The sequence below is a fragment of the Ictidomys tridecemlineatus genome, chromosome 4 (genome assembly GCF_052094955.1).
Source record: "Ictidomys tridecemlineatus isolate mIctTri1 chromosome 4, mIctTri1.hap1, whole genome shotgun sequence".
Taxonomy (NCBI): Eukaryota; Metazoa; Chordata; class Mammalia; order Rodentia; family Sciuridae; genus Ictidomys; species Ictidomys tridecemlineatus.
The window spans coordinates 4,194,142-4,335,368 of NC_135480.1; the positions used below are offsets into that span (position 1 = coordinate 4,194,142).

Consider the following 141,227-nt stretch of genomic DNA (forward strand, 5'->3'; position numbering starts at 1 on the left):
TGTTTTGGTGAAGTTGACCCCAGTGCATTTATCCTAAGTTAGAAATCTTCACCTAAATCTTATATAACCTTTATATACATTTTCATGTATTATAAAGTACGTCCTTTGAAATGCTCCAATCATTCATGTATTACTTCTCTCAAAAAATAAAACTCTTTTAAAAATGTTTTGTTTTTCAAAAGATAATATAAGTGACCTATTTTTGGCTCGTGTAAGTTTTGATAAGTGTCCCCCATCCAGGACGATGGGGCTGAATGGGTTACAATGATGTACACGGTTAAAAGAAAAATCAGAGGGGGCTGGGGACGGGGCATGTGCAAGCCCTTGGGATTGCTCCAGCCCCACAGGGTTCATACCCCATCCTAAGCTGACCACTTCCTGAAGGTAGAGCCTAGAGGAGATCGCTGACCGCCCCTCACCAAGAGTAAAGAGTAAGCTGGATTTGTCAGTGCAGGGTCAAAGGTTCAAGGTCAGCCTGGCAACTTGGCCAGACTGTCTCAAACAGGGTTGGGGTACACTCATACATTGGTGGTGGGACTGCAAATTGTGCAACTGATCTGGAAAGCAGTATGGAGATTGCTTTAAACACTTGGAATGGAACCACCATTTGCCCCAGCTAGCCCACTCCTCAGTCTATACCCAAAGGACTTACAATCAGCCCACTACAGGGACTCAGCCACATCAATGTTTACAGCAGCTCAATTCACAATAGCTAAACTGTGGAACCAATCTGGATGCCCTTCAGTAGATGGATTAAAAAAAAAAACGTGGCATGTATACACAATGGAATATTACTCGACAATAAGACTAAAACCATGGCATTTGCAGGTAAATGGATGGAACTGGAGAATATCATGCTAAGCAAAGTAAGCCAATCCCCCCCAAAAATCAAAGGCCTAATGTTTTCTCTGATAAATGGATACTAATCCATAGCAGGGGGATGGCATGGGATAGTGGAGGAATTTTGAATTGGGCAAGAGGGAGGGGAGGGGGCATGGGGATAGGAAAGGCAGTGGAATGAGGTACGTGTGATTGCATGAATGGTGTGACCTTACGTCCTGTACAACCAAAGAAGTGAAAAATTGGGCTCTATTTTGTGTACCATGAATCGAAGAGCATTCTGCTGTCATGTATAACTGATTAGAATAAATAAAGGGGCTGGGGATGTGGCTCAAGCGGTAGTGCGCTCGCCTAGCGTGCGTGCGGCCCGGGTTCGATCCTCAGCACCACATACAAAAACGAAGATGTTGTGTCCACCGAGAACTAAGAAAAAATAGATGTTAAAATTCTCTCTCTCTCTGTCCCCCTCTCTCTCTCACTCTCTCCTTAAAAAAAAAAAAAATAGAATAAAAAAATTTTTAAAAGGGCTGTTGATGTGAGTCGTCAGTGGCGGCTCCTGGGTTCAATTTTTGGATATTGAAAGAAAAAAGAGGAAGGGAAGGTGAACAGCGAGACCTATTTAAATATTCCACCAGGGTCAAGGCACAGGATCTGCTGCCTAAGAGGTCAGATGGAAAAAGGAGCTCGTCCTGACACAGGGCAGCGAGCACCAACCAGGGCCCCGAGTCCTGGGCATGGCATCAGTGTTACCCAAGTGGTTGTGCATGCCACTTGAGTGTGAAGACAGCCTGGAGCTGGTCTCCCCGGGCAGCTCCTCCACCCAGGCCCTCCCCAGCAGCACGAGGTCCTGGGCTGCACCCGGGTGGAATCTGGAATCTTACCCTTTCCTGGAAGGTAGACACCCAGCACCTGAAACATGTGGCACACAGCAGGCGCTCACCAAGTGGGCCCAGGCTGCTGCTGCACGGGAACAGGGGGCCCGGATCTGCAGGGAGGCTTCGCACACTCACTCCAGATGGTCCCAAGAGCCAAGTGGTGTTTTATTTTACAATGTCCTGTTTTCTTGCTGGTCCCAAGGGTCAGGCTTAGTGGCCTCTCCTCACCTCGCCCCTCAGCAGGGTCTGGAAGCTCCCTCCAGCAGCACTGTGGGCCACTGAGTGCACCCCCCTCTTGGCCTACTTTGCCTTTATGCGATATCAGTGGCCTCTGATCCCACAAGGTGGTGGGGCAGGGCAGGGTGAGCCATCTTTACCAGAAACAGTGAAGAGCAGAAGCGGGTCCTCAAAAGACACGTCAATGACCAAATCCTGAACCTGCAAAGGTGACCTTATTTGGAAAAGGGGTCTGTGTGGATGTTAAGCTTGGATCTTGAAATGAGACCTCCCTGAATGAACTGCACGAGTGGGCCAGAAGTGCCCCCAGAGGAAGCAGAGGGAAGACATCTAGAGGAGACCTGAGGCAGGCGGAGCCGAGGCCACAGTGCTGTGACCCAGAGTGGAGGAATGCCTGGAACCCCCCGAAGCTGTAGGAGCAGGAGGGTCCTGCCTCCTCCCCCCAGGGTGACTGCTGCGCCTGAGCCAGCCCTGGCGATGCAGCCCTGTGTATCATGGCTCTGCATCACAGGTTTGAGCATCTCGACAACGTTCAGGAGTGCGCATTTTCTCATCACACCCGATGACACGGGAAACGCCTCCCTGCACAGAGCTCCTGAGAGGACTCGGCACGCCAGACAGCGAGCACAGGGAGGTTCCCCGGGAAACTCGAGCAGCTGAGGACCCTGGCGCTCGAGTCTGGGGACAGCACTCTGCGAACACGGGCACAGCTGTACTTGGAAAGGCTCGCGCTTTGAGTCCAGGGAACGAAGAGGCTACTCCTTCTCACCAAGGAAGGGGCCCAGGAAATGAGGAGACAGAAGTGTTTGAGACATTGGGAACTGCAGTAAGTCGCATGTGGGTGTCCAGAATAGCAGCAGTGACCACACCCGTCCACCCACTGCCTGGAGGAGCGATGAGGGAAGAGAGGCTCCCCCACCACCATGGAAACCTGACTGGGGAGAGGCCCACAACCGCCCTGGGCAGCAGGTGGCCACGCGTGGCAGCAGTGCACTCAGCTGAGCACAGGGCCCCTAGGCCACAGGACAGCTGATGGGCCACGTGGTGGGTGAGTGAGCAGCGGCAGCTGCCGGGGGACACAGCAGAGCAGGGCAAGCCCGGCGTCCTCGGGAAGACCCAAAGCCACCATAGCTGACGCTGCCGTGGGCAGGTGCAGCACTGAGCCCTCAGTGACGACAGGATGAAGTGCCTGCAGGGCTCAGTCCAGCCAGAGACCACAGGTCCTGAACACCGGGCCAGTGCCCACAGGCCCAGACAGGACGCAGACTCTGGTCAGCTCTGCCCCAACAGAGACGAGCCAGGTACCTGAGTCCCAAGACGGCATGGTGCCCTCCAGGAAAGCCCGTCGGCCTCAGCGGGGCAGACACCAGCAGTGCTGGCAGGGCCACCCCCAGATGTGATGCCATCCCCGGCCGCACGGGCACTTGCTCTGGCTGCCTGGTTGGCCACTGAGTAGCCTCTCAGCACCCCCCACAGTCCCTCCCAGGAGCCTGGCTCCCTCTGCCTCACTGGGCTGCTCCGTGACTCAGGACCCGCGTGAGCCCCCAGGGCAGCAGGCGTACTGGCACCCAGCACCCATGCATCTAGAAGGGTGCCAGAGATGAGGCCGTGGGTGTGGGTGGGAGAGCAGAGCCAGCGGCTGGAAAGGACAGAGGGGACTCATGGGATGACACCCGCTCCTCCGCTGCCCTCTTCTGGCCTTCAGTGTCCCTTTCAGATGGCGACACTGCCACAGCCGGTTTTCAGCGTGATGACGGCTTACTCTCAGCATTCCTCACTGGCAGTGGAAAATGCTTCAGTACTTTATTGAAAGAAAGCAATAAATAATACTGTGATAAAAATAGTTGAAAAGTAGACTGTACATACTTTGTTACATAATCAGGAAGTCCACAGAGGATTAATAGAAAAACACAACAGTAACAATGAATTGTACAAGTGAATCAAAAGCAGAAGCCAAATGTAAAGAGACAGCGCCCTCCATCTGCACATCAGCTGCTAATAAATAACACCATGGTCTGACTCTCCGGGCTGGCTTTTAATGTGCCGTTTAAAAAGTAAGTTACATCTGCTACTCAGACAATGCAAAATGGCTACACCATCCAAGTCTAAAAATGCACCACGAGGTTCATTCTTTAAACATGTGTACAAACAAATGTAAAAACAAGATTTACACAAGAAAAATAAGGCCTTTGTTAGAGTTGTACGCGGTTTCAGGAGCCCTGCCCTCGCCCTCGCCAGGAGACCACCTCTGGGAGCCAGCGAGCCACAGTGCTGGATTGGTCCTCAAGAGCAGCTGGAGGGCGCCCCCACCTGCTGCCTGGACGGAGGCGCCCCAGGCCCCAGGTCCCGCTGAGCGGCTCCCTGCGGCTCCCAGCTGCAGTCAGTGCCAGGACAAGCCTTCAAGTCCAGAGACTGGGCGGGGAAGCTGGGCCAGGGCTGGGGACTTCCACAGTGTTCTCAACCCTTCAGCCCCAAGTTTATCAGAAGCTGAGATTTCTTGATAGAAAAAGTAGAGTTAAGGTTGGTCATTAAAACCCAACAGTAATCTCTTGAAATTAAGTCTGCTTATTTTCAAAATGATTGTGTGAGCTGGTAAAGGACGATGCTATGACACTGCTGTGTCACGATGATTTTATAAACGCAGTAAAATCCTCTCTGTCCTGGTTTATCATTAAAAAATTAAACAGTATAATTACATAAGTGCATAATTTACAAAAGCCCTACATTTGTTCATAGGATCAATACATACAAGCATTACAGTACATTCACGTGAAGGACTGCCATTAGGATAAGCCACGAACGGGAGGGCACCCAGAGTCTGCACCCAGGGGGAAGCAGTAACTACGCCAGGAGGAGCAGAGTTCACATAAATATAAGAAACAGTAAATTCTAAAATATTTTCTCTATGATATTCTTGAATTTTTCAACTAGTTAAAAACTCTGTAATAAAATATCTTAGGGTCCATATAAGGAGTATCAACAGATTAAAGATCCACTGAATTCTAAACTGTCGTCTGCTGGATTCAGAAGGCTGGGTCATCTGTAGAAGTAGTGCGGGTACACTGCAAGAGAGAACAGAGGCCCCGCTCAGCACGCGCCCTCCTGCAGCCCCGCCCCTGCCACCCCTGCCTGGCCGAGCATCACTATGAGCTCACCAGGGTCTGCACTGTCCCCGAGGGCATGCAAAGAAGGCACCAACTAAGCAAGCAAGACCTAAAGCCAACCCAAATCCAGCTAAGACGCCCAGCCGAGCAAAGCAGGCAGCTCCCCCCTGCGAGAGCTCTCACGGGGCAGGCTGAGGCCAGCAGCACCCTGGACCTGTGGGACAGGACCCCCCACACAGACACATCCCAGTCACCAGAGCTGGCCCAGAGACTGGCTCTGTGCTTCAAAGTCAACCTTTAGGCGGACGACTCTGGGGTCACTCGATGCAGCAGCCTCACGAGGCGCATTCCCAACTGGGCTCTGGCCCGCTCCCGAGGATGTGCTCCCCGCCAGCAGGCCCCTGCGCGCAGGCGTGAGGAGGGACAAGGCCACACCGCCCTCCTCCTGACAGCCGCAGCACCAGAGCCACCTGACAGGTGGACTTCCACAGCAGCAGAATGGCTCTCAAGGACCAGTGCCCACAGCCTCGCCTGGCATTGAGCTCCAGGCCTGCCAATGTGTGCCCGGAACCTTCCCGGGGACTGTGCTGCTCTCTACTCACCGGAGGAGGCTTCAGCAGGAGTAAGTCCTGACTGTAGCAGAATCCAACCTCTGTGCTCCCGATACACTGCCTGCTCCGACACCACAGCAGGAAGCGTGCAAACACAGCGTGCAGTTAGTGTTGAGACCTCACACAGGGCACATCTCCTCGCCTAGGGTGGGGCCTCCCGGGAGCTGAGGGAGCCTGCTGGAGCGGGGCGGCGGCCAGGGCAAGAGCACCAGGGGGCTCAAGAGGGTCCCCCCCACCTCCCAGGAGCCCGAGGACACTGGCACCTACTCTACAACAGCAAGGGCGCACCGTGCACGGACAATGACTCCAGAACACACATGTGCATGAAGAAAGGACGGCACTTGAAGCAGGCACCTGGCTCCTCCTCGATCCCTGCACTTGCGGTTAGTGAAACAGACCTTTCCTGTGGCCCTAGCACTGACCTCCCAGAGCCCCAGGAGGTGCACCGGCACCTGTTCCTGTGGGATGGCCCCTGCCCTGGGACGGGGCTGCCAGAAAGGGACCAACTCCACCCAGGACAGGGGTGGAACCTGCTGCCCAGCACTCGCTGCTCATGGGATGGGTCAGAGGTAAAGAGCAGGTCTGGGGTGTCCAGCCAGGGCGCAGGCTAGGACAATGCCTTCTCTTACTCCAGTGTGTTTCAACTAGAAGCGATGGAGACCACAGAGCGGAGTTCTGGTTTAAGAAACATACCCTGAGGCCCCAGGGGTGAGCCCAGCCCCTCGCAAACCATAAGGCAGGTAGGACACCTAGAGCAGGCTCGGCTGCCCCAGCTGCAGTTTCTGGTTTCCCACAGGTACATGGGGACCACTCTGAGCAACATCTTGCCATGGTTGATGGGACTGGTGCTCTCTGTGCGTCCGGATCTCGAGCCCAGGAAAGCTGCTGGAGCGGCCCCTGCTCTCCCTCCCCAGTCAGCCAGCCACCCATCTCACCAGCTGCAACACCTTCAGTGTTTCTGGGAGACAAAGTCTCCTCAGTTTATTTCTAGTCAGTTTAAACTCTTGTTCTTATTGTTGCACTTAACAATTAACAGAGGAAATGCAGTGTGAGGAGGAAACGTACAATGAGAACACAGGCCCAGCGCCCATAGGGACTATCCCTAGTGGACAGACCAGCAGCCAAGGGCCACGACACAGTGGGCATGGGTTAGCCACCCGCATGCTCCTCAGAAGAAAGACGCTCATCCTCCAAAAGCTGCTAGTTAAAACACACACTGGATTTTGCCCTTTAAGTATATTACTAAACTCCGGCAAAAGAAAATCCGGCTTTTACCAAAAATGCTGTGCTAAGCCATTCTTACCAAGAGTGTCCAGCTAATAAAACTCCCTATACACGTGCTTTTCCCTGATTTGTACGTATGGCGTGAGAGCAAAACCTCCTTGTGGGAGGTGCTAATGACAGAAGACATTGAACCCCAAAAGGACATTCTGAGAGCCACTTGCTCTCCATAGCCCATCGTCTGCACCAAGAAGCAGAGCAAATGAAGCCCACGCCCGGTAGAGGGGCTGCCAATGACCCCGACTCGTGCAGTCAGCCAAGCCTCCATGAGAAGAATCCATGTGACACCCGTTTCACAGACAGGGAAGCTGAAGCAGGGCACAGCTAAATGCTGCCAAGGTCGTGACCTCCAAGCAGTGGAACTAGGCTCAGCCCTAGGGTGGCTCTCCTCTCTGCACGGCCTCCCATTATTCAGCCCAGGTCAGAGCAGGGCCTTCCCAGGAACCTCCCAGCCACACAACCAGCTGAGTCCTGGGGCCAGAGAGGCCACCCCAGGGAGCAGCCTAGGCCTCTCTGGGAAGCCTGGGGCTGGCCAGCTTGGCTCCACCCAGCCTCCCGCAGGGTCCCGTCTCCTTGGCAGCCCTTTCCTGACAGGCACACGTGGGCTTACACAGAAAGGCCATGGCTGGTGGGCAGAAGGCAGTAGAGGCGGGGCTTGCAGAAACTGAAAACTCTGTCATGTTTAAAATTACTCCACCGTTTTTCCCAGGGTGGAGAGAAGTAAACACTGTGGTCTGAAAGCTGCCACAGTGCGATCTCAAGAGCTTGCTCGCCAGGGCTGCCTGCCACACCCACATGCCACGTCAAGAGGGCAGCCACAGCCCTGAGCACACCACCGGGGCTTCAGTTTATTAGTTGAGAGAATATGCTCAGATTCAACCAGACAAGATGTTCTTAAAAATCCTCTATTGTTGCTGAACTTTTATGAACGCTTGTTAGGGCTGATTTTAAAACATTGACAACTGGGCATGCAGCCATACTTAAACGTCTGGTAGCACACGAGATGGCCATTCTAGGTAAGAGGGATGCTCATGCTCCAGCGAGTGGTGGGTCACGCGGCCCACCACCTACCGTCCAGCTGCATCTTCTTTGGCTGCATAGAGGGGGAGGACATAGAAGAAGTAACCCGGAAGTTGGCCGGAAGCGTCTCTGCTGACCCGGCCGCCAAGCCCCGGATGTCCTTTGGTCTGAACTTCTTCCTCCATGAAGGTGCTCTCCTGAAGCTTTTGTCATCATCCTGCGATCAAAAACAAGCTTCGTTTCTAAGTGAAAGCACAGAGGGGCGAGGCAGCACAGCCGGGATCCAGCCTTCCCGCAGGCTGAAGCAGGAGGCTCACAAGTTCCAGGCCAGCCTCAGCAACTCAGCAAGACCCTGGGCATCTTAGCCAGACCCTATCTCAAAATAAAAGGTAAATAAAAACACGAAAAGGGCTGGAGATGTAGTGCAGGGGTACAGTGTCCCAGGTCCAGTCCCCCGCACCTACCTTTGTATCTGCCCACCTGCCTGAATGAATAAATAAACACACAAATAAAGGACAGGTGCAGCTGGCAGAGTGACTGTCTTCGGGAGGAAAGTGGGACCTGTGAGTGTGTCCTGGTCCCCAGGTAGCACACCCCCTCCTGGGGCGTGCCCTGAGCTCCCAGGGGACGCGCTGCTCCCACTGCACTGCCCGTGTGCGACGTCACTCTCCAGCTGTGGGGTGCACCTTGATTCATCATAAAGAGAGCTGCAAGCTGTAAGCAGCCCCGCCTGACGCCAGGCCGCTGCTGACCAGCCTCGTTGTCATAGGAGGTGGCTTCTCCCCCACCCCACTGAGCTCTCCTAAGGCCCAGTGAGGAGCACCTATCGTGTGGGAATGAACGAGCCGCGGCTGTGTGAGAGGATATTCACATTTGGCATTGATATACTCCTGAAACATGCCTCCATGCACAGCAAAGCACAGGGCTCTGGACTCGGGTGGGAGATCCAGCTGTCCTTGAAACACAACTTATAGGTTACATTCCTAGATTGCAACCAGTTTTATGATGTGAAAACCATTTTTGAGGAGTATCAAAAATAGTAAAAATGAAAACAAGACTGTTCTGTGAAGCTAGATGCAGAATCCCAGCAACTTGGGAAGCTGAGGCAGGAGGATCCTGAGTTCAAAGCCAGCCTCACCCATTTAGTGAGACCCTAAGCACTTAGCAAATCACTGTCTCAAAACGGAAAAAAGGGCTGGGGATGTGGCTCGGTGCTCCTGGGTTCCACCCCAGCCCCAGCACACACTGCACAGCTGAGAACTTACCTCATCAAACCTTCTGTCGGTCCCCATGACCAAAAGGTTGTTAAACTCCCTTTCCAGGACGGCTCGAGCCTGGAATGACAAAACCACCACCAAAACTCCCATCATTCTAGTTTGAAGAAGGTTTGCATATTACAATTATCTTTGAAACTGAGACTCGAAAACTCAACTGAACTCCTGGAAACACGGAGCCATGACAAAGTTTAGCATCAGGGCTTTTGTCAGGGCAGAGGGAGGGACCTGTCACCTCCTGGAAGTGCACAGGAAGTGTGCTGTGTGCACTGGTCAGGTGACTGACAAAAGCATTCGACGTTCTGTAGAACACAAACATCTCCATTTTCAAATGGGCTCATGTGTCAAACAGACTGACAAAGGTCAATAAGACCTCCAGGAGGCACACCCGGATATTTCTCTGTGATGTAACAACTGCGTGTATCTCTGCATTGACAAGCAGAATTATAATAAAATGTTCTTTTTTTTCTTTAGCTGTAGATGGACATGATACCTTTATTTTATTTATTTGCTTTTATGTGGAGCTGAGGATCAAACCCAGTGCCTCATATGCCAGGCAAGTGCTCTACCACTGAGCTACACTCCCAGACCTACCATGAAACAATCTTCTTTTGTTTACTTCAAGAATCTAATGCTTGCATCAGAAAATAGAAGGATGAGAAACAAAAATATTAATAAAGCATCTGCTGATTTTGAACCACTGGGTGAGGGATAGTGATAGAAGAGAGAGCACTAGTGGCTGAGGTCACCTTCTTCTCCACCATTAACAACTGAACACTGCCTGAGTGGGTGGGGCGTGGCCAGGGCCTGGCATACCTGGGGGTTCTGGGTTGGGATCTGCAACAACAGTGCCAGTGCGTTGAAATCAAAGGTCTCATCCAAAGCAAGAAGTGCCCCGTGAACGCCGCTCTCTATGAGATTGTTTGCATATTCTTTAAGACCAATCGACAAGATCCAGCGAATCACTCGATCGTTGCTCCAAACAAGCACATCTGCAAAAGAGTAACCCTGTGACTATGGCTTCAGAGAGCCTCTTCACCACACCCCTGAAACGCTGAGGACTGCCACGCCTGGCACTCAGACTCCCCAGGAGAGGGCTCCCGTTGGAGCTCCTCTTGAGCACAAGAGGAAGAAGCTCCTTCTGCAGATCAGAGCGAGGCCAGACAGCACAGGCCCCAGCAGGCCCCAGCATGGACTAACGTTTCACACACAGACCCCCCCAGCCCTGTGACCACCTGGACACCTCACTCACTTCAGCACAAACCCCAGCTTCTGGACTGGAAGTTTCCATTCATGGTAAATATCCTAAACATTTTTCCCACTTTCAAAAGAGAGACTTAAAGACACCACCCAGCATATTAAAGACTTTGGACAGGTTGTGCAAATTAAATTTCAAAATCTGCTCGATTAGAAATCCACTCAGATGCTCACCAACCACTTACAAAGGCCGTTCTTGTTAACTGTGAAGGGATGCAGAAGGGACACAAAGAACACAGCAGAAGACCGTGTCCGCTTCTCGCCACCTGGATACAAGGCTGCGCGTACCTGCTCGGTGCCAATGCCAACCTGTGGTCTTTCCCAAGACTTGTGCTGACACAACCGTGAGCAAGTGGCATCCAAATGGCCTCCTCCAACTGCACTTTAGCTTCTCTCTCAAGGAGAACCAGGGATGCAAAAGGCCGTTGCAGGGCCGCAGAGAGGGCGTGGAGGCCTAGCACAGTGCGGGGGCTGCCGCTCTCCAGGGAGGCTGGTTTTCCCTCCCACCACACTGCTGGGATCAGTGGCCTCCTGGCTCCACGGGCAGTCAGGGCCTCCTGGGCTACAGCCCGTTTCCGTTTCCGGCTGATGGACCGACTCCTTTCCCCGATAGGCTGAAGGCTGCTCAGGGCCTCATGCTCTGTGGGAGCAGAGCTGTAGGTGCAGTCTGTGCTTCTGCATGTGGCCCTGGGCGAACCCCAGAGCACTGGTGCCTCACACTTCACCCCAGTGTCGCAGCACGGGGTGGGGTGGGGGGACAGCACTGCTGAGCAGCAGCACATTTGGCAGAGGCAATAGGAGGAAAACTAGCCGGGTATGGTGGCGCACGCCTCTCACCCCAGCGATTCAGGAGGCTAAGGCAGGAGGATGGCAAATTCAAAGCTAGTCTCAGCAATGTAGCAAGACCCTGTCTCAAAATAAAAAAATAAAAAGGGCCGGGGATGTGGCTCAGACCTCTGAAGTCCCAGGAGAAAAGCCAGCCCCAGGTATGTGGCCCAGACTCACGCAGGCACCAGCGCTCTCCAGGGACTGGCATCCGCCCTTCTCTCCGGGGTGAGGCCGGCACAGCCGTCTGCACCTGAGGCCTTCCCTGCCCTCCTCTGGGTGCCACAGATGGCGCCCAGGGCCTGGAGCACGCTCGGCCAGCGCCTGCTGCTGAGCCCCAGGCTTTTTAAGTTCTTGCCCTTGATTTTTTTCATCACTGAGGCTGCTTTATGGGCCACAGGGGCATCCAAGCCCACGCACTTCATCCTCTGGGCACAAACACTCACCTTTTATTTCATTCTGACTCTCCTCCCTCTTCCTCTCCAGTTCTTTCCGGTCATAATTCAACCTTCGCAGGCACATGATTCCGCACTGGAAGCTGTTCCTGGTGACCAACAACAGCAGAGATCAGGAGACAGTGGCCGTCAGGTCTGGGCTGGGAGTGGGCCCGTGGTGCCGCTTACCTGTGAAAGCTGTCTACCATCTTGAGCTGCCCCCGCAGGTCCTTCTTGGTCAGGTGGTCCAGCATCCTGGCATCCACCAGGCACTCCATGAAGTAGCTGCGGTACTGAGGGAGGCCCAGGCTGGGCAGCCACTCGTTGCCGATCCACTCGTGGTTCATGTCCCCATAGGCGAGCGTCTGTTCATAACGAGTGGATGACAGCAGGTTGGATTTCTCACTGCTACATATTCTTGAAAGCTAAACTAAGGGCAAAACTGCTCTATAATTTCCAAATAACTTGACCTGTTCCCACATTTAAAATATGCTAGTAAAATCTCATACAAAAAGTCATTAAAAATTTAACTCATTTATAATAAAAATTTAACTTCTTTACCAAACCACACTAAAATGGTGACGGCCTAGCAGTGTCCCCTGAGCAGCTGCCCTACAGCAGCCCCGTGGGGAGGAGGTAACGACTCATGAACAAGCTTGAAGGACAGCAGCCCTGCTTGCTAGGACACCTCGGGTGGGCGGCGGGCTTTGGTCCTGGTGGAAACTGAACCCTGCATCCTTGGCCCTTTCTCTTTTCCATTTTGGGGCAGAGCCTTACTATGCTGCCCAGCTGGCCCTGAACTTGCGATCCGTGTCTCCCTCCCCGATGGCAGTGCCACCACCCCCGCTTGGTTCTAGCTTTATTTTTCAACCCTTTTCTTTCCTAAGCAAAACATTGGTGTATTTCAAAAATCCGGAAAAGTAAGTGTAAAAATAGTTTTAAGGGGCTGGGTTGTGGCTCAGTGCTCATCTCTCGTGTGAGGCCCTGGGTTCCATCCTCAGCACCAAATAAAAATAAATAAAATAAAAGGTATTGTGTCCAACTGCGGCTAAAAAGTAAAAAATAGTTTTAAAAAATAAATGAACCAATAACTAACAGGACTGAACGGGACAAATACACAATTATAGTCAGAAGACATCGACACTCTTCTCTCAATCAGTGGCTGGAGAAGACGGTAACGGAAAGGAAGTGCTCCGAAGGACGCACCTAAGACCCCACGTCACCCCCCTGCTCTGGTCGCACCTCAGAGCCCTCTCCTGTCCTCCTCCCCACGGTCCTTCCACGCTGCTGGGCTTGAGTCGGGCAGCGGCATAAGCTCCCTGGCTCCTCAGTGCCAAGCGATGAAGACACCAGACCGGGCTCCAGCAGCCTCTGCCCCACGGAGCAGCAAGCCGAGAGCTGTGTGCCAGGCCCGGTGCAGCAGGAGCCCTCCTCAGATGGTGCTAGGGACTGAACCCTGGGCACGGGCATGCCACGCACGTGCCCACCACTGAGGTGCACTGCCTCTCACCATATTTAGAAGCAGGAATCACAAAAAGGGTGTCCTCTGACCTTAGTAAAATAAATCAGAATTCAACAGGTCAGATGCAGTGGTGCTTCTGCGGTGCCAGCCACCTGGAGGTGGAGGAAGGAGGCAGATGGCTAGAAACTGCCCAAATAGCTGAAAATTAACAATCATGTAAGAATCCCTAACAAAATATTAGCAAGTCAACAAAATATTAAAAAACAAGATATTATGACTAATGGGGTTCATTATTCCAGGCACAAAGGTTAGCTCAACATTTAGAGGGCACAAAAAAAAAATCAATGAAGTTTACCCTACATGAAGAGATTGGAAAAGAAAACCATTCAGCGTGGTGGTGCACGTGTGCAATCCTAACCACTTGGGAGGCTGGGGCAAGAGGATGGCAAGTTCAAGACCAGCCTCAGCAACTGAGGCCCTGTCTCAAAATAAAGAGGTGTAGCACAGCAAGGTAGGGATGACGGAGCCTGCCCTGACCTGAGGCCAGGCAGCCAAAGACGTCTACAGCTGGCCTCCTCCTCAGGGGAGCAGGGACCAGGCAGTGGCGCCCATCCTACAAGCTCTAAGTAGCGCTGCCCTGGAGGCCTGGCCACCGCTCAGAGCAAGGAAAGAATGAGAGAGCACACTGCTGGGCAGAGACCAAGTCTCCTTACAGAGGACACGACTCCAGGGTCAGGACAGGGGAAGGGCCTGCGAACCGGCTGTCAGAGCTGACACGCGCACTGAGCAGAGCTCCAGGGTGCGAGGCCGATGCGTGGGAATGAACCGTGTTTCTAGGCTGGGCATCATGGCCACCCCTTCAGGGCCAGCAACTTGGGAGGCGGAGACAGAAGGATCCCAAGTTCAAGTCCCACCTGGGCACCTTTGTGAGACCCTGTTTCAAGAAAAAATAAAAAGGGCTGGGGACGTGGCTCAGTCATACAGTGGCTCGGGCGAGAGGGAAGGAAGGAAAGGAGAGAAGAAAGAGCGAGAGGGAAGTGTTTCTGAATAACTAGCAATGAAGTTGAAATTGAGGGTCTAACACATCGTTTGCAATGGCATTCAACTCTGTAAAATTCTCAGATGAATCGAATGTGTGTGAGGTTTGCACAACGAAAAATAAACATACTGCACATACACAGCAGGGAAAGCCCGGGTGCCCTCCAGCCAAGAAAGACCAGGTCACCTTCACAGCAACCTGCAGGCACACACCCCACCACCACGTCCATCCAATGTGATATTTGTTCCAGTCAAGCTGGAAAGAGCGACTCAAATTCCAACAGGAAACAATGCTCCTCTGAACAACTGGGAGCGAGGTGACAGGCACGCTGTGGTCTCACCACCAGTTCACTCTCTCCACCTTCCTCCTGGGCCTACTGCTCACAGCATGGAGGCCGGATGCCATCTTCTACTCTACAGGCTATGTATTCTTGAATGGGCAGAAAAAGTAAAGAAGATGTCTACTACATAATCGCAAAGCTGGGCCCACGCCTGCAATCCCAGCAGCTCAGGAGGCTGAGGCAGGAGAATTGCGGGTTCAAAGCCAGCCTCAGCAACAGCGAGGTATTAAGCAACCCAGTGAGACCCTGTCTCTAAATAAAATTCAATGGGGCTGGGGATGTGGCTCAGTGGTCAAGCGCCCCTGAGTTCAAACCCTGGTACCCCAAAACAAATAAACAAACAAACAAACCAAAACACCAAACCACGGCAGTACATGGAAGCAGAACCCACAGGAGCCACGGTCTCTGGTGTCTCGTAGCACATACTCTTCACAGTCTGCATGGCTGTACCGGAACTGCCGGCAGCAAGAAGGGGCTCTCGTCAGAGCACCCCCACACAGTGTGCACTCACACCCTCAGGCCCAGCTGTGCCCAGCGAGACGGAGCTCTGTGCTGGTCCTGCTCTTGGAGGCTCCTGGCAGCTGGCAGTGTCCACACAGCAGCACTCTCCTATCTGTTAAGTGCAAGCGCCTCGGTGCTTCCTCCCTGAGGATCCAGGGGTAGCTTACATCTCCTCTTGGCTAAGAGCTGATGCCTGTCATCCCAGCGACTCAGGAGGTTGAGGTAGGAGGATTGCAAGTTGGAGGCCGGTCTCAGCAACTTAGTGAGACCCTGTCTCAAAATAAAAAATAAAAAGGGCAGGGATATAGCTCAGTGGTAGAGCACCCCTGGGTATAATCCCCAGCACCAAAACGAAACAGAACAAGCAGCTGCCACTGCAGGGCAGCAGGGAGGGCAGGCTGTGTGCCTGCCCTGGCCTGGAGTACAGTGACACCAGCAGAGACCGGCCACAGCATGGTGGGCCACCCTGCACCTGCACAGTCCCTAGTCATGGTTCCATGGCCAAGGATACATGTCAAGCTATTTAATGTCTCCTGCATGTCTCTGATGCTGGCAATTTCACATTCAACTGCTGACAGTGTTCAGTGTCATCCCTTAAAATGCCCTGAAATTTAAGCAATTAAGAAATGAGTCCTGTTTAATCCACTGATAGTCCTTATTGGTCCCACAAAAGACCTAAATGACAATTAATGAGGTTATGCCTGGAGGGAGCCACAGACCCCTAGCCCAGGGTGGTGAAACCCAGTGTCCACAGCCACTCCTCCTTGGTGTAAGAGGGACGAAAGGTGGGATAGCGGGGTGCTCTTCTCCTACCTCCCTCTTTCCACGTCCATCTAAACACACGTACATGCACACCGCAGATGGAACCCGGGGGTGCTCAAGCACTGAGCTACATCCTGCCCCTTTTTATTTTTTACTTTGAGACAAGGTCTCGCTAGTTGCCCAGGCTGGCCTTGAACTCGCTATCCTCCTGCCTCAGCCTCCCGAGTCACTGGGACGACAGGCATGGGTGCAGCATCCAGCGTCACTGGTTATACTTCATAAGTACCAGAGGAGGAAACAGCTCGTGCTCATTTCTAATCCTTTTTTTTTTTTGGTACCGCAGATCAAATCCAGGACCTTGCCAACGCTAGGCAAGTATTCTTCCACTGAGCTACACTCCCAGACCAAGAGGCTTTATTTCTGAGATCATCAATAAAATCTTTAAACCTACAGTGTTAGGATATTCTTAGTGAAATGCCAACAGAAAGAGAGGAGGAGGCACCTTGCCAGTGCTGGGGTTTTGTACTATGTCCCATGGTTTCTTCCCAGTTGGTCTGACTAGTGCTACCCCGGATGGAGCTAGGTGTGCACAATCTCAGGAACCACCTGCAGGGCTGAGTGTGAAAGATCCCAGGTTCAGCTTCCACGGCTCCTCAGGAGGGACATTCAAAATTGTCCATGAGACGCACTCTTTAATCCTATGCTTAACTCAATTAATGTTTTCAGATCATTAAAAACACTACTAGTTGATTAAGATGCTAAGACCCCTGGAAAAGCAAACTGTATGAGTTTTCGTACTCCAACACAGAGCGAAGAAGGTATCATAGAAAAGCTCCAACCTGAGCCCAGCTTCCCTCCTCGTCTTCCTGCGTCACGTGGTTAGGAATGCAAAAGAACATGACCATTAGTAGAAGTGAGCCACGTCAGCTCTGCAGGGCGGGTGCAGCACGAGGGAGCAAACGTCCACAGCATCACACATCATGCAGCACACACCACCAACACCAGCCATGCAGGGAGCAGACTCTCATGCACCACAGCCGTCAAAGGAGCAAGCTGGGGTCAGACGATCCATGGTGCTAAACTGCAGTCTCTCCAAATGCAGAGAGAAATTACAATCACTCCAAGCAGAGTGAGGCTACCAGCTTTAAGTTCCAGAAAAAAAAATCTAAAACAAAGCACAAAATTCTACTTTACATGTTTAACTAATAACCTAAGAGAAATACTTATCTGAAACAATTAAATACAAAATAAATTTGATAGTTTCAGTTTTCAACAAAAAGGCAAAAATCAGCTGGACTCAGCGGCAAGCGCACTATGGGGTGCGAGCTGCAGGGTGTGACTGACCGTGTGTGGCGTGGCAGCAAGGGTCTCCATCTCCTCGTGTGTCAACCAGACATTTCCTGTGGTCTGAGGCGACCCAGTGCACCAGCCACATCCAGGGCAGGGGGAAGCGTGACAAAGAGGAGAGGCACACACATAAGCCACAGGCAGAGAAGGGACCGAGCAGGGGCTCCTCGCAAAGCTCCAGCTCAGAAGCCCACAGAAGTTTGGCAGGACACACACCCAAGCTCCTCCCACTGAGGAATGACCACACTCTGCCCCACTTGGTCAGCAACACTATGCAGCCTAGGATTTCCTGAGCTTGGATGCCAGCACCTCCCCCCACAGCACCCAAATACAGGCAAAGGAAGACCCACTTGCCACTTCTGGCGAGTCTGAAGTCCCCTAGTGACGGCTGACTCAAGGTACTCACAACAGTCTTCCCACGCAGACTGTGTGCTGGGTGTGCAAGGCCCTGGTTGACCCCAGAACCCCAAAAGAAACCCTACACCAGGGGCTACGTCTGTGGCTCACTGGTAGAGTGCTTGCCTAGCATGCATAAGGCACTGGGTTTGATCCTCAGCACCACATAAAAATAACTAAGTAAATAAAGGTATTGTTAAAAAATAAATAAATAATATTAAAAAAAAAAAAAAAAGAAACCCTACACCAACCTCCACCCACCAAAAAACCCCAGTGCCACGTACATAGTTAACAAGGGACAACAGAGCGGGAGGCGGTGCTGCAGCTCTCCCAAGGCTCCTTGCTGCAAGGGCTCACAGCTGCTCTCAGCCTAATGGCTGAAGCCAGAGGGAGCCAGGGGGCCAGGGTGGACACTACGAGGCGCAGGGCATCAGGCTAGCTGGAAGCCACGCTGCAGGTCCTCTGAGTACCTCAGGGCAACTTCTGGGCTGGCGCTGGCAGTGCAGTCTGCCTGCTGTGCACTCTACTCCCTGTCCCCGAGTACAAGCTGACTTGGATCTGGTGAGAGTGCTCCCCCAGGACGAGCACCCTCAGCCATGAGCAAGAACAAGCCTCCTTAGCTCATTTCCAAAGGTCTTTGATTTTAAAAAAGGCAAATCTTCTCAATATTTTTCTGTAAAGGAACTGTGGCCTCAAGTCAGGCTGGGGCTAGCAGTCTGCTCATCAGAAGTCGGGCTCCTGGGCTCTGGGCAGGGGTCCTCTCTCCAGGGTAGGCTAAAGTACAGGGCAGGGCAGCCACTGTGCCACATCTCAACTCTGCCAATCAGGAGCCGGCCCCCGAACTCAACAACCATCCATGCTCTCCGCAGAATGGATTCTCACCTCCTCAACCAGGGGGGTCACTGCTTGGGGACTCTGCTCGCAACTCCCCCCACCACATGAGCAGCAATCACGGCGGTCAGACACCCACAGGCCATGACCTGTACTGGGCTGTGAGCGCTGGCCCCAGCCACAGGGGAAAACACTTGTAGGCCAAGAGCCAGAATGACAGGCTGGGGATGCCCTCACTGCCTCTTAGCTGCCACGGGAGAAAGCAGGGAATGAAGAATTCTGGGGGACAGTCTGTGGAGGGTCAGCCCACTCTCAGTCACGTATGCGCTGGGGTCAGTGGCGGCCTGAGGAGCCAGGAAGTGCCAGGGCGCCACAGCAGCCAGGCAGCACTCCAGGCCTGTTGCTCCCACACAGGGCACGGAGGGAGGAGCCAGACATGAGAATAAGAGAGCCAATCCTGCACGCAGCACAGGACCAGTCCACGGCTAGCCGTCCACCCGCAGGGGCAGGAGCTCGAGGGCACAGCCCAGGATTACTGGGTGCTGCCCTATGTGCGTTCTCTAATAACACTTAGAACGCTCACACCCACCGTGTGCTTTTCCCAAGTGTCCTTTTGTACAGTGCAAACGCTAGTCATTTACTTTCCACTGTGGAATAGAAAATGAAATTCCAAGTTTTATATAAAGCACGTACTTAAAATGCTAATTTTTTCTCTCCCCAAGAAGCCCTTAGACTGATTCAATTTTGATAGATTCATATTTGTTTATTTTTAAACAAGGCCTTTCTAGCTGAGCTTTCTCAAAAACATTTGGTCAAGTTCCTTTGGACCACTCAGCTCCCCAATGGCAATCTCTGGGGTATGTGAACACTGCAACTCTGAATCAGAGCCACCTGGGTAGTGTGCTTATTAACTGGGAAGCACCTCTGAGGGCAGGGTTCCTTCTCCCCAGAAAACACGAGGACCCTCCCTTGAACCCCGCTAAACGCACCGTTCTCGATGTGGGAGGGGCAGATGGGCTGGTCAGCGACATGATCTCCTGGATGGCCAGCCGCAGCTTCAATCTGTGCAGGGGGTTGCTGATGCCAATCTCCCGCTGGATCTCGGTGTCGGACAGGGCTGACATAATGGCCCCGCTTTTCACGTTTGCTCGGCAGGCAGCCACGTACCAGGCGGGCATCCCAACCCAGAGCTACAGACAGAGTGGGCAAGGCAGAGTGTTAATGCAGGGGATGAGCACCACAGCTGCCCCTGTCTGGGACAGGCCCTCGGCTCCACCCCCAGCGCACCTCCAGCCACACGACCACCGTCGGTCCGTCCCACTGCGCGAATGGTAAGCCTTGCCGCCGGGCCTCCTCCAGCAACTCATGCCTGCGAACAGAACAAGGAGACACTGAGGACAGACTGGCACCATCAGCACCCATGTGAACGAGCTGCCACGTGCCCTCTCCGAGCACTTCAAAGGTGCAGCAGCAGACATTTTCATTCCCCTCAGTCCCCCGCAGCCTGATGCTCTCAGCAGCATCCCCCCAGCCAGCTGCACGTGCCACCGAGGACGGGGGGGGGGGGGGGGGGGGGGGGGGGGGGACGGGACACGGGACGACAGCAGGCGACCCCCGATTCCATGGAGCCACCGTCTCCTCAGTGGGCAGGAGTTTTCAGTGCAGGCCTCATATCCACTTATCCATTCTCTAAACAGTGAAGAAAAAGTCTACGAAGAGGAAACCACGCTTAGAAATGGAGACCACCACAGATTTTAACACTAAAAACGTTGCGATCTAAAGCAAGTGAGCGGTGATGCCGGTTTTCCTGCACACGCCATTCGGCTCTGCAGCCTTGGCCAGATTGTGTCCCTGGGTGGTCCTGGTTTGGCCCACAGGCTTCCTCTCCAGCACTCAGGACAGGGCGACGTGAGTAGGCATGTTGGGTGGTGGGACCGTGTCACGACTCGCCAAGCTGCCATCTTCAAGTGACATGTCTACACTGGAGCTAGTATTCTAGGAGCACGAAGAAACCCCTCTGACTTCCTGTGGGCACCTACACTGACACTTAGAAACAGGCCAGCTGACAGGAGGGCCCTGCGTGGGCTTGCCAGCAGGGCACCTCCAAGTCGGCTTTCTCCCTTTAATTTGGTGCCAGGGGGGAACCCATGGCCATGCACGAGTTCCGGCACTGAGCCACACAGGGTCCTCCCTGACTTACTTTCATATTTTTTGGTACTGGGGATGAAGCCAGGGGTGCGTGATTTATCCCTGAACTGCATCCCCCAACCCTTTTAATGTGTTTTTAAAAATTTTTTAGTTATAGCTGCACACAATACCTTTATTTATTTTTATGTGGTGCTGAGGATTGAACCCAGGGCCTCGCACATGCTAGGCGAGTGCTCTACCGCTGAGCCACAACTCCAGCTCCTCTTTTAATGTTTTATTTCAAGACAGGATCTCACTGAGTTGCTGAGGCTGGCCTTAAACATGTGATCCTCCTGCCTCAGCCTCCAGAGTTGCTGGGATTACAGGCATGTGTCACTGCAGTAGGCTCAAGTCATTTTAAAATTCCCAGATTACCTTTAGTCAGCTATCTTTTTGCAATAATATGTGCAGAATATTTCATAAACTATTTTATTGCTAAAGATAAACACTGGCCTGTCAATAATCTTCAACAGTCATGGCCTTTTCTTCCACCCTAGAGGCACAATCACAGTTCACCTTCCTGAGACGCTGCAGAGAAAATTTCAAAAAAAGAGTTCCTGAGGTCACCATTAGGCTTCTGGGGGATAATAAGCATTAAATTAGCTAACAGTAATTATACCAGAGAAAGCAGTCAGTGTTTTGATCTCAGGTAGAATAACAAACACCAAGGTTTCTGAATTGAAACAAGAAAGCCATTCATGAACAGGGAAACCAAGGCCAGCAGACGTGTGCCGCGCCGGACAGGAGGGCATGCTGGACAGGAGGGCGCTCTGGACAGAAGGGTGTGGAGGCCCCCAGGAGCCAACCTGGCAGCAGCGAGGGGAGGAGTCCTGCGTAGGCAACTTCCTCAAGCCAGCGGCTACAACCTAATTAATGGCACGGGGAAGCCACACTGCACAGTGCAGATCACTTTTGGGTGAGCCTCCCTGGGGTCACTCCCTGGGATGTGTCCTTCATGACGTGGACGAAATAGGTCACAAGACTTTGGCACTCTGCCAGTGACTCTGATGAGACAGCAGGTGGCAGAATAGTCCCCAGCCCTGGGGCCAGGCATACGCTGACTACAGCACCCTGCGACAGCCCCTCTGGGCTTCAGGGACCAGGATCAAGGAAAGAGTGCAGCTCTGGGAAGGAGAAGGCAGTGGAGGTAGGACACTGCACACCACGGTCCCAGACATCAGGAAGCAGTTGGAACCAACCCAGAGGGGTGCTGGCCCAGGCCTCTGGCCATCCTGGCTGCCTCCCCTACTCGGCTTCCCTGAACCAAACTGGCACCCGACCTGCGCTGCAGCCCAGGTGGAGACACCAGAGCTCCAGTTTTCTCGGGGGGAGGCCCGTGTTGCAGGGCACTGGCACGGCCAGCCCACTCCTCCCTGTGGTGCTGGTGCTGTCACAACCACTGCCCTGCTTTGCAGTGGGCCTTGGAGCTAGGCAGCTGGGTCACTTGCTGCTAAGCGTGCCCCAACACAGGCAGCGACTTTTCCAAATGGTGACTTGTACAGGCTGAACAGCCACATAGAGCACATAGAGCACCCCATTTACTTGACTGCCCATCTAGGTAAGAGCACCCGTCTATGTCCGCCATCACGCGTCAACAACAAAACTACCCATTTTCTCTACCACAATTACAAAAATAAGTATGACAGATATTGTTCCTTTATCTTTTAAGTATCGGGGATCAAACCCAGGGATATTCTTCCACTGAGCCACACCCTCAGCCATTTTCTATTTTTATCTTGAGAGAGGGTCTCACTAAGTTGGTGAGGATGGCCTTGAACTTGTGCTCCTCCTGCTTCACCCTCCTGAGTTACTGGAATATAGGTGAGTGCCACCATGCTTGGCATTATGATCAATATTTAACTCTTTTTTTACTGCTCAGTTTTCAAGAAAACATAAACTCTTCTGGCCATTAGATCCAAAGCTTGGAACACAGTAACAGGACTCTTTCTGGAGTGCCCAGCTCTCTCTGCACCTCAGGCCAAGAACACCCAATTCTGCTCTAAAAAAACTCAGTAATATGCCACTGTTCCAGGGTGGTGACAAGAGGTGCTACTATTGGCCCTATTCTGTGGCCCCAGAACAAAGTGCCGGAGCTTTTGTGCACTGGTTCTTGCAGCCATTGCTTCCTTCCGGAACAGTGAGATCCTGCATCCCCCGCTTTCTGCGCTCAACATAGGACTCACGCCAGGGCCCTCTGCACCAGGTGATGAGTGCCAGGCTGCCAGGCCCCATGACACATGGCACGTGGCACGTGGCCAGGGATATAGGCATCCTTCTCTTGAGATCCAGCCTCTCTGTCAGGACCACATCCTGCCCTGAGGCTGATTTTTAAAGTCAGTGCTCCAATGCAGCCTGATAGGACCTCCTGCTTAACAATGAGAGCTAGAGGGCTGGGGGCAGCTCAGTGGTAGGCACTCACCTCCCACGCACCAGCCTGGGCTCAGCCTCCTGTGGCACTAAGAAACATTAAGACAAAATACACCTACAGTTGGAGGAGACAGATGTTTTAGAAATATGCTAAATTCTACAGGGAACAGACCATGTAAAAAAGAAAGACGGTATCATTTTTGGATAATAACACACATTTTGTAATTTGGGCATAAACCAAATGGCAAAACTGTCTGTGTCAAGAAGCCTGGGTGGGCTGCATGCTACATGCTGAGCTCCCCACTCTGGGACACACCCTTCCCAACAGGTGCTCTGCACAAAGGCTAGATATTCTCTCAGAGGCAGCTCTTGGTGTGACAGGCACTTCCATGGGCACCACAGCACCCGGGAAGAGATGGAGGCAATGCTCAGATGACAGGAGACACTTCTGGGGAAACTCAGCTGGAGCCTGAGCCTGGTGACCACCAATGCCCACACCATGCAACCTGGAGCAGGGGACTTACGATCGTGAGCACACTATAGTGCCACAGAAAAGCAGGAAGGGCACCTCAAGACCGAGTCTTGGTGATGCCACATGGGAATTTCTGGAAGCTGTGCACAGAGCCAGACGAGCACCTCGAGTGCCCATTCTGCCTGAGCTCTGAGATCGTCTCAGGCAGCATGGGATGAGCTCACCAGCAAGTGCCAAGTGTCCTTGGAATGACCCGAGAAAGCAGCAGCAGCAGCATGCTGGTTCAGCAGGGAGAAGCAGGTCCCAGGGTCGAGCCACTCCTAACAAGAAGTGCTTCGGAGAAGCTGCTTTAATTTTAAAAACCAGTGGCAACAAAGTGTTAAACTATATCCTCTATCACACAGTATCTCTGGATAACAAATATTGTCCACCTTCGTAAAGAGAGCAGATCCCCGAAAATCCACTTCATCTCAAGTCTACCAACAGAAACACAATGGCCCGCGTAGTCAGATGAGCAGCCCCAGCTCTCTGAAATTCTGTTATCTTGATGGGATGTTTTAGAACTTACACAGATGCCCTGTGCCTAACCACAGGACACAAAGAAAGTCACTCTCAAGACACCCTGCCATAGGCACACCACCACAGAGCCTGGCATCCAGGGGCAGTGACACAGATCTGAAGAGCCCAGCTCCAGAGAAAGTGACCTGCCCACCATCATGCACACTCTCATGACTGCACACTCCTGGTGTGGAAGGGAATGTGAGAAACAGGAAGTCTGGCGGCCCACTGTAGAACACAGCACTCAGCCTTAACTGGATCCAGCTGAGCCATTTTAATTACAGCCCTTCCCTTTGCCTGCCCCAATCTTAAAATGAGCCACTTGTGCAGACTGTAACCCTGAACTACCCAAGTGAAGGTGAAGGGCAGTGCTGTTAGGGATATAAGCAGGTAGACTACCTGCCAGGTGTGCTTGCTGGCCAGGTTCCACGCAGTGCTCCTGGCAGGGGTGAAGGCTGGTCCACCACTGCTGAGCACAGCATTGATCCCCTGGGGCGCCCTGGTATTCTTCACCGTTCTGGGCCCAGCGTGGAGCTTCAAGTGTGCAGGGGGTCCTGGCACTCCTCCCTAGAGGAGGGCCTTGTTCCTGTGGCTTTGGAGCAGGGGAGGAAACTGTGATCCCTCGGGCTGGCAAGGAACCCTAATCCAAAGTGGAGTGGCAATGCAGGAGGGCCCAAGCAAGCAAGCACCACTGTGACCAGGTGACACTGGGACCAGACTACGGTGGGAATAGCTGCTCTCTAGCTGGAGAGAGAAGCACAACCTTGGTGACTGGGACATCCAGGGAACCAAATGGGATGTACAAGAAGTTCCCCATTCGGGGGACTGAGCACACAGTGGGTGTGTACAAAGACCATCCAGTGGTGGTGGTGGGGGGCTGAGGACACAAGGGAAATTTAATTACAGAAACCTATAAAAAATGGAGAATAAGAATTGTACGCGTAGTGACAGGAAGAATGATGGAAAGATTGCATATGAACAGTGGGGACGGTGGAGTGCCACAGCTCATGAACACAGTGCCCACCAGCTCAGAGATGAGTGGAGCGAAATGCCTCTGCTCACTGACTTGAACACAGCTTTAACAGGAAGGGCCGACTGACGGCAGTGAGGATAAACACGTTCTGGAAACTAGTGACCCACAGGGTTTCCTCGGGGGCCGTCCAATTGCTGGTGAACAATGACAGTCAGTGGTCAGTAATCTGAAGTGATGGGCCACAACTGAGGTCAGGCTCAAGAGCAGAGACCACACCAGGAGGCTGACCAGTGGAAGTACTAATGGGCACCGTCAAGGCCTTTTTCAACGCAGATGGCCATGAGGCCCACCTGTGGGAACACTCCAGCCAGCTCTGGTGGGGTGGGGTGGGGTGGGGTGGGGGTGAAGTGGAGATGAGCCCCGATGGGAGGTGCAGGAGGATTTAAACGCAGCCTAAAGGACACACCACAGCCCTGACCTTTTTCAATGCCTGTGGAAATCAACTTTGAGCCACGCTCACACCCCAAAACCACATCAGCCCCTAAGCCTGCACACCAACACGGGTGGTTCTTCTTTTTCTTTATTTCCTGGTATCAAGGCCCCCTCCCACGTGGCAGGAGTTTTCTCTCTTCCTACTCCACCTATTATTCCCTTCTGTTATTGTCCATGCATTTTATTCTTCAGATTTGTGAGACAAGAACTCACGAGGAAATTGGTGAAGCAGGGACTCATCTCAAGACCCCGGCTCCCTCCTGGAGACCATGGGGGTCTTGGGCAGGGTGAGTGACGCGGGCGAGTGCGCCATCACCTTGCTTTCTCCCCAGAGCCCTGCCCTCCATTCTGTACGTTCTGTCTCCATCAAAATTGCTGGGACCCTGTTAGAGGAGGACAGCTGGCTGCCAGGCCCCAGGCTCTGGAAGGCTGTGCCTCTGACAGGCAGAGTGTGGGTCTCATCTGGCTTCAGTCTCCTTTCACGGCAATCCATTTGATGGAGAAGCTGAGGTCTCTCCTAGAAGCACCCCAAGTCTCTGGCCAGACTACTCCCTGGTGTGAACACAGGGTCTCCAGAGAGAGCCACCTGAGCACACAGGAGGCTCCAGCTCTGCTTCCGTCTCCTTTCATGGCTTCACCCTGGGTGGTGGAGGGAGAGCCTCCCTTGAACAGCTCCTCAGATCACAGGCTGAGGTAGCTTCTCAGAGGGACCTGACGACTCCAAGAAGGACCTTGCCCATCAATCTACCCCTGTGTGAGCAAATCGTTCCCTTCTTTTCTCTTTCTCTGCAGCAACCTCCTCTTGAGCTCAGCTCAGACCCTGCCTCCCTGGCCCTGGGTTTGGCCCACTTATACTTTATCAGACTATAAGGGAAAATGTTCTTAATCTCCTAGGAAAAATAGTGAATCCCTAGGTTTCTGACCCTGCCAGTTTCCCTTATGGAACCGTCTCACAGCTCTCCTTTCAGTTGCTCTAAGACATTTTGTCCACTGCCCTTCTACGTACTAAGTTAAAGGGCTCAAATTCTGGATCTATCACAATGAGGTCATCATCCTTGGGTATATAAATTAGATTCCTTTATACAACAACTAGGATAGAACTTTTTTTTAATATTTATTTTTTAGGTGTAGATGGACACAACACAATTCTTTTATTTTTATGTGGTGCTGAGGGTCAAATCCAGGTCCCGCCCGTCCTAGGCGAGCGCTCTACCGCTGACTCACAATCCCAGTCCCTAAGATAGAACTTTGGTGGCCCTAATTATGTGGGTGATGGCAAATAGAAACACCAGGAAAGGCTTAAAACTTGTCCAGCGCACGTGGCTTCTAGGAACACATCTGTGCCTTAGCACAATAGTCAAGAAAGCTAGTGGCCCGTCTTCTCTGGGATGCTCAACACTGCCTGCAGTCCCTTCCATAGTTGGGGGTAAACACAGTACAAAGAAAAAAAAAATCAGGGTTTCTTCATTTTAAGTGGAAAAGAAACACCGGCCACCAACCTACACCCACACCCACACCCAGAAAGAGACTGTAGGTCATGTGTTGGTAAGACTTGTCTAAATCTAACCTGCCTAAACCCTAGTCAGGCCTCAGCTGTGGCTGCTAGTGTCCTGCGGATCACAGGAGATAAAGGAAACTCTTGAGTGAGGGGACTTTGAGGGCTGCATCAATAAGGAGCAACTAATGCAGCCAACGCAAGAGTCCATGTCAGGCCTCGAGGGGTGGTCACCTACAACTGTGAAGTGCACAGCAGATGGAGGGAAGCCTCCTCCCCTTGTCTTCTGCTTGGTGACCTTCAACCTGGCACAAGCACTCCGACGCGGATGCCTTGACCTCCAAACCCTGGGGAAAGGCCTAAACTTTCCATACCCAATTCCAGCCCAAATGCCAATTGGAGGACAGGGAGAGACGGCTTGAGGGAAGCACAAAGTCCACCTCCATCTTACAGCTAGACTCGCACGAGCCAGCCTCAGCAGTGCAGTGCAGTGAGATAAATCTCCAATGAAAAGGAAAAGGGCTGGGGGTGTGGCTCGGTGGTTAAGGGTCCCTGGGTTCAATTCCTGGCACCAAAAAAAGTGAAGCTTGTGAGAGTAATTACCAAGTTGGTGCTCTCCAGACTAAGACCGTCTGTGGCAATGACCTCCTTCAGATTTATATACAAGAATCAAATTTGGTTGGTATTTATTTATATAATTTATGTTCTGTAACTTGATAAAGGTAACCTGTTATCAAATTATATATAAATTTTTGTGTTACTCTTTACACTTCAATGGGAATTTATTTATTTAGAGTGTGTGTGTGTGTGTGTGTAGTGTTGAGGACTGAACCCAGTTGCACTCTACCAACTGAGCTATGTCCCCGGCCCTAAATGGATTTTTGAAAGGTAATAATAAGAGCCTGACTTATAAAACATAGAAGCATTTTGCCACTTTTTCCACAAAAATAAAATCAGGAGCTGTCTTAGTTTCTGATTCATGTTTTAGATGTAATCTTTTGTGATTTGTCAAGAGCCCCACCTGACCTGAGATGAGGCTCTTCCTCGAACCCTGCCCGGTGTCAGGAGGGTTCCATGTAAAGAGGCTAGACTTATTGGAAGAAAGATCATTGAAAGAAAAATCACTGTGATTTCTAAATAACCAAGGGATACAATACAAAACTAAGTAAAGGCTCAGGAAAATTATAAAAAGGTATGTGAGGTTGTAAGATAAGAGAGTGTTAAAACAAAGTAAAATTTGTAAAGGGTCTCATATGTGATTGAGTTGATAAATCTATATGTCGTTGTGGAGACAATAGATACCAAAGCTATATCACTGTTATTATAGAAATTATGTTTCTTGGTTTAAAGCTATTATACAAATTGAGTATATCTTTCTGTCTTGTTAATTTCATTTTGTACTTTCCTTATAGAACTTTGTAACTTTTAGATGTTAGTGGTTTGAAAGAGGTTCTCCTAATAGATCGACCCGAGTTACTTCAAGATAATACGCCATCACATATAGGACAGAGCAGAACATAAGGCTGATCTCCCTTACGAACCCTAGCCCCAGTTAGATGGAACAGACACTAAAGTCAATGGTGAGACAGACCTGCTGGATGTTTAAGACCCAAACTTGGGAACCAAAGGCAAGGAGATAAAAGGCCAAGGAAAAAGCATCCGATATTTTGGCCCTTGCCCTCTAAGGTGAGCCAGGACCCAGGGAAAGATGGCACTCCTCAAAGTGAGAATGCTATAACTCTGGTGAGTCATCTGACCTCGAGATCAAGAGGACCCTAAAGAATGGAAAGCCAACCAGTGGCTTCTGCAAAGAGGAGGGTCACTGGAGGGGGAAATGTCCCTGATTTCCAAGGGAAGCCATGTGTGGTCAGCAAGACCCTGATCCATCCTGGCAGATGGTACAACTGGTAGAGGAAAGGCTTAAGGAGCCTAGAGGCTTCTCACACGGTCCCAAGAGTCCTCCCCGTGGAATCTCAGTTGAGCCTAAGAGTAGATAAGGACAAGGTCAGTGTTGACCAACTTGGTCTTGATCACTTGGGTATAACCAAAGCACATCCATCCATGGACATTTAAAAGGAAAGACAATGGTTCTTTTAATATAACTGGAGATGTACATTTGTGTCAGTCCTCCCAAAAGTAAGTAAAACCTGAAAGTTTAAAGGAAGGGTTTTTAAATATGGGTGCTTAACAAATACCACAAAAAACTCTGCCAGAGTCACAGTCTGTTCTGAGTCAATCTGAGACCTATCTGTGTGTCCCCCACCCCGCCATATGGTTATTATGAGCTGCTGCTTAGAGTCCCCTTCTGGAGTCTGCAATTTATCACTGCCAGCCTGGAGACTTTGTTTGAATCAAAACCTGAAAGAGAAGCTTCAACTAGGCTGGAAAGGACCTTGGCAAGTACTCCTGATCAAAGATGGCTACCCAAACTGCTAGAAGGGGAGAGCTCATTACCATGGATGATTTCCACCTAAAAGTCTAGATGGATGGCAACACCAAAGTTTACAATGAAAATGAAATCAAGAGGTATAAAAAGAGAAGGGGCTGGGTGCGGTGGCACACATTTGTGATCCCAGCACTTCAGGAGGCTGAGGCAGGAGGATCACAAGTTCAAAGCCAGCCTCAGCATCTTAGTGAGGTCTGAAGCAACTTAATAAGCCAGTCTCTAAATAAAAAGGGCTGCAGGGCACGTGGTGCACACCTGTAATCCCAGGGGCTCAGGAGGCTGAGGTAGGAGGATTGTGAGTTCAAAGCCAGCCTGAATAACGGCAAGGTGCTTAGCAACTCAGCAAGACCCCATCTCTAAATAAAATACAAAATAGGGCTGGGGATGTGGCTCAGTGGTCAAGCACCCCTGAGTTCAATCCCTGGTACCCAAAAAGGGGGAGGAGGCTGGCTCAGTAGTTAAGCACCTCTGGGTTCAATCCCTGGTATAAAAGAAAAAAGAGAGACAGAGATGGGGGAGAGGAGGAGAGAGGTGGAGGGGTGAGGGGAGGGTGGATCTGTGAGAAACAGAAAGTCCAGTGGTTCATTTTCAGAATATAGTATTCAGCCTTAATTTAATAGCCATTTTAATTACAGCCCTTCCCTTTGCCTGCCACAATTTTAAAATTAGCCAGTCACACACAGACTATAACCTGAACTCCTCCAATCAGGAAGAAGGGCAGCAATGCACCAGGTTAGAGATGTAAGCAGGTGGCATGCCACCCTGGTGCACCTGCTAGCCCTCTGGCAGGAGTCAAGATTCACCTTGCCTACCCACTTTTGAGCAAGAGCTTGACTTCTTGCGGCACCTTGATATTCCTAACTGTAAGCACACACTGGTGCAGATCAAGGCTGTCCTGAATCTAAGCGCTCAGACACACCTCCTGGGAATCACAGAATCAACTGAGACAACAGTGAAAACTTTGGGGAAACTCATACGATTTCCTGCATGTGGAACATGAGGGTGGGATGAGGGCAGAAGGGGGATGGACGAGTGGCACCACCACAGACTTGCCGTTTTTATTACAGGAAGTAGGAAGATGTGAAATGAAACTCATGAGCAGAATCTAGGGGGCAAATTTTCCTAGCGTAGTTCCAGAGGCAAAAGACCTAGTATTTATTTTAAGCTTCACATAGCCAAAGCGAGACTACCTAGGTGATGCAGAACCATTCTCCCATAGTTCAAGATAGAATGTTCAAATATGACTGTGTGCTCAAGGGGGTTCTACAAGTTTCCACTTACAGGGGCCAACGTCTAAGCATTCCTGCAGTGCTGCTAGCAGAATGCTGTTTCACCTGCAGTGACATCCACGTTGTGACACTCCTCCCAGTTCTGAGTAACAGGAAGACAGCAAGTAGATTCCACAACAGCAAACTCTAGGGGCTAATGGCCACCTGGCCTCAGGCCACGAATCCACAGGCCTCATTACCATCCTGGGGCCTTGGTCCTGAGCACCAGGCCACTGTGGGTTCCTCAGGACGCTGAGGAGTGGCCATATGATGTTTCCCAAAGAACCTGTCAACTTTTACCCTGTCCCAAGGTTGGAGCAACCACCGCACTTTCAGTTTCCTTCCACTTATACCTACCCTGGGACAGTCACTTGACAGATCAGCTGGGCTGCCTGCAGTTCAAGCTCCTGGCACATGCAAGGTCGCACTGTCTGTCTCACTGCTCGAAGGGTTTAGTTCTGTATTCCCCTCATCAGCGCATGGCAACACTGTGTTCAAGGCAGCCAGCGCACCCACCTGTCTCTGGTTCTGAACGTGATCAGCATACACACACCTGCTCCAATCAGAGAAGAGCCAGAGCTGCAAACACACTGCTCCTCCTTGCCCTTGCTCTAGGGCACCCCGATAACTACTGTGCCTCTGTCCAAAGCCATTCCAACTATTTCTTCTTTGCTGAATCAAGACTTAATTTACTGGGTGGGACAGTGGTACACACCTATAACCCCAGCAACTCAGGAAGCTGAGGCAGGAGGATTGCGAGTTCAAGGTCAGCCTCAGCAACTTAGCAAGGCCCTAAGTAACTCAGCAAGACCCTGTCTCTAAATAAAAAGGGCTGAGAATGTGGCTCAGTTAAAGTGTCCCTAGGTTCATTTCCCAATAGGAAAAAAGAAAAAGCACCTAGAAAGTGAAAACATGGTCAGGAGTGGTGTCAGGAGTGCCTGTAATCCTGGGAGGAGGATCACAAATTCCAGGTCAGCCCCAGCAACTTGGTGAGCACTGCCTCAAAAAAAAAAAAGAAATGGCTGAGGACTTAGCTCAATGGTAAAGCACTCTGGGTTCAATCCCTAATACTAGAAAAATAACATTCAGGTGCTTGATTTTTTTTTTTTTTTGATTGTTTGTTTGCAGTATTGGTAACTGAACCCAGGACCTCACGCATGCTAAAGCAAATGCTCTACCACTGAGCTATCCAGACCTTCAAAACTGAAGTTTAGAATAAAACTAATTAATTAAATCACAAAATCTAGAGCACAAAAACAAAAGGAGGAGAAACAGCAGTGTAGCAAGGGCACTCCAGACTGCCCACAACCCATGGCAACAGTCACGGGGCAATACCACATTGCAGCTCCTGCAGGACTTGGTGGCAGAGTTTAGAGCCCTGGGTGTGTGTACATCATCCCTCAAACTGACAAAAGCCACTTGAGGTATGAGCACCAGTTAATCCTGCTTTAGAGATGAGAAAACTGAAGTAAAATGCGGCTGAGAAACTTTCAGAGCCACAGAGCTGATCCGGGCAGGGCCATGATTCAGACTCTAAGTGTGCAGGGCAGAGCCCAACCCTTCCGCTGCCCCTCTCTAGTCCACCTTCCCAAGTGGACTGGGTATTGACAGGTGAGTTCTTTCAAAGTTTTATAAATGCTCTCGGTCCTTCAAAAAGTGTGGCTTACCCAGGCTTTGGGCTGATCTCTTGAAAAGACACACACACACACACACACACACACACACACACACACACACACACACACACGGCTAGAGGTATCTGATAAAGCTAAAGCACAAACACTGTCAACCCTGGAAACTGACTGTGAGACGGAGAATGATAAAAAGCTTACTTTTTCTGAAGTTTGCGATTTTTTTCAGCCTGTCCTCCCAATTTGCTAAGTCCCAGTGCATCTTGAGATGAGTTTTCTGTCTCTGAAACACCAGCTGCAAGGAAGCAGAGAAGTCCTGCATTGAGAGCGAGTCTATTTGGCAAAGCTGCATGTTCCCACCAAGAGGCTGAGTCTTGCAAGTAAAACGTGGAGAGTTCCGAAGGCACTCTCAGCGCACCCCAACAGCGCACACAAATCCAGGCGGTAAGCTGGTCTCTGTGAGCACGTGGCCTAGAGTGACCACCGCTCCCTGGAGAACCTTCTGCTGGGACAGGTGTGGGGCTCCTGGTCACCCACCGACCTTCCCACCCCTGGCTGTGCGGAAGGCTGTTGCAAACACCAACCTTGTCCTGAAGGTTCCTTGCCAGTCTGTCCAGGTCGGCCCTTTTCTTTCTTGCCAAACAAGCGGCCAATAGATGACTTGATGCCCTTCTTCTTTGGGGCTTTGTGAAGTGAGTCCTGGCTACTGTTGCTACTGCTGGGATTGCTCACAGGGCCATCCTGGGAGCCAGTGGAGCTTCAAGGAAAGACAAGGCTCTTTATCAGGGACCTGCAGGACCCAGCACTCCACACACACACTGCACTTGCAGTATTTGTTCCTCACACTCCCAGAAACCTTTCCAGCCCTCTCCCACTCAGCTGCCAAATGAAGTGACGTAGGCTCCCCACGGTGCTCCGTGAGACCCGTTTCTGCAAAGCCATGAGGCACTGTGATGTGGCACTTGGCCTCCTGCACAGGGGCTCCTTCCAGCCACTGAGGACACTCCCAGGCCGGCGGGAAAGGGGGCGCAGCAGCAGGAAGAGTACACCCTTGTGAGTTCCCACCTTTCCAGCAGCTCCACAGGTTCCCTGGGGACCGCTCCCCCCAGCCAGAAAGCAGGAGCAGCGCCAGCTACCTGTGGGGCTGTGTCCGGGCTCCCATGTGCGCCCCCGGCACACACTGCCGGGCGCAGGGCAGAGGCTCCATAAATGGTAGTGTGAGGAATGCCTGAGCCACCAGCTTACTGACCTCCTGACGGAAAGCACTGAGTCAAGGGTAAGGATGACGTGGCATCAGACCTGGGTGCAGAGGGCACCATCCAGAACCTACCATCTCCCTAGCACACTCCATCAGGACAGAAGCCTACTAGAATCTGAGAAATGAAGTTTCCTAAAAGTGCTGATCTTAGGGGACTCTGTCCAAACACATGGCTTCTTCTGCTGGGTGGGCCTATGGCTTTTAGGTAAGAATTGTCAACTAGAATCCATTGGTAATTCTCTAAATTCACATTTTTTTTTCAAGAAAAGATTAATTAACCCATTAAGTCCCAAATTTTCAATTCTGTGACTTTATCAATGAAATTGACACAGGGGCATTTAAAACAGCTTGGAGATCATAAACAGAGCTTCTATATCATGATTGTTATAGTGTATTCTTGTAACAATCACATATGCCATGTGCTGTATGCAGTTTTCAGTGGGCCTATTTTCTTATACTGGGGATTGAACCAGGGTGTCCTATCATTGAGCTACATGCCCAGCCCTCTTTACTCTTTTTTTTTTTTTTTTGGAGACTGGGCTGGCTTTGAACTTGCCATCCTCCTGCCTGGGCCATTCAAGCAGCTAAGGTCGTGGGCTTGTGCCCCCACACCTGGAAACACTAAGGTTTCTCGAGGCATCCGTGTCAGGGATGACGAGCAAAGCAGGTGGGCAGAGGCTCAGAGGACCAGGCAGTGCACCCTGCCCTGCTTAGGTGTGGCTGCAGACCTCACTGCTTACCTTTTTTTTTTTTTTTTGGTTCCAGGGATTGAACCCAGGAGTGCTTAACCCCTGGGCCATATTTTATTTTATTTAGAGACAGAGTCTCGCTGAGTTGCTTAAGGCCTCTCTAAATTAGCAACTTATGGCTTTGAACTTGCAATCCTCCTGCCTCCACCTCTTGAGCCATGGGATTACAGGCATGTGCCACTGTGCCCAGCTCTCTGCTTACTTTCGTATGTCCCTGACGTCCTCCTGGCTAGCTGCATGCAAGGCCCCTCGGTGCAGCCTGTCCAGCCGCAGTGATCGCGGGGAAGAGGGCGGGGAGGTTTCACATTTGATAGTGGCCTTGTCATCTCGTACCTCTTCCCTGGAAGCTGGTAACTAAGGGGGTAAAATACGAGCAAGATTAGTGAACAGTAGTTTGTTTAAAAGAAAAAAATCAAAGAGCCCTTAGCCTTAAATTATAATCCTAAACCTACTTGAAAACCCATCAGCTATACTTTCTACCCAGCAGAGAAGGCTTTGTTCAGTCCAGGAGAAGCAGGACCACGGAGCACCCACAGCACAGAGCCACTGACTCAGAGCCTGCCTCCAGGACAGTGAGCCTGGGGACCCAGGCAGACACAGGGCTGCCAGGACCTCCTCCCTCAGCGCCAGGCTCTGCCCTCCCCGAAGCCCGAGGCACATCCAGGACAATCACCCAGGAGCAGCCAGGACCTGGTCACTGTCTGCCAACCGCACCCTCATCCACTGAAGAGGATAACATCACCCTCAGTGAGGAAGAGCACAGGACGGGTGTATTCATCTCCCTGTGCCGTCCAAGGGAACTCGAGGGAGGGGAAAGACGGCTGTGTCAAGTGTCAGTACCTTTTTGTTTATGAGGGGAAAAAAGGCAACGAACAGCCTGGAACACGACCCAGACAATGTGTGGCTTGGGTTTCTCAGGGTCTAGACTGGACACTGGAACCAGAAGCACCGAAAAGCAATTTAAACCGCTTGCTCCTTGTGGCTTAGGTAAACTAATCCTGGGCACGTCATGAGAGAGGGTCTCTCTAACAACAGGGTTCCCTGCCGTGGACCACTGCGTGTGCATACGCACCAAGAGAGACCAGAGAGCGGTGACCATAGCGACAGGTGAAGCCCTTTGAGGTCCAGGCAGTCCTGCTTTGCGGTTTGCATTTACTGGGCCTGAAGTAGGACTAGAGTCCGTGGAACATACAAGGCAGGGTCTGTTCACACAACAGGACTTGAACAGCGAGCTTCTTCCATAATGGGACTGGGTAAAGTGCACCAATCCCAGTACAGCTCCAGAGTGGCTCCAATAAACCAAGTGGATCAGGGCAACATGGAGCTGAGTTCATGTAAGACATGATCTTTACCAGAAACCTGGTAAACTCTGCATCTTTTCCTAATTTCCAATTGTAATCATAAGACAGAAAAAGCCAGAATGGGCTCAGGTGTAGCTCAGTGGCAGAGCATAGGCTAAGCACAGCCTGCCCAAGGCTCTGGGTTCAATTTCTAGCACCCTTTTCCTGCTGCCAAGAAAGGACATGATGGCCTCTCAAGGTCCCTCAGCAAGGCCTGTCCCACTGCAGAGCTGCTAACAGTAGCACCCTATGGAACACTGTGGCTCACAACCAGGATGCACTCTGCCCTCTGCACTCCTCAGCAGGGCATGGTGCCAGCACCCACCAGTTCACCTCAGCCTCTTCTACAAGCGCCAGGAAAGTGGAAGTCACCTCAGTCTGACTAGTGACACTGCAGCAGAGCAGGAAGCAATCCCATGTGAGCAGTGCCTGGCCTTTCCCAGCTCTCTGTACACACACCTGGGCTGAGCTGACAGCCACCCACTCAGAACCCCTCCGAGCTCCAGGTTGCACACTAAAGTGCCCTGGGTGCTGCTTCCTCACTAAGCAGGTCCTGCTGCCAAAACCAAACCCAAGTGCAAATCAGCTGAATTGGGGGTGTGCTCCAGCGTGGTGGCTAGTAGGAGCGACTCCTCTCACCATGGGCTGCAGTCACCCTCTGGCACTACTCTGTCACCTTCCTACAGTTTTCACAGCTGGACCTGGGGACCAACAGGGTCCCTGCCTCTCAGGGATGTGCATGAGGGTTAGTAAGACAGTGTGGAGGCCAATTTGACTGCTGCCTCGCAACGTTGTTGGTGAACCATTCTCCCCAAATCTACGTGCTACGGCTCTGCTCCCATCGGGCCGTGTATTTAAATCTCAACTGCTATGTCTATTAGAGCAAAGCATGCAACAATTAGACCCAAAACACTAGGAAAAACAGCAAACCCTTCTACTTTCCCAGGGTCCCACAGACTATGTCCAATAGAACAGTCCCATGAGAGGTGCTGGGTTGGCTTAAACATGTCTATTAAAACATAAATTATTCGGGGAGGCTGGGATTGTGGCTCAGTAGTAGAGCACTTGTCTAGCATGTGTGAGGCACTGGGTTCAATTCTCAGCACCACATATAAATATATTAATAAACAAAAGTCCATTGACAATTTAAAAAATATTTTAAAAATTATTCATTATCACACAATGGCAGAGCGTCACACTCATGTAAAATGTGATATTCTTCATGGCACCTTAGGTTACAAGTGATTTACCTTTCTACGGTGCTTCCGTAAGTCGCTAGGCTGACGGATGCGTGCAAAGAAATGGAGAGAAGCCAGATTTACTGTACAGTCCAAAGACTCCACGTTAAACACAGAGTAAGACAGAATAATAGCAAAGGCATCCATGAGAGAATTCAGAGAAAAACAGCTGAGATAGAACATTTTCCACCATGAATTTAAACATAAACCAGTTGAGAGTCATCAGAGAAACATTATAAATTACTATCCCAGGTAAAATTCTATTTGAACATGTGCAATTTATTAAAATCTGGCATTCTGTATAATGAGGGCCCTGATAATCACCTATTCTAAGCCAAATCTCTCCACCACTTAGTTTTCTTTAGTAAGAAACATCGTAATTAAAAGTGTTATTCTAATTGACAAGAAGTGACTGCAAGACCTATTATAAAATCAGACAAACCTAATCATCTACTAGACATTAATGTAAAATCCTTACCTAAAATTTGATTTACAATTTCTCAGAAATAAATCTACCCTGGGGGGCTGGGGCTGTGGCTCAGTGGTAAAGCACCTGCCTCACACGTGTGAGGTCCTGGGTACAAGCCTTAGCACCACATAAAAATAAATAAATAAAATAAAGGTATTATATCCATCTACAACTAAAAAGATATTTAAAATATAAATAAATCTGTTATTTAAAGCAAGGTGTTCTCTGCAAATATATAAGAGCCAAAGTTAGCATGGTATTGTGTAGAATCTTCATATCTGATGACTCATGGAAGATATTTTAATTTTAAAACATCTAATACAGGCAGTGGGATGCGTTCAGTGAGTTGATGAGATTTCCTATCTTGAACACAACCACCACAGCCATAAAGTGTACCTATAAAATTTCTACTCACTCTACACTTAGATTGCTTCTTAATACAGGAGACACTTCACTGATGAATCATGCAGCTCCTAAGCATTTTGAGTAAAAATCACGTGCACTATGCCTGCATCTACTTAAAAATACCCATTTTTTAAAAAACAAGAGAAAGCCCAACCATGCACTAGCCACCCTCGTCCAGCACAGATGCACTTGCCAGGGCATAGGGATGGGCCAGCAGGAGAGCTGCATGGACCCACCCACTACAGACTGACAGATGCGACAGCGCAAGATGACGCAGGAAATCAAAACCAACAGGGAGGCAGAGAGATTGCCAGCCAGCACTCTGGATTACAGAACTAGGAGGCAGGCCACAAGCCGCCTGGGGAAGCTGAGAAGAACCACGGATGAGGCTGTCAGGGAGTTTAAAATGTCCCTAACTAGTCAGGGCTGCAGAGTGTGCAAGCTGTGTCAAACACCACCAGTCAGGCTGCCCTTAGCCCACCACTGGCTAACCACTTGCTGGCTCCCGGGCAACTGAAATGGAAAGGCCGGCAACAGGAAAACTGTGCAAGTGCCACAAAGGAGCAAGGCCTCAGGCAACCCAGGTGACAGGAGAGCCACTAACGCTCTTCAGGTCTATGAGTGTTGCCAACAGCACAAGGTCCCTGCACCTCCAGGACACAAGGGAGCCAGCTGTTGACAGAAGGTGCCCACCTGCATCTTGGAAAGCAGAAGGCAGTCCGCCGTGAGGGCCACACCTCGTGCTAGCATGGTGGTTCCATGCTGGGCTCTTGCGCTCCTCTTTCTTATTAACTGTCTGACCTCCAGAGCTGGACAAGTGCCTTTTTGTCCACCTTGTACAAAGCCCATACCCAGTGCCACACCAACACACGAGGGCTGGCTAACTGGCCACCCAATATTAAAGTCACTCGGTGAAGCTGAATGACTGAGTACTAGTTAGTTTGAAAAGTCCTGAACCACTTAGGGTGACAATCGTACCCGACCTCCTTTGCCGTACAAGAGGCAAATGCACAGCCAGCAACAGCCACACAGGTGCGCTAGGGCGGGCAGCCCGGAAGGCCCCACTCACCAGTGTCATGACGCCCAGCCTGTCCACCTCCCGAGCGGGGCTGTGAGGGACCCTTCTTGGGGTGGAGCGCCCACTGCCTGGGGGGGAGGAGCCAGCGAGGGAGGAAGCAGGGTAGGGGGGAAGGGAGCTCATTGATCTAAAACGACCAAGGTTGTCCAAGCTTCCACTGCCGACTCGACTCTCGATCTCCTCTGCCCGCTGCTCTGTGTTTTCCTTTTCTTCCTGTATCAACCTAAAACAAAAACAAAAGTGGTCACCTCCCTCTATTAGCAAACAGTCAGATGAAAACTCTGCTCATACGCTGATGACTGCGAGCCACCGCCAGTCGGAAGGGGCTCCGGCAGAATCATCTACTTTTTATCTCTTTTAACATACTGGACTTAGAGCAAGGAAAGGTAGACCTTCCACTGAGTCTTGTTAGATTGATTCTAGTGGCACCACGGGTCATTTGACTTATCCACTCCACAATTCTGGAGGAGGCTGGCTGGTGACGTTTTCTGTGGCGGTCCCTAATTGAGACAGTTGGACACAGCTCTTACCTCCCTGTCCCCAGAGGGAAGCTGTCCATTTATCCACACGCACCCTCACTGAAGTCAGGAAGTCTGATCAAAAGAACTGGTGCCCAAGGCAATGAGTCTCCAACATTTAACCCACCAGACTAAACAAGAACAGGCTGGGCTTTTCAAGTCTGAATTTGAACATGACCACTGCCTGATGGACCTCTCTATCAGCCTTGTGTGGGTTCCTGGATCTGTGTCATTGTCTCAGGCTACACTAATGCGGAAGTGAAGATTAACGTTCTTCTCCTCTACAGCACTGTGCGTGAGGGAGTAGCAATTTTAGTACCAGACTGCTAACACAGAAACCTTGCAGTAACCCTTCCAGAGTCAAGTTCTCTTAGGTATTCTAAGAAAACTATCAACAGAAGGAAACCTACAAGTCAGTGGAGAGACCTTAGCATTCACACCAGGCCGACCTGTAGTGAGAGAAGAGTCACTCTCACCCAGCAGCACGCTGTGAAGATTAAAGGTAAGGGCCACTCTCCTTTCACACTTCCTGCCAGGTCAAGGCCACTCTCCTTTCTCGCTTCCTGGCAGGGTGGCGCTCCTCTTTCTGAGCCCTCTGGTCTTGAACACGACACCTGCAGGCTGGTCTGTGTCCAGACCACAGGCAGCCCAGTGTCCAGGCAGCAGGACAGCCACCACCCAAGAGGACACCATCCCTCCCCAACAGGGCCTCATGCTGCTCTCCATCTCAGTCCAGGCCAGGCTGTGGGCCCTGACACTGCTGAGTCCCGGAGAGGGCCCTGTGAGCTGCGTCATCAGGGGCAGTTCCTGGACTCCACTCCAGCCGCCGGGTTGTAAACTTCCTGCTGCCACCACTAACTTGATGTGTGATGAGACACTAATGGTGTACCCCAGGGTGCCACTGAACCTCGTCCTCATGTGCTGTGCAACTCAACACAGGGAAAGGCAAGGAGTGGGAATGCACAACCTCAAGCCCTCCTCTGCCTGCTAGCGACACGATGGGCACCCATACCCGCTCAGCACTGAGGTATCCCGAGTTCAGGGACATGCAGGCTGGAGAGGCTTCTCACGACCAGCCTCACCCTCTGCCTTTGCTCCTGCCCAGTGCCCCTGTTGCCTGGCGCGAGGCAACAGAAGGCTCCAGTTCCTCCCTCCCAGGGGCACACCCAGCCCCTGCACAACCCAGATCTATCCCTCAGGCACACTCCTGCACAGCAGGGGAGCAGACCGGTTCAGGACCCTCACCAAGGGGCACTGAGCACCCTGCACCCCGGCTCTCTCCAGGTGCTTCATGGGTATCTGGGGAAGAGATTTAATACGTTCACCTCCCACAGCAAGCAAGCCAGGCTACAATTCCTAAAGCGGAACACCTACCAGATGCCAGCCCCAACTTCCCCGGCATTTCTGAGCTCACGAGCTCCCTCACATACCTGATCTCCTTGTTGATGGCATCCAGCTGCTCCTGAAGCATCATGGCCAGCGTCTGCGCATCAGCCTGCCCGCTGGGTGATAACAGGTCCACTGAGCTGAGCAGAGTGTCCCTGTCATCTTCCCCATCAGACACATCAAGGTCACTCTCAAACGCTTGTGCCACGTTTGCCAAGACGCTGGCTTGCTGGGCACGCTCCCAATCCTGCTCATTGAGAGTCTGTACCTGTAAGCAAGAAAAGTGAAGCTCAGCAGACCGAGGGCAACCACACGCATCAAGGAACTTGAAAGACACTCAACAGAAATTTAAAAACCTATGGAGGACCCAAACTGTTTGGAACAATAGGTCATGCCCATGGTACAGAAACGGGGAGCAGGAGGACACCCTGTTCCCTAGACTGCCTGGTGCTACTAAGGTCCAGGTGTGTGTGTGGTGGGGGGTGTTTCTATGACGACCCACAGGTGGGAGATGGCGGAGTCAGACAAACACTGAAAGTTAAGAGTACAGTGGTATCAATGCCCCAAACGGCTTATGGGAAGAAAATGATCTAAATGCTCAGCAGCTGGTATAGGGGTAGCCTTCACACTTCACAAGTGGCATCAATGACAGGGTGGATCTGAGTTCCCAGGGAAAGCACAAGGAGGGAAGAACCCCAGGGGGAAAGGAGCAAGCCCTTCAGGTGCCAATTCCCGCACCCAGGCTGTGGTGAGGCAGAGGGTGGGGTTTTCTCCAGAAAACCTAGAAAAGGCTCTTGCTGCCAGAACATAGGATAAGCATGTGCACCGGGCATGTCATGCCCCTCTGTGTGATAATGTCATCCCCAAACACACACTCCAGCCCCAGACACAAAGCCCAGATCCCTCCCTTGCCACCCTCCTCTGAAGTATTGTCCCCACCCAGACAACACATCTGCCGTCACTGCGCCCTCGCTCTGGATCACCCCATCAGCATCAGGAAGTTCTCTCTCACTCCCATCTGAAAATGCCAAACAGAAGCCACGAGACCTTTATCCCCAAGTCCTGGTAGCCCCAGCCCATTGTGCCCCACTGAAGTAAAGCTTCCCCAGCTAGCCACTTCTACTGCCCCACCCCTCCCACTCTGGAGCCTGCAAGGTGGTAAGGGACACCCCCACCTGTTGAGCCACTCTGTCCCATGCAGCTCCTGCTCAACCTGTCATTCTGGAGCACGCCATGGTCCATCCCTGAATAGTGACGTGACCTGAGAGCTTCTGAGTATGACTTCAACTTGTCTCATGCCTTTTCTCTACCATCTGTTTGCTCATAACACCTAAGGTCTTTTTTTTTTGCTAAATATTTTTAGTTGTAGGTGGACAAAATACCCTTTTTTAATATATGGTGCTCAGGATACCCAGGGCCTCATACATGCTAGGCAAGTGCTCTACCCCTGAGCCCCAGCCCGAGCCCCTAACTTTTTCTCTCTACTTCTAGACTGCTCTCTTGGGCTCCAGGCTGTACACAATGGCCTGCCCCACACTTCCTCCTGGTTGCAGGACAGGTCTGACCACCTGAATTCCACAAGGCTCGACTTAGAGAGCCTCCCCAGAAACCTGCAGCTTTTCTCACCTGAGAAATAGATCCCGTCCTTCCCAGTGCTGCAGCCCAGACCTTGGGACACATGGGTCTCCTCATTCCCTCACTGTACCCAACCTTCAGCAAACCTTGCTGGTGTTAATGACACATCAGGAGGGCTTCTCTCCTCCTTCCTCCTCCACAGCCCTGCTGACAGTGCCCTGGCTATGCTGTTCAGAATTCCCTTTCTCACTCTACAACTCAGGAGAGCCTGGCTCCCCTCCCTGCTTCTGGCCCGTGCCACCAGCATGCTGGCACGATTCAGGAACACGCCCACTCTCTCCACTGCTTCTCTCTGCGGGAGGTGGAGGATGATTCCTACCACCCCCAAGTGAGGGCAGGACTCAGTAACTCACGGGAATGAGGAAAGCAAAGTGGGAAGCAATGATGTGAGACTCCCACAACATGAAAGAGCATGGGCTCTGAGAGGATCAGCAAGGTGCTCTGAGGACCCCAGGGTGCACACAGCAGGGGCCTGAGGCCTCTACCCACTGCTGTGTGGGCACCTGGAAGCACAGGCTCCCCCCTGGAGCCTGTACAGACAGCAACCTGTGACCACACGTGCCCCCAAGCTGAGGCCATCCTGCCAGGCCGCGCCTGGCCCCACAACTGAGCAAGGAATGCTCACTGTCTGAGCCGCTGGGCTCTGCACTGACCCGCACACAGCGCGGCAAGGCCAGCACCGCCACACCTCTCTTTTTCCTGCATGTCCCCACTGGGCTATGCCCTGTCACGGACACTGTGCCTGTTTTGTGCACACAGCAGCCCTGTGCCGAGGGGTCCATGGAGTGGTGCTCAACTACCAGCAGTTCACAGATGCAGGCTGTGCGACAGACCACAGGATGAAGGTGTGGGCCCCCCAGCTTGGTGCACTGGACAGTGGAGGAGCCTCTGGGAGGTGGGCTGGGTGGGAGGAACTCAGGAACTAGGGGCTGCCCTCCAGGAGACTGAGGGAACCTGGCCCTTCCTTTCAGTTCCTGAGGTGAGAGGCTTTGCTCCAACACGCTCCTGCTGTGATGTGCCCCTCACTCAAAGCCACAGGGCCAAGGACCAAGGACTAAAAGTCCCAAGACCATGAGCCAAGGTACCCCTTTTCTCTTGTGAGTCCATCACCCCAGGCAGCACACTACCAGAAACACAAGTGCACCCTTTAACTCTCAATCACCCTTCAACAGGCAAGCATCAGCACTGTGCTTGCGAGTAGACTGTTTTTTTCTTTAAAAAAAAAAAGGTGGGGGTGAGGGCTGGGGCTGGGGCTCAGTGGCAGAGTGCTAGCTTAGCATGCGTGAGGCCCTGGGTTCCTCAGCACCACATATAAATAAATAAAACATAAAGATATACCAACAACTAAAAAATATTTAAAAAGAAAGAAAAAGGGCACAAGGGACTTAAAAGTAGACTCTTAGCCAGAAAGAGGAAAGTGGGGCAAGAAAAGGGAGAGAGAGACCTATGGAGAGCTCCGGTTCAGGACAAGCAGGCACCCCTGCGAGCAGAGGCACGCCCACCAGGCCTTGCCTTGGAAGGTTCGTCCCGCAGCGCTGCCAGCCGGCCTTTCTGGGGGCGCCGTAACACTGCACTGGTGCTGTAGGCATCTGTGTGCCCATCTGCCACAGGGAACCTGAAGTCTGGGACACTGCCCAGGTGGGGGCGGCTGAAACAGGAAACAAAGGAAGGTGTTAGAGGAGGGACCTAGCAAGCGCCTCTCGACAAGCAGGCCGCCCCTGTCAGAAGGCAAGGCGTCAGCAGGCAGACTGAGGCAGGCACCTCCTTGGTGTGCCCTCAGAGCCACATGCTGCCTGCTCCCAGCCAGCATTTCCACTCCAGTCTTTTAGGCCTTGTGTGAAAAACGTCAATCACCACAGGAAAACCCACACAGAGGCCACTGGCACGGAGGAAGACAGGCCTCCAGCCTCTGTCTGCAGAGAGAACCCCTCTCCAGCACAAGGCCACGGGGCTGCATTTCCACCGTACTTTCCCACGGCTGGCAAGAGGTGCACCTGGATACCACTCTGGCCTTGTAGTGCTCTGTGGCTTCCCCAACAGTGCCAAGATCCATGGTGTGACAGCTGTCAGACACAAGCGTTCCTGGGAGGCCCTGGCTGCACATCTGTGTGGCTTAGCCTGCTGTGTGTCTGTTTCCAGACCTGTATGCAGGTCCGGTGACAAAACCAACACTCTGGGCTGCAGAGTCCTCAGGACGGAGCAGGCTGGGTGACTGGGTGAAGCAGCTAAGAGACCCGCTGTGCCCACTGGCCAAGGCCTGAGGAGGAGGAGGGAGCATCAGGGGTCAACCACACAGAGCCCACCACCGCCTTCACTGCAGCAGCCCGGAGGCTGCATCCTCGGAACCTCTGGATCCTTGTCAAACAAAGACATTGTGCCTTCATTTCAGAAATCCTTCAGAGGCAAAGATCTGCTCACAGGAAGTCATGCAGGCGAGCCTCAGGACCCTCAGCAGCCCTGCAGACAGGGCCTGAAAGGCAGGCCAGCTCCTCTCAGGGCTCACAGCCTCTCCCTGCTTGACATCCTGGAAAGACGTCGAGCCCTGCAGCTGCTTCTCACCTGCTCCCTTGCTCCTGACCATCAGCCTGCTCCTTCTTCATAGGCCTTCTGCAGGCAATCTGCTGGTGGTTCTAGGGGGCACGCAGGTCCTGGGGAGCCACCGCGCCTCCTAATCACGATGCCCTTCTCCTGCTCACCTTCCCCTCCACACAGCCGACAGCAGGCACTTCCCAGGCCCCTGGGGAAGCCCTGGGGCCTGGCACTCCCCGGGCAGGCACTCTCAGCTCACTCTCCCACCCCTCCTCCTGGCCCAACCATCCCCACTGTTGACTGCTCCTCTCTAAGCTGACAGGTGTGGACTCTGCAGGCCAGCCTCCGGGGACAGCGGGACCCTCTCTGCCTCACCTCTTCAGTGTGAGGCGGTCTACCTTGCCTGGCCCCTTGGGCTCCCGAGCAAACATGTCCTCTCCCCTTCTTCTTTCCCTTGTCAAACACAGGCACCCTTCTCCATCTTGAAACACTGCCTGCTCTACTGCCCGTCTACCTCTTTGCTTCCCTCTGTTGTTCCAGAAAGCGGCACACACACAGTGGCCTCCCGAGAGTCGTGCGGGCACCAGACACCACTGACTGGCTCCAACCAGCAACAGCACCTCTCCGCGACTCCTGTCGTGACCACAGCACGTCCCTCTGTGGGTAGGCGGCCCTTGTCCTGGATGCCCAGCCCCTGGTTTCCACACAGCGTGTTCTGGCTCTGTCTGATCGTGTCTTGTGGGCCAGGCCATGGTACACAATGCCCAATGTCTGCAAGTGCAGGAACGCCCACCAGGCTCCACACTCCCCCTACACCACCACTGTGCTGTCTCCTGCACCTGCCCGACACCAGTTGACCGCTTCAGAAACTTTAGCTGAGGTTTAACTTTCACTCAATGACCATTTTCCTCAAAGAAACAATGACCAAAAAAAGGTACTCTTAATCAGACTGCCTCTGAATGACGAGAAAGAAAAAGACAAGAAGCTCTGTGTGCCGAGCACTTTACTGGGGTCATTCCCAAGACAGGTGACCCAGTCCTCTACCGGCCAAAGCAAAGTCCTATCTCAAGTGCTTTTAAAATGAATGTATCTCACAACTTCAGTGCTTCAAAACAAGTAGAGCTCCAGCTGGCACAGTGGCGCACACCTATAATCCCCATGGCTCAGGAGGCTGAGGCAGGAGGATCACAAATTTGAAGCCAGCCTCAGCAACTTAGTGAGGCCCTAAGCAACTTAGCAAGACCCTATCTCAAAAAATAAAAGTGATTGGGGCTGGGGTTGTGGCTCGGTGATAGAGCACTTGACTAGCATGTGTGAGGCACGTGGGCCCACCAACGTCTAAAAACATTTTTTTTTTTAAATAATAAATCAAATAAAAGTGGCTGAGGATGTAGTACAACGGTAGAGTGACACTGGGTTCAATTCCCAGTACCAAAATAAATAAATAAATAGAAATGCTCCGCCAAACCCGCGAAGGTCAAAGAACCCAAGCTCTGGCTGGATCAGCTCCTCCCTCGGCCGTGTCTCCCTGTGTGAATGGCTTCTGCTCCGGGGAAAGCATGCTTCACCTCTTACCCTGGGTTCTGTCCTCCGGTCCCCACACCATCAGTGCCGCCCTCCCTGAGGCACCTAATGTGCCCAAAGACAAACCAGGCATTCCCCACCTTCCAAAACGCCTCCTATGTGTCCAGGTTTGCTAGGGCCCTGTCTCCTGGCTCAAGCCCCACCTCTGGAGACACAGTCCCTCTGCACTCTTGCTGCTACTAAGCCACCAATGTCCTGCAGTGAGGCTGGCGCTACACCCAGCTCGGCTACCCACAGGCCAGGACAGGCTAGAACACACTTGCAGGTCTGTCAATACCATACCCATGATGAAGTGAAGCACCTCTCAGTCTCATCTGGTCTAGTTCAGCCCTCAAGGCCTCGATGTTCAAGACGAGCTGGTCCTATAAAATAGTCAGGGACTCACATTGCAAGGATGTCTTTCAGGTTTCCAGACTACTTGCAACAAATGTGCACAGATATCAAACATAACCGTAACGGGCTAAATTACTAGTTACAACTGCCTAACATTTTCCTTCGGGGACAATTTTCTCCATGACGCTCAGTGACTATAAAGTCACACAGGGGATAAACAGCAGACCATCAGAGGAGGGTTGAGGAGAGAAAGCAGGACTCCCAGGAGGGAGCGGGGCATCCAGGACTCTGCCTGGCCACCCCTGCAGGCCTTCTCTCACTTCCAGTTCTGCACTGCCACACAGTGGCCACTGACTGCATGTGACCACGGAGCCCTCAAAACACAGCCCCAACTGACCTGCTGTGCCCATGGGGTCCAGAATTCAAAGTGGAACATGAGACGAACCTAAGTAGCTCACTAATGTTTTCCATTAATAAACAAAATCGTGACATTCTCACACACTATTAAGTAAATTACTTTTACATACTTATTTATACTTTTTTGAACGTGGATACTAAAAAGTTGAAAATCACACAAGTGGTTTACATTGTATTTCTGCTGGACAGCTGTGTTCGGCTGGTTTGTTTCAGTGCTGGGGATGGACCCAGGGCCTGGAGCACACTGGGCAATGTGCTACCACTAAATTGGCCCCCAAGCCCTAAAAGCACTTTTTATTTTTTAATTTTTTTAGTTGTAGACAGATACAATACCTTTATTTTCTTAATGTGGTGCTGATGATCGAACCTAGTGCCTCACAGGTGCTAGGCAAGGGCTCTACCCTTAGCCACAACCCCAGCCCACACTGTATATTTTTATTTTCTTTTTGGTTCTAGAGGCTGAATTTACCCATAGGCACTAAACCACTGAGCTATGTTCCCAACTCATTTTATCTTTTCAGCCAAGGTCTCACTAAGTTGCAGAAGCTGGCCCCAAACTTACAACCCTCCTGCCTCAGCCTCCTGAGTTGCTTGGATTCTGGGCATGTGCTACCATACCCAGCAACAGCTCTGTTCCTGATGAAAGGTCTCTGCTATTATATTAGCCTCATACACTTGTATCTCAAATACAAAGGCACACATTTTGTGTTAGTAGCCTAGGAGAGCTGTAAGCTAAGCTTCTCTCAACTTGCACCACATATCTGTGATAACAGTAACTCAATTCAGCTCTTAACGGGTTTCTCAATGAATCAGAGCATTTAAGTACCTTATCATGTTGTGTTTCTTCTAATTGCTTTTTTGCATTTTCAACTTCTCGCAGTAGAGAATTCTGAAAGAGAGAGCATCCATCAGTTGAGACTTTAAAATGTCCTGGGTGACACACTACAGCTGCCTTTGTGTAAAAGACAAAGCAGCACAGGGAAGGAAGGAACTGCTGGGTGTGCCAGGCAGCAGTGCCCAGGCCCAGGGCTGGATGCCGACTCCAAGGTGACGGCATCTGATAATCCTTCTCGCCATGTAAATGCCCTCCTTTACTGACCCAGCTGCTAAATGTAGGTAGGCTCGTAGCCAGGTTCATGGGTTCAGTTCACTTTAATCAGATAAACTAGATTACACCGACTACGAGGCTGTGCAATTTACTGATCAATTGAAACCTGAAGTTAAGTTTCAAATGTAAAATTAGAATCAAAGCTAAAAACATTCCTCTACCTTAAAGTGAGCCATTCTGTGCGGCATCCAATAATGCGTTTTGTAACTAGTTTTGTGTAAAATAAACGTGTCCCCTAATGAGGAGTAATTACCACTGATCTTTTCAAATTGCATGACCCAGGTGAATGCCAGTCTAGGGACACTTCCCAGCTGCACTTCCAGGGACGCACATGTCCACTAGCACACCCAATCCCAGCTCAGCTGGAGACACAGGGAACAGCTCCTGGGAGATGTGAGCCCCATAGGCAGGGCTGAGACCTCCTTCCAAGCCGGTGAGGAGACGGAAGGCGGGGCCTGGGATGGGAGTGTCTGGTTTTAGTTGATTCCATCTCTCCTACCACGCCATGCGTTGTGTGTATGAACAAGACCAGATCAACTTCCACAGAAGAGCAGAGGAGAGAGATGGGGCTCAGTGATATGGCAGTGCAGGCCGTCGCCCAATACAAGCCAATCAGAAAAAAGCTGCACCGTTCACCTGTGAGCTGTCTGCGGCTGCTTCTGTGCTGATTACTAACTAGTGTGAAGTTATTTTACTAAATTATTCATGATTACTAAAATTAGCCTAAAATGCTCACCATCTGGCCCTTTATAGAAACTGCTCACCTACCCCTGTCCTGGAGCCAGAGTGACAGACAACTTGCCACTCATGCTTGAGTAAGGCTGTGTGCAGCCCGGAGACTGCCGTGCCCTCCCCCCCCCCCCCCAGCAGAACCCCCAGCCCCACTGCCTTCTCCTGGAGAGGAGGGTAATGGCTGCTCTGGAAGGGAGGCCCTGCAGGGCCTGCCCAGCACTCACCTTGTCCTCCAGCGCAGCCATCCTCTCCTTCAGATGGAGCTGCAGCCTCTCGTTGGATTCTGAAAGGAGCTTGTCAACAGTGTCTGAGAGACGTTTGTTATGTTCTTCATTCATTTTTTCTCTCTGTCTCGCCTAAAATAGGACCAACAAAGACTTGAGACTTTGAGCAGACGTAGGAGCATTACTTTAAAAGTACCAAGGACCACAGTGAGCCATTCACTTGCTATCACGCTCCAGCTGCTCCTTCCGGCTGCCAATCCTGTGGACTTCCATGTGCCAATCGAACAACTCATGGATATGGAAAATTCAGGGACAAATCTTAAATATACAACCCTCACAATGTGCCTCACATACAGCAACAGTCCTTATCTAAAGGAGGACACATCACACAGGATACAGAATACCTGAGATTCCTTGTTGGTAGATGTTTGTTTCCTGTCAGCATCTAACTTTTGGCGGGTGGGTGGGGTGGGTTGGATTAAACCCAGGGATGCTTTACCAATGAGATACCTCCTCAACCCTTTTTATCTTGAGACTGGGCCTCGATAGATTGCTGATCTGGCCTTAAACCTGAGACCCTAAGCCCCCAAGTCATTGGGATCACAGGTGTCGACCACGGCATCTAACAACATCTGAGTATTTTTAAAGCAAAACAGCTTAATGTTTATTTTTAACTGGTAGAAATATTCTGATCCCAAGGTCTATCCTTCACAACTTCATGAACTGGTTTTGACAGTAATGATGTATGTCCTCTAATACATAATGTCACTCTACCCATGAGATCAAAGTGCGCACGTGAGTGGAGGGAGAGGGCTGCCTAGGATGCAATCTTTAGGCAGGCATCAAAACCATCTCCTGGAAACTCTTCCAAAGCTCTAAAGCGCACGGCCACGAACACAGAATTTTGGGAAAATAAAACCTAACTACCTTAAATTAATGTCAGAAAGTTGGCTGAGGTGAGGTGCATCGGCTCGACACTCAGATGTCCGTGCCTCCTCCACTCACTCACACAGGTAGAATCCAGCCTGAACTTGGGCCTCCTGCATCCTGACCTTGCCCTACATGCACCCCCCGCCACCCGCCCAGTTCCAGGAAAACTCAGGACTCAGAGATACACCTCTGCGGCACTGTGTCCTAATGCTCTCACCACAGGCCATCTCGGGTGTTCCTCTTGCCCTGAAATGTCCACCCCGGCATCTGCCATTGTGTGATAACCCGGGATTTGGGACAGAGGTCAGGCTTCTGACCTGAACTGGGGACTTCAGTGTCGCACCCTGAGCAGGTGTGCCTCACCTTGGATGGGGACCTGGCTCTACACTTCAAGGCACCCCCAGCTAGCACACAGCTTTGAGGGACTCCCATGAAGCCCACATGTGCCTGGAGCAGCTCCCTGTGGGCGAGAGAAGCAGAGTCTGCCTCCGCAGACCTGCCTGTGGGCACAGGCTCCTGCTGCCAGCCAGGCTGCACACATCAGCAGGCTCTGCGCCCCTCACGGCTCTAGCGTGTACGCACCCGCTGCAGCTCCTGATTCTTCTCCTCCAGCTGCGCCTCCATCTGCCGCAGCCTTTCTTCGATGTTACCGTGTCTCTCTTCAGCCTGTCAGAGACGCCGTGAGTGTCGCACACGCACCTCTGTGGGTGGCATGCTGTGTCCCACTGCAGCAACAGCAGCAAGCGTGGCATGCTCGGTGGGGCGGCCTCATGTGAGGCTCACCCTGTGCACACTATCCCCGCGGCTGCAAGGGCTAACCGTGAGACAACCGGCCCTGAGCGCTGTCTCTGAAGCCCGCGGTGCTGACGACGGCTCAGTGCCCCCCACCACGTGCCTGACCTCAGCGACCCGTGACTTCCCCATCCTCAGACTGCTGGTCAGTCAGCACGTAAAGCAGAAAGCAGCAAGCACGGGAAGGAGCAAGGCACACGTCTACCTTCCTAAGCTTGGAAGTAAGTTCCAACACTTTAGCTTCCTTAGCAGCAGAGCTCCCAGAAGACAAAGGGTCAGACTACAAAGCCGACAAGGACAGGAAAGAAAGCAGGAAGAGAAGAAACCGAGAATTTAAAAGGGGATCACCAAGGGAGCAGGTGGTCACAGTGGGCCAACACTCTTGCTTCATGGGACAGGCAGGCAAGTCTGGCTGCCACCCGCCTGCCTCAAGACTGCCTCAGCCACAGGACACTGCACCTCTGTCCAAGGACCCCTCTCCCCAACTCTCCCCAGTAGGAGACTGCCTCCTAGCCAAGGCGAGCAGGATCCCTGCCAGGGGACAAGGCTGGCTGGTGCCTCCTGCCCTGAAGCACTAAGTACTTCCTACCCCCAGGAAGGCCGGGGGTCTGGCAGGGAGGCCTCCCAGGGCCTGTGTAGATGCCTGAGTTGAGCACCTACTACATCACTCTGGAGCAGCCTCTTCACTGCCTGCTTCTCCCAGGGACCTGAGGACCAAGGGAAGGGAGTGTTCCTGCATGTGCCTCGCCAAGAGCTGGTCAACAGAGGAATGGCTGCTACTCAAAAAACTTTTTTTTTTTTTTTTTTTTTTTGGTACTGGGGATTGAACCCAGGGGCATTTAACCACTGTGTATATTTAAAACCTTTTTATTTTTCCATTTGAGATAGGGTCTTGCTAAGCTGCTGAGGCTATCTTCAATCTGGTCATCCTCCTGCCTCAGCTTCCTGAGTTGCTGGGATTACAGGCACCACATCCAGCAAAAAGTCATTTTTAAAGACAGGCATGGTGGCCCGTGGCTACAGCTCCAGGTACTGGGGAGGTCAAGGCACGAGGATCACTTGAGCTAGGAATTCAGGGCTAGCCTGCACAACACAATGAGACCCCACCTCAAAAACAAACAAAAAACTATACTTTTATTCCAAAAGAATAAAATTAAAAGTTTGACAAGTCTGTCTTTAAAGAGAATGGCATTTTTCTTTTTCTGAGAAAAAACTATCCTCTTTTATGAAAACCTCTAGCCTATGTGGTATGTACCTGAAGGAACTGGAGGGAGGTTCAGGAGATGACAAAGAAGGACAGGTTTGACATTTAAAAGGCATCCCGTCCAGGCAAGGCACTGAGAGCAAATCTGAGCTACACATGGGTCCAGTTGCACTGATTGACAGCTACAGTCCTGCCATGGGACCAGAGCCACCCGCACACCTTGGAGAGTGCCGCCACCCTCTGGGCCAGCTCCGCTTCCACCTCCGGAAGCGTCTCAGCCTTCCTGAGGGTCTGCTGCAGCTTCTGCTCCGCCAGCTCCAGGCGCTCCTGCAATTGCCGGTTTTTATCCTCTGTCTGTGGAAGAGAGCCCAGCGTCAAAACGTGGGAATTGTCTAGTGCTTTCTGTCACCACTTGGCAGACTGGGCTATTCAGGTGGCCCGCTCAGGCCAGGCTTCTCTGGCCCTGCTTATCAGGTTTGACCTCCAAGCCCCAAACTCCCCTTGACAACCTATTTGCTATTTTCTTTTCTTTTCTTTAAGGAGAGAGAGAGAGAATTTTAATATTTATTTTTTATTTTTCGGCGGACACAACATCTTTGCCTGTATGTGGTGCTGAGAATCGAACCTGGGCAGCACGCATGCCAGGCGAGTGCGCTACTGCTTGAGCCACATCCCCAGCCCCATGCTATTTTCTTAAGAAAGTGATTTCTTAAGAACAAATGAAGGTCCCTGACCTTAAGGAAAACAAGTTTTCTCTAAGAGCCCCCTCATTCTCAGTGACAAATCAAGGCGGGAGGGGTTAGTACCAACCTCGCCAAAAGCAACCAGCCCACACCTGGAGGCCATGCCTCCTGCCACAAGCCGCCTGTGTGTGGCCCAGGGCTCTTGTGAGCCAGATGAGCTGCTCAGCAGAGTTTCTAAAGGCACATTTCTTCTTCTTTTTTAAAAACCTTCTTGGGGCTGGGGTTGTGGTTCAGCTGTAGAGCGCTCACCTAGCATGTGGGGGGCCCTGGGTTCGATCCTCAGCACCACATAAAAAATAGAATAAACGAAACAAAGGTTAAAAAAAAAAAACAAAAAAACTTCTTAACTCTAAAAACTTGAACATAGAAGAATTTTTTTAAAACACCTAAAAGTTTTTAGCTGCTAAGCAGCTAACATCTGTCCACATCTCCTTCGTATGGACATACATACATGCTCTAAACCCTCAAACTATATCACACTAGCGTAGCCTGGTAAAAGTTATTCCTAGTATCCCTTTTAATAACAGCCTAATATTTTATTTTTGGTTAAACAATGCTCCTTATTAAATACCGGATACTTTATTTTCAAGATGACTGATGCAGGATTTTCTGGTTAGCTCTCAGTTCCCTGGGACTACAGAGAAATAGGAGTAAATAAGGTTTTCAAACTACAGGAGACACTGATTCTACGCACTTCACTTTTAAGTTTGCCAGCAACCCCTGTTATCAACTGGTAGCCAGAGCCTTGGAGCTGTCCAACACTCTGCTCTTTCCTATGAGATGAGCTCGCAAGCACCAGGTCAGCTTGTCATGGGAACAGCAGAATCAAGCGCTCCATGAAGTGGTGCAGCCTCAGTTCCTCGTAGGCTGCAATAACCTCCCTCTTGATTGCAATATTGTAAGATCATGAAAAGTGATATTTGGACTTCATATTTTCAACATGAAAATTAGAAAAAATATCTTTATCTTAATTAATAATTAAAGCCAGACGAAGGCCTGTGAAACCCATTACCTGCCGATGCAGAGAGTCTTTGTTTGCGATTTCGTTTTCAAGCTTATCATTGAGGTCATGCACAGATGTGGCTTCACGCTGTGCAGCGAGGTAGCGTTTCTCGAGGGTCGTTATTCTCTCCTCCATGTCCTCCTTCTGGGCCATGGCCTACAGAGACATTTCAGAGGGAGGAAGGCAGATGAGGAAAGCGTCTGCGTCAAGCCACACACAGCCTTCCTTCTCCATCTTTTACTAGATGGATAAAACCTCAGGTAAGTACAAAATCCAACCGTGTTGTCAAATGCAAACAGAGCACAGGCTAATTTAACTGGATGCAACCCAGAGTGTGTAGCAAAATGAATCCTTCACACTGCCCAACGCTGAGACCAGGACCACAATTTTATTCACACAATACCACCAACAAACTCACCGTTTTTAGGTCCTTCCCTGTTTACTAAGACACTAATGATGACAAAGTCTTAATATTTAAAAGATAGGTCTTGCCAGACACAGTGGCACAAGCCTAAAATCCCAGCAATTTGGGAGGCTGAAGTAGGAGTCAGTCTGGCACTTAGCGAGACCCTGTTTCAAAATAAAAATGAAAAGAACATAGGACAGCAGTAGAGAGCACCTGGGTTCAACTCCCAATACCCAGGACTGACCAAAAATTAAGAAATAAAAAAAAATCTAAAATGAATTTTACTTTCTGCCACATAATCTTCTACTGTAGCCAAAATATAATAGGATCTAATATGAGCAAATATTTTCCTTTGTTCCCAACCCTTCCATGAAGTCGCTCACTGATCCCTGTTCTTACATCCACACTGAAGGGTCAAGATGGTCAGATGGTCGTGTGCAGGCACAAAGAGCATGTTAGGAAATGACAAAAGGTGGCACGGCAGAGTGTCCAGCCCTTATTTGATCTATAAGTGTCCCTGGTTTCTCACGGGTGCACAGACACAGACGTTTGAGAGAAATTAGTGTAGCTGCATGTGCTTTCACACGATGATCCCAACGTGACCCAAATGGGACCACTGTTTGGCCTCCGGCCTCCTGAGACGGAGGGAAGGTGGGGTGAGGAGGGAGTGGCCGCAGGCCTCCCCGGCCAACTGCAGATAACCAGCAGCACCTGCGCACACCGGCTAAGCAGTGGTTAAAGGAAGTGGGTCGGGTGAGGGACGCCAGGCACACAGTACTGTTTTCCGTCCCTGTTGCTCTACACCAGCCCCGAGGCTGGAAGGGACTGGGAGAAGCAGAGAGAAACCAAGTGTCCCACACGCCCCAAAGGTGCCGGCAGCACTGCCATTTCTAGCACCACTCACTTCACGGACATCTCGTTGTAGTTTCGTGTTCATCTCCTCAGACTTGATGAGATCTTTTCTAGCTGTGTCCAGATCCTCCTCCAGCTCCACCACATGGCTGGAGAGGGTGGCCAGGCGCTCCTTCATCTGGCTCTGCTCCCGTGATTGCTTGTCTATGACTTCCTGGAGCTCGATGACTTTAGCCAAGTCTTCCTCGTGGCTGGAGGAGCCGTCAGAAGATCTCTATAGGAAGACCCACGCCCTTAAGTAGCCTTGCTTGGTGTGCTGTGAAATAAAATGCTTCCAGAAAACAGGGATCATCGAAACCGATTTACGAGACAGGCGCAGGCCTGTAGCCCCAGCTACTCAGAAGGCCGAAGTGGGAGGGTCACAAGTGCAAGGCCAGTCTGGGCAACTCAGTGAGACCCTGCCTCAAATAAAATGAAAACTAACAATGGCTAAGGGTGCAGCTCAGTGGAAAAGAAATCCCAGTTCAGTCCCAGGCATTGCACAGCAAAAAAAAAGAGAGAGGGCGGGGGAGGGGGGGGAGAGAGAGGGGGGGGAGGGAGGGGGGGGGAGGGAGGGGGGGGAGGGAGGGAAGGAGGGGCAGGCCCATGCACTCTGCTGGCAGCACAGCCTCCCGCTGCTCAAGCTGTGGTGGCACTTTGGCAACAGCCTCCCAGAAGCCCCGCGTGCGGTGGCCACAGCAGGGAACGCAGGACTTGCCTTTCCATTGGTGCTGGGCGTGCTCTCCTGCTCATGGCTTGCGTCAGGCACTCCCCCCGCTGCCACTTTCTTCTGATTATTCTGCTCCTTTAGAATCATCAGCTGAAACCAAAAAGATACAAGAACATGATGACTCTAAGAAAAGTGACAGCAGCAAAAGGCCTTTTGGAAAAGCATGACCCTCAGCCGCTCCCCATGGCACCCAGGGCAGCCTCAGGATCAGAATCTGCATCTGCTGGACCAACGAAGACTGGAGATCCTGCAATTGCACCAAGTCTCATGGCCTGGTCCTCACTTGACCCCAGCCGCTGGTCCTCAATCAGAGAAGTGAATAAAACCCGACTCCCACTAGACAGGCCCCATGCTCCTCTTCAGACTGAAGGATGAGGCCAAGCACTACGGTGCTGGCACAGCTCACCTCCTTGTGTGTTGCTCCCAGCTCTTCTTCCAGGAGACTGCACCTCTCCAGTGCCACTCGCAGTCGCTCTCTCACCTGTAAACCAGAGCACGGGCTCCTGTGTGTGCCAATGCATTCACTTTGTTCTTAGGGTACAGTCACCCTAATGTTAGTGAGTATAACAGAGGACCTATAATGTCTTTCACTGCCATTACTATCAAGAAAACTTCCTTTTTAATGGCTTTAAATTTAAAAACAAAAAAATAGCTGGGGATATAGTTCAGTGGGAGAGAAATCCCAGTAAAATTCTGCCTCTAAATAAACAGCTTATTTAATTCTTAACAGAAAATTAACACATAGAACTAATCACTGTTAAGACACTTAGGCCAGCGAGCTCTTAGAATTCAAGAAGCTATCTGCCATCTCTGTAGCATGAGAACAGAATGATCGCACTGGCACATACAGGATGAACCGTCAGTCCAGGGCTAACAGTACCTTCTCATCCAGAGCCTTGTGGTGTTCAAACAGTGACTTCAGCGCTTTGAGCACTTCCACCTCACTGGACACACCTGCGGGAGACTGTGCCTGTCTCTTCACCACTGTCATCCTGAGAGAGCGCTCGTGTCTGGAGACCAGGCATTCCAGATGTTCCAGCAATAGCTGAAGCAGAAGGCCAGAGAGACATGTGGGAGCTCACTTTTCACACGTGAGTCCCTTACAATGTCACACTAAGCTAGTCAGAATCCCTTCCACTCTGTGGGAAGCAAGAAATTCCCCCCTCGGCTGTACCACAACATCATTAGCTCCCACTGCAAGTTTCAAGCAACTCCAGTGCTGGGCCGACCGAGCATGCACTGCTCAGCATGAGAAGCGTGAAACGGGTTTAAAGGCAGCACAGATGGCCTTGCAGTTCTGGGACAGCAGCACCAGGAGGTTCCCACACGGTGGCCAGAGGCAGACGGCAGTCAGGTGCCCACTGACTCACCCTGGTGTTGTTCCGCTCCGCCTTCAGTTCAGCGATCTCTTCCTCCCTCTCCAGGAGCTGCTCCCTGCAGACATTGAGCTCCTTCGTGAGTGCCGCAAACTCCTGCAAAGCAGCAAAGGGAAGGCAAAGAGAGGGTGACCGCGCACAGGAGCGAACAGCGAGCCCTCCTGGGGGACTTCCATCACCTCCTTGGTCCACACACATGGGGTGTGGAGGAGTGAGCCCTGGGGTCCTCCAGAGACCAGGGATGCCCTCATGGATCAGAGCCCAGGCCAGACCATCGGCGGGAGCACAGTGCTGATGGAAGCCCACGCCTCCGCACCCACAGAGGTCACACGTGTCCTAAACCGGGGGTGGGGGGGGACGGGACACCCCTGGGATGAAGCAGATGACGTTTTCAAATGACTTGTAGCAACATGACCTACACTGTGGGGGAGGGGAAGCAGGCCTACATGCTGGCCGCCTCCTGCCTAGGCAGGCTCGCCCCTGGGAAGATCACAGGACCCCGGAGACTCCCCTGGGGAGTCAACTGTAAAAATGTCAACTGCTCAAAGTCAACTGTAAAAATGACTTTTAGGCAGGAGGATCACGAGTTCAAAGCCAGCCTCAGCAACTTAGCAAGGCCCCAAGCAACTCAGTGAGACCCTATTTCTTTAAAAAAATATGTATATATTTTTTAGTTGTAGCTGGACACAAGACCATTATTTCACTTATTTATTTTTATATGGGCTGAGAATCGAACCCAGGGTCTAGCACGGGCGAGGCGAGCGTTCTACCGCTGAGCCACAACCCCAGCCCCAAGACCCTATCTCTTAATAAAAATAGAAAATAGGGCTGAAGATGTAGCTTGGGGTCGAGTGCCCCTGAGCATCTGCCCAGCACTGATCTGGGCTAGCTCTGCACTGCCACACCGGGCACTCCATGGATGCTGCAGACAAGCTGAGCCCAAAGAGGGGGACTCACACTCTCCTGCCAGTCATCACATGGGGCAAAACAGCTGAAACTCAGTCAAGTCACTTGTAGTGTCTCTGGGATGAGCCCAGCACTCAGTGCCTCCGCTGCTCACAGTGGGAAGAGCCTGAGGGGGTGGTCCTAGAAGTCAGTAAGCAGGCGGTGCTCCAGGGCACTCCCGGGACCCTCCCACAGGAACCGGCCACCCCTGGGAGTCTGCTTCTACCTGCTGGCAACAGATGCCTGTTGGAGCCACAGTGAAAGCTAGAACCCTCTTCCTGAGGGACACAGACATGCAGCACTGCCACCGTCAACATGGGAAAGAGGAAGATTTACATGTCATGCCTCGAATACTACTTCAGGAGGAACAGAACGGGAGCTTCCCCCTCCCAGCTCAGAGATAAGGCTCCTCCAGATTCTGGCAGCCAACACTGCTGGTCCCGCTTCCTCTGTGCCTTAAAGCCTAGCACAGACCTGGCCAGGCAGCAAGACTCTTCAGAGGCCCACACATGGGAAGCATTCACCATCACTCCATGTGCCCACAAAGGGCGCCCCTCCGTGGGATCTCTCCTGTAGATGCCAATGCTGTCCTGTGGGAAGCCCTCTGACTGGCAGCTCCTCTAGCTCACCATCAGGAGCCCACCACCAAGAAGGGCACCGACTCTCCTCAACAGGGTCTTGCACGAAAAATAGATTCTTTTGGAGGCAAGTGAAAGAAAATTGGCCTGTGACTAGCTTAAGCCAAAAGGCAATTATTATTATTACTCACATGACTCACGTCCAAGGCAGAGCTGGCTCTGGGCCTACCTGAATTCAAGACCTTGAATGTTCATTTTATCACTATGTACCCTGGTGCTGCAGTCTGGGTCAATTCTGTGAAGTTACCGCTCACTCAGGAATCCTGCCTTTGACTGTGTCCAGACCAGAGCCTGTCATCCCAGCTACCGACCTTTTCATTTCCTAGAATTCAACTTGGTTTTCTGCCATTTCTTCCTTTTCTGTTTCTGCTGGACGCCTTCCTGTCTGTTCAGGTATATAACGTCTATCTTCAACGATCACGTGCAGACTTACTTTGGCGGTTTTTGCCAGACTCTCCACCCACTTCAGATGGAGCAACTGCACCTCTCTAAGGAGGTAATAACCCTGTGGAGCACCTCACACGATCCGCCCTCGAGCTCCATGCAGTGTGGCTGCAGGATCGCCCTGATGAGGCCTCATCTGCTAGCACCCCTCATCTGCCTGGTTGTCTTAGCCACTTTCAACTACTATAAAACATGAAAAATAACTTACCAGCAAGTGGGTGGCCAAGAAACAAGACATGCGCTTCTCACAGTTCTGGAGGCTGAAGTCTGAGGCCCTAGCACTGGCGAAGGCCTGACTGCCAACTTCTCACAGGGGGTCTCTTCCACAAGGCACTAACCCTCAGGATGACTCCACCCTCAGGCCTCATCACTCCAAAAGCCCACCTGCCAACACTATCGCCTGGGGTGAGGGTTTCAAAGTGACCCTCAGGGACACAGCATAGGGTTCTGTGGTTGCTGTCCTCCACAACTTCCCAGGCCTTAGTCCAAACTAAATGTTCTATGGTGACGTGTTTCTGTCACAGAACCATGGGACAGTGTGGCTGTCCAGTCTCCTTAGAAATCCCAAGGGTGTCTGCGGTGCCAAGTGACCTTCCCTGAGGAAACCTCATCTAAACCCAACTTCAAAAAGCAAGCCTCCGGGGTCTGGGGATACAGGTCAGTTGGAAGAGTGCTTGCCTCGCATGCACAAGGCAGTGGGTTCAGTCCCCAGCAACACACACGCGTGCGCACGAGAGCGCCCCCATTAAGCTCCAATCCCACAGAGCCTTCAACCCTGCCATCCTGACCGAGGGTCCAAGGTGCCTGCCAGCACTGCCTGTGGGGCCTTGTGGAGTCACCACCTCCTGTTGCCCACGCAGATTTCTAGCTGCTTCTAGTACTAGAGGGTCTTCATCTTACCTGGGGCCTGGCTGGCATATGGCCAGTTTGCCTCTCTAAATCTTGCCTGGTCACTACTGTGTACAGTCCAGGTTTGTCAGTCACAGCGTGAGTTCCACCTCCCTCTTGGCAGGAAGCCACAATTCGCTCAAGGAGACGTCACACCTAGCCTACACCAGCCACTGGGCTGCCCACTCCTGAGGGCACTCTACAGGACAGGCAACAGGCTGGCAAGTACCTGTGGGGAGGGCAAGCAGGGGGAGAGGTGCCAGGTCCCTGAGCCGAGTCTGGACCAACCACCTGGCCAGTGAGAACTTCCCTCAGGAAAGCAGGAAGAGCCCTGCTGCTGGGCCATGGGCAGGGTGTGGAGACAGTGGGAGGGCTTGCTGGTGAGGCCTTGGACACAGGCAGGAGGCTGAGCCTTGGGGGCACCAGGAGCTGCCTGCTCTATACACTGAGGGCCTTGAACTGGAGTGGGCCAGACTACCAAGGCCTAGGCCAGAGCTCTCATGCAGGAGCAGCCTGCAGCTGGGCGGGAGGTGAGGAAGGACGTGCACACAGCTGCAGGTCCCACGGAAGGAGAGGGTCTGACCTGAGCTCTGCAACAGGACAGCCACTAGGAGAGAGTTCTCAAAACAAGCACACCCCCTGACACCTGCCAGACGCATGGAGCAGCACGAGTAGCAGAGCCACAAGAAGCTGCGATCCCCACACTGGGTTCCTGCAGCGAGGTGCTACGCTAAGGGAGGCCAGCATGAACATCATTCCACGCCAATCACCCAGGCACCAGATGTGGACAACATTCAGGGCCAAGGCCTGGACAGGCTAACATAAAAAGCCATTATAACCTCACTGGGATTGTCCCAGGAGATGATCACCATCACGCACAGCACTGGCACGTCAAGCCATCTGAACTCTCACCGACAACAAGGTGCTGAAGTGGAGGACAACAGTGCCCACGACTCAACAGCAGCAGTTCAGCTCAGGGAGGCAAAACGCTGGCCAGACTGAGTGCAAGAGAGAACAGGGAGAAGCGAGGACAGATGCGGGCAGAAGGTCCCCCCACGAACCTTGGTAGTAGAGGACAAAAGGGGGGTGTCAGGAGATGTGGGGTCAAAAAAGACCCTTGGGAAGATGAGGCAGATGTCTGCATGTGGATGAGAATCCAGGGGCGAGGGGAAAGGACAGAGTGGTGGCTCTGGGAAGGTGCAGGCAGTGGCATCTAGTGGCCTGAAGGAGACAAGCTTTTCTGGGAGCACAGCCTCTACAGAGAGCAAGGGAAGAAGGCAGGGAACAAGCGCAGGTCTGATGCGTGGGGAGCTTACAGGGGCTGCCTAGAGAACAGAGGGCCGCAGGCGGGGGCCTGGGCCTGGGCCTGGGCGGGTGGAGTGGAGGAAGAGGAGGCCTGAGACTGCCTGGGGAGGGCAGGGAGGCCTGGGGAAAGACAGGACTGCCGGCCTGGGCACTGGGGCAGGAGGCAGCACAAAGAGCGCCAGGGCTGTGATGGCACGACAGGCACTGGGACTGGGGTGGGCAAGAAGAACGGGAGCACGGCCACAAGGTAGCAGGGTCCCAGGAGCACAGGTCACAGAAGGGCTGAGCATCAGCTCTGTTCTAAAGTCTACTGTGAACAAACATCATTGTCTTCAAACAAAACACCCAGTCCAGGCACAGCAGGAGGACCTGGAAGCTGGGACAGCACTTGGGTGTGGGTGGTATGCTGGCTACAGGCATGGGCTCCCGTTTTCCCCACAGCACCCCCTCTGCTCCTCAGGGTCTCTCATGCCCAGATGAGAGCCCCTTTCCTCAAGTTTCCTGAAGACTTTCCTGAGGACCCCCACCACCATCGCGCACGCCCAGCAAACTGTCTTCATTCACCTACTGGATTCAACAGTGGAGACTACTCCAGGGAAACACATTACAGCACTGACAATCATTTCACTCAAAGGAAAACCTTTCTCTTTGCTCAAAAGAATTCAGTAGCTAAAAATGCATCAAAGCAATTTTAACTTAGGAGTTGAGATAAACACTGAACAGGAAATTCCAAAGTTTAGGATTCCAAAAATGTTCCTCTACACATTTGCTTAAATTATTACTGCAGGAAAAATGGGTATGAACTCAACTATGTGCAACCAACAACCCACTTTATTACTGTACAGGAATCTAAATTAAAAATGTCAACTAAAACAATGCTGTATGCCAAGCAGACTACTAGTCTAAGGTGATGCTGTATTTACTGATATTTTCTGGAATTAAAATTTCAAGTATTTTCTTAAATTGAACAGACATAATAATCACTAGGATTCTTCATTTAAAAATCTAAATCTGAGAAGTCCAAATTTGTATTTCCATTTGAATTCATCTGGGGTCAAGAGAAAATAACATTAACCACAAAAACTGGTTCGAGAACCTGGTTTCATATAATGCTTAAAAATGTTGGTATTTATCTGTTATGGGTATTTCTGACCTGAAGGTTCAGATCTGGATAATGGATACAGATTATATTAACCCCACATGATTGATCAAATCCACAATCAGGCCAATTTTTTAGTTAAGTCTCATGGATGACACGTGACATTTATCTCCAAAGGTGAAAACCTTCCTTCCTGTACTTCCAGTGGCTTCCAGGTGCTCCTATGGGAAGAGGTAGCAGCAACTCATCACCCCCTTCCTCTGTGGACCCTGGCTCCTCCCGTTCTCTCCCACGATCACAACATGGGACATTTCTAATCTATTCCTCATCAGTAGTAACTCCATTTCAGTTTCAACTGCTTTTAATCACTCAAAGGGGAAGAAAACATCACTGCCTGGAATATTATTCAGCCACAAAAAAAGAAAACTCTGGCATGCTATCATTCTACTGAGTGACTGGACACTCACTCCACACAACCAACACTTTCACACCCATGGAGTAAAAGCCCTGCACACCCCAGTGTTGCACACAGCCCCTTTTGGTTAAAAGCAAATGCACACTTGTATTTTGTGACATTCATACATGAAACACAGACATGCAGGCCAAGCTGCTAACACTGCTACACTGCAGCTGGGGAAGGGGCTGGGAGAAAATTTATAACCCTTTATTATTTAATTTCTAAACACGTGAAAACAGTAACTACACATCCTCCTTTCTAAAACTTCAGGAACTGACCACATGGACACATAACTTGCTCACAAATACCCCCAATTCTCAGCCCTGAGGCCTCAGATCCTTCCCTTGCTTCCTTGCCCACTTCTGTAGTCTGACTGCAGCCTTGGCTGCAGGACCTATGACTGACAACCACCTCACTCCCTTCTGCTACACCCAAAGGGCAGTTTCTGGCCTCCCCTAACTGGCCTGAGAGGGAACAGCAGCTGTGGTTTCCTGCTCCTGCCCTAATGGAACACAGGGCCTTTGGGCTTCTCCAGGGTGTTACTCACCCCACAGCTCAGGTCTCGTTTTTTCTTTTTCTTTTTTTTTTTTTTAACCGGGATTGAACTCTCAAGGGCACTGGACCACTGAGCCACATCCCCAGCACTATTTTGTATTTTATTTAGAGACAGGATCTCACTGAGTTACTTAGTGTCTCGCCATTGCTGAGACTAGTTTTGAACTCATGATCCTCCTTCCTCAGCCTCCCAAGCTGCTGGGATTACAGGCATGGACACCATGCCCAGCTACAGTTCTTATAGGGGCCCCAAACACTCTCCCTACCTGAGCTCATTGCTCACTCCGACCCTGGCGCCAACTCCTAAGGCCTCACCAAGGACTGTCCGACCCCATTGTATGGGTCAGGTGCCCAAGGGGCACACTGCCTCCTCCTTCTCCCAGCAATGACAGCTGGGGACTGCTGATCCTACCCCACGAGTGGGGACCACGTGCTTGCCATGGCCCTGCCCTTCCTCCCCCAGCCCCCATAGCTCCTCAGCCTACCACAGAGCTGCCTACTCACCTGGCCTCCATCCTGCTTCCCGATGATCGGTCCTCTACACCATTTGAAACAAACCATACTCTGTGACTTCCTGCTCAGAATCCTTTAGGAACTTCCCACTGCCCTCTCGGTCAAGCCCGAGGCCAATGACACCAATGAGAAGAGCACACACCTGTGGAGCCCCTGCACAGACCAGCTCACCAAATGCACCCCCAAGAGGGTCGGAGGGGACACACAGAGCCCCCAGTGCACGTCAGAGCAGCACTCAAGCAGGCACCCCTGGATGCTGGCCCCGCCTCTCTCTCATCACTGGACCTCACACTCAGCACATCTGTCAAGGACACCCAGTTTCTGTTCCTCTGCTGCCCTTGCATATACGGTCACTCCTACTGACGTGCACCCATGAATCTCCAGCTCCCCAGTCTGCAGCCTCCCTGCTAGATGGGGGCTCCTGACGGCAGAAGCCCAGGTCTACAGGAAAGTGCCTGACAAGGGTGTACCCAGCCAATGTGTGCCGAGAGACAGCAATGGCAGCAAGGAATGTGCGCTCCCAAGAAAGAACACTGTCTAGGAGGCAAGCAAAGCCTCAACCTGGGCACTCAGGTTCACAGGCGGCAGGGCATGGCCACGCCCAGCGATGGGCTGCACCAAGTGGGTGCAGATGCAAGCCCCAGCCTCACCCTCCTCAACCAACCTTTCTGGAAATGCGTACTTTCTCAAAGCTCCCCAGGTAAGTCACCATCCTTGCTCGTTTGGAAACAAATGACTTCTATGACCTCAGTACCTCACTCTGCCTAGTGTCAAAGGAAGAAGTCACAGACAAGGAACTGAAAGGTGGTGTGCTGGAAGGCCATGACAGCAGGAGTCCCACCAGCTCTCCCAGAGCCCAGTGGCTCACTGGCTGGGACATGCTGGTGATTTCTGCCACACTGCTAGGATAAAGTCACTTTAACCTTCAAGTGTTAATTCCACTCTTCACAGCAGCATTTTCTTTAAACAAATGCATTCCAACACACAACCCATGCACCCATCCCTCACAGTCTAGAGGCCACTCTCTGGACTTCCAACCGACCCTCACCCTGACCCATCTTGGCTAAGCAAGTCTTCCCAGAATGGCCTGGCTTCCTGGGTGCTCCTGCTCCCAAGGGTGAAGGAACCCAGCGCCTCTGAGCGCCTGTGTACCAGACTCTCCTGCACCTGTGGGAGGATGGCCACCCACACTCGGCCCCAGGCCTGGGCTACCTTCTAGAACTGGTTCAGTCTTGGCTACATGCTGAGGAGTCCACCGAGGCCAAAAGCAGCTTGAATTTACTGTCAAAAACTGAATTTTCATTTGGAGCAGGAAAAAGTTTTTAAGAGCCCTGGGTGTTTTCAAGGGTGAGCTGAGGGGCTTCTGGCCCAACAACCAAAGAGGGCAGGGTTCCCACTCCCACAGCCCTGCTCTGGGCCTGTCCAAAAGCTTCTTCCGCCTGATGTGCCCGCTAAAGTGGCACTGCCAGTGGGCAGCCATGCACAGTTTAGAGCCACCAGCTGTGGCCCCGCATTGCAGCCTGCTGGACATCTCCGTGTTTCACTCTTGGGGGAGCTACGTTACTTCACAGGAAGTGCAACACAGATGTGAATATTTAATGCCAGTACTTGAAGTCTGCATCATTCACATTCCTCAAACTTATAACAGCCACACTGTTTCTATTATTTAAAATGATCATAAAAACAAAGCATCACCGTCTTAACTATTTCAAAGTGTAAGGCTCAGGGTAGAACACCCTAAGGTGCTACCAACACCTCTGTCCACCTCAGAAGGCTCACCACCAAGGCCATGTCCGCTGCCTCTGCTTCCACCCCAACTGCCCTGACCTTCCAGAAAGGACTGGACAGGAGGTGACGCCTTAGCTGTGCTCAGAAAGTGCAGCCCCGTGCAGTTCCCCCCTGGTTCCTGGTCCTCTCAAGGCTGTTCTTTTAGGCAAGACTGCAATTTCTTCATGGGAGTTAAGTTTTGCTTCGCTTACTTCCATTTTTCTGCTAAAGAGCAAACTCAACCATTTTTGGTTACCAGCATTTCAGTACTTAAAAATGACTGTGCACGTATGTTTCAAAATAACCTGAAATATTAGCATAAATGTATATTTCAGGGAAAAGCCACATGAAAAATAATCTATAACTAATTTTTTAAAACAGTCTAGAGGACAGGGAGATCAAACCAATGAAATAAAATCAAGGGCAGAATTCCTTGGGTCATCAAGGAATTCTTTCTCTAGGTATACCCCCCTTAGGGAATCCAGGGCTTGAAATCAGGGGCACTTAACCACTAAGCCACATCCCCAGGCTTTTTATTTTTTTTATTTTGAGACAAGGTCTCACTAGGTTGCTTAGGCCCCCCACTAACTTGCTAGGCTGGCTTCAAACCCACGATCCTCCTGCCCCAGCCTCTTGAGCCATTGAGATTACAGGCATGTGTGACCACACCAGGATTGCCTTATTACTTTTTAAACATAAAATTTATTTGTTATTTCATTCAAATGTCCACACAATTTCTCTCCATTTAAAATTTTTGCCTTTTTAAATCTTCCTGTGGCAAAAGGGAGATTTATTATCTTATCATACAACAGTAAAAATAACCATAAACCTATGAATGGTTAGCTTAATTTATTACAACTACTTTTATTTAAACATCACATATATAATACCTAAGCCCACATACAAAACAATTTTGAATAAGAAGTAATTCTCTTACTTTCTTATGAAAACAACTACCAAAAAAGCTTTTTGGAGCTGGGTGTGGTGGCATACGCCTGTAATCCCAGTGGGTCGGGTTGGCTAAGACAGGAAGATCGAGAGTTCAAAGCTACCCTCTCAGCAATGGTGAGGCACTAAGCAACTCAGTGCTCTAAGCAACCCTGTCTCTCAATAAAAACTACAAAATAGGGCTGAGGATGTGGCTCAGTGATCGAATACCCCTGAGTGCATTCCCCCACACCAAAAAAGAAAAAAAAAAAACACACTTTTTGGCCACTTTAATATGTACATTTAGAAATGCGGCTTGAAGGGGAGGGGATGGGGTAGGAGTGGGGGTGGGAAAGAGGGTGGAATGAGGCAAACATTATTACCCTACGTACGTGTGTGCCTGCATGAATGGTGACTCTGCATCGTGTACAACCAGAGATGAAAAGCCATGCTCCATTTGTGTAAAATAAATAAATAAATGCGGGACACAGCTTGAGCAGTCACACTGACTCAGACTCTGCCTTGAATGCTGAGCAAGAAAAACAGGCAGGCTGGTCGGCAGACGGAGCCCTCTGTCCCAGTAGCGTACTAACTCACTGTGTGTGTCACCCCGTGTGGGGGCAGGGGTGCTGGGGACGGAGCCCAGGGGCCCTGGCGTGCCAGGCAAGCGCCTACTTCATGCATTTCAAACACCTCCAAGAAATCCTTACACTGTTTTCTCCTCTTTGCTGTGTCAACAGCACCTTTTGGTGAGCCATCTGGGCATCCTGTGACACCATCGCTGGTACCATCACCACATCCTCACCTTGAAAGGGAACCATCTGCTCTACCTGCAGGACACCAGGCCTCAACACTGCTGCCATGTCCTACCTAGTGGCTGTGTCTTGTGATGCTGGCAGCAGCGGCCACTCGCAGCATGCAGCAAGGCATGGGAACTCAGGAGGTGCCAGCACCTTCAGCTCCTCATATCTGGGGGCTGAGCCACCCTGAGGGCGGAGCAGGCCCTCAGGGAGGCACCCTGCTCTGGTGGAATGAGGCCGTGCTGGCCGCCCCACTCCCCACACCATTCCCGCACAGCGCATCTCTCCAGCAGCCTCCTCTAACCCAACCTGGAGGCGGTGCTGGGCCCCCCAAGGTGAGGACTCAGTCCCACAGTACTGCCCCACCCTCAGGCAGGTGCCAACTGTTGCTCCAGGTTGTGGCCTGTGCCTCTACTAAACAGCTATGAATCAGGTTCCCACGCCTCATTCATGGATCAGATCCATTTGCTAAGTGGCTCTCAGAGCTCAGGAAAGGCGCACATTTGCCCATTCACCATCGAGGACAACACGAGGGACACATGAAGTCAGAAGAGTGCCAGGCAGCGTGCCTGGGAAGGGGTACTGAGCTGGCCTCTCTCATGTCCAGTGGTCTGGAAGCTCTTCCAAGACTGTCTTTTAGAGTTTAATGGAGGTTTCATTATGTGGGTGTCACAATTCAGCCTATGACCCCCTTTCCCTCCCTGGAGTCTGGGAGCTAGGACTGAAACTCTCAACCTTCTAATTCTGCCCTGGAATTTTTGGTGACCATCCCTTCCTCAACCTACCTAGGGACCCTCAGCCACCACTCAACTCATAGAAAAGACACTCTGGCCACTCTGGAGAGTTTTAGGAGGATTTGGGGAGCTGTAGACCAGGGCAGAGTCCCTAATATATATACATATATGGGTGGACAGTAGGGCAGTACTAGGAATAGAACTCATGGATTGCTCTAGCACTGAGCAACATCCCTATTCACAGTCCTTTTGAATTTTTTTTTTTTGAGGCAAGGTCTCACTAAATTGTCCAAGCTGGCCTTGAACTTACAATCCTCCTGCCTCAGCCTCCCAAGTCACTAGGATTACAGGTGTGCACCACTTGCCAGCCTATATCACAATATCACACTGGCACCACTCAGGAACTGCCTTACAGTTTACAGGTTAGTAAAGCTCTAGAAAAAAGTCTTCAGGTATACACAGGATTTCTCTAATTCAGTTCCAGCTTCAGTTTTCTTTTCTTTTCTTCTTTCCCCATTTTGGTACCCAGATGTGCCCTACCACTGAGCTACATCCCCAGCCCACTTTTTATTTTGAGATGGGGTCTCCCTAAGTTGCCAACTTCGCAAATTTGAGATTGTTTTGTACTACCCAGCCTCCAGAGTAGCTGGGATTACAGGTGTGCACCACTGTACCCAGCTCAGTTTGCACTTTTCAAATCTGCAAAGGAAGCCAAAATCATCTCTTCTGCAAATGATTAAGCAACCTGCAAAATATTAGGTCAGAAATGCCCAGCTGTAGTATAGTCTGACCCTTCTCAAGGCTGTTCATCAAATGCCTGTGCCAGAAGAGGTTCTGAAGACATGACTTGGCACCCGTGCACTTCACAAGTGCCTGCTGACAGAATCATATAACCACGTGTCCCCGGCAAGGGCCACTGAAGACAGCACCCAACACACAACAGGGTCTCCCCCATCATATCCCACGGGGCTCTAGAGCCACAGTGCAGCCCCCCCACCCCACCCCCGGGTCTCAATAACTGGTGGAGGCTGCTGGACAGTCCTCAACAAGCCGGGAAGACCAAGACTAAAAACTCAAGCCTTAGCATACAAGGCGAGGGGGACTGGGTGGTCACTTTTCTTGTAATCTCTAGTCTGGAAGCATGGAGTCAAGGAAGCTGTCTAACTTGACAAGCAGTTATTCTGGAATGAATCAAAGGTCTAGGCATGAAGCTGTAACTGAAAGGCATGTCAGGGACGACCTCATGGGCTCCACAGCTTAGAAAACAGAAAGGCCCAGAGCGAGTGGTTCCCAAGCACCTGTGCTCCAGTGACAGCAACTTCCTAATGCTCTGCTGATGCGTCAAAGAAACACAGGCACTCCAGTGTTCAGAGCACACAGCTGAGGCTGAATGGAATAAACATAGCCACCCGCGAAAAGGCGCTTCAGTCTCATGCAGTTTTCATAACAAGAGTGATGCTGCCTGCCTACCCGAAAACAACACAACCGACTGGTGGAAATGATAAAAAGAAAAGGCTTATTGTCAACCAAGGAAGAGTCTGGACACGCCCGCTTCCCTGCCCCACGCTGCCTTCCCCAGCCATCCTCCCACAGAAGGTTCTCAGAGGGCCCTCCAGCCCCTGGTGACTGCATTCCTGTGAGCTCACAGCCCTTGGTCTAAAACCCTCTTCCTCCCACTGCTTCCCGGGCAGCAGCCCCGTCCAGGGAGCTAGCCCTCACCTGCTCCTCCAGCTGAGGTCCTTTCCCCACTGCTGCCCACACCATGACCTCCTGCATGCCAGGGCTCACCTCACAGACTGAGCTCTCACCTCCCCGTCCTCGGGAAGACTCTGGCCCTTCCAGAGGTCCTCCCCAGGCAGACATGAACTCTGTCCACAGGAGCCGTAACTGCCAACATTTTATGGCACCCTTCTGAGTTTACTTGGACTCTATGCTCCCTAGGGAAAAGAACTTTTCCATGGCTGTTCACAGTGTGTGGGTATAGGAGTCAGGCATATCGCACCACCGGTGGCAGCTAATGCTACTGCACTAGTCTCCTTCAACTTCCATGGCTCTGCAATGCAGTATGACCCGAGAGCCTTCACCACACACCGCTTTCCCCTCTACTTTAACAAGCAAGTCTCTCCGAACAAGTCAGTCTATGTACAAAACTCACTGAAGACCCTTCACTGGGGATTTTCTCTTTGTAGAATGGGTTCCAGCCTTCCTGTCTCCAGCAGCACGGAAGCACAGCTCTCCAGGCAACGGCAGAGGTCAAGCTGGGGCAGTCTGAGGTGTGCAGATGGAGGAAGGAGGCCAGGACACAAAGGACACATGGGTGCGGGGTACAGGTGGTACTGAGAATGCACACCGTGGCTGGAGGGAGGCGGGGAGAAGCAGCACTTGCTCTTTGGAGATGTGTGGACTGGGGCTGGGGTCTACCTGTGGTGGAGTGTTTGCCTAGCACGCAAGGTCCTGGGTTCTGTCCCGACACCACAAAAGAGCAAACAGAGCCCACATGTTCAGGCAGTCATCTTCATGTGAATAAAGCAGCGTGACTAAGAAGGCCCGTGAAGTCAGCGCCGCACTTGCCTCGCTCCTGTGGTCCTTACCCTGCAGTTCCTTCCCTCTTGTCGATGGTGTAGCTACCTCTCTGTCTTCAGCCCCTTTTGAGCCTGGCCCCACATTCTGTAGTGTCTTCCAGATCCCGCCACGCAGATGTCCCGCTGTGCCTCCCTCCTTTGTGGTGCTCACCTTCCCCCTGGGCCAGCCCCTTCCTCCCCGCCTTCTACCAGGAGACACCAAGTGACCTTCACAGTGGCCATCACAGTGCCTGTGCTGCCGTGGAGGAGCAGCAGCAGTGCTCAGGCCCCCATGGTGTGCAGCAGGTGCACTGTGGGAAAGCCCGCTCCCAGCAGCATCTGGCGCTCTGCAATCTCCACAAACAGCAGAAATGCTGCGGGACACAAAGAGAAGCAGCAGGCACCTGTGACACACAAACACACCAAAGTCCAGCAGAAGAGCGCACTTTCCAATCACCTCTCTTTTTTTGCGGAGGGTGTGCCAAGGATTGAACTCAGGGGCACTCAACCACTGAACCACATCTCCATCCCTAATTTGTATTTTATTAGAGACAGGGTCTCACTGAGTTGCTTAGGGCCTCGGTAAATCGCTAAGGCTGGCTTTGAACTTGTGATCCTCCTGCCTAGGCCTCCTGAGCCGCTGGGATTACAGGTGTGCACCACCATGCCCGGCCTCCAGTCACCTCTTAATTCATCACTAAACAACATCTGGAACAAGCATTTCTAAGTTTTACACAAGAAAATAACCCTGGAACATACATACTTCCAATTTTAAACCTTTATTTTAAGGGCCTTTCTACCTCTTACTGACTGTGAGGCACCCAAAAGACTCACACACATTTCTCAATCCTCAGCACCACATAAAAATAAATAAAATAAAGGTATTGTGACCAACAACAACTAAAAATAAATATTTTTTAAAAAGAAAGAAGAAAGGAAATCCAAACAGCTAATAGGGTTTCTAGGGGAGAACTGGCAGGGGGGAAAGTGATGAGGCCCATCACCGGCAGGAAGCAGCAGTGCTACCCACCAAGGGGAGCAAGGCCGACCTGCTTCATTCAGGGCCACGGACCTGTGGAAAACTACAGCTGTGCTAGGTCTTCTATTCCCACCACCTGAGCCCTGCCCACAGCCAGTAGTCTAGCCCTGAAGCACAGCAAGAGGCCTGGAGGGCAGCGCGGCACTTGTCCTCCCAGCCTTGCCTGCATCTGCCAATCACCCTCAGCACTGACTGAGGGGTGAAAGTGGCCCCAGCCCACACCAGTTTCCAGATCAAGCAGCTTCCCCAAACCTGCTCAGCATGATGGGGCCAAGGGGCCCCCAAGCCTGGCTCTCACAGCTTCCCAGAGACACTGGGAGCCACTGAAACCCTTCGGAACTTGCTTCCCACAGATCCCACAGACAGTGTGAAGTGACCCGGGCTGGCGTGCGTGCTTTCCTCACGACTTACACTGTTACAGCCAAGACCTTCGTCCACTCTCAGCAGACAGTATGAATGCACTCCTCAGACACCACCTGAGACTGTGGACCTAGCTCCTGGAGCAGGTGCACTGCAGGCAATTCCATGGTGTTTGCACTTCCCCCATTTTTCTCCTTTTCTCTTCCATTGGTCATGATTAGCTTTGGAATCATAGGAGAAGCATTCTTCCCCATCCCCACCCTCCATTCCCTAGCTCAAGTGGGGGCACCAAAATGGCCACACCTGTGACACATAGGCCCCTTGCAGAGGGCCTCCTGAAGGCAATCTCACACGTCTTCCCCACAACTCCTGAGGCAGGTCTCCTGGTGAGAGGTGAGTGGAGGGGGCAACCCAGACTCAGGGCTTTTGCCGGAGGCACACCGTCACAGCTACTCTGCACTAACCAGCCATTCCCCAGACACCACAGAAACCAACACCATGAAGAAAAGTCTTCCAACTGCCCTTCTGACTCTCAGTCCTCCTCATAAACTTCCATTCCTTCTACACTAGGTATGTAGGAACTACACCCTCATTCAAGGGCACCAAATCCCACTGTCAGTAACCAAATGACAAGGACATACCACTCCAGCAAGAACATGCCATAGAGAACAGATCTCAGCACCCGCAAATTGGATTTCATTCCCAGTGTCCCTCCCATGCCACCTTTGCCAACCTTTTCCAGTCACCAGCTCAGATCTTCTGCAGGAGAATTCTGGAATTCAATGCTGGCCTTTCTGTAACTTGCAGAAAAGAGTGTTCAGGACTCCAGATCATCCCCCAAGCACAAAATCAGAAGCACTGTCCAAGATCACTTAGGTCCTGGGGCTTTTAAATGTCCTCCTAGCACCCCTTCAAGGGCCGGGGTACAGCAGCAGTCCAAGAGGCTCTGGACCAGCTGTGCTGGCTGCTTTAAGACCCCTCAGAGATGGCTAATTCCAAACAGCTTTAATCGGCAGGGCCTATCCACTCCCTTACTCTGCAAAGTACCCCAGGCCCCAAGAGGTTAACTGTGACAAGCCAGAGCCTCGTCTACCTTCCAGCACCAGGCCAGAGGCCTCTACACATGGCTCTGCAGTCTGTGCAGGACAACAGCAGGGAACGAGGGAGAGGCTCTGACCATCACCACAGGCAAACCAGGGTTGGCTGATCTGTCCCATTCCCAAGTGTCCCCTCTACTTTCATCTGTTTCTTCTTTGATTTATGTAATGTTGTTATCTTAAACATACTGTCAGGGTTGCAGGTTACAAATTTTAATTTTAGGATGAGCCAAGAGCTGACCAACCAGAAACAAAACCACAGTGATCCACACTTGGTGTATGGCCAGTGCACAACACACCAAGTCCCCTTATTCTGCACTGGGTAAAGATTTCTGGGAAAAGCAAGCAAGAAAGAAAAAGCAGAAATTTGGATTAAATCAAGCAGAAGAGCTAGAAACAGAAGTAGACAAGACATCTAAGAACAGGTGCTTGCTAAAGGTTCTGGGTATTAAAGAAACCAACCTCGGACACTGCAACAGTCCATCATTTCACAGTGCCTCGCCAGGCGCTATGTGCCAGGCACTATGCTCAGGACTGGGGACCCAACAATGCCCGGCCTCGTGGGAAGGTGCCTGCTTAGCCAGAGGCCCCTGTCCCAGGAGCAGAGGAAACTCCTGCCACTGTATGGAGAGGCAGAGAGGCAGCAGGCTGGGAAACAAGGAGCCTCTGCTCTGGAACCAGCACCTGAGGGGTACTGCTGTGCCCAGTGTTACCCCACAGTTGAAGAACTCGGTAGTGACTCTGCCGGGTTCCAAGAAGACTCCACTACTCAGTACTTGCCAGACGCTGAGTAAGTGCCCAGACCTCTGTCTTGGTGAACGGTACTGATGTCGCCCTGTTTTAAGGAGTCCTTCCATGAGGCGTCAATGAGACCACTTCCATAGAGACCTGAAGGCATCAGTGTTAACCTTCACCTCATAATCTCTCCCAATCACCACACACCACGCCCTGGACAGTGCCTAACTCATGGCAAACATTCAATGAACATTTACTGCATAAAAACCAATAGTTATCATCCTTCAATCAGTAATGAGAAGACCAAGAGCTCAGAGATGAGGTGAAATGACAGAAGTGACATGGGAAAGCTGGCCCGTGAATCCTGCTGGCTCCCAGTGAAAACTCCACCCAGCTATCACCAGTGCTCTCCACAGTGACCAGGGGATGGGGATCTTGGGAGGCAAGGGTGGCGCACTGCATCTTAAAGACAGAAAGGATAGAGACGCGGTGGGGGCCGAATGCCTCCAAACAGCATGAAGAATGGAAAGCCAGCCTCCAGCCTCCCTGCGGCGGGAGCCCATGGAGCCAGCGTCTCTAGAAGAGGCGAGGAGCCAGCGTAACACAGCAGAGCAAAATTCTACACAGGCCTCTTTAACCTCTGGGCGCCAGCTAGACTTCACATTTAGTCACAAACCAAGTCCCTTTTATTTTACAGTCCTGGGGACTGAACCCAGGGACGCTTTAGCTCTGAGCTGTCCACGGCCTGTTATAAATGTTATTTTGATTGAGGGTCTCACTAAGTTAAGAGGTGTGCGCCACCCCACCCAGCTAGTTTAATGTGCATGATAAGGAATACCACACAGATTTTTCAAATCCATGCTCTGACTACTCTAAACAAGGAAGTCTTGCCACATCTCCATGGGATTCTAGGCTCCAATTGGGCAAAAGCCATTTCTGAGGTGGACAGAGAAAGGGCACTGGCTCCCTATGAGCACCTTCAGGTTTTAAGAAATCAACTGCTCAGAAATACTGACTCATCCCAAGCAGAGCTTCAACTTTTTTATAAGAATCACCAGTGTCAGAATGCCACTACACTAAATCAGTTTTTTCATTAGTCCTGGCAAAGACTCAGAACTCTGCTGGCAGGAGGGATAATTAGCCCACTAGCAAAGCAGAAAAACTTGGAAACGCAGGATATGCCTCAAGCTCCCAAATTTATTTTTGGAGCAAAATGAAATTTCCTCCTCTGAATAAGAATGAGACTCTGTGAAAAGCAAGAATCTGAACTCTGGGATGGATCTCCCCTGCCAAGACAGCCGCCTTCCACAAGCCCGCAGAACCCAGTGAGTCCTCACTGTTAGCTACAGAGAAAAATCTACACAGTGGAAACATTCTGTCCGCATTTCTGAATTAGCATTAGCTGAGAGGGAAGGGGTATTATCACCAGCTGCTCCTGGACAACGCATACACACAGGAATACTCCTTTGAAACTGGGACCCACAGTTCCAGTGGGTGCTGGGACAGGGCTGGAAAGAGACTTCTCAGCACACGTATTTACTCAGTTCTGCCTGGTGTGATGTATATTTGAAAAAGAAAAAAACTCAGCCAGGCATGATGGCACATGCCTGTAATCCCAGTGGCTTGGAGGCTGAGACAGAAGGATCGCGAGTTCAAAGCCAGCCTCAGTAAAAGTGAGGCGCTAAGCAACTCAGTGAGACCCAGTCCCTAAATAAAATACAAAATAGGACTGGCAATGTGGCTCAGTGGTTGAGTGTTCCTGAGTTCAATCCTCAGTACCGCCCCCCAAAAAATAAAAATAAATATAAACAGAAACAAGCTGGGCTTGGTGGCCCATACCTATAGCCCTGGCTACTTGGGAAGCTGAGGCAGAGGACTGCTTAAGCGTGGGCAACACGATGAGACTCAAAAATAAACAGGAACAAACAAACCTAAATATATATACCAAACTGATAATTATTTTATCTATATGGTTTTGTTACATCAAACTGCTTTAAACCCCATTATTCTAACTGTATTTTAAAATGTTTTTTTTTTTGGTTGTAGTTGGACACAATACCTTTATTTATTTATTTTTATTTATATGTGGTGGTAAGGATAGAATCCACACTGCACACACGGTAGACAAGCACTCGACCTCTGAGCCACAACCGCAACCCCTCTAACTGTGTATTCTCAAGATGCATTTATCCTAAGGCCCAAAAGAATTGCTAAGAAATCCAAAAGCTTCATTCAAAAGGTTGATTATAAAAACAAGGTATTAAAATGTTGAAACCACTTTACAGATACCATAGGATAAAGAAAATGATGTTAATGTAATTAGAAATCAAGACGGTCAGAATAATAAAAGAAATATATATACAAAATAAAGGACGAAGCGATGCTAACTAAATGAACTCAAGTGAGAAATAATCAGGATGGCTCTTCCCGTAAATTACTCTTTCGAGCCTGCCAACAGGAACCTGAAGACGCTGACCCTGGAACAGGATCCTGCAAGGGACCAGGGACATTTCACATTCGAGGCAGGAACAGCTCAAAGTACTCCAGGTAAGAACTCTTTCCTTAGCAGAAGTCAAGCTTCTGTGTTAAAATCTGAGCTTGTTTAGTTTTTAGTACTGAGGATGGAACCCTGGGCCTTGTGCTTGCTGGGCAAGGGCTCCACCATTGAGTCACAACCCAGGAACATCAGGAGCACTTCTGAGGACCTTTAGACAGGGCAAAACTGGTTCTTCACAAGGGCTGTGCCAAATTACTTCACAGTAGCTAACAGGAAGAGCTAGAAAGCAGAAAATGGGACGAGGAAGCCTAGCCTAAGAGAGCAATGTGTTGGCACAGAAACCAGCTGTAAGACATGAGGTACCTATGGCGAAGGCACCACCCTGGTCATCGGGAGAGCTGGCAGAGGCCAGTCCAGGACAAAGTCAGAGAGATGCAGTACACCACTCCAGGAGACTGGGGTACAGCCTCAGGGAAATGGACACAAGCACTTTAAGTGGAAAAAAGGCACATTTGCATTTTAGATACCTCCATTTAGAAGCTACCCAAGGTCATTGGATGAAGACCCCAGGACACCAGTGCCCAGATCACACCAGGGGTCTCTTGAAGTGATCAGAGAGATGGCAAAGTCCATACCATAGGACCTGGAGACGGGTAGGATGGAGTTGGTACAGCTGCCCCCCAAATTCTGGCCTTCCTGACCAGGAAAGAAATAGCACAGGAGCAGGGACAGATCTGAGGGAAACACGGGTCTGGTCATGTTAAATTTAAGGAGTCTAGAGGCTACCCAAACAAGTCCAGTAGTGGGGAGCTAGAGCTATGCAAGTAGGGGAGAGTGGGTAGCCACCTGCGCAAATTCTGCCCCCCACACACACACACACAGATGATGGCAAGGGTTCCCACTGCAGCATGAGCCCTGCACTTTTCCTGCTCAAACCAAACTGGACAGGCTCTTTCTTTCTTTCACCTCTTTACACAACTACTAAAATATGTGGGTTATGTCACCCTTATTACCTATTGAATATTCAGCACCTAGTTCCTGAAACAAAACAGGCCTCAGTAAAATACTAGAATATGCTTATATGCATAATCACTCACATCACAGAAACATTATGTGTATCACATCAAAATGCTATATGTTGTCAGGCATGGTGGTATACACCTATAATTGCAACCACGCAGGAGGATTACAAATTTAAGGCCAGCCTGGGCAATTTAGCAACATTTTTCTTGTCTCAAAATTTAAAAAAAAAAAAAAAAAAGAGGATGGGGGCTGAAGATGTAGCTCAGTAATAGAGTATCTCTAGGTTCAATCCCCAGTACCACAAAATAACTGAATTAAATCTTTAAAAAATACCATGCATTTACATGCATGGCACACAGAAGTGTGTGCAACTCTGTGCTTTGGGGTCAGTGATGCTCAGGGGTCCAGATGTTCGCCCACAGCATGGCCAGTGCAGCTCAGTTCGCAGGGACACAGCTCTCTCCTAAAGTGGCTTCCAATCCTGTGCCTCCACCCTCAACCACATCCACACAAAACTCGTCCCTTCCCATTGTCCCCAACCTCCCATGAAGCACAAAGGAAGGAAGCCTCTAGGTTTCGGAAAGAAAGCAGACAAGGCCTTGCCCTGGAAGCTGTCTGATCCTACCTCCCCCTGCAAGCTTACCTTCTGTCCAGGTCAAGAACAATGGCTCCATTCCCAGGACCTGAATCAGGTAAGTTCCTCCTTGCCTGCAGCCTATGCCCATACCCTGCTCTTCCTGGCCCCAAGATCTCAACTTGAAAGCGAGCCCCTCTGGCCAGGTGTGGGGGTGCACGCCTGTAATCTCAGCTATTCAGGAGGCTAGGACAGGAGGATCAAAAATTTGAGACCTTCTCTCAAAATAAAAAATAAGAGGGCTGGGGGAAGCCGGATACAGTGGCACACACCCATAATTCCAGTGGCTGAGGCAGAAGGATGGCAAGCTCCAGGCCAGCCTGGGCAACTTTGTTAAGTCTGTTTCAAAACAAAATGAGAAGAGCTGTGGGTGCAGCTTAGTGTCAAGCAACCCCTCAGAACCGCCTGTCACCCACACAGCCAACATCATCCATCCTCCAGCCACCTCCTCCTGTCAGGCTGTCCCAAGTCTGCACACGTCTTGAGACAGGTGTGGGCTGTGAGAGCCCGCTGAGGGCAGGGTCCTCTCTGCCACCACCACTTCTCTGGCAGCCTGTAACAGTCACATGAACACAGGGCTAGACAAAGAATGGACAACTCTGTCTCTCTGCTGACCAGCAGAGGTGCAGGGCCACCACATAAATGATGGCAAGTTGAATATGTGCAAAAACCAAGGATGCAAACGGCCAGCAGTATTTCAAAAGGTGTATTTAATTATTTCATAAACCCAACACCTTGGCAAGAAGCATGGCATTCTAAGAGGGGTTTTGCCAACTACGTCTTGAAAGCCAGTAGTCAAGCACATTGCAGGGCACCCTCTGACCCACGGTGGTCATCAGGGTCCACCTTCAGGGAAGAGTCAGTAATAGAGTAAGCTACCTTTACCTGATTCTCCCCACATTATTCACTAATCTAGTGTGGCAAGTGACAACAACACTTGAGGATTAAACTATGAAAAAGTGCTGCAGCCAACTCTGAATTGCAGGCATGCTTGAGAAGCGCTTCTGGCTCTTCACACCAGAACTGCTCCCCACATTTGGGGCAGATGAGTCTTCGCTGTGGGAGCACCACTTCGGAGTGCTGGGGAACACCCTTGCCCCAGCTGGGCAGCCCAACACCTCCAAGCACTACCAGCACCTTCCCTGGCCTCCCACTGCGCTTCGCCAGAGCGTCTTCACTCCTGCCCGTCCTCACTCCTGCTCGCTTGTGCAGTGCTTGTTGGGGTCCCCCCCACAGTGCTAGTCCATAGTTTGGGACAGCACCTCTCAGCAGGGTCTGCCTGCATGCCTTTCCAGCCTGCCCAGCAACTCCACACTGCCACCAGCACACCCCCACTACCACTAGGACGGTGGACACAACTGACGTAGTAGACTGCTCTTTATTTTTATTCCTTACAGTTGTGAGTTGTGGACTCCTGTCTCGAGGATGAGCAGACGCTGTGAGAGACCCAGATGGGCCCCATCTACAACAGAGCCTGAACAGATCGTCTTGTCTTGTTTTTATATACTGGAATCTCCAAGCAAGAGGTCTTTCTTTAAAAAAATAAAAAAAAAATCTCATTTGTTACTTTCAATAAGACCATAAAGCCACTGCACTAGACTTCAAGAATAAGATCTACATTTGAAAATACAGCTGAGGGCTGGGGCTATGGCTCAGTGGTAGAGCGCTTGCCTAGCATGGGTTCGATCCTCAGCACCGCCTAAAAATTTTAAAAAATTTAAAAAGGCACTATGTCTACCTACAACTACAAAAAATAAAAACAATACAGCTGAAACTTCAAATTGAAATTGGAGCAAAACCTAAAAAGGAGTAATTTTTTAAGAAAACTCCACAAGTGACTGACTCACAGGAGAGCACAAGGCAACCTGTCTAGGTCCCTAGCTCTTCCTCTGCCACTGACAAGTTGCTGTTGAAGCCCTCTCCTGGACGGGCAGGGGAACAGGTCGGGACATCCCACACAGGGGACAACCAAGGAGCGGGGGAGCCAAGGACCTGCGCTGGGCCCCCTGGTGACAGTCCTTTGATGGGGTAAGTGAGGATTATGATTAGAAACTGAACAATGAGTGCCAAGTACGGGTTGGCACTGCTCCCATATGGAATGGCAATGACTGACAGATTTATTGGGACCTTCACAGACGGCTGCAGGTGAAGAACGCGCTGGGTAGCCAGCTGGTGGCGTGTCAACCCACCAAGGAGTAGAAAAGCTGAATGCACTTGCTAAGTCTGCTGGACAGGCAGCCACAAACCAGAGGGGTGAAAGTAAGCTTCAATCCAAAGCGTATGTTCCCTAGGCAGCCTACTGTGTTCACATCAAAGGGAAGCCTACTGTGGCTGACTCCACACTCAGGGCATGGCGCAGCACAACAATAAGCTGGGAAGAAAACAGCAGAAAGCCTTAAGAAGCAGTGGCTAAGAGAGCACGAGATGACCTCAAGGAGCTGGACGAGAAAAACTGGAGCACAGGCTGACAGCCAAAGCTAGAGGACTCTAGGGGAAGACAGACGGAGAAAACGGGCCCCATCCTATGGGAACCTGGCAGGGAAGCAGGCTTCCAGGTGTCTCAAGAGGCCAGGGAGATGAGAACTGGGCTTCAGCACCCCCAGCAGGAGGCCCACGGGGCAATGCCCCGGGTTCTCAGAGATCTGGAGGTAATAGGGTGCAGATGGCTGAGGCTGCGGCTCACAGAACCTGAATCCCAGCCTCACAAGGGTCAGTCCCAGCCTGAACTGGGGTCTTCTGTCCCTACTCCAGGGCTTCAGGTGACAGGAGTAAGACAGCATACAAAAAGGTATGTATCAACAAATAGGACTGGGGAAAGAACTAGACACAGGCCCAGCGGTGTACAGAATATCAGAGTTATCAGGTACAAACTATGAATGTTCAAAATTATACGGACAAGGAAATGTTTCACTAGAAAACTAAAAGACAAGCACCAAAATTCTAGAACTGAATTTAAAAACTCAACCTAGGGCTAAATTGGACAGACTGGACCCAGCTGAAGAGAGGATCGGCTAGCAGGAAGAAAGGTCACCAAAAAAGTGTCTAAACAGAAGTTTAGACACTTTTTTGGTGAACAGGCTAGACATATGGGAAGGAGCGCAGGAAGCACACTGGACAGGGTAAAAGCCCGGGGCATACAGAGACAAACACCCTCAGACCAGCAGAGCCAAAATGCGAGTAGGAAGTGTCCACAGTCCATGGTCAAAACGTTTCCAGGAAGAAAATGCTAAAAGCCAGGGAAGGAGGCTCTACCTAACTGGGACAACCCCAGGAGCACGCTCAAGCCCACAAGGACAGCGGGGAGCCAGGATGGGAGCCAGAGCGGGGACACCCAGAGAGGAACTCAAACAACAACGAGGGAAATGCATAAAAAAGAACCCACTCAGGCAACAACAGACCGGACTGAGAAACATGAAGGTCCTCCTTCGGGGGAAGAGGCAGTCCCCGCAGACGTCACTTGCCAACTGTGAGGAGGCAAGGAACCACCTGACAGTGCCAAAACACATGTAAAGCTCAGCTCCCACACTAAGGTGTGGGAGACTGACTGCAGTGCCTAAGGAGGGAGGAGGGAAGGCGAAGGTAAGCTTCAATCCAGCTACCTAGGCAAGAGTGCATGGCACCCCAACCCAACAGGGAAGAGCAGCTGTAAAACACCTGGTGCTTCTACAGGAAGGTGAGGACCAAGACAGGAAACCAGGGGCACGACGGTGACGGTGCCTGTGGCTGTGGGGCTCACTACTTATATTTAAGTGGAGCAGACTCTAATTAAAAGACAAAGATCGTCAGAATGACCACGACACCACCCACCCACAGTTCACAGGGGAACACCTTACTTACAAGATCACAGGCAAACACCCAGAGAAGAAAGCTGATGTGGCAAACGCTGGGCAGTGCCAGGGACAGGGAACTCCTCAGGATGACCATGCTGCCTTTACCAAGGGGATCAAAGTTCTGAGTTTGTACCCAGAACAATCTTAAGACACATAATAATGAAGAGCTAAGAGGAGAAATGGTCAGCTCCACCATCACAGTAATACATCTCTCGGTAACTAACAGAATGAATACACAAGAAAGTCGAGTGTGACCGTGCTGCCTGTGCGCAGCCACACACGCACTAAACAGCTGCTCCACCTGAAGCTGCACGACAGACACACAGTACACGCCAGGTTTTAAAGAGATAGCACAAAATGCCTGTGCTTAATGTTGACAACGTGGAAATGACAGGATTTGAGGGCTAAATAAAATATATTATTAAACTTAATCTCACCTATTTCTTTCAGCTTTAATGAGGCCACTGCTCTGAATCACACGACTAGCACAGCTGATCAGGCACAGCAGAGAAGGCTGTGCATCAACACTCACTATTTTCAAGTGCTCAGAAAGCACGTAACAGAAGTGACGGGGACTGGCCATTAGGAGAGCCAGTGCGTCTCAGGCAGTGAAGGGCTGCAACGTGTACTCAGGGATCATGCTAGAAATCAGCAGACCACAAGAACCCCCCACATCACAAGACCAAGCAAGATACTTCTACAACTTTTTACGAATTAAAAAACTTACCACAGTGAAAATCAGACTCTATTTTGCAAACAAATAGTGATATTTGACTTATCAAAAACTTGTGGGATGCAGCTGAAATCGTGCTTGAGGGAAACTTACAGTCTTGAATACACAAAAAAAGAAGAAAAGCTGAAATCAGTGGAGTTTCTACTCAAGAAATTAGGAAAAAGAATGGCAAATGAAAAACAAGGCGGAAGGAAGGAAAAGAATACACAATCTGAAAGAGATGATAAACGTGAAATAGAAAAATAAAGCCAACATTGGTTCTCTGGCAGTTTATAAAACTGACGAACTCCTAGCAAGGCCGCTTCAGAGACAAGGTACAAATTGCCAATATCAAGAATTATTAAAAGGGGACGTCACTACAGATCTCGCAGATAATAACGGTACAATAAACCACTTTACACTTATAAACTGGGAAGTCTGGACAAATGGACAAATCTCTGTGGGAAAAATGCCTTGCCTAACAGACATAAGAAGAAATATCAGAAAAATCTGATTGTTACCTATAATTTTTTAAACTAAAAATATATATTATTCAATTAGTATATTTTTATATTTTATTGCTGCCACAAATTGGGTTCTTTAGTAGCTTATTAATTGACACATATATATGTATTATTACTCAAGCTAGTTCAAGTAATATTCACTTACAGTATTTTATTCCTATAAAAAATTCCTGAAGTTGGTGATGTGTAAAGAAAAGGTGTTTCCAACAGCATGGCACTGGTGTGGTTGGGCTCTGGTGTGGGCCTTCTAGCTACATTAAAAGGCAGATGGCACCATGGCAAGAGCATGTATGAGACAGGAGGAGAGATTCAGGCCAGGCATGCTCTTTTTAGAACAGCCCACTTTTCTGGAAACTAACCAGAGTCCCAAGGAACTACAGTGCACTTGTCCAAGGCTGACGTCCCCAGTGACCTGGTTTCTTCCCAGTAGGCCCTACCTCTTAAAGGCCCTACCATATCAATTCTACCATACTGGTGACCAAACGTTCAGCACATAAAACTTTGAGTCACACTTGAACCATAAAATCATAGCAATTGCCCACGACAGAACTTTTCTTCTATAATTATACTATTTTATTTTATGTCAATGATGATATTACATAGTCCATTCCATAAAATATTACCACCAAATAACAACCTATAGTAATAGACATTATTAATCTCCTGGTTTTGGAAGATCATAAATTCTACTGGCCACTCTTACTAGGATAACCCCCTTTTCTACTAATCTAAAGTCAAATGATTAGTAACTTAATCATGAGAAGCAGAATCTCGTCACATTCACAAGTCAGGCTTACACTCCATGGGAGGGAATTATATGAGATATTCATACCAGAGAAATTAAATTGGAATTCATCTTCAAATTCTACCTACCACAGATCATCATTTCATTGGAGAAACCAACCTACCTACCCCCCCACACCAGGGACTGAACCCAGGGGCACTGACCACTGAGACACATCCCATCCCCACTTCCCCACTTCCCCCCCCCCTTTTTTTTCTTTTTGAGACAGGGTCTCACTAAGTTGCTCAGAGGACCAAAGCCACTGAGATTACAGGCATACGCCACCATGCCCTGTAAATGAGAAAGCTCCTGACTTGGATTTCACATCCTTCATTGTGTTGGGAAATAACATACTTATATTCATCCTTTTGGTAAAGGGCTTTTGTCACACAAAAGTATGTTTGTATTTCATTAAATGTATTTTGAGATATTTTGAGATGATGACAATAGTTTTTCCTAATTTGACTTTTTGCCATATATGATCACACCCAGTGATACAGTGAAAAGCCCTATAAGTTAAAATGACAAATATCCTGCACATACGTAGGACTAATGACCTCTACCTATAATATTGATTCTAAAATTTTTCTTTCTCATACGGCTATACCAGCTGGTTCTTCCAAAAATCTGTAGAGAAAAACACCAAGTTCACAGGAAGTCTTCCAAGAAATGTTCCACCTTTTTTTCATGAGACCAGCATAAGCTTGATACAAAACAAGGACTATACAGGAAGCACAATCATCAGTCTGTCTCTTTCATGAGTATAGAGGCAGTAATCCTATATAAGTTCTCACCAAATAAACCCAGCAAAAGAAGACTACAAGCTGGGCACAGTGGCGTGTGCCTGTAACCCCAGCTACCCAAGAGGCTGCAGGAGGACTGAAAATTCAAGGCCAGCCGGGGCAACTAAGCAAGACCCTGTCTCAAAATAAAAAAATAAAAAGGGCTAAGGATGTAGCTCAATGGTAAGACACCTCTGGGTATAATCTCTAGTATCAAAAAACAAATAATAAAAAGGGCTAAGGATATAGCTTAGTGGTATTTTGTCCCTAGGTTCAATCCTCAGTATTACAAAGCAAAAGCAAAAACAAAAACAGAAACAGAAACAAACTAGAGATCATGTTGGAATTGTTCTAGAATTGCACATTTAAAACGTCAAACTGGGTTGGGAGTTCAGTGGCAACACACCTGCCTGACAAATAAAAGGCCCTGGGTTCAATCTCCAGCACTGCAAAAATTTTTAAAAAGTTGTATCATCAAATAACAGAAAAAGCACGATTGTTTGAAAAGATGCAGAAAAACAAATGTAAAAAATTCAATAACCACTCATAATTAAAAAAAAAACTCTTAGCAAAATAAGAATAAAGAAGAATTTTTATATTTTGATAGAGAATATCTACAGAAACCCTACAATAACGATCACGCTTACAGTGACATAGTAAAAACTTTCCCTGATTATTGGGAAGAAGACAAGGACACTACGCTTACCACTTCAACACTACTAAATTTCTCAGCCAGTATAATAAAGAAAAAGAAAAATGGTTATAGCACATGGGGAGAAAAAATTGCTAAACATGCAAAGAATCAGTTCTCTCTATAAAAATAATAAATAATTACATAGCTATTATATGTCTGTGGATTACAGAATCAATATTTTAAAAAGATGTCATTTCTCCCCCACTGGTCTGCTGATTAAATGCAGTCCCAATTAAAATCCCAGCACTTTCTTTTTTTTTGCAGTGAGATTGCCAAGAAGATTCTAAAATATATCTGAAAATGCAAAGGACCAAGATCAGCTAAGAAAATCCTGAAGAGTAAAGGTGGAGAACTTAAATGACCAACTCTCAAGACCAAGTAAATCTACAGTAGTTTACAGGATGGTACTTGTGCAAATATGACAAAAAAGGTCAATGCAGCCGAGTTCAGAAAGAGATCCTATGTTCACAGGTACCTGACAAGGTGAAAGAGATGGCAGTGTGATGGTCTTCTTCACGAATCAAAGCTGTGTCAACCAGATATCCAGAAGTGAAAAAAAATTTTGGCCCATCTCCCAACACAAACAAAATCAACTTCGGACAGAAGATAAAACAATGGAGCTTTTACAAGACAACACAGGATAGTATCTTCACAAACCTAGCCTAGCTGACTTCTTAAACGGCACAAAGAGCATTAAACATCACTAAAAAAAAAATGATCAACTAAAGCATGTTAAAATTTTGAATTCTGCTTTTCAGAAGATACTACTGAGAGTGAAAAAGCAAACACAAGAGTATAAAACAGTCTGGTGTGTGTTTTGAGATACGTAAAGAACTCCTTCAAACAAAATACACAGCTCAGACAACACACGCACTGAACTTACTCCACTGCAGAGCTCCTGCCCCCTGCACACTCTGCTCACCAGGAAGCAGCAGATCCAGGCATCGTGAGCTAGACACCCAGACACCCGCAGGACAGCTGACCCACAGGAACACACAACACCCAGTGTGACCAACCTGTGGACAGCTGCCTGCTCACACTGCAAGTGACAGCAAACAGTCACACTGCCACTTTTGGTAGTATATCCCAAGGCTGAGCAAAGCACACACCATCACTCTAAAGTACATTCCCTATATACACGCCACAGAAATTTACCACACCTGCACACAAAACAAGCACGTTAAGAGTGGCATTTATAAAAGCACAACCAAACATGCACAACAGTACAAAGAACAAATCATGGTATATTCATACTCTGACAACAAGCATGCTACGGGAAATGACCAAGTGCATTTCATAATGTTGAGTGAACAAATCAATAAATGAAAATATACATGTCATCTTACTTATAGAAAAACCAAGAGCAGGTAAAAGTAATCAACAATAAAAAGTCAAAATCATTCTGCCAGGTGGGGTGGTGAAGGCCTGTAATCTCAGCAGCTTGGGAGGGTGAGGCAGGAGGATCCCAAGTTTGAGACCAATCTCAGCAATTTAGCAAGGCCCTCAGCAACTTAGCAAGACCCTGTCTCAAAATAAAAAATAAAAAGGGTTGGGGATGTGGCTCAGTGGTAAAGCATCCCTGGGTTCAATCCTCAGTACCAAACAAAAAAAAGTCAAGATCCTTTTTAGAATTGGGGGAGGGTCACTGGAATAACGGGAGAGACTTGCAGGAGGCCTGGTGACATCCCACCTCTTAATCTGCCTACCGATCCACAGAGTTAACTTTGTGGAAAGTTCACTGAGATGTACACTCACATCTGTGAATGTTTCTGATGAATGCCCAGGTTTTTTGTTTGGTTGGTTTTTGGTGCCAGGGATTGAACCCAGGGGAGCTTAACCACTGAACTACATACATCCCCAACTGTTTTTTTTTTTTTTCACTTTGAGACAAGGTCTGGCTACATTGCCTAGGTTGGCTTTGAACTTGCAAACCTCCTGCCTCAGCTCCCACATTTCTGGGATTATAGCACAGGTGATGTTTTACAGTACACTCTGACTTCCCCATCTGACATGCGAAAGACACATGCAGTCACTTGACGCATAGACCTAGGTGGTCACTCTATTAGCCACCCAAAGATGAGCCCAATTTCAGGAAATTTACTTCATGGTTCCTGTGCTTCTGAAATGCTGGAATCAGGTGGTGACATCGACTGTTGGCATCATCACATTATCTACCCAGCTCGGCATTTCCAGGTTGCTACAGTGAGCAACCATCTCGCCAGCAGGTGTAGAAATGCCCACAGCCTGAGACTACAAAACTCCTGTCACTTCCCTGCCACATCCTAGGCACCTATTTTTCCCCAAAAGTAACCTACCAATTACACAAGTATTAGACAAATGCTTCAGTGTGTGCACCTCAGATGACATTAAAACAAACACAAAGCTGCAGGTGGTGCCCACACCTGTGATCCCAGCTGTTGAGGAGACTGAGGCATGGGATCCCAAGTGTGAGCCCCCTCTAAGAATAAAAAGGCCCTGGGGATGTAGCCTAGTGGTAGGGTACTCACGTGGTGTGAGCTCCAGTACTCCCCACCAAAAACTACACTTACAAAAACAAAACAACCAGAAATTTGCAAATATGGGCAATAAGATCCTGGCCAATACTTTTAGGCCTGCAATAATAAAATCTGACCTAAATAAATTTTTAATTTATAAGGTTTTAGTCAGAAAAATCTTAATGATTCTCTAACCCCCAAAAAGGGAACACATAGCACGCACATCAAATTGTCATTTCTAAAAAGGAAGTTCATTGGCTTATGAATCTTTCAGGAGACTTGACTACAGCCAAGAAACACATTAAGGCTAGTAATCATTCATTTGCAGCGGGAGCACCAGCCTATGCCGGCTCGGGTCTACCATATACACCATAAAGGCACCTATTATGAATGAGTAAAATGGCACCCAGGCAGCTCACAAACACCCAAGCAGCCTACTTAACTCCCATGGTGCCACGTGCCACACACCTTATATCTCTCCTCAACACTCTCTCCCTTCTCCTATCATTAAATTCTCATTTAACTCTGTAAGAGAAGGCTTTGAAACACCAGCCTGAATGTAACACTCTTAAAGCAACAACCTCAGTTGTCCCAAGCTTTAAAATTCTCACCTGCAAAGGAAAAAAAAAAAAAATCCTAAGAAATCAACCTCTGGTCTTCTACAAAAACAAAGGTAAGCCAGGCAATGCAAAGTCCTGTGATCCCAGCGACTCGGGGGGCTGAGGACAGAGGAATGCCCCTGCAAAGCCAGGCTCAGGAAATTATAGAGCCCTGTCTCAAAACAAAAAATGAAAAGGGCCAGGGACACAGTCCAGTAGCAAAGCACCCCTGGATTCTGGGTTCAATCCCCAGTGCCAATAAACAAAGCACAAATGTCTGACAAAGGTGGACTGTGAAAACATCTCTGTGACTCGGTTGTCCATCCAACTTCATTAGAAATTGGAAAAAACCCATGTTAATGCACACACAGTGCCTCAGGTAGAAGCCACAGAGAGCCACATTCAGGGAGAAAAGGCCCTGACAGATGGAAGACACCCAGAGCTTGGTTGCTTCATGCCTTTTTTATAAAAACTTCCAAGCATTTTTCCAAATCTAGGCGGCTCCCCAAGACAGGAATGAGAGCAATGAGGTATTTGCACATGACTTCGGAGAACACCAGTTTGCTCTCCCTAAGCAGTCTAATCCCTGGGGACTTTGCGTGTGCTTAGGAACACCAGGAACACCGCTCCACAGGTCGCAGGAATACTCAGCTACCGCCTTCACCAAGAAGACACCACCAAGGGAGCCCGGCGCTGGGGCCTACCTGGGGCAGTGCGGTACTGAGCTGTCTCTGCAAGGAGTCTCGCTCGTGGCCAACCTCGTGCAGCTTCCCCTGGGTCAGCGCCAGGGTTTCCTGAGTCTCCCTCAGCGTGTCCAGGAGCCGGTCCCTCTCTTCCAGCATGGAGACCATGAGTTGCTCAAAGTGGGAATCCGCGTCTGGCTGCGAGGGGGAGCCGGACCCGTGGCTCCCGCCTCCTCCGGGGGGACCTTCTGCTTCACTGATGGTCGGCATCACCTCGCACATCATCTGGGGACCACAGACCCGAGCGGAGTCACGAAGTGCAGAACAAGGTCCCCACAAGGTGCACCTGCAGGATCCCGGCCGCGCGTCCCGAGTGGCAGCCGCGTTCCCAGCGCGGCCAAGCGGCGCGCACCTGAGCAGCGGCTCCCGCGGCAGCACCCAGCCCCGCGCCGACCAGGCAGGAGGGCCATCGGGCCGCTCCGGGGTTCTGGGCACTGCCCGTCGCCCCAGGTGCCGGGAGACAGCGCGCCTCCGCCCTCCTGCCCGGGACTCTCGGGCGGACTTCGGTGGCTCCAACGGGCCGGGACTGGCCGAGGGCCGGGAGAGGTGTTCTCCGACGGCCGCGGCGGCCCGACTTACGTAAGCTCCCGGCCACGGAAAGGACCGAGTCCGCTCCGGAGCCGTGGGTCCGCGGGCCGGGCCGGCGCGGAGGGCGCCCCGGGGAAGGCGAGCTGCGAGGGCGCCCGGGCCTCCGGGACGCGCACCTGGCGGGGCCTCCGCGTCCCCGCCGGCCGAAGGTGCGCGCGAGCGGCCACAGGTGCGCGGCCTCGCGTCCCGCCGTCCGCGCTGACACCGGCGCCCGCCCGTCCGCCCGCCGCCTCGGTCTCCCGCTCCTCACCTTGCTCGCCGGCGGGCGCGGCCGGGAGGCTCCGCGGCGGGCGCGGGCGGCGGCGCGCTCCGGACGAGCTCGGGGGCCGACGAAGGCGGCCCGCGGCCGGCGTCCGCGCCCCCACGCGCGGCCCGGGCCCGCCGCCCCAGTCACGAAGGCCGGCCCGCGGCCGGACACTGGAGAGCGCAGAGGAGCGGGCCCGGCGGCGCGTCGCCGGCGTCGACGTGCCCGACGTCGGGCGCGTCGGCGCGAGCGTCAGCGCCGCCCCGGGGGGGCTGGGAGTACCGCGGCCCGAGTGCGCACGCGCTGCCTCCGCGGGAGAGGGCGGGCTGCGCCTCGCGTGCGCTGATTGGCTGGGCTGGCCCGGAGCCCCGCCCTAGGACCGCGCCCCGGCGGTGGCTGGCGGGGCCGCAGGTGTGAGCTCCGGTGGTCGCTGGGATCCTCGCACCGCCGAGCCAGGGCGCTCGGCGCTGTCCCAGGTCTGCCCCGGCGGCCGCAGGGTCACGAGGCACTTAGCCGGCGGCCGCGGGCGTCAGGCGCTGAAACAGACTTCGCAAACGGACGTCCACCCCGCTCTCCCGAGCGGTACCGAGAGCGGTCCGGGCTGCGGTCCGCTGCGCAGAGTCGGGAGCGCGCGGAGCCATCCCTCGGAGCCAAGCCTCCTGCGAACTGCTCCTCAGGCTCGGAAGGACGCGGTGTCCACGCAGGACCCACTCACCGAGCGGCGCGCGATTTGGAGGCTCCTGGCGGGGTGTGGAGAGGCCGGCTGCGGGGCCCAGGCCCAGCGGCCTCCCCGCCCGCCGCTCCTTTTCCCCTGCTTCAGGAAGCTGGGCGACTCGGGAAGCTCGCCCGGGACTCAGGGCCTCCGCTGTAGGATGGGAAAGTGACCCAGGCCTGCGACGCAGTGTTGAGAGGTGGAAGTGAAACCCGAGGAGCTGACAGCCTGGCTGGAGGCCCCTGCAAACGCCTACTGTGTGCCAAGACCTGGGCTAAATCTTGCAGGCACGGAGATGAATAAATGTACCTTTAATAAACTGAAGAGCACACACTCTTTGCAAACCCAAATGTCAAGGCATCTTTGCTGTTCAGCAGGGGTCACTGTGTGCAGTTGGTGGTGAGCAGCCAGAGCCCCTGAAGTGAGGAGGGCAGCATGGGGTGAGAGGGCCGGAGGTGATCCCTTCCCAGGTGTATTCGTGATTCCCACACTGCGAGTTGGCCAAGAACAGGCACCGAGTGTGCTTGACTTTCCTACACACCAGGCTCGGGTGCACTTCCTTCCATTCATTTTGTTGTTTGATATTTATGGAATATTTTATTCATTATATGTTGACTGACTGCATAAATGTGCATTCATAAATGCACTTCCGGCCCTCAGCTTTTTGCTATTTTAAAGTTGTACAAATGTTCTGAGAGGTGTTCTGCAGGCACCCCTTGTACCTCCAATCAATTCTGTACAAGTCCCCAGTTCCCCTGGTCCAGGGCCTGGGAAGAAGAATCCCAGGTGTTCTCACAGGTACCTGCTTAATCATCTTGCCCATGTCCTCGTAGAGCCCAGAAGGTTCTATCAGGCTCTATCTCCTAAGAAGGTGGCACAATGCCAAAATGTAGCTGAACAGAGTAAACTGTTCATTCACCGCATGATGGCGGGCTTCGCAGAGAAGGGAGAAGCCCTGTCATTCATTCCCATGAACTTTTGTTCCCCCAGATTGCAAATCAGTTTGAGGAAAGCTGTAAGCAACCTAAATGTCTCACAAAAAGAGATGGTTTAAATCATGCACTTGCAATCCACAGAAAATTTGGCTGTCACGGTCATAGTTTAGATAACTGCCTAATGACAGGCATAATTCTGCATCCTGATCGTGGTGGGAGTGACTCGATTGTGTACTGTTGGCAAAACTCACCCAACTACGCTGATATGTAAAGCATGCCCTAGTTTTTATAAACGGAGGGAAATCCTGCAAAAAATCAAGATCAAAACAAGTATCCACAGTGTGTACCTAATTCAGAAAACATCCTCTGCAGACTCAGGCAGAGCGCTGGCCTAGGAGCTATGAGGCACTGCATTTGATCCTCAGCACCACATAAAAATACATAAAAAAATAAAGGTATTGTGTCCATCTACAACGAAACAGGAAAAATTAAAAAACAGCCTGTTGAGATAAAGAATGTATTGCTTAAAATTTATCATCTTGTATTTGGAAGCTCTAGACTTATTGATTAAATAGAACTTTTTAACAAAATAAGTTTTGTATGATATACTTTTGAAAAGTGAAGTTAAATTTCATATGAAATTGGTCAAGAAAACCATATCTATAGATGAAAATAGTGTTCTGTATTCAATTCATTCTCCAGTTCTTCCTCTCTCTCTCCACACTCACACGCGCGTGCACACACAATTGTGGTTAGAGTTTTCCTTTCCTCCATGCTGATCTGTGTCTTCCAGATACCTCATTGTGTGTGAATGTGCATTATTTCTATCCTTAGGAAAACCTCCCAAGCACATTACTTTGATAAAGCCAAGGCGAGACAGATGGTGAGGGATCGCCTTCAGGAAGCTGAAATGGCTTTGCTCCACACCACCCAATAAACCGCTTCCCCAGAGCTTCTGTCTGAAGCACATTGTGGAGTTGGGTGGTAGCCTCAGAAGGCTCTATCAGAAAGCAGTGAAGATGGAGAAGCTTTCTGTCCAGTTCTTCTGTTCAAGACGCTGTACAGCAGGCCCGGAGGAGGCAGATCTACTACGTACCCGGAGGCCGCCAGCTGCTCTCTGGAAGGCCTCTGGGTGGTGTAGCTACGGCGGGTTTGGTTTGGTCTGACCCTCAAAGGGTCATGTGCTGGAAGCTTAGTCCCCTGCCTGGTGGTCTTCAGAGATGGCGGAATCTTTCAAAGGGGCTAGTGGGAGGAGATGAGGTGGGGAGGGGGCTGGAGGGGTAACATCGTTCTCTTGAGATGCTGGTTGGTTCCCAAGACAGTGAGTTGTTACAAAAAAGAGCAAGAGCAGCCAGGCACTGTGGCACACACCTGCAGGCCCCGCTCCTCTAGAGGCCAAAATAGGAGGATGGCAAGTGGGAGGGCAGTCTGGGCAACTTAGCAAGACCCTGTCTCAAAATACAATTTTAGAAAGGGTTGGGGATGGAGCTCCGTAGCCTAACATGCCTGAGGCCCTGGGTTTGACCCCCAGTACCAGGAGGAAAAAAAGAGTAAGCCCTTCCCCACTCTCTGGCTTCCAGGCTGGCCGGAGGTGTCTTCACACATTCCCATCACTATAATGCCACCCACTATGAAATCTTTACAGATCTTTACTCCGAAACTGTGAGCTAAATCAACCTCTCTTCTTTACAAAATACCCACCCTCAGGCATGTTGTTATAGCAACAGAAAAGGGTTGAATGCAGTTATCGACCTGGAGCATTGCAGGACACAGGAGGCTCCTCCCTTCTTGAGACAGAAGCAGCCCAAGAAGGAGGACCCTGCTGAGGTTGGGGAGGGGCCCGGCCATCCAGAACCAACCAACCAGAACCGAGAAACTCCCTAACAGGAGGTCCGCAGTGACGCTGCTCTGAACTGGGAAAGCCCAGTGGGGTGGGCACTGGACAATGTGGCCCCTAAGAGGAGGAGCCCAAAGCCCAGGGATGCAAACAGAATCTCTCAGGGGACAGATGGCTCAGCCACTGTGTGGCAGAGTGGGACTGGGGCTCTGAGCGAACCTGGGGTCACTCACTGCCGGGCTATCCCTCTGCAGTGACCACAGAGTGGTCTCACCCCGCTTTGTCACGGGCACAAGTCTCCACGGAGCTGTCCTCGACTCTTCGCACGTGGCAGCCCTGGATCAGAGGTCCTGGTGGCTGCTGGGCCGGGGACATCGTGGGCCCGAGTGTCCTGGTCTCTGTGGCTGTTCTGTTGTCATGGTAAGTCAAATAGTGGGAACAGGGGTCATGGGCAACTGTCAGGGCCTGGCTCTGTTGGCGTCAGTCCCAGGACACGGGCACCCCTGGGCGGGGTGGAAGACCACATCTGCAGCGCTTCACCGTCCTCGCCAGCGGAGCTGCCTCCTCTCGCGAGGGAGACCACGGAGCCTGAGACGGGCCAAGCGTCCTGCACCCAAGCTCACGACTGTGGGAGCAGGGAGGGGCTCCAGCCATCAGGGTCTCCAGGCCCTCAAGGCTGCCAAGCACCGAACCCGGTGCCCACCGTCGGGAGCGGATCTGGCTCCCGCCACCCGATCTGATCTGTCACCCACCACCAGGAGCCTCGCCAGGTGCCAGGAGACGCCCGCTCCCGAGCCCCCCGAGCCCCCAGTGGGGGGCGCTGCGCTGGCCTCGCTCCACCTGTAACCGTGCTGCCGCCTGCGGCTCTGGGCAGCTCCACTGGGTTCACCAAGGAGCCTCCGCAGGGAAGGCCAGGTGGAGCTGGCCCGGCCCAACCTGGGTGTCCTTCACCTCCACCTGGGCCCCCACCTCCGCCCCTCAAAGAGGGGACTCCGACAGACACCCCCACTGAGCGCTCACTGTGGGCTCCGGGGCACTCCCGCTGGCTCCCTCGGGCCACCTCGCCCTCTCTGGAGGGGCTGTCCACTCAGTGGTGACCTCTCTGGAGGGCAGCTGCCTGACTGGCCTTTGGGCTCCGCATCTTTCTCCGTTGCTGGCTGTGTCCTCTCAGGCAAGTGGCCGCGGTGTCCGGGCTGTGAAGCAGGGATGGCAGCCCATCTCCGATTGCTACGGGGTGGGGACTCATCACTAGAGGAAGCCCTGTTTCTCAGGTTCATGCTCCTCCCACCTGCCCCAAAGGGAACCAGTGTTGTCCCATTCCACCAGCATCTTGTTCCCTTTGCCCTTGGTAGGCTAGGAGCTGAGACCCTGTTCTCATGAGTGATAGATACCCAAGGGAAAATGTACAGGTGTTCTGGGATCTTAATCTCTGATAAAAGAGGGAGCAGTAGAAAGTCTCACTCTTTGGAACTCTGCCCTTGAGGACTGGGGCTGTGGCAGCCATCTTGAGATCATGAGGGACGACTTTGCTCCTTATCTTTCCATAAAACTCCTTCCTACTGTTTCTCAGGATATTTACGTTCTTCCCAACCCTAATCGCAATAAAAATAAGGCAAGAGATTGAGAAAAGGGGGCTGGGGTACAGCTCAGTGATAGAGCACCCCTGGGTTGATTCCCCAGTACCATAAAAGGAGGGAGGGAGGGAGGGAGGGAGGGAGAGAGGGAGAGGTGTTATCACTCTCCTTGGAGACCTAAACTTAACAATGGACACGGAGAGGTCACTGGTGCAAAGGAATCCACTGGTTGGAAAGGGCTGTCTCCAGCACTCAAGGTCAAGGCTGAGGATTCTGGAGAGAGCCCCTGGAGAGCACCGGCCAGCCTCCAGCCTGCTCCTGGGCTGCCCTGTGGCAGGTGGCAGTGTGGCCTGGCCTCAGAGCCCTTCTTGCCAACCAAACAAACCCCTGTGTGTGCGTCACCACGGAGAGGAGTCCAGGGCGGGTCCTGGAAAGGCCGGCCTCTGCCCTGCCCACCAGCCCCAGCCTCCACTCGGGGCCTGGGCTTTCCCAGACGTGGGTGAAATCCTTTCAGCATTACAAAAGGAACCCGGTGGCCCTCCAAGACCTCCAGCCCCGCCCACCAGCCAAAGCAGGGGACAGACCTAGTGGTCTCCTGTGGAGAGAGTCCTGGCTGGGGGCGGGGGAGACAGCTGGCTTCAAGAGAGTTCTGGGTTGCGCAAGGCCAGGGATGCTCTAAGCGCCACCAGCTGTGAGCCTGAACATGCTAGTGGTGGGAGACTTCGAGTTGTGTAGATTTCACCACGATTAAAATAGGTACCTAGACCCTCCCTATTGCCCAACCCAAACGTGCCTGTGGACGCTCCTAAGGAATTTTTCTGCAACTGAAATATTTGTCATGAAACAAAAATCAAGATTATCAGATTGGGACGGGCGTGGTGGTGCACGCTTGTGACCCCACAGACTGAGGCTGAGGCAGGAGGATTGTGAGTTTGAGGCCAGCCTCCACAACTTAGTGAGACCCTGTCTAACAACAAAAATTTAAAAAGGCTGAGGGGGGCTGGGATTGTGGCTCAGCGGTAGAGCGCTCCCCCAGCATGGGCAGGACCCGGGTTCGATTCTCAGCACCACATAAAAAAATAAATAAAGGCATTGTGTTGTGTCCATCTACAAAAAAAGATTCATATTCTCTCTTTAAAAAAAAAATTTAAAAGGGCTGAGGTTGTAATTCAGTGGCAAAATGCCTCTGAGTTCATTTCTCAGTACCCAGAACATAACAAAAAAAAAAAGAAAAAAACTATTATCATATTGGACAACTAATCTTTTAAACATTAGATATTTATAGAATTACATACATTTAAATTTTTATATGAGTTAACACTTTTTTCTTTTGCAACTGTCCCCTTATTTAAATGTCTGGTATCATCAAATGCTAGAGCAGATCATGGCTCTCGAATGTTATGAAAACATGCCATATCACACAATGCGTTGGTCTGCAGTAAGTAGAACCCACGTACCTGCGAGACACCTGTGATGTGTGTAACCCACGTACCTGCGAGACACCTGTGATGTGTGTAACCCACGTACCTGCGAGACACCTGTGATGTGTGTATTCAAGGAAAACCTCCGAACCCGCTTCCCACGGTCACTCATGATTATTTAAAAGTCCACATCAACCGCGTTTTGAAAACCTGTGGAACGACCTAGGTTTGTAGAATCCGGTTCTTATTCCCCGGCTGGGAGGCTGACATCAGCTGGGACTTGGGTGACTGTAAGTGTCATTTTTTTCGGTGCTGGGGACAGAACGCCGGCCTCTCACTTGCTAGGCAAGCACTGACCACTGAGCCACACCCAGTCCTCCGCTGGCTCCTGGGAAGCTGTGCTTAAGGCCACCCTGAAGGCCGAGCACGGGGAGCCTGTGCCTCCTGAGCCACCTGGAGGACACCCAGGGACTGACCCCGTGCAGGTGCTCTGGGCGCCTCCGGGGGCTTCCAGGGCTGCCGCCGGGCAGCAGAAGGGCCTCGGGATGCTCCGGAGCTCCCCTCGCAGCCGCAGCTCCGACAGTGATTTTTACATTTCATTCGCTTGCAGCTGCGTGCCGGGCGGGCACCAGGCCAGACGCTGGGAATACATCGATAAGTCCAGGCACCAGAACGCACGGTCCAGGCGGAAGAGCGGAGCAGTGGACAAGAATCGACATCTGCCCCCAGCCAGGTGCCCTGGGCGGGAGCCCGTTGAGGCCCAGAGGCGTGCTAGGAGGATGGCCTGTGGTTCCTCAGGGGAGGAGATGAGCGTCCCCCAGGGGGAACCGGAGGGGCGACAGACCAGCTGGGCTGGACGGACCGATGCCCAGCTGGGCCCTGGCGCTGGGCCTGGGCGTCGGTTCTCTCTGCCACCTGTGTGCTGGTGGAGTCCCAGGCCGAGGGTTCCCTGTGAGAACCGGCCGTGGACGGGCCTGTGTCTCCCCGTGTCCCCTCCTCACAGGGGTCCCCTGTGGTCTGTGTCCTGGCTGCCTCTTCCTCCTCCGACCCCAGTCCTGCTGGAGGAGGGCCTCCCTCCTGACCTCACTCTGTCCTAGTCACCTCTTGGAAGACCTGTTTCCAGCCGGCACAGGGGCACACACCTGTGATCCCAAGGACGGGGAGGATGAGGAGGGAGGATCGGGGACGGGGCAGCCCAGGACGTGCCGCCTCTGACACAGACACAGTGGTCATCTCCTGCCCGCCCTCAGCACCGCCTGCCTACGACACCCCTGTCCCCAAGGTGTGACAGCAGACCAGCGTCAGCCAGCACCACAGGGCGCGACCCTGGTGAGACCCGGTGAGACCCGTCCGCACCGACAGAGCCCGAGCCCGAGCTGGGCCCTCTCGGGCCTGAGTGGCCTCCTCACCTGGGGCGCTCACATGGGGCCTGCTGGGCCCGAGACTCCCCACACTTTCAGGTGTCCACGCACCAGGCTGCCCACGGCCCTCTTTGTACTTGGGTGGGTCTGAATAGGCCTGGAAAGGAGCAGGGGTGGGCGCGGCCACCAGGGGCAGAGGCCAGAAGCTGGTCCCCGGCTGGAGAGGCAGTGTGGCCGCGCAGGGTCAAGCCACAGTCCCTCCTGCAGGGCCCGAGGGACAGCTGGGAAACGCTGTGGTGCCCGGTGCTGCCACTCGACGGAGGGGATCCTTTAACCTCTGATGAGACGTGGCCTTCCTCAGGACTGCACGCGAGAGGACATGGCCAGCGAGGGGCCCAGCGGCCCAGAAGAGGGACCCAGCAGGGGCCGCCTGGGTTGGAGGCAGGACCCCCTCCTCCCCCACGAGCGGGACCAGGGCACAGTCTGTCCGTCTGCGTGTCCATCCGTGTGGGTCCTGGGCATGAAGCAGGTGCCCAGGCATGATTGAGGGGCCACTGCTGTCCCGCAAGTCCCCGCCAGCTGTGCAGGTGCCGTCCTGGGACCCGGGAGCTCCCCAAGGGCTCTGGAGCCTCGGCGTCCCTTCGTGGCACCCACCGTGGGACCGTCTGGTCCTAGTGGGGACAAGTCCTTTCCAGAGGGAAAACAGCATTTTGCACACACCCTGAACCTCTGCGTGGGTGACCCGGACCCCGGGGGGGCGGGGGGGGGATATGGCTTCTGCTTAAAGGCCAGAGCTCAGGGTGCCCTGCCGCGTCCCCGGTGGCTGGAAAACAGGTCCTCCCGGCCTCTGGCCCGCTTCCCACCACTGACGCCCGACTGCGGGAACTGGCCGGGCAGGCTCCTGCCGCCTGGACACAGGCTGCGTCCCTGGCTCTGCGTTCCACAAGAGCTTCCCAGTCCTGGCAGCGTCCGCGAGGCGGGAAGGCGGCTGGGCGGCGCGGGGTCCTGGCCTCCAGAGCCCTGCCCCTCAGCCCAGCTCACCAGGCGGCCTGCATCTCGGAAACCTCCCTGCTGGCCCAGTGGGCCCCCCAGGCTTCCACAGCTCCGGGCGTGGGCCTCCCGTGGCCCTCCAACGTGCCACACTGATCCTGCCCAGAGCACCCTGCCCGGGCCTTCGTGAAGCTGATGGCTCCCGGCCGGTGGGTCCCCAGGCCCCCTCGGGAGCCACCCTGCCAGGAGCCCCAGCCCAGCTCCTCCCCCTCCCTCCCGGGTGCTCCTGCCCAGGGGCAGGTGGGGCAGGGAGAAGCAGGGCCCTGGGCAGTGAGCTTAGACCTGGGGGGCCCGGAGCCAGATGACCAGGTTCTCTCCCGTCCCACTACATGGGACGGTCTGTGGGGCCAGGGGCCGAGCACACAGGTGGCCCTGGAGGAAGACGCGCGGAGGTAGGGTCCTGGAAGCATGGGGTGGGCGGCGCCCTCTGTGGCGGGGAGGGGGTGGTCTTCCTGCAAGGGGAGACAGTGAGGACGGATTAGGACTGTCATGTGCTGGACGAGCCAGTGCAGAGGCTGCCAGGCCCCATCCCCGGGCCCCGGGCCCCGGGGGCAGGACTCACAGCCAGAGACAAAAAGCCCCGAAGAACCAAGAAGGGAGCCTGTCCCTCCCACCTTTCTCCTGAGGGGCAGCCTGAGGCCTCTGGGAGGCCAGGGGACAGAGAGAAGAGCCCTCCTGCCCCTTTCCCCAGCCTGACCTGTGGGCGTCTGCCCCCCGTGGCCCAGCTCAGGAGGGCTGTGTGGGAGCGGAGCTGGCAGGGCCCCTGACTCCAGGCTCTCCTGGGAAGGACACGCAGACCGCTAAGGAAAACCAAGTGGTGGGCGGGACGGGCGTGGCCCCCGGGCCTGGAGGGCAGGCAGGTGGGCATCCGAGGCGGCTCACCCCCTGGGGGGCCTCGCTGGGGCAGAGCTCAGGGCAGGAGACAGTGGCGGCCATCCCAGCGGGAACCTCCGGCCGCGGCCCAGGGCTCAGGCCCACACCTGCTCTGTCCCAGGAGGCAGAGGGCAGCGCAGGCAACGGCCCCAGGCAGGGCCAGACTGGGCAGCTTCAGGGAGCCCGGGAGCAGAGCCCAGGCCTGGCCTGAATGTCCCCCGTGGTGCTGGAGCCACCTGGTGACTAGCCAGGAGCCAGCCCTCCAGGTCTGACCCTGGACCCCCACTTCCTGGGCCTCAGGTTTCTCTCCTGTGATGTAGGAGTGACCACAGGCCTCAGTGCCAGCAGGATGCTGTGGGCTGGACCTGTGGACACCTGGGCCTGGCTGGGGAAGGCCTGGCACACCTGAAGGGGCAGAGGCCGCCAGCTGAGCTCCGCTTGTCACGTACAGTGAGGGGCTCTGCTGGCACAGTGGAGGCCGGCCAGGGGAGGCGGGGAGGCTGCCAGGCTGGGCGCAGGTGCCCCAGGAGGCGTGGGGTCCAGGAGTCCAGGTCCGCGATTCTGTGACTCGGCATCCACAGCTGGACCTGTGGGGCGCCTGATCCTCTGTCCACCCCTGACACGTTGCTGAGGGCGGCCACCAGCCCTGTCCCCAGCATCTGCTCTCTCCAGTGGTCATGACCATTGAGATGCTGCGGCCCCTGTGCTGGGGTGCAGAGTGTGTCCCCAGACGTGACATCCACCTGGAGCATCAGACATGAGCTGGTCTGCGGGGAGAGCTTTGGCTGAGGCCACGCTGCACGGGGGTGGGTTCTAACTCGGTGACTGGTGTAAGAGGACCAGGCCAGGGCCACCGTGACAGGGGCAGGGGTTGTAGTGGCCTGCCAAGAGCTGCTGAGAGCTGCCATAGTGGACGAGGCAGCTGGACCCGAGCCTCCGCAGGGAGCCAGGAGCCTGCCACCCCAGGATTTGGGACCCGCCTCCAGATGTGAAAGAGCAGATCCCTGTGCTGCAAGCCTCCTGTTTGGGGCATGGAAAGCCAGCGGGACCCCCACTCTGTCCCCTGTGCCACAGTCTCCTGAGCTTCCCACCTGCAGCCCCTCCGCCTGCCAGACCCTGCCTCCCACTGGGCTCTTGCAGAACCCCCCCAGATCCCCCCCCACAGCAGGGCTCATGGGGGGTGGCACCACGGGGGCCCAAACTGAACCAGCTGCCACCAGACTCCTGCTGCCCTCCGCCTGCCCTCAGGCTCCCGGCTCCGTCTGTCTTGGGCCAGAGGGAATGTGGTGCTGGGAGGCCCGGGACCCCAGCTTCCTCAGGACACGCGGGGAGCCACACGGCCAGAGGGCGATGCCGTCCTGTGGGATTCCCAACGCGGGACACTCTGTGGCCGGGAGGAAAGCGTCCCCATTCTTGGGAGGCACACCGAGGCCTCAGGGACCAAGCGTTGTGTCTGCAATGACCTTCAAGTGGCTCCGAGAAGGGAAACCCGCGGCCTGCTGCTTGTCGGAGGGTGCCGTCTCCCCAGGATCTACCCACGCCCCATGGCCTGCCCCACACCCACCTCCTGTCCAGCTGGCTTCCCCCCACCCCTGAATGTGCCAGGCCCCAAGGCTGCGCTGAGGACTGAGTCCAGATTCCCTCCAGGACCTTGAGGTCCTCCCGGCTCCCCCTGCTGGGGTCCCCGCTCCAGGCTGGCCTGCCACCCTGCCTCCTGCCTCCTCCACCCTGGGCCTCGACACAGCTGCACACTGCAGAGTAGAGGCCCTCTGACGGCCTCCCCGGCCACGTCGGGGCGACCTAACAGCACCAGTGTGGAGGAGGACAGGCTCAGGGTTCTCGGGTCAGGGGTCTCAGGCCACAGAGGCCGACCAGTGCTCTGGGCCCAAGGCCGGGCAGAACGCCGTGGTGGGCAGTGTCGGAGGAAAGCAGCTCAGGCCACGGCCACCAGGGCGCAGAGAGCGCTCCGCTCACCAGGGACAAAATAGAAACCCCAAGGCAGGTCCCCAGTGACCGGCCTCCTCCAGCCACACCCCACCTGCCCACAGTCACCGGCCCGTCCCTGACAGCCACCAGCACTGAGCAGGCTGAGGCTCCGGAACCTCCTGGCGCCGTCTCACACAGGAGCTTCTGGGGACACTCACATCTGAACCCGAACATCACCTGAAAGTGGTCTCCATGAGGCCAGGTCTGGCTCCCCCCCGGCACACAGCAGGTGCACGACGGCAGTGACTGGGCAGATGAAGTGCGGGTGATGGACGGGGAGGACGGCGGGAGGCAGGGGAGGAGGAGGATGGACGACGGTGGGAGGGGGGTGGGCGAGAGTGCGGAGGGGAGGGTGCTGGACGGACGGTGGGCAGCGTGAGGAGCAGCAGGTCGCCTGGGCCCTCCAGGAGGCTGGACAGGGGAGGCCACGGGGAGGAGCCGGGGGGGGGGCAGCGGCCAGGTGGAGGAGTCCAGTGAGCAGTTCCTTTTTCCTGGGCACCAGGCCTGACCCTTGGTCCTCACGGCTTGGGGCGACAGGTTGGTCATTATCCTGATAAAATCTAAATGTCCCCCTCACTCATGGCGGGACACTTCAAGGTACAAGAGAACAGACAGGGACAAGTAAGCGTCCCCACCGCTCCTCCCGAGACGCCGCTGACTTGGCGGGAGCTCCCTGAAGGGGGCTGGACTGGGGGGCATCTTACAGGAAGCCCAGAGAGGCTCGGCAAGTCGCCCGGGGCCTCACAGCCTTCGCCAGGCCCAGGAGGAGGGGTGAGGAGGGCAGGCCGCGGGAGGGTCGCAGGCGGGAAGGCAGCCAGTCACAGGGTGTCCGGGGGCCAGGGAGGAGCCTGGCGAGGGTGGCGCTGAGAGGCCCTGGGTACTGGGGTGGCACCGCCAGGCCGCAGGGCAGCGAGAGCTGGAGAGGCCCCGCCCGGGAGGGGCCTGCTCTACCTGCTGGTCCTCCTGCAGGGCGTTGGCCACTGCCTGGCTCCAGGAAGGAACACGCCATCCTGCCCACAAGCCGGCCGGCCGGGCGGCTCCTCCTGCTGGCCTTGGCACACGCGGGCGCCCAGGCTGGGACTGACTCTCAGGGGCCTGTGGGCAGGGGCGGGGCAGGGGCAGGGCCTCTGGCCTAGGATCAGGAGGCCTCGGTCCTGGTCGGGGCTCAGAGCCTGGTGTGGCCCGTCCCCAGGACGCCAGCATCAGGAACAGCTGTGCAGGAGGCGGGTCCCAGGACCCCCACCCTGAGCTCGGGGCGCAGGGGGTGCCCGTCATTTGTCTTGTTGTCACCTCGTCACCTCCCTCGATCTGTCTCCTGAGCCCAGCTGGTCCCAGCTCCCTCCTGGGGTGTGGAAGCAGAAGGTGAATCCACGGGCGGCCAGTCCACCAGGAAGTCAGGCCGCGACAGCCGGCCAGCATCCCAGGAGGGAGCTGCTGGATAAAGGGGACGAGGCTGAGGCTCCGTCGGCAGCAGTTGCAGGCGGCCAGCGCCTGGCCCTGTCCTCAGGTGGCCCAGGGGCGTGGTGGCCGTGAAGCTCTGGACGCACGTGGACTCCCTGGAGGAAGGCGCTCGTGCCCCCACGTCACAGGGAGGAGGACCGCGGGCAGCCGAGGCGCTCACACGCCTGGTCCCCCAGCCAGCTGACCGTGGCGCTCGGCCGGGGCGAGGGCCCACAGGGAGGCTGGGTGATGCTGAGGAGCAGAGAGAGAAGCCGGACTGGAGGCCCAGAGGCTGAGCGCGGTGACCAACACCATCTGCTGGTGGACGCCGGACGCGCCTCACTGCCCCAGGGAGACTGGTGCACGGTGGCTGGGGCCGGAGGCAGAGGCGGGCAGCAGGGCCTGGGAGCGGGGACGCCAGGCGCAGTGCCATGAGCAGCTTGGCGCTGTCACCTTGAGCCACACGGTGAGGACATCTTTGCCTTTCCGTTCCCCGCTGGTCCCTCAGAACAAACTGAGGAAATTCACCTGGGCGGGTGACCTCTGTGTCCTCTGACAAGCTGCCCCCGAGGGCTCCAGAACGCCACTTTTTCATGACAACCATCGTTATTTTTACGTTCACTGCAGGGGAGACTGTGTTTCAGTCAGGGTCAGCTTTGTGGCAAGCGTCTGAAACCTGCAAGAGGCAGTGTCTTCAATAAAAGAACTGCCCTTCTCCTGCGCAGCTCAGTCCCTGCTGTGGTCTTCGAGGGCTGACAGCGGCTCTGTGGTCCTTAGGGAGCCAGGCTCCTTCTCGTTGTTTACCTCCTCCTTATTCAACAGAGCTGCCTGTGCTCCAGCTTTCATGCTTGCATTCCAGTAGAAGGGAAGAAGGGGATTTGGAAGGGCACACCCCCTCTCTTTAAGGGCACTTCTGGGAAGCTCCACACACCACCAGTTCAGCTCACTTAGAACTTGGTCAAATGGCCACAGCACACTGCAAAGGGAAGTTGGGAACACCCCTTGTATCTGGGGGGCCGTCTGCTCCACTTAGCCCTGGGGACCTGGCGTGGAGCAGGAAGCCTTGGACAGGGACAGGACACTGGTGTCTCTGCCCCAGAGCACCTTCCCTGTGGGATGGAGCACTTAGTTACTTTTGTAACTTAACTTGGGGCCGGGGTGGAGCTCAGTGGTACGGCACTGGGCAGCGTGGGTGACCCCTGGGTCCTTGCCCACGAAATCTGAGTTAAATTAATAAGATCAAGTAAGAGAGGACGTGAGTGAAGGCCTGGGCGGGCCTGGTCCAAGCCAAAGTGGCCCCTTGACTGTCCACTCACAAGGTGTGGGAAGCACAGGGCAGCTTGCCCGGGTGGGGGCCAGTTCAGGGGTCACTGGTAGGAGCTCTCTGGTCCCTGGAAGGCGGGGGTCCGGGAGGGAGAGCCCCAGCAGGAGCCCAGGAGGAAGCCAGGTGGTCCAGAGACAGACTGGGACGGCCGAGCCAGGCAGGCCCTGGAAGGCCAGGAGGCTGGGCACGTGGCCTTGGGAGAGACGCAGGGACAGGCCACCCAGGAAAGCTCCGGGGGCAGGAGGGCGGGCAGGGCCCTGCCTACAGGACGGAGGGGCGCAGGCCTGTGAGGGACTGAAGGCAGGGGGTGGTGGTGACCCTCTGGCCTGGATGAGTCTGTGCACAGCCGGTGCTCAGCTGGGGGGCGCCAGAGTCCCCGACACCTGCAGGCGTCCGTCGTCCCCGCTGCTCACAAAGCCGCAGGCTCTTCCCTCTTGGAGGGGACGCCGCTCCCTGCTCCGTGTGGGTGCAGACGTGCCCGGCACTCACCCGGGGGAAGGAGTGAGGCCGGCCCGAGCCACCCCCACACCGGCCATGGTGCAGGGGTAGATTTCCCAAGGTGGACGGGTGCGGGGACAAGTGTGGTGTCCCGGCCGCGCCCTGACCGCCTGGGCTGCCGCGGGGCTGCAGGCCGGCTGACCTCCCGCACCCGGAGTCGCAGGCAGATGCCCTTGGACACGGACGCGGCGGCCAGCTTTCAGGCTGCTCCCCGCTGTGGGAGCCAGGGTGGCCCTCAGGAGGGGACGGGAAGCTGGCAGGACTGTGGCCTGGGTGGACCGTGACCCTTCCCCAGCTGCGCCCCCTCTGGGCCTGCCATGCCTGTCTGGGAACCCCAGGCCATGGGCCTGGCCGAGGGTGCAGGTGACCCACAGTGGCTCTGTGCCCACCGCCGACCCCCGCAGGCCTCCGTTGCTGTGTCCATCGGGCGGGGAAACAGCCTCCTGAAGGACCGGGCCAGGTCCTGCAGCTGTAGCAAGGGGCGAGCCCCCAAGAACTCTGGGAACCACACCACCGGGGGGCAGCCTCCCGGGACAGCAGAGTCCAGGCTGGGCGGGAGGCCAGCGCAGCCCAGGGAAGCTGCTGCTCGGTCCCTCCTTTTCTGAAGAAGGAACACACGCACTGGACCCTGAAGAATGGGCACGCCTGACCGTCCCTGGCCGCTGAAAATGTCTGTATGGCTCCTTATTGTCTAAAAGATGGGACCCAGGCCCCTCCCAGCTCCAGCTCCAACCTCCTCCTGGACCTGCCTGGAGCCCTTCCCACTGGCCCGCCGGTCCCTCCGTGAAACCCCACTCGAGGGTCCTCCACAGAAAGGCACTCTGGTGTCCTGGAGATGGAACGGGCCCGCTCAGGGGCCCCACCTGACTGGACAGACCCCTGAGCTCTCGGGACCGTCCTGTGCTGGTGATGGTTTTCCTGCTGCTCTCTCCCTCCAGACCTGGACTTTAGGCCTGGGAGTCCCCACCCTCCATGAGCACGCACAGACCAGGACCGCCAGCCGCCACCCGGCTCCTCTCTGCCCGGCTCTGCCCTCGCTCGGTGCCAAGGCAGCAGGACGCAGGGGGCAGGCGCACTCTGCCTCACCTAGGAAATGGGGGCGGGGCCAGCACGGCCAGCAGAGTGCCCTCCCCCCGGCGGGCAGGGAAGCCCGGTGAGGGCCGCAGGCCTGCCAGGAACACAGAGGGGCACACGCCCCCCAAGGAGCTGCGGGCTGCGTATGAGACCGCGTGGGGACTGGGAATCACCCAGCAGGCTGAGGAGACAGATGGGCTCCAACCCACACTCCCACGGCTCTACTGCCCACGCCAGGGCCCCTGGAGGAGGCCGGCTGAAGCCCAGGGCTCACTCGGACACTCAGCACTCCCTGGAGTGGCTGCTGGAGCCACAGCCGTGCCCTGCTGACGAGGAGACCACCCTGTGGCCTAGGCCTGATGGGCACCTCCCCTCACCTGAGAAGAAGGAAGAGGGAAAGGCGGGCCTGGCCTGAGCAGGTGGTGGGCGGCCACACAGGACAATTAGTTCTAGTGCTCAGCAGAGGCGTGGAAATGGCCCTCTGCCCAGGGCGGTGGGTGACCTGTCCTGGCTGCACCCAGGACTGAATCACTCTGGAGGAGGGACTGGGTATCTCTGAGCACATTTCCAGAAGGCTTTCCACGTTGGCAACCTGGGAGCCTGTGCTGTGGGGCGGGGAGGGCACAGGCAGGACCAGTCACCACTGCCCCACTCGTTGCCTTGGGCCTGGTCCTCATGTCCTCTTCCAGCCCCGCCCGCACTCGGGAAACCCTCCGCACCCCACAGCACCTCCCACAGGAGGGGGGCCTCTGCACACGCCGGGCGCCAGGAACCGGCCGCCAGGAACCGGCCGCAGCTCAGGCTCTCTGTCCTCACCTGCCTCTGTTACGGAGTCCTGGGCCGGAGGCCCGACCCAGGGATCCAACAAATCAGGTGTGGCCACTGCTCCCAAAGCCGAGCAGAGCGGTCACCGTGGGAAGCCCGAGAGGAGCTTGAACCAGGGCAGCTATACCCAGAACCTGGGCACCTGTCCTCAGCCCTGGCACAGAGGCCGCAGTGACTTGGAGGGTTTCTAGAGGGGATGGGGCACGGTCGGGGGCTGCGCAGCGGCCAGTGCAGGTGCCTCCGCAGGAGGGATGGGCCGGGGCCTGTCCTCACAGGAAGGCTGCCACTGCCCCGGGGCGGGGAGCACCCTCTCTAGAGGGTGTGGGCCAGATGGGATCAGAAGAGGCGACCTGGAGGAGAGGAAGAGCCAAGCAGGCCGGGTCGCCCAGGCTGCAGTCCCCTGGGTCATTTGCAGGCCGGGGAGGGGGCTGGGTCCTGGCCTCCTTCCGCCATGAGGCCCCAGGCGCCCCCACACCCACTCCAAGCCTCCCCACCATCACACCGGCCACTCCTCGCCTCCCACAGGCCCCTCGTCCTCAGCCAGCAGCGCGGGAACCTCGACTCGCACGCCCACCGCGGCCTCCGCAGCCCCCAGCTGACTCCCAGGACGGAGCCCGTGCCCGGCAGCTGCCCCCTGGGGAAGGAGAGCAGAGGCCTGCCCTGGTTCCAGTGGCTCTCAGGACAAGTGCCGAGACTGGCCACAGAGGCTGGCCACCAAATGCCACCTCGAGACCTCTGCTGTGCTGCCCTGGGCAGTGGGCATCTCTGCTGCCAGCCCGTGACAAGAGCTTGTCTGACCACGACTTCAAGCCCTGCCTGGGGCTCTGGCTGGGCCACTCCAGCCACCAGAGGCCACAAGCTGGGTGGCGCACCCGCCCGGCGGGAAGAAGGTGCCCGTGGGTGGGGCGCCTCAGTCCTGGAGGAGGAGGGCTCCCGAAGCCGGTGGAGGGACCCTCCAGCCTCTGCCTGCTGCGCCAGCGCCACCCTGCCCCTCCCCAGACTGCCCAGCCTTGAGGGCCCCCCAGAGGTCCTGCTCCCTCCTGGCTCGGCTCAGGGTTGGGCACCCCCTGCTCCACCAGAAAGCAAGCGCCTCCTCCTGCCCAGCCCAGCTCTGCCCACCACCACTGCCCGCCCTAGCATCTCAGCGCCAGCACCCTCCCAGCCCTGGCCAGGTCTCCCCATAGCCCTGGGCACCTTCCCTCCATGGGTGACCACACATCTGCCTGTGTGGTTACAGGGACATGTCTCTCTCTCCTGGGGACCGGAGACAGTATGGAGACGGGGACAAGGTCCTGTGGCCCTGGAGGACCTCCAGCCCTGGCACTTAGTAGGTGCTCGTGGAGATCTCCTGCCCCCATCTGGCAACGAAGTCTGTGGTCAAGCCTTCCTTCCGCGGGTGGCCGTCTTTCTTTAAATTCAATCTTAATACTTTTGACAAGTGACCTTCTGGTTTTGGCACCGGGGCTGGAACCCAGGGCCTCGGCTGTGCAGAGCAAGGGCTCCGCTGCAGCCGCCTCTCAACCTTAGCAGTTGCGGGAATCGGGTTCTTCACGGCCTCCTCCTCCCGGGTCCTGGCCTTCTCCTTTTCCCGTCGTACCTGGTGCGCGTCTGGAGCCTACTCTGGCGGCGGGGAGTGAGGAGGCTCTTTCCCCACTTGGGGACTGACCTAATGGAAACACATCTTACCAGTCCCACTGCTGACACGGTAGGAACACACGAGGGCGGCCCGGCAGGGGGCTCAGCCAGGCCCAGCGCCTGCTCACCCCCACGGGGCCTGCAGGGACAAAGGGCAAAGCACCTGTGGCCGAGCACTGTGCCCACCAGAGCCACCCGCCTGGCCCAAAGCCCCGTGTCCCTCCCCTGCCCCGTGTCATTGGGCTAAAAGGCCTCAGGTTCTCTTGTCCTCTCTGGCCTCTCCCCAGGTGAGTCCTGGAGTTCACCTGCCCCAGGTGCATGGCTGAGCTGGACCCGCCCATGCAGTAGGCTCCGGAGCCCAGCTCACCTTCCGTGAGACCCACATCAGTCCCTTCCTGCTCCCCGGGCTCCCCTGCCGCCATCTAGGTTTTTGGCCACACAGATTCCGATCTGTGCGGAGGTGAGTCTACCGTGGTCCGAGCTGCAGATATTGCTGGGGCCACTGCCCTATGAAGCCCCAGACTCATGGCCAGCTGGTCACGGCTCCTCAGGGAGGGCAGGGGGTTCCCAGTCATCGGACGCCTCCCAAGACCCGGGGGTGAAGCTGGGCCCCTAAACGTCACACCCGGCTGGCGGAAGGTCGGTTGTTTTAACCCTGCAGCCCCTCAGATGACAGGCGTGGCCTGCACCATGGCTGGTCACCCGGGCCTCTCCACAGCAGCCCTGGAGGAGGAGGAGGCTGAGAGGCGAGGAAATGTGGCACTGGAGCAGGGGCCCAGCGAGGGGCCGGCCAGAGGGCAGGGGTGCAGTGCCAGGTGGCTACGTGCCCTGTGCCCTCTGCCGAGAGTTCACCCATGGAATGAATGAGAGGCGGGGCACCCAGCAGCACCCCTGCCTGGGTGTGGCTCCGAGGGGCTACGGCCACCTAGAAGGTGGGATCCTTGGGGTGGCTGGCTGTGCCTCACGGGGGCTGGGCAGCGTGGAGGGCAAATCCTGGACCTGGCCACTGTGGTCCCTGGGGACCAAGACACTGTGGGATGTGCTCGGGCCAGCCCTCCTGGCCAGGAGCGAAAGCTGGCACCGTTTGCTCTTCCTGCCTGAAGGGAGCTCAGCCCCAGCGTCCGAGGACCTTTTTACCAGCAGCTGAACCTCACTAAGTCAGAGCGCCTTCCCCCGGCTGCTGCAGCGCTGGGCACGGCCCCAGGGCCTCAAGCTGGGCAGGGTGGGCAAGGCTAGCGCCACAGCGGCATCTTGAGACAGGGCTGGGCTTGGCCGAGGGTCTCATCTGGGTGGACGCAGGGCCTGGGCGGCCCGGCTCCTCCAGCCAGAAGCCCTTTGGAAGGAGCAGCATGGTCCCAGCTTCTGGTGACGACCAGGTGCTTGTTAATGGTGACACCTCACTACCGCAGACACACCAGGAGGTGTAGGCCTCCAGCCCTCGCCCACCATCGGTCCCCAACAAGGCCACGCAGCAGCAGAGGGAGCCTGTGGAAGGTGTCAGCTGACATGACTGAGCACAGGGCGCGGCCCCTCCTGCTCTCTGCATGGGTCCCCAGCTCTGCACACTCGAGTCCCACGCGGCTTTCCTCACTAGCGCTGCACTCCTTCTCTGTGGTGCAGAGGGTGGCACCCGGGCCTCGGGCCTGCTAACCGTGTGCCTTTTAATTCTATCTGACTGGGGTCTCCCTCAGCTGCCCAGCTGGCCTCAAGCGCTCCACCTGCTGCTCAGCTCCTGAGGTGCTGGGGTCAAGGGAGCGTGCCCCTGTGCCAGCTCACAACCTGACTTTGGTGAGACAGAATCGAAGCCTCGTACCCACTGTGTGCCACCGGCAGGCCTGGAGTCCGGGGGGCTCACGCGGCCACTCACACACACTGCTACCCTGTCACTTGGCTTTCTGCTTGGCGAGGGCTCCACTCCTCCCTGGCCCGGCCTCGTTGCTGGTGGCGATTCCTCTGGTGGGCACCTGTGACTCCCCAAAGGGTCTCCACGGAGTGCGCGACTCCAGAGGAAGGCTTCCCAGGTGACATGGCTCTTCACCGCAGGCTCCGGTGGCTGGCCATGTGGCACATGCAGATGCCACCCTAGTCACAGTTACCATCTGGTTCCAAACTTGGTCCACAAAGGGACTATGTGGTCAGAAAGCGGCCAGCCGGATGGCTCGGCAGTGACCGTGGAAAGAGGAACATGAAGCTAGAATGTGCACGGGAAGCCGGGGGCTTCCAGGAACGAGGCAGGGGTCTGCGGCCCGGCCACCAGAGGGGATGAGCGGGAATTGAGGAGGGCAGCAGAGGCTGGAGAAGGGTGGAGTAGGGGTGAGGCCCTGCTGGGAACCGGGTGGTGGTGGGAAGGCCACCATGAGGACAGGTCCAGGGTCCCTGCTGCCAAGGGGGAAGCGAGTGAGCCCAAGGAGAGGAAGGCCCGTGTGGCAGCAGGTGAGGTCGGGGACAGGCTGGGCATCGCTGGGGGGAGGGAGGCCTGGTGGCCCCCAGCGATGCCCAGGCTCCAGTCCCCAGGACCTGTGAGCTCGGCCTGAGGGGGCAGGGTAAAGTCATGGATGTGGAAATGGGGAGAGGACCCCGGGCCACTCAGATGCTCAAAGTAATCCCAAGAGCCACGGTGGCAGGTGGGTCAGAGGCTGGTGCAGACGGAGGGGGACGCGGGCTGAAGAACCAGGCAGAGCTGCCCAGGCTGACCACGGGGGTCAGGGGAGGCCCTGCTGCTCATTTTTTTTTATTTTTAATTGTAGATGGACACAGTACCTTTATTTTATTATCCTTATGTGGCACTGAGGATGGAACCCAGCGCCTCCTACAGGCAAGACAAGTGCCACCGCTGAGTCACAACTCAGCCCCCCAACCCCTCGTTTTTAAGGTGTCTGAGAAACGAGGTGTACAGATTGTGGGAAGCAACTGCTATTTACTGCCGGCCCTTTAGGACCCCCGAGGGCAGAGCCTGGACCTGAACCGGGCCAGACCACAGGCCATGCGCTCCATGGCTCCCGTCCCACACCGGCCAGGTGGCACCAATTTCTCCACCTGTGGAGCACTCTCTGGAGAATGAAAACGCAGCAGCCAGCGTCACCCGTCAACACTCTCCCAGGCTTCCCTGGCCGTTCTGGAGAGGGACCCTCGGCCTCTGGCAGGCAGGCCAGCCTCTGCCACGGAGCCACACGGGCCTAACACTCGCCCTCCCGGGGACTTGTGCCCAGCTACCTTCAGTGCAGCCTTGTGTCTGCAGCACCCAGTGGTGGTGGCTGCACAAGGGGAAGCTCCCGTCTGGCTCCAAGTCCCACCTCCTGGGCAGTGTCTCTGCAAGCCCACCCCAGGTCACTAAGCTCCCTGCTCTGCTGCCAGGAGCTGGCCCATCTCCTCCCCGTCCTGGGAGTGTGGACAGCAGCGTGGCCCAGCAGAGGACTTGAGTGTGGGGACTCACCTTACGCCTCATCCTGGGTGGAGTCAAGTCATAAGACTGGTCACCAAAGGCCAGGAGGGATCCCGGATCTGCTCCAAAGTCCTGCTCCTCCCCTGGACTAACGCAGCCTGGGGGGCCCGGAGGGCAAGGGCAGGAGCCCAGAGCTTAGTGGGGCAGGACCTTGGCCGAGATCTCAGCCCTCCAAAGCCAAGGTGGCACAGCATGGCACATGTGGCTTCCCCAGGTCATACATGGACAACTGGGGCAAAGAATGGCCACTCAGCTTCTTCAAATTTTTTGCACTGTGCCTGGGGTGCTCCCACCTTTCAGTCCTGAGACAGGGGCTCACTGACTGCTGCGACCGCAGGGTGCACCACCTGTGTCCGTCAGCTTCTTACCACGCTGACCCAACACCTGCCCCCGCGAGGGCACACCATGGCGGGAGGGCACACCATGGCGGGAGGGCACACCATGGCGGGAGGGCACAGTGGGGGAAAGCTCTCAGCTCCGGGCAGCTGGGAGGGAGGCAGGGAGGGAGCAAGCGAGAGCAAGGGGCCAGGGACGGACACCGTCTCCGAGGCCAGGCACAGGGCGCATGCCCGTCGTATTGGTGACTTGGGAGGCTGAGGCAGGAGGATTCCAGGTTTGAGGTCAGCCTTAGCAACCTAGTGAGGCCCTAAGCAACTTAGTGAGACCCTGTCTCAAAAAATAAAAAGGGCTGGGATGTAGCTCGGTGGTAGAGTGCCCCTGGCCCAATTCCTAGTACAATAAAGAAATAAAAGAAAACATCAAAAAACTCAGTCCCCAGTACCCACCTCCAGGGACCTACTTCTTCCACCCAAGCCACCACTACCCCCACCGACAGTTCCATTCCTCCCCGTCATCTACCACACGGAGTGTTCCACCCAGGGGGTCAGAGCCCACCTCTGAACACTGCTGCCCCCGGACCAAGCTCTCAACACCTAAGCATCTGGGATCAGCCCAGGTTCAGACTGTAACTCTCCCTGCCCTGAAAAACAGGGCACGCTCACCTCACAACGCAACATCAGTCTACTCCCATGAATCCTAGGTCTTTTTGCTTTATTTTTTCTTTTTAGGACCAGGGATTAATCCAGGGCACTTCAGCACCAAGCCACATCCCCAGCCCTTTTTTATTTTTTCTTTTTTTTGTAAGACAGGGTCTCATTAAACTGCTTAAGGCCTCCCTAAATTGCGCTCCTCCTGCCTCAGCCTCCCAAGCTGCTGGGACTGTAGGTGTGCACCCCGACATCTGGTGAATCCCCACTCTTAATAATTGTTTCAGCATCTTGGAGATTTAAGGCAGACTCCCGGCTGTGAGCCTGTAAAAAAAAAAAAAATCAAAAGTGTGTCAAATGCTCCCCATACACAATGGCAAAGAAAAGAGTGAGGATGCAGGGAGATGGGGACCAAGCGAGTCCCTGGAGTCCACGCCTGGCACCCAGGCATGTGGCGGCAGGACGTGGGCTCCACAGGGCCGGTGCGGCGCGGCTCCTGGCCTTAGCAGGCGCAGCCTGTGGGGACTCTGCTGGGCTGCCTCTACCCACTGCCTGCAGCTTTTCTCAGCACAGTCCCCACTCCTGGCCTACGTTGGGGTCCTCACTGCCGCGCTGGCTTTACTTCCACAGCCTCCCTCTCGTCCCTGCGCAGTGACAGGGACCTCAGCACCTTGCCTGGCCTCGCACGTGCCAGCTCAGCAGAAGCCTGCAGGGCCCCAACGCCAGCATCCTGCATCCTGCATAACCAGCACCACGTGCTGCCACCACCTCGAGCAGCAGCAGAGCCTCCGGGGATCCTGGCAGCAGCAGCCTGAGTGCTGGGGGCTGAGCCTGCTGAAAAACTTCCCAGGGCCCCTGTACAGGCAGGGTGTCCATTGGTCTCCAAACAAAGGAATTTCTATTCTTACACCCTTGAGCCTCAGATGGGTGATATCTTGCCAGTTCCTAAGATGCCCTCGAACCATCTTTCCTAGTGTTTCTAGGTAAAATATTTAGTGTTTAGCGGCTGTATTGTGTTCAACACCACACCTTCCTTGACCTCGGTTTTACTCAAAGTTTTCTGGCTAAACTGCAAGTTTTTAAAATCTTTTTGCTTCCTGTTCCCGATTCTCACAATAAACTTGGCTAGAAGCTGCCGGCAATACCCACGCCTCCACACGAAAGCTGTGCTGCCTAGAGATTTCTACTGCCAGACTGAATTCAACCCCTCCAAGTCTCAGGACGTGGAACACATGCTGATGTCTTCTTAGCCAGGGCGTCCTGTGAACGGTCTCCAGACCCATTTCCAAGAGTCCTCCTCCTGCTCTGAGGCCTCCTGAGCAGGCTCACTGCCTGCAGCCTCTTGGCATCCTGGTTTTCTGAGCTCCCACCAGAACCGCATATTGAGCCTGGCTTACAACAATCTAAAACTTCTCCAGTTTGCATCTCTAAACTTTTCAAATTGCTCCCACAAATTCCAAAAAGCTCCAAAGCTTCTGAACCATTAATCACAGCAACAACCCATTTCTCGGTACCAACGTGTTTCAGTCCAGCTTTTTTGCCCTGTGACCAAAAGACGGGACGAGAATGTTTTTAGAAGAAGAAAAGTTTATTTGGCACTCACGGTTTAGGAGGTCTCAGTCCACAGACAGCGAACCCCACTGCTTTGGGCGGAGGTGAGGCAGGACATCGTGGTGGAAGAGTGTGGTGGAGGAAGGCAGCTCAGGAGAGGACAGTCAGGAAGCAGAGAGAAAGTCCTCTCACCAAGGACCAAAGAGAAGCCCACCTCGAGGGACCCACCTGTCCTGTCACACCCGACCTGCTCACAGTCACCACTCAGTCAACCCCTATCGGGGATCAACTCACTGACCAGGTGTATTTCACCTCTGAACTTCCCTGCACTGTCTCACGTAGGAGCTTGGGGGCACACTTCACACCTGAACCATTAGACACGCTAAACGGATGAATCCGCTGGTGAGGTTAAAGCCACGTGATCCGTGCCACTCTTCTTTTTTGGTACTGGGCCTCAAACTCGGGGTCTTAACCACCAGGCCGCAGCCCTACCCCTGAGTTCCAGACAGGGTCTTCCTAGGCCGCCTCGAGCCTTGCTCAGTTGCTGAGGCTGGTCTCCAGCTTCCAACCCGGCCTCCGCCACACGCCTGGCCGACCCACTCCTGGTAAAAGCACCACTCCTGGACAACATTCCAGAACCATAACCATGTCTGGCAGGCGCAGGCAGGTCCCACAGGTGGCAGACCTGCCTTCTGCAGATCACCTCTGGCTTAGATCAATACTCTGGCTAGGGGTGAGCAAGCTATGATAATCCTGCCGCCATTTCCATAGGGAGAGCCCAGGACGAGCTGCTGACACCAGCTGGAATGACCCCTCAGAATACGTGACGAGAAAGTCATCGTCGGGAGTGGGAGTTCTTTGTGACGTGACCTCTTCGGGAAACAGGCTCCAGTTGGGTCAACTGGTTTCCAGAGGCGCCTGGAGGGCTCCGGGTAAAGGCACTGGCTTCAGTGGAGGGCTCTGGAGGCCCAGGGTCTTGCCCCTTGCTAGGCCAATGACCAACTGGATGGTAATTCTGACACAGAACAGCCACCTGCGACCCGGGAACCGGCTCCTTGCGAGGACTGACGGTGGAGGAGCTCGGCTGTGCACCAGTTCCTAGGAGCACTCCACAGGCGTCACTGTGGTCACCCTCACAGCCCTGCTGTCGCCGCTCTGTGAGTCAGCCAGGCGTCCTGACTCCTGGACCAGGACAGCACCTCGTGCTGGTGTCCAGGTCTACCCTGTCGCCTCAAAGAATGGGACAAAATGTGCCTTTTGTCCACGGTGGAGTCACCGTGGGACACGCTGGTTAGAAGGCCCTTCTCCGGAGCCAGATGCGCTGTCCCGGTTCTGACCTCCCTCCAGCCCGTTTCCTCACCTGAAGAACAGGTAGGACTCAATCTGAACGAGTGCCTTTGTGCCCAAAGCTGAGTGAAGATGGCAGAAGCCCCCTCCCTCACCCGCACTCCAGGCCCCGCCTGGCAGAGGAGGGGCTCAGGAAACGCAGCTTTAACTGTGAAGCTGCAGCGTGGCTCTGAGGGGGAGCCCTCTGCCTGGCTCCTGATGGGACTGCCCAGTGCTGGGCATGGTACAGAGAATCAAGTCCCTCCCATGGTCCCCAAGGAGAACGGCAGCCCCATCAAGGAGCTTCTGAGGTGTGAGCGTCCGAGTCCCACTGCACTGGGGACACAGCGTCACTCCCGTTTTGGAGCTGCCGGGCCAGCTGCTCCTCCTCCACGAGGTCGGCCACCAGGTTCATCCGACAGGCCCTGAGCGCCTCGACCAAGCCAGCCACTGTGGCCTTCTCCCGCTCGCTGCTCTTCCACACTCTCAGCGACTCCCGCACCCGCTCTGCCAGGTTGCGGGGGTATCGCTCCTCAATTCCATCGATCTTGGCGTCAGAAACTCCAAGGTGACGAGCCAGTCTCCTCCAGTCTTTCCCCACATTATCACATATGATGCTGAAGGCTGCGTGCAGATCTGGGGGGAAAGAACAAGACTTACTGGAGGTTTGGGGAGCACCCTGACCCCCACAGGATTCTCCGGGCTGACCCGAGTGCTGAGCAGGCAGATCACCTACACACAAGGCCTGCACGGAGGTGAAAGCCACCGAGAAGCTCAGGGACTGTCACAGAGAGCCTGAGATTAACCTCAATTCCCAAGGCAGCCCCCGTGGGACTCAGAGAGCTGCCTGCTTAGGACAGGGGAACCAAGGGGCGGAGGAGCTGAGAAGAAAGTGGGGCTGTTCCCAGTCCTAATCTGCAGCGAGTCGAAGGGCAATCTCCTGAAGCTATGTCTACTCAAGTCCCTGGAACTGAAAATGTTATTTGGAAAAAAAGATCCTTGCAGATGTAAGGGAACATCTTGAGAGTTCACCTGGATTATCTGGGTAGGCCCTACATCTAGTGACCATGCAGGCAGAGCTGGAGGGACGAGGCCACAGATTAAAGATGCTGGGAGTCACCCAAAGTTGGGAGAGGCAAGGAGGGACTGGTCGGTAGAGCCACAGAGGGACGTGACCCCTGCCGACACCTGACCTTTGCAGATTTCTGGCCTCCAGATTACATGATAATAGATTCCTACAGTTTAACCCTCCAAGCTTGTGAAATCTGTCATGGCAGCCCCGGGACAACAGTGCACACCCTAGTTCTTATTTTGGAAGCTACTCCACTCCCTGCTGCAAAGCCACTACTGAGATCAGAAAGCGCTATGAGCCCAATAAGCAGCTTCAGGAGTGTGTGTGTAGGGGAGCAGGCAGGACAAGACAGTACCAGACAGCTGCTCTCACTGTCAGCAGGTGAGCCCACTCCTCCAGCCCCCTGAAAGCACTTGTTGCTGTGATCATTTGGAAAGACGAGGAACTAAGGCACAGGGATGTTAAGTGAATATCTTGATGTCACACAGCTAGAAACTGACTGAGCTGCGGTTCAAAACCCTGTCACCCTGTGCCAGAGACCATGTTAAACTGCCTTTTGTAGGAAAAAGTGCACCACACACAGCATCAACCCACTCTGAACTGCTGTCGACCTGGTATATTTCCTCCAACACAGTAATTACAAGACTACAGTTAATATCAAACACTGACATATACGTGTCATCTAAAAAGGTACTGAGTCTATTTTTAAGGCTGTCCTTTATCAACTCTTTCCTCATTGCTAAATATCCTTGAAAACATCATTTTTTCTGATCCTTTCTGTTTGTCCAACACTGTGTGTGTATGAAATTCTAACCACAGCCTGTAGTCTGCAGGGTGTCCCTGAAGCACTAAACTCCCAGGCCCAGGGGCTGAGGGACCCTAGGTATACACTGGTCTCTTACTCCTGGCACCCCAGCAAGCCAAAGGGGAGAATGAAGAGGGGCTGCTCAGAGTGGACTCCTTCGAAAAGGCAGTGTAGAGCAAAAACCTTATCTGATTTCCGAGTACCTGCATAAGTGTCATGAGGTATCTTGGGGAAGACCCAAGTACACACATGAAATTCTTGTTTTCATATCTATGCTTCGTATGTAAACCTGAAGGTAACTCTATACAACACTGTAGATAACTTTGTGCATGAAAATTTCCATTTGTGGCTTCTCAAAACATTTTGGCTCTCACAGCACTTCCAGTTTCAGATTTCGGCCTGCACCTCCCACCCCAGGCCAGACGGCCTTAGGTGCATCCCAGATCTGCTGTCAGCTGTGCATTTAGGCAAGAACTTACACTTGTGAGCCACTGTCCTCTTCTCTGAAAGATGGCAAGAAAGATGGGAAATAAGAGTATCTAACTCACAAAGGAACAAGTCAAGTGTGCCGTCGGTGGCACCTGGGAACACTGGGTCAGAGCTACCAAGGGGTGGTGTTGGTCTCCGACGGCCAGGAAGGGGGTCAGCGGGGCACGGTCCCGGAGGCGGACGACCGGATGCAGCAGGCTATCTGACCTCTGCCCATTTTCTCCACTCTACCCCACCCGGTCACTCACGGTCCTTTTCCTTCAGTGAGTTTTCTAATTCATCTGGAAAAAGTGGGGTGGGGAAAACACTGCAGGCCAGGGGTGGGCATCTAGGCCCTGCCACCTCGGGTGGGCTGACTCCTCTGGGTTTGGGTTTGCCCATCTGCCACCCCTGCCCCAAAGCGGTTCCCAGAACACCTGGCAAAGAGCAGGAGCTTGGAGTCCACTGAGGGACTTGGAGTCCACTGAGGGGCGAACCGGCCCTGCGCCCGCGGCGGGGCCCCCGCACTCACCTGCCTCCTCCTGCGCGGCCCCCGCCGCCGCCCCCACCTCGAAGTCGTCCAGGCGCTGCAGCAGGTCGTGGCGCCGCAGCGAGGCCAGCAGGTCGCGCAGCAGCCCGGTGTGCTCGGCCTCCAGGTCCTTCTGCTCCAGCAGCACCTCGAAGAGCTCGTGGCCGCGCTGCACGCGCTCCAGCTTCCTCTTGCCCACTAGCCCCTGGCACAGGAACTTGAGCTCGGTCAGCTCGCCGCTGGACAGGTCGGCCGACACCGAGTGCAGCAGCACCCGGAAGGGGTCCATGGCGGCGCCGGCGAGCAGCCTGCACGCCCCGCGCCCACCCAGCCCCCGGCACTCGGGTTTCCGATTCGAACCCGGAAGTCACCGTCAGTCTTCCGGCTCAACTTCTCGCGAGAGCTCTAGGCTTTGCGCATGCGTATGGCGCGCGCCGAAGCCTTTTCCACCTGGGCTGGCGGCGGTCTCTGCGCCTGCGCCCTGCGGGTCGCGCTGGGTCCCTGAGAGCCTGCGCGGGCAAGTCTGGGAGGTGGCGGGTTTGCCGAGCGCGGCGCAGCCCTGCTGTGTCCTGGGACGGCAACCGCGAGCCCCCGGGGGTACGGTTGCTAGGCCACGTCACGACGGACCTGTTACCGTTCTACACCAACATCCACCAAGCTTGGAAGTGCGTTCTGTAGGGATCCGGGGGACGTCTTCTGTGTGGGGGAGGAGAACCCCAAAGCGCAGTACCGAGAGGTCTCTTTGGTTCGGAGGTGTGAATATCCGACTTTTCCAGTTAGGGCTACTCTCGAGAGCATCCCTGAGCCTTCTGTCGGGGCTGGGGAAAGGTTGGTCCTATCACCAGGTCAGCTGAGGACCACGGAGGCAATCGGGCCGTGTTGGCGCATGGGGTGGCTGTGGTTAGAAATGACGAGAGAGGAGGTGCAGGGTCCTCATCCCAGCGACAAGCCATCACCGGTGTCGTCGGTGGTGGGGGCACTCCTCGCCCTGCTCTGAGCACCCATTCCAGCTGCCAGCGAGCGCAGCGGACCCCGGAAACATGCCGGTACTAGGTGTCCATTCCCAATGCCACAGGAGAGAACGTGGCCAGCGGGCAGAGGGGGCCTCCCTGTGGGACACGAGCCAAGGGGGACAGGGCTGAGGTCCCAGGAGCAGCAAGAGGCAGGCCTTGTGGGGAGAGGTGGTGGGCGCCAGGAGGGTGTCAGTGAGGAGGGGCCTTGGCCCAGGACTCAGTTTCCCTGCAGAGTGTGGACAGGGGTGAGACCAACTGAGCTACCCTGACGTTTTTTGAGTGGGGTTAAAATCCAGGTCATAGAGTCCACCCCTTGGTCTTCCTTGTGGTCTAATCCTGGAGCATTTCCATCACCAGAAGGAATCCCTCCGGCACTTTCTGTCAGGGGCCCTCCCCGCTCCAGCCCAGCACCGATGACCTTTCCGTCTGTGGATCTGCCTGCTGGTGGTAGAGGACCGGCGGTTTCCTGGTTTAGCTTAGAACCTCCTACAGGCTGAACTCATGCTCAGTCACAATTTCTCTCAGGAGAAGATTTAATTTGTTTCCACTTTTTGGCTATTTTTTTTTTTTTTTTGGAGGGGGTACTGGGGATTGGACTCAGGGGCCCTGACCACTGAGCCACATCCCCAGCCCAATTTTGTATTTTATTTAGAGACAGGGTCTCCCTGAGTTGCTTAGCACCTCACTTTTGCTGAGGCTGGCTTTGAACTCACCATCCTCCTGCCTCGGCCTACTGAGCCGCAGGTGTGTGCCACCGTGCCTGGCCACTTTTTGGATTTTGAACACTGAATTACATCTTTACAGAGTCCCTCTGATCAGCCAGTAGAAGTCAAGACACTCTGCAATCACCCCCACCAAAGATGGGGGTGCCCGGACCCGGGGGTGCAGGCACAGCAGGAGCTTGAGAACGCAGCAGCCAGTCTTCTTTGGACTTGGGGCAGGGGTGTAACCAAGAGGAAGTAGGAGGGTTTGCTGGGTTTGAAGGCTGGTGCCTTCCTGGACTGAAGCGGGGAAGGGGTGGGGTGGGGCAGGCTTGGGAGGAAGAGCAAGGGCTGCTTAGGGGCACAAGGTGCCTATCAGACCTTTCGGCAGAGCTGTTTGGCAGGGGCTGCCCAGGTCAAGGGTTATGACGGAGATCTGGGCCAGAGATTGAATTTTGGGAGTCCTCTGCAGATAAATGGTATTTTAAGCACCACGAGAATCAGGTCATCCATGAGAGAGGCAGAGAAACTGGCCTGTGGCTCAGTCCAGGGTGTCCACCACTAAGGGGCAGTGGGACGTGGAAGAGTGGGGGAAGGAGGCTGAGAGCGAGCCTTGGGAGGCAGCAGGTGAACCAGGAGCCTCTTGTGAGGGGAGAGGCTCCAAGTACCCAGCTGGCCTTTAAGCAAGGCTCAAAGACATTTTCAAACAAGCTGCAGGCCAGTGCTGTGATGGGGTCTGTTGGTACACTCCTTCCTCAGTCGGCCCCCTGGCCTCCACCTCTGTGGCTCGGCTCTGTCTTCCCGGTGGCTTTCCACAGTGCAAGTTCCCTGTTTTGACAAGGTCTGACTGATGGCTTTTTCCCATTATGGATTGTGGTAGCGAGTTTCAGATCTCTTTGACTAACCTTAGACCCCCACATTTTTTTTCTATTTTCTTGTGTAATTGCATAAATCCATGACCCCCTTTACGTTGGTCTTTAAGGTAAGGTGCAGGTTGAGGTGAGGTTCTTTCCGGCCTGGGGGGACTGCTGGTTCCAGTGTGTTGACCCCGTGCAGGGGGGACTTTTATAGGGCTCGGGGCTCGTGAGTCACTGAAGGCCACTCACAAGCTGCCCCACAGAGGTCTCCGCCGCGGCCTGCACGTCGCGATTTTGACGGGTTGTGTTCGTGTATTTTTCTCTCACTTGGTGCCTTTCCAAGAAAGGCAGACAGGAGAGCGAGCACCTTGCGGGCGTCTCCCTTTCCGGGTTCCCCGCTCCGCCTCAGCCCCTCCCAGGGTGACCTTCCTGCCTCTTTCTCTGTTTGCTTTGGTCTCTCTGGTTCCTGCAGAGGGACTGCCTCCAGAATCCGCGGATCCTCAATCCTCGGTTTCCTTCAAAAGTATTTTGGTTTTTGTTGGAGGGGCCTCCCCACAGCTGGGCAAGGCTAGGCACAGGCTGCCCTGGACCTCCAGGGAAACCAGCCCTGCTGACACCTTGACTTTAGCCCAGCGAGGCCCACGCGGGACATCCCAGCCACGGAGCCGCAGGGTAATGCTTTTGGTTTGTCTTAAGCTGTGGGGTTTGTGGTCCTTTGCGGACTCCTCGTCCCTCCCCAAGAGCAGCTCCCGAGGTTGCCAGCAGGGGGCAGCAGCCACCAGCAGGAAGAAGCAGGCAAGGTCGTTTCTTCCCTGGACATCAGCATGGGGGTGACTGGGAGGGACAGGGAAGGCAGACACCTCTGGAGCCCCGGAAGTCTGCTTCAGTCCTGGCTACAGACACTGTGTTGCAGAGAAGTTAATTGCCACACTCTGGTGAAGGGGAGACAGAGGGAAGGGGGGAGGGGAGGGGGAGGAAAGCGGGGAACAAACAACAGAGTCAGTTCCTTGGTGGGACCGAGGGGGTCAGACCTGAGCGCCTGCTGGACACAGCCTTTCCCTGTGGCCGCCTTCCCGGCAGGCTCCTAGCAGGGGCAGCACGCACCATCCCACCTGGGGAGACCCCGAAGGAACCTGTGCTGGCCCAGGCAGGGCTTCCAGACACCCCCTTCTCCACAGGCTGTGACCAGCAGGGCTGTGTGAGCATGGAGCTAGCCCTCCATGTGCCCCCATGCTCCTTCCATTGGCTCGTGGGCTAGCTTGAGCCTGAGGTCTCAGCTGAAGGGCGGAAGGCCAAGTTGCCAGTCTGTCTGCCTTCCACCCGTCCATCCATCCATCCATCCACCCATCTACCCACCCATACATCCATCTACCCACCCATACATCCATCCACCCATCCCCCCTCCCCCATCCACCCATCCACCCACCTACCCACCCATACATCCATCCACCCATCCCCCCTCCCCCATCCACCCATCCACCCACCTACCCACCCATACATCCATTCACCCATCCCCCCTCCCCCATCCACCCATCCACCCACCTACCCACCCATACATCCATCCACCCATCCCCCCTCCCCCATCCACCCATCCTCCAGCTACCCACCCATTCACCCACCTATCCATCCATCACCTGTCCATCCACCCATCCATTCACCCATCCACTCATCCATCTGTCCATCCATCCATCCATCCATCCATCCATCCATCCATCCATCCACCCATCTAGCCATCTATCCATCCATCCACCTATCCATCCATCTGTCCTTCTACCCATCCATCTATCCATCCATCCATCTACCTGTCCATCCACCCATCCATGTATCTATCCACCCATCCACCCATTCATCTATCCACCCATCCATCTGTCTATCCATCCATCCATCCATCCACCCATCTAGCCATCTATCCATCCATCCACCTATCCATCCACCTGTCCATCTACCCATCCATCTATCCATCCACCCATCCACCTGTCCATCCACCCATCCATGTATGTATCCACCCATCCACCCATTCATCTATCCACCCATCCACCCATCCATCTGTCCATCCATCCATCCACCCATCTAGCCATCTATCCATCCATCCACCTGTCCATCTACCCATCCATCTATCCATCCACCTGTCCATCTTCCCATTCATCTATCCATCCACCCATCCATGTATCTATCCACCCATCCACCCATCCATCTGTCCATCCATCCATCCATCCATCCATCCATCCACCCATCTATCCATCCATCCATCCACCTGTCCATCCACCCATCCATCTATCTATCCACCCATCCATCCATCCATCCATCTACCTACCCATGCTTCCATCCATCCACCCATCTGTCCATCCACCTGTCCACCCATCCATCCACCAATCTGTCCACCCACCCACCCACCCACCCATCCTCCAGCTATCCCCCATCCATCTGTCATCCCTCCACCCCCACCCACGGCTGGTCTGCCCATCCACCCGCCCACCCACCCATTCACCCATCACCTGCTCCCTCCCTATTCACCCAGCACTTCCTGGCCCTGCCTGTGCCTGGCGCTGTACCGTGCCCCCTCCTGGCCTGTCAAGTGTTCAGTCTCCATTTTTCCTGTGGTGTCCACACAACGTGGACAGGTACACGAGTACTGTCTGATGCGTGGTGACAGACCCTCTGTGGTGGGGTCATTTTAGGGACTCACGAGTGGTTCCTGGAGACCTGTAGATGAGTGGATGTGGGAGTTGGGGTGTGTGGGGCAGGCTCTAATCTCGGCCTTAGGTGGGGACTGCCCTGTCCCAGGCACAGACCTTGGCTAAGGTGTTCCAGGGATTCCCACAGCTGGTCCTGAACCAAGGACAGGGACCTTGGCCCAAGGCTTATGTAGCAAGGCCGGTGACTCCAGGAGGGCCAGCCCCAGCTGTCCCCCAGCCTGTGGACAGTCATGCCTGGCGGGGGGGGGGGGGAGAGGGTGGCAGTGGGGCAGCTGGAGGACAGCTGTCAGATACCAGAGTGACACCATGGCAGGGGGCAGAATCAGGTGAGTGGCTTTTCAGTAGAACATGCGAATCTGGATTTGGATGTATATTTCCTTGGATTTTAAAAATATGTGGGAAATTAACTAAAAAATTAACAAGTGCTGAGCCCATCGTGGGGGGTGGCCTCCTGCAGCAGCCTCCACCTTGGGGCTCAATCCCTCTTCCAGGGCTGTGTGCAGCTGGGCCAGTCCAGGCCTTGGGCCTGCCTCCCACCCACGAGGCCCCAGCACCCGCTGTAGAGACTCCAGTGGTCCTTGGTGCCCGAGTCTGGACCGAAGGAAGGTCATGTAGCCATGTGGGCAGCAGAGCCCTGGCCATCTCTGTTCCCTTCTAAAATGATGGCACTGGCTGCCCGAGGCTTTTTCATGGCCAGGTCCCAGGTCCTGGGGTCTCTCTGCCCTGGGCCTCCCGCAGGCCCCAGCACCGCAGGCCTGCATTTCTCTATACCTTTCTCCCCGTCGCCTCCTCCCGCTGAAGGGCCACCTTACAGCTGCCAAGGCAGCGAACCCTCGGCCAGGCCCAGGTTCCTATTCCACCCGCTGCCACACGGATCAGCATGCCCTGTCCTTCCAAGTTGGCTCTGGCTACCCCCCCCCCACACCCTCCCCCCCACTCCCTCCCCCCCACTCCTGGAACCTACTCTCTGCCTCAGGACCTCTGCACCACAGTTCTCTCTGCCTGACCCGGTTCTTTGGGGGAACCGAGGAGGTCAGACCTGAGGGCTTTGTTTCTGGCTCCTCTTTGCTCACGTCGCGAGGGCTTCGCTGACCAACTAGGCCACTCTCTTGACACTCAGAGCCCTTGCCACTTCGTCCTGAGCATCCCTTCCTCGCTCTCCAATCTTTCGGTTCCAGGGTTAGTTTTCTGGTCCAGCATCCGACTCCCTCCGCAGGGTCATCCCAGAGGGAAGGGGCGCGCCTGTTGGCAGCTCCCCTCCCCGAGCACGGCCGTGCCCCCGAGCGCTGCGTCCCGGCTTCACCTGGCAAGTGCCCACCTGGCGTGTCCTCCCCCGCGGCGCGCTGGACGTGAGCTCCGCGCCGGCACTAGGGGGCGCCGGAGGCCACGGCGGGGTCGGGGCTCCTGGGTGCTGGGGGTAAAAGTCGCCAGGCTTTACTGCCATGATGGTGACCACGGGTGGCGCTTAAAGTGTCCTCGCTTGCCCACGTGTATACCCTGGCAATCCAAGGGGGCTCCCCAAAAGGTTTGGGAAATTTAACTGAGTTCAGTACCAACGTGCTGGGTTGTGGATTCAGGAGCCCGCAAGAGCCTGGTGAGCTGGCGTGACACCTCCTTCGAGCGGACACCAGGACGTGCGTGTGCACGCAGCGCTGGCAGGTGTGTGGGTTCCACGGTGCAAAGCCCGAGACCACGAAAGCAAACGCGCGCCGCTGCATGCAGGCCTACAGTGCGGGCGAGCATGCGTGCGCACGCCCAGGACCAGCAGAGGCAAGGCCACAAACACGCCAGCGGGTGCGCACTCGCACACGTGTGCACAGACAGGCCTGGGCACGCATACGAGCCCGTGCAGCCACACACTGGCACGCGGACACACACGCAGGAGCCGAAGTCCCAGGAACACCTAGGACAACTTGCACAGGAAACACACCTTCCTGGTCAATCACACCCAAACGTGCAGCCTCAAGCGAGGACATGTCCCCGACTGTGGGGAGCCTCTGGAGTGTCCTGGGGCACAGGTCATGAAGGCAGCACTCAAATAAGGAGAGCATTGTGTTTTCAAATTTATTTAAATGAATATTCAGCCACAGTCCTCTGTGGATTTGTGTACATTCAGTTTTTTAAAAAATGGATTCCATAAAAGGAATTTTGGTAGTCACCTAATTCTTAACACAATATTTATATACAAAAACTCCATTTGAAACTCCTACTGTACAAGAGAAAATAGAAGCATCAGTTTGATTTTAGCAAGTAAGGAAGACCTGACCCCTGGAGGGGCTCCGATCACCGACCGCCAGTCAACTGCAGGAATGTCAATTTCACCACCAGGAAACGCTCAAACACACCATGGAGATCTTCTCCTTGGCCTTGAAACGTTTTGTTTCTTGGTGCTTGAGAAATTTCAGATAACTGGTTAGTATAACCAGTGCAAGTTTAGATCACTCATATCATTTATGAGAACTTTTTTTTTAATCTACAAGCTTTTAAAATGATCATTGTCCATCAGAGACATTCCCGTGAGTAAATATAGAGAAATGTTACCAAAATAGAAGCCTTTATTAATAAAAATCTTTGGTAGTAACAGTATTTGAAATTCCTCTCAATGATACTTGGTTAACTAATAAACTTCCACCTTGAGCTACAGAAAAAAAAATCCTCCACATCCCGCAGTTTAGTTTTAAACAACTAAACAAAACCAAGAAGTATTCTAAAGCTTTGAATGACTCTCAGAAGCCTTAGGACTTGGTGGTGCCCTTGAACCTCCTTCAGATCACCTTGGAGGTGATCTCCCTGCCCACCTCCCTGTCACCCTGGTCTCATCTCACAAAAGGGCATCGACTGATGAAGCCCAGCACCCAGGGTGTGAGGCTGGCGCAGGGGTGCTGGTCAGCTATGGCTTAATCAGGACACCTGCACCCCTGGGCTCCAAGGATGGACGGGAGCCCCGTGCCCCTGTGTGGCCAGGGCCAGGCACCTCTCTGAGCAGAGTGCCTCAGCTTCCGCGCTCACCGAAGGAGTCAGGATCACAGTCCTGGGCTTCTCTGACCTGCGGCCGGCCAGGTGACCCGTTGGGGAGCTGCGTCCCCACAGTCCCTCTCAGCCTCTCTGTTCTTCCCCAAACCTGGCTCCAGCTCGGGCCGGATGCCGTGGAGACCATCTGTCACTGTCTTAAGGCATCGGTCAGAGGAACAGATGATTTCTAGGGCCTCTGCTCTCTCCCCACTGCGAAGGGGACCCTGGCCCGCTGAGGGCCCTGCCAAGCGCCCGCCCTGGCCCGCTGTTGCCCACCACCAGCCATCACGTTGGTTCACCTTGAATACTAACGATAAAAAAATCCCTGCATAATGGCTTTGTGCAAAAACAGGAGAAAAACAGAAAGAAGAGAGAAAAATGTCCCATCAGAAAGTGGCCCTCCATGTTCCTGGGAGCCACAGGGCCCTGGAGGGGCAAAGTGCGCCCACCCCAGGGCGCCCCCGTCGGGAAGCCGCCGCCCGCAGCGCCGCAGCTACAGCATGCCCCCGCGGTACGCACCGCCGGGGCCCGGGCCGCCGCCGCCGCCGGGGCGTGGCGTGGCACTGTGGTGGTTGCAGGGGTCCTCGCTGTCACGGTCCTTCTCCATCCACGTGTCCAGAAGCTGCTGCTTGCCCTGCTCCTCCCTCATGAAGAGCTCCACCATGAGCACCTTCTCCTTGTGGATCTGCTGGCTGATGTCCTTGGGGATGTCCGGGATCACCCAGTCCACAAAGTCACTCATGAACATGACCAGGTTCTGCAAGGGGGACCGTCACCACAGGGCGGGAAGGATGCCACTGGGAAGGGCGCCCCACCTGTCCGCCCCGCCTGACGGCTCTCTGCTCCCACCTCTCACCTGCCCCACCCCTCTCCCTGCTCCCACCTCTCACCTGCCCCACCTCTATCCCTGCTCCCACCTCTCACCTGCCCCACCTCTATCCCTGCTCCCACCTCTCACCTGCCCCACCCCTCTCCCTGCTCCCACCTCTCACCTGCCCCACCCCTCTCCCTGCTCCCACCTGTCACCTGCCCCACCCCTCTCCCTGCTCCCACCTCTCACCTGCCCCACCCCTCTCCCTGCTCCCACCTCTCACCTGCCCCACCCCTCTCCCTGCTCCCACCTCTCACCTGCCCCACCCCTCTCCCTGCTCCCACCTCTCACCTGCCCCACCTCTATCCCTGCTCCCACCTGTCACCTGCCCCACCCCTCTCCCTGCTCCCACCTCTCACCTGCCCCACCTCTATCCCTGCTCCCACCTGTCACCTGCCCCACCCCTCTCCCTGCTCCCACCTCTCACCTGCCCCACCCCTCTCCCTGCTCCCACCTCTCACCTGCCCCACCCCTCTCCCTGCTCCCACCTCTCACCTGCCCCACCCCTCTCCCTGCTCCCACCTCTCACCTGCCCCACCCCTCTCCCTGCTCCCACCTCTCACCTGCCCCACCCCTCTCCCTGCTCCCACCTCTCACCTGCCCCACCCCTCTCCCTGCTCCCACCTCTCACCTGCCCCACCCCTCTCCCTGCTCCCACCTCTCACCTGCCCCACCCCTCTCCCTGCTCCCACCTCTCACCTGCCCCACCCCTCTCCCTGCTCCCACCTCTCACCTGCCCCACCCCTCTCCCTGCTCCCACCTCTCACCTGCCCCACCCCTCTCCCTGCTCCCACCTCTCACCTGCCCCACCCCTCTCCCTGCTCCCACCTCTCACCTGCCCCACCCCTCTCCCTGCTCCCACCTCTCACCTGCCCCACCCCTCTCCCTGCTCCCACCTCTCACCTGCCCCACCCCTCTCCCTGCTCCCACCTCTCACCTGCCCCACCCCTCTCCCTGCTCCCACCTCTCACCTGCCCCACCCCTCTCCCTGCTCCCACCTCTCACCTGCCCCACCTCTCTCCCTGCTCCCACCTCTCACCTGCCCCACCTCTCTCCCTGCTCCCACCTCTCACCTGCCCCACCCCTCTCCCTGCTCCCACCTCTCACCTGCCCCACCCCTCTCCCTGCTCCCACCTGTCACTTGCCCCACCTCTCTCCCTGCTCCCACCTGGCAGAGCCCCACCCTGTTCTAGACTGGGCACAGTCCTTGGCTGCTCTGGGTGTCAGTTTCCCTGAAGGTCTAAGTGAGGCAATAATTACCCACAGGCCCTCCAGGAATTCTGTGGAACTTTATTTCTTGGGGGGCGGTGTTACTGGGAATTGGACTCGGGGGTGCTCCACCACTGAGCCACATCCTCGTCTATTCTTTTTGAGACAGGGCCTCACTAAATTGCTGAGGCTAGCCTCCAACCTGTGATCCTCCTGCCTCGGCCTCCTGAGTTGCTGAGATTGCAGGCGTGCGCCTCTGCGCCCCACTGTGCCCTGCTTGGGTGGACTTTCTTGAGTGAATATGGATTGAAAACTTCCCTGAATAACTCTGGTGCCTCGGCTGGAAGGCTTCACAAGCAAAGCAAAAATGGCTCTCGTGCCACCAAATGTAACTGTGAGTGTTGGGGCCTTAGGGAAGGGGCTCCGGAGCACCAGCCGGTCTGCTGCACCCCGGCCCTGCACTGTCACCATGGCTGACATTGGCTGCCTGGGATGGGACGTTTTGGAGGCTAGGATGTGGGTTAAGTTGGTTTTTGTGAAAAACCAGAAATCCTGTTGTTGGTTGAGTATCCCTCCAGCTGAGAAAGTGGCCCCTGTTGGGACAAGGCCGGTGGCCCACAGCTGCCCCCCTTCTGCTGCTGCAGCCTCCACTGTGGCCAGAAGGCCTCCTGCTCAGCCCCTTCCCTGAGGGGCCTCCCACAGACAGAAACCCTGGCCCCGGGCTCTGGCGGACGGGCTCTGAGCTCGGAGTGCAGGGACCGCCCACCCTGGGGCAGGTGGAGGGCAGGGAGTGCCCACCCTGGGGCAGGTGGAGGGCAGGGACCGCCCACCCTGGGGCAGGTGGAGGGCAGGGACCGCCCACCCTGGGGCAGGTGGAGGGCAGGGACCGCCCACCCTGGGGCAGGTGGAGGGCAGGGACCGCCCACCCTGGGGCAGGTGGAGGGCAGGGACCGCCCACCCTGGGGCAGGTGGAGGGCAGGGAGTGCCCACCCTGGGGCAGGTGGAGGGCAGGGACCGCCCACCCTGGGGCAGGTGGAGGGCAGGGACCGCCCACCCTGGGGCAGGTGGAGGGCAGGGACCGCCCACCCTGGGGCAGGTGGAGGGCAGGGACCGCCCACCCTGGGGCAGGTGGAGGGCAGGGACCGCCCACCCTGGGGCAGGTGGAGGGCAGGGACTGCCCACCCTGGGGCAGGTGGAGGGCAGGGAGTGCCCACCCTGGGGCAGGTGGAGGGCAGGGAGTGCCCACCCTGGGGCAGGTGGAGGGCAGGGAGTGCCCACCCTGGGGCAGGTGGAGGGCAGGGAGTGCCCACCCTGGGGCAGGTGGAGGGCAGGGACTGCCCACCCTGGGGCAGGTGGAGGGCAGGGAGTGCCCACCCTGGGGCAGGTGGAGGGCAGGGAGTGCCCACCCTGGGGCAGGTGGAGGGCAGGGACTGCCCACCCTGGGGCAGGTGGAGGGCAGGGACTGCCCACCCTGGGGCAGGTGGAGGGCAGGGACTGCCCACCCTGGGGCAGGTGGAGGGCAGGGAGTGCCCACCCTGGGGCAGGTGGAGGGCAGGGACTGCCCACCCTGGGGCAGGTGGAGGGCAGGGACTGCCCACCCTGGGGCAGGTGGAGGTCAGGGCTGGCAGAACCCAGGTCTGGAGCTTCCTGTTTCTGGGCTCTGGGCCACCACCTTCCTGGCCGGACCATCCTCCCACCAGGACGCAGGTGGCTAGAGTCTCGGAGGTGCCCACGTGTCTCGGGGCGTCCGTGCCACCTTAGCTGCCAGTCCTCTGGCTGCTCCCGGTCTGGGGCCTGCTCCACAGCCCTCTGGCCTCAGGGGTCATCTCTGTCCCCCTCCCCAGAGACTGGCTGGAGGGGCCAGGTCCCTTTACTGCTGGGGGTAGGGTCATGAGAGCCCTTGGTCTCCTGGCCACTGTGCTGAACTGTGAGACCAAGGCAGGACGGGTGCGGCCTCCCCTTCCTGCAGGCTCTCAGGACCACCCACCCTCCCAGAGGGGCCCAGAGCCCTGCAGGCGCACGTCCCTCCCGGTTCCCTCAGGGGGGCTGCGAGTGCCGAGGCTGGCCGGGCGTCCCTCTCGGGCGTCCCAGAGCCCAGCATTGACCGTGGGCACCGGGCCCTCTCCAACCCTCCAGGGGACAGGGCCACACACCTGGAAGACGATGACGAAGGCCAGCCGGGCTGCCAGGACGGCCCAGAAGTCCTTGGAGACGTCGTACTTGTGCTCCGACCACGGGGGCTCGCGGTAGTCCTTGTACCTGTCGGGGGAGGCAGCTCTTAGGCGTGGCGCGGGCTCCGGGCAGCTCGGGAGGGAAGGTGGGGCGCCTGTGCCTGCTGCAGGGTGTGCCCCTGTGGGCCCTGCTGTGGCCTCCAGAGGTGAGCTCCGTGTCCCTCTGCTTCAGAAGTTTCCAGACTTGGGAACAGTAGAGCCTTTTTAAAAAAGTGATCTCTCCTGAAACCTCAGGGCCCCACGGGGGAGTGGGGTGGCCTGCCCTCAAGTCCACCCTTGGCCTCCACCAAACTCCAGGAGGTGTCCACGGAACCCGGTTTGGAAACCACTTCTCCTCTGAGGCCAAGGGAGTGAGGGTTCGACCCAGCACCCCAACAGGGGACACATCCCTCAGCAGCTCTGAGTCACACGTGTCCCCCTCCACCTGGTCGGGTTAAGACAGTGCCCCTGGGTGTCCCACAGGGAGAGCAGGCCCCCACACAGGTCCCCCGAGGCCTTACCACTGTCCCAACTCTTCTACAGAGACCTGGAGATGCCCCGAGCCTGTGGGGACCTGTGTCTGTAGGGCCCCCCAAAAGACACCTTAGCTAAGCTTCTCCAGAAATCCTCACCACGGTTAGGACTGTCGCAAGACTCCACGTGGATAAACTCCCTATTTTCTTGTTGCCCTATCTACGTGGCCGCTGGCCGGGAAGAAATCGGCACTCCAGGTGCTAGACACCCCCTTACTAGTTTCTCACAAACATTTATCCACGTAGCAGTTTGTAGAAGTTGTCAGGTGGGTGGCGGTGACTTAGAACAAAGCAGCCCGCGAGGGAAAGAAACATCAGTCAGGCGCCGGCAGGAACGCCTGTCAATCAGCCAGATCTCCTGACTAGCGCCTGTCAATCAGCAGGACCCCCCGCCAATCCTGGAGTTCAGCAGCTCCCGGACCAACTCCAGCCGGACAAGGGACCCTAAAAATCCTCTTTCCTTTCCCAAGCCCCCCGCCTTCCTGCCGTGAGCCCCATAAAATCTCAGACCCTCTCCTGTCCACTCTGTGGTCTGATCCAGTGAGTCTAAAAAAGCCTCGCTTGGTGGCCTTTTAAATCGGCCTCCTTGGCTTGCTGCCCGCCTCGCCGCCTGATCTTACGGAAATGGGTGAACCAGGCCTCGGGCCTAGAGTGGGCTTCTACTTGAGTTGAGCGTCGGCTGGCACGGGATCTCAACGGGGACACAAGAGGAGCTGTGCCGTGTGACAGGGTGGCCCTGGCAGTCTCCAGGAGGCCAGCCTTTGCAATCAGCTCCTGCACCCAGGTGCCAGGGTCCCCAGAGCCCTCCTTGGCTGCCAGCTCCCCGGTGCAGTTCTGGAGGAGGCCAGCAGGTGGCGAGCTGGAGCCAGTCATCCTGGGACTTTCCTGTGACTAAGGTCCCCTGGACGCCTACAGACAGGCCTGCCTAAAGACGGCTCCCTTGAAAGCTCTCAGCTTTCTGACGGCGTGACGTTTTGTGGAAGCTGAGCCCGGGATCTGATCTTTCCCCTGCCCCGCGGCTTGGGCTCCCACCCTCGTGGTGCTGGGCACCTGCTCCCAGCCCGCCCAGGATCCTGGGAAAGGCTGTCCACAGGCACAGTGTGGCTGCAGAGCCCGTGGGGCGTTACCCGCCCCTGTCACCAGAAGCAGCTGCGCGGGCGGGTGTTTGAAACTGGAAATGGTCCCCTGGTTGGCAGACCCGGCTCGGGGGTCCCGAGTGCGGGGGCCCTGCCTGGACAGGGGCACGTGGAGGGGGGCCAAGCTACCCCTGGGACCCTCTGTCCCCCGCCCCCCCCCCGGGCACTGAGGTCCCCAGCACTGGTGCAGGGCATCTGGGCTCTGCCTCAGTCATCCCCGAGCTGCTCCCCCTGCTCTCCCTGAGCACCTGACCTGGAGGCCAGGAGCGGCAGCCTGGTGTCCGGACGCCCCTGCTTTGCCGTGCCCCTCCTCGGGGGCCTTGTTCAAGCCACAGCGCCCCAGGTTTCCTTAGGATCCCCGTTTCCTGACTGCGACCCCTCTGCAGGCCTGGCCAGCGAGAGTCCTGGAGCCCTGGCCGGGGCTATTATTCAGGGACAGGCATGTGGCCCAAGACAGGCTGCAAGACTCACACCAGGGCTTTCTATTGGAACAGAGAAGGGCTCCCCGTGGGGACTGCGAGCAGACGGATGTAAGGCAGAAGCTGCTGGTGGAGGGTGTCTGCCTGCCAGAAACTGACGCTGACACAGAGGAAGCAAATCCAGCAGGCTGTGCCAGTGTGGGGCCTAACGGCAGACTGTAGCTCCTGGATCCAGCCACACCTGAAGCTATCACGGACCTCTTAATTATAGCTAACCAGTGTATTGCCCTCTTCCAATGTCCCCCAGGCATGTTTTTTTTAAACAAGTTTGAGTGGTTCTGTGACTTGCTTCTGAAAGAGTCCTGGCTCAAACCTGGGTTTCCCAGAAACCCACTGAACTGGCTCTTCAAAGAGAGCCGCTGGGAGTGGTACCTGCATATCTGCACCTCGTAGCCCAGGTCCAGGGGGTCGTTGGGGGCTGTGCCGTTCTGGAAGTCGCTGACGTTGAAGAAGGAGAGCGTGTGGTTGACGAAGCCGTGCATGGTCCCGTTCTGGCTGTACATGTAGAGGTACACCAGGCGCGGGATGAAGTCGGACGTGAAGGAGATCACGAAGGCCTGGCCCGGGAACAGCGGGTGAGCAGGGCCCCAGGAGGGTCGGCGTGCCCTGTCGGCTCCCCGCCAGCCTCCTGGGCGCAGCAGGAGGGCACAGGGAAGGGCACGCTGCCTGCCTTCCACTGTGTGGCAAATCCCCCAACCTTTCCGTGCCTCTCTTGTGTTCCTATTAAAGAGGACACCCCCTGAGCATGCCCCCCGCCTCCCGGGTGCCACTCTGCCCAGCTCAGTCCATCACGGCCTGCTCTCGCGGTAATCTAAGAGCAGGACCCGAAGCCCAGCAGCCTCTGACAGGCTGTGTAGCTCTGGGGAAGTCACTTGCCCTCTCTGTATTTCCTCTAAGATGGGCCCTAACAGTCCCCACCTCCAGGGGCTGTGTGGGCACTGGTGGGTCGGCAGGGGAAAGAGAACAGAGGTCTGGAAAGTTCTAGTAGCCCACTGAGTGGTAGACGCTAACACTTGTCCAGTGTCCTCACCTGCTCACAGCACCCCCTCCAGCACACGGGCTGCACCTCAGGGTCCCAGCCCCATCGAGGTGAGCCCTAGGCTCGGGCCCTGCGCTCACTCGCCAAGTGGGACAGAGAGCCACAGGTGTGCCCTGTGCTCACCTCCCCTCAACAAAGGCTTCGAAGCCGCCCTCTGGGGAGCAGCCGGCTGGCAGGAGGGAGGCCGGGCTCTGGGGCTAGAGTGCCTCCGCCCGGTGGGGATGGAGGCCCAGGCCCTGCTCCTGGAGCACCCGCCCCCACAAGGTGTCAGCTGCTGGGCAGACTGGCTGCAGGGTGCAGGACGGGGGCCCTGGGCGCCTCTGCTGTGGACACTCAGCGGCTGCCTGGGTCATGTGCCTGGGATTCAGTCTCGGGTTCTGGGACAGGTGCTGGCCAGCGGGACAGAGCTAGACCTGGGGCAGGGGAGTCCACAGGCAGGGTCCGGCCGACCTCCACAGGAGGCCAAGGGGAGGACTGCGGGGACCCACAGGCCGGCTCTGCGGGAGAAGCCAGGAGGGCACGCCGTGTGCCAGGAAGGGAGGGTCCACCATGCCGGGAGGAGGCCCAGGGGCACCCTCGTCCACAGCTGGGAGGTGCCCAGGGGCTTCTCCCCTCCCCAGTCTCAGCCGCCCCCCGCCTCCTTTGAAGAGCAGGCCTGAGCGTGTGTGTGCGCAGGTGTGTACACATGTGCGTGTGCGACTGAGTGTGCACATGTGTGACTGTGTGCGTGCATGATAGTGTGCGTGAGCGTGCACGCGTGCGCACGTGCGCATGTGTGTGATCAGCCCCCCAAAGCAGCGGCGAGGTTGCTGGCTCTCCGTCCTGGGTCTCTGTCACTGACCCTCCCTGCTGCCTCTTGTTCCTTTGTTCCCAGGACCCTGGGGCGGGTCTGTGCGGGGCGCAGGGTGGGCAGGGTGGGCCGGGGGGGACCTCCCTGCAAGTTTGCAGGAAACAGAGTCCCCAGGCCCAGATCAAGGGACATCTCCCTAGAAGCTACCCTGTGCCAGGAGCCGAGGGCTGCAGCCGGGGGTGGGGGCCCAGCTCAGCCTCGGGGGGCACGGCCTGCCGCGGCTGGGCAGGACTTGGGTGTGCAAGGTCCCCAGCGTCACTTACGTTGATGATGACGGCCAGCTTCCCGACGCCTCTGAGGATGTTGTACCAGATGCCTGGGGAAGAGGAACCAGCTCTCAAGACCCCTCCCCGCAGGCAGCGCCCCGGCGGCCACGCAGGCGCCGGCTCCCCAAGGCACCCAGAGGGACGCGTGTGGCAATGGCACCGTCTGGGAGGCCGAGGAGCCCAGTGACGGCCAGCCACGCTGTGCCGGTGCCATCCACTGTCCCTGAGCCACTGAGGCCTCTGAGAGACGTGCTTGTCACAGGGCCCCTCGGGGCCCGGGCCACACCCAGCCAACCCAGAGGCCAGGACCCAACAAGGCCAGGATCTGTGGCTCCCGGGCAGTGCAGGTGTCAGGGACAGGCCTAAGGTGGCTTTGGGGTGAGGATCATAGCCAAGGGCCCTGCAGCATTGCAGCATGAGCTGTCCCCGTCTGGACACCATCTTGCTTCTGTCACCCCAAGTCCCAGATGGACCACAGAACACGGCGGGGGACACCCTGCTCTCTGCCTCCCATGGAGATGAGGCCCGTGAGCCAGGAAGGGCCCCCGCTCAGGGCCTGGCACTGCGCCTCCGCCCAGGGTGCCCTGCCGACTCCACCCCAGCAGGCCAGGTCCATGTCCCGGGCCAGCGCTGGACACCCCTGAGCAGGCCTTCTTGGACAGGCTGGGCGGGCCATGCCGGCAATTACTGTCCAGTGACAAGAACGTGGCAGGCGGCTTTGACAGGCGTAGGCTGCAGGGGGCCACGTGCTCGGCAGCCCCAGCTCCTGTTTTGGGGGTGCACCCTGGCGGTGTGCAGAGACAGTTCAGCGTCAAGGTTCTCAGTGTCCCATGGGCTCAGGTCACCGTGTGAGGGGCCGAGATGGCTCCCTCCCAGCCTGGCCAGTGGCTGGGCCATCCCAATCCTCTCTGTGATGGGCAGGGGCGCTCCAGGCCCACACGTGGCCAGCAATCTGGGCACAGAGTGTCCCACTCCCTGCCGCCACCTCCAGTCCTCAGGCCGGGCCACAGCCCACAGGAGACGGGACGCCTGCCAAGGCTCCGTCTGCTTCCCACGGCGGGCGGGCGGCCCTGGGTTTAGCTTCCTGGTGGCACAGGTGGAGCAGCCATGGGCCCTGTGGGTGGCACTAGGCTACCCACCCTGCAGGAGGCCACGGGGCAGTGAGCCCGACGGCATGGGGGCTGGGCCCTCCTCATGATGTCACCACGCTTGGTCACGGGCGGGAACACAGCAGCACCTGCCCGCTTAGGGGCCCAGGTAGGCTGTGGACAGTGCGCCCCGCGTCTCCTGGACTTCACTCTGCGTCCAGTCCACAGGTCAGCGCCATCAGGTCAGCGTTTGCTGAGTGGCCTGAGCGTAGAAAGCCCTTTCCAACAGAGAGCGCAGAGCGGGCCACCAAGCAGGGGCTGGTGGGACCGTCCAGCTGCATGCCCACTCCGTTAGCCTCCCCCATGGCTTAAAAATGCAGACTTGCTGCTTCTGAGAGATCCTCAGCCCTGGTCCAGGTGGCGGGCACCAGTGTCCCCATGACCACAGCTTGTGGCCCAGGGTGGCGCCCTCTGCAGGCCGGGATGAGCGCCGCGGCTCTGTTCTCTGCACCTGGGGAACCCCCGCACCCCTTCAGCCCTTTAAGAGCGTTCACTCCAACCAGATCCCCTCAGGCTGGGGACACAACACTCAGGGCTCCCAAGTTTCAAGAGACATAAACGGGATTGTGGCTCTGGGTCCAGGAAGAACACAGGCCTCTGGGCTCCGAGTCCGGGGCCTTGTTGAGACCTCAGGTGGGTGCTGGGGGTGATACCCTGGGCTCGGCTCCCTGGGAGGTGGCGCCGGAGCTCAGGGTGTCCCTGGGCAAGTGAGGGTCAGCCCGGGTGGTCACCCAACAGGCCCAAATACATGGCAACAGGAAGCGGTGGGCAGGAGGGCCGGGGTGGGCCGGGCCAGCGAGGAGCCCGCGTCTCGTGGAGGCAGGCCCTGCAGGTCTGCAGCCCTGGCCAGGGGCTGCCCTGGGTGGACCCCACACCGTGGGCCGGGACCCCGCCAGCCTCTCCTGGGGGAGGAGCTGCACTTTGACCCCTGTCATTCTGACACCGGCTGCAGGTGACTCCCGGCTCGGAGGTCCCCGTGAAGGGGCCTTCTTTGGGAGACCTCCCGGGCCCCCCTCATGGAGACCCTCGAGGGGAGCGGCCTCGTGTTGCCTGCCATTTCAAGGGCTTTTTTAACCATCCCAGGGGACTCCAGGCCCCCTTTCCCAGAACCTGACACAGAAGTGCCTGGGAACCGCCCTGCCCTGTCCCCGTGCCAGGCGCCCTGAGGACGGCGGGGAGCCGAGCTGCAGCCAACTCCCCCGCAGGTGGGCTCCCCGCAGGACCCACTGTGCCCTCGCCACGGCAGAGGCCGGCGACGAAGCCGCTCTGGGACACAGCATCCCCCAGGCAGCCAGGCAGCATGGGGGACAGGTCACAGGGGCCACTGGGCCCTCTGTCCCCAGGGATGCTGGCCCTGCACGGATCACAGGAGGAAAACAAAACCTGTTGAGCAGCAGGTGGCAGCGACGGAGCCCAGCGGAGCCGCGAAGGGCCAGAGCACACCTGTGAGCCCCCGGGACCGTGAGCGCGGGGCGACCAGGAGCCGACTGCCCTGGGCGCCCATGTCCCCACCCCGGGGGCTGCAGGCGCCGGCGTCTCAGGTGCTCTTTCACCCTCTGGGTTTCCACGTGTTCAAGGGCCACCGTCTGGGGACAGCCTGAGCCTCTGGAAGCCAGGGATGCCAAAGCAGACACGCCCGCCGAGGGTCAGCCAGGGCCCTGGGCAGCGGGAGGGCGCCGCTGGGAGGAGTGTGGCCGAGAAGGGCGTTCCTCGCGGGGACAGAGCTGCAGAGTCCCCAGGACGGCCAGGGTGCACCCAGGGCTCCTCTCTGGGCCTCTGGTGTGACGGTCGGTCCCAAGGCCAGCTGTGGCTCCAGTTCTCTGGCGAAGCTCTGTCACCCTCTGGGTCTCGTGTCCCCGGGTGGGGACAGGCAGGATGTGCTCAGGCTTCCTCCCGAGGTTCCCGGGGAGGACCCCCGGGGACAAGCCTACCGCGCTCCTGACGGGCGCCACCTGTGGCCAAGTCCAGCCATTTCCCATGGGCCCCGGGAAGGGACGTCGTGGGGAACAGAGCCTCCAAGACTTGAGGCGGCTGTCGCCTTTTTGGACCACAAAGTTTAGGACGTTCGCTTTCTGGCCTTTGACGGGGAACAGAATCAGGGGCGCTGGGGCTTGAGGTAGACACAGTCTCGGGCGGTCAGCATGAGGGGCGGTCTGCCGAGTCCCCGCCATCCGGACGAGGTGGCACGAGGACGCCGCAGTGTCCGGGCTCCGAGGGGTGCCCCTGGCTGATCTCCTGTCCTACAGGGGTCCAAGTCTCGCACAGACCCCACAGCACTAACGGGGGCTGCAGGTGACCCGGGAGCAATGGCCGAGCTGAGGGTGTGGGAACTGAACATGTGGCCGGTTCCTTCTGAGATGCAGTGACCATGTTATCCTGGAGTCAGGAGGCGGGGACCCACGGATCAGGTCACCACTGCTGGGAGTTGGCCACCCCAGGGGGTGGCCACGTCACCAGAGGCCAAGTGTGGACCAAGGGGCTGTCCACCCACTGCAGGACAGGACCCCGAGCAGAGCGCCACCTGAGGGTCCTCCATGGAGAAGGAGCCTGACGTCCAGGGCTGGAGGGCCCCTCCGCGGTTCCACAAGGGTGTGTTGGGTGACAGGCGCCCACCCACAGGCTGTCACCGCTGTGCCCGCTTTATTTTGGCAACATTAGAAATAACGTCCCCCAGGAACTCCACCCTGCTTGTCTCAGGACTTAGCGACGCTCTTCTCCGTGAGTTTGTCAAAGGAGAGACGGTTTGGGCACCTGTGTGCCCAGGGGAGGACCCGTCTCACCGCAGGGTCAGGTGCTGGTGAGTGGCGGTGCGGCTGGGGCCGGGTCTGCAGCCCGCGGACTGGCTCCCCTGACCCGTCCCTGCCCCCTCTGACATCCCGTCTCTCTGAGGATGGGCACTCACCACCCCTGACCCGGCCCCCGTGGCCATTCTTTGTGGGGACCTGACACGGGCCTCCCCAGCCGCAAACTTGACCTTGACCTGTGTGGAGGGTCACGCAGGGACGGGCGTGGTTCCCAGGTGGGTGACAGTGCCCCGGAGGCCAAGCATCTTAGGTGACAGTGGAGGATGGAGCTGTGAGGAGCCTCCAGCTCCCAGGCCACCGCCCTGCCCAGGACCCTGGCCCGTTCCGCAGCCGCTCACCTATGTCCTTGGCTCTGAGGGCCACCACCCTGCCCAGGACCCCCGCCCGTCCTGCAGCCACTCACCTATGTCCTTGGCTCTGACGGCCACTGGTCTCCGGAGCTCGGTGATGAACTTCTTGGCGTCCAGCCGGATCTCAATGATGTTGTTCAGCAGGGCAAACAGTGGGGCCAGCGGGAAGGATGCCACAAACAGGGTGACAAAGCCGAACTGGATGACTGGAGAGGGCCAGGGCCATCAGCACGCGGAGCAGGGTGGCCGGACCCACTGTGCCAGTCCATTACTCCCAGGAACCTCCTGCCCCGGCCACTGCAGCTGCCTGGAGGGGTCTTGTGACAGAACCACATGACCCCAGGGACCCCCAGACCAGAGGGGACTGAGGTCCACGTGCTGCTCTAACCTCCATGCTGGACACTGGATGATGGAAGTGTGGCCCAGGGCTAGCCCAGGAGGTGGGCACTGGTCACTCGCGGGACAAAGCCCCGCAGGTCCACTGTGCCTGAGCTGGGGAGGACGCCAGCAGTGGTTCCCTGCGTCGGGAGGCTGCCCCCACCGCTGTCCTCAGAGCCCAAGTGACCCCTGCCCGGGCCTCAGGCGCAGGGTGGCCCCCTTCTCCCTGCCAGCCTCCGCCTCCGCCTCCCGGCCTCGGTGCTGGTCGCCCGCTGGGCGCTGGCTCTGGGCTCCCGTGGCCTTGGTATAGGAGCCGGGGGCTGAGCTCCCGGGAAGGCCGGGGAGGGCTGCTGCAGGGGACCCAGTAGGGAGAGGTCAGGCACTGCCCGGCAGGACCTGGCCTAAGGCTCTCTGTGCCAGGCGGTAAACAAGGAAGCCCGCAGGTGTCACCGTGTGCCCGGCCGGCCGAGTGCGGGCATTGTGAGCACTGGGTGGGCGGGGCAGGGGATACCTGGGAGCCCGGTCCCTGGGCAGT

At 54.7% G+C, this 141,227-nt stretch overlaps 3 protein-coding genes across 17 annotated transcripts in view; all 3 read right to left on the reverse strand.

Annotated features, from left to right (window-relative positions):
* Positions 1-3,730: 3,730 nt before the first annotated feature.
* Positions 3,731-90,606, reverse strand: Ppfia1 (PPFI scaffold protein A1). Of its 15 annotated transcripts, XM_078045410.1 has the most exons (32): positions 90,423-90,598; positions 89,546-89,809; positions 57,398-57,499; positions 56,908-57,072; positions 56,434-56,508; positions 56,016-56,117; positions 55,311-55,532; positions 54,010-54,156; positions 52,474-52,608; positions 51,256-51,330; positions 50,841-50,924; positions 49,329-49,460; positions 48,091-48,153; positions 46,797-46,876; positions 43,914-44,049; positions 40,811-41,034; positions 38,854-39,085; positions 36,923-36,952; positions 34,535-34,686; positions 32,910-33,082; positions 32,527-32,620; positions 19,724-19,805; positions 19,426-19,626; positions 17,207-17,269; positions 16,702-16,728; positions 11,948-12,123; positions 11,771-11,868; positions 10,059-10,234; positions 9,234-9,302; positions 8,020-8,185; positions 5,659-5,728; positions 3,731-5,014 (listed from the first exon to the last, which is right to left on the reverse strand). In XM_078045410.1, exons 2-31 carry the CDS (start codon positions 89,807-89,809, stop codon positions 5,670-5,672), a joined length of 3,804 nt encoding a protein of 1,267 aa, XP_077901536.1. In that variant the 5' UTR covers positions 90,423-90,598; the 3' UTR covers positions 3,731-5,014; positions 5,659-5,669. The 15 variants fall into 15 exon arrangements, 13 of the variants coding, with proteins under 13 accessions (XP_077901536.1, XP_077901539.1, XP_077901537.1 ...); XM_078045413.1 differs by lacking the exon at positions 5,659-5,728 and having other exon boundaries at positions 90,423-90,600; XM_078045411.1 differs by lacking the exon at positions 16,702-16,728.
* Positions 90,607-114,958: 24,352 nt separating this feature from the next.
* On the reverse strand, positions 114,959-119,528 carry Fadd (Fas associated via death domain). The gene is made up of 2 exons (XM_005333312.5): positions 119,144-119,528; positions 114,959-116,902 (listed from the first exon to the last, which is right to left on the reverse strand). The coding sequence occupies exons 1-2, from the start codon at positions 119,427-119,429 to the stop codon at positions 116,562-116,564; spliced, it is 627 nt and encodes a 208-aa protein (XP_005333369.1). The 5' UTR covers positions 119,430-119,528; the 3' UTR covers positions 114,959-116,561.
* A 6,929-nt stretch (positions 119,529-126,457) lies between these two features.
* Ano1 (anoctamin 1) overlaps positions 126,458-141,227 on the reverse strand; it is a 33,923-nt gene continuing 19,153 nt past the window's right edge. Inside the window, exons 13-17 of the mRNA XM_078044859.1 lie at positions 140,368-140,520; positions 136,010-136,062; positions 134,230-134,414; positions 131,653-131,758; positions 126,458-128,176 (exon numbers count right to left, since the gene is read on the reverse strand). Coding sequence (XP_077900985.1) covers positions 127,913-128,176; positions 131,653-131,758; positions 134,230-134,414; positions 136,010-136,062; positions 140,368-140,520 — 761 coding nt within the window. The 3' untranslated portion in view covers positions 126,458-127,912. The remainder of the gene's footprint in view (positions 128,177-131,652; positions 131,759-134,229; positions 134,415-136,009; positions 136,063-140,367; positions 140,521-141,227) is intronic.

Coding starts and splice junctions, on each gene's coding strand:
- Ppfia1 (XM_078045410.1), bottom strand. CDS start 89,809: ATGATGTGCGAGGTGATGCCGACCATCAGTGAAGCAGAAGGTCCCCCC. Junction 55,533..56,015: donor CGCCCAGCACCAATGGAAAG/GCAAGTCCTGCG, acceptor GTCTTCCTATAG/AGATCTTCTGACGGCTCCTC. Junction 49,461..50,840: donor AGAATCAGGAGCTGCAGCGG/GTGCGTACACGC, acceptor GTCCTATTTTAG/GCGAGACAGAGAGAAAAAAT.
- Fadd (XM_005333312.5), bottom strand. CDS start 119,429: ATGGACCCCTTCCGGGTGCTGCTGCACTCGGTGTCGGCCGACCTGTCC. Junction 116,903..119,143: donor GGCCGCGCAGGAGGAGGCAG/GTGAGTGCGGGG, acceptor CTTTCCCCCCAG/ATCTGCACGCAGCCTTCAGC.